At 40.3% G+C, this 144,179-nt stretch overlaps 1 protein-coding gene across 3 annotated transcripts; it reads left to right on the top strand.

Moving 5' to 3' along the window:
• Positions 1 to 35,734: 35,734 nt before the first annotated feature.
• TNFRSF19 (TNF receptor superfamily member 19) lies at positions 35,735 to 128,427 on the top strand. 3 transcript variants are annotated; one of them, XM_032403340.1, is made up of 10 exons: positions 44,547 to 44,743; positions 55,468 to 55,572; positions 57,069 to 57,179; positions 69,895 to 70,073; positions 79,156 to 79,241; positions 111,374 to 111,538; positions 111,988 to 112,113; positions 116,016 to 116,118; positions 116,717 to 117,116; positions 121,811 to 128,427. In XM_032403340.1, exons 2-10 carry the CDS (start codon positions 55,504 to 55,506, stop codon positions 121,817 to 121,819), a joined length of 1,248 nt encoding a protein of 415 aa, XP_032259231.1. In that variant the 5' UTR covers positions 44,547 to 44,743; positions 55,468 to 55,503; the 3' UTR covers positions 121,820 to 128,427. The 3 variants fall into 3 exon arrangements, with proteins under 3 accessions (XP_032259230.1, XP_032259231.1, XP_032259229.1); XM_032403339.1 differs by lacking the exons at positions 44,547 to 44,743; positions 121,811 to 128,427 and adding an exon at positions 35,735 to 36,244 and having other exon boundaries at positions 116,717 to 117,229; XM_032403338.1 differs by lacking the exon at positions 121,811 to 128,427 and having other exon boundaries at positions 116,717 to 117,229.
• The last annotated feature ends 15,752 nt before the right edge of the window (positions 128,428 to 144,179 follow it).

Below are 144,179 nucleotides of genomic sequence, written 5' to 3'. Positions count from 1 at the left end.
GTAGTTCTGATGCATGCAGAAGTTTGAGAAACCAAGTTAAACTACATAAAATGTAAAACAGTGGCTGGAACATAATACGCATTCAATATATGTTAACTATTGTTATCAGCAAATCTTTGTAAGTTTTTCAAAAGTATTTTACTACCTCCTTATTTATTTTAAAACATCTTTGAAAACACCTATTTTTGAAACACCCTGGCTTTCATATACTCCTGGCTTTTAGTCAAGCAGGAAGTGATTCACTCCTTCCATATCCCTCTCCCTTCCTGGTTTCTGGGCTTTCCTATCCCTCCATGCTGGCCTCCTGAAGCCTTCATCTTTCCTCTGTGAATCCTGTACGGGTCTTGTCGCTGTGGGATGAGTTCTCATTGCTTTCTCCAGTACCTCTGATTGTGTGAGAAGGAGAATGTACCCCAATGCCGGAAAGTGCAAATACATTTTCAGTTTCCTCTAGGAAACAGATCTGCTGCTCTGTTGTTTATCCCACTGCACAACGCCGGGCTGGGGCAGGGGGGGTGGGTCGCCATTCATTCTCTATTCTATATAACCCTGCCCAAGGTGTCATCCTAAAGGACATGTTTAGGACAAATAAGGAGGAAAAATGATGAGCCGATGGCACTGAGACAAATTATTTTTGGGGATGTGGGTCCTTTTGGCACTTCTCAAAGTGCTAACCTTGCTCATACAGCAGAGCTGGAAAGGCTCATTTGGGACTTAGACACCATGTAAAAAGCAAAGAGGCAATGTCATCACTTAGTGAAGGACTTCTGATGAGAAAGCCTGGTATGAGGGGGTCGGATACCAGTGGGATTCCTATCCTCACTAGGTTCACAAATCAATTTAACTGATAGAAAAGAGAACAGCAAACTTCCTTCCAAAGAGTACAGAATAGAGAGAGGAAGGATAGAGAATGCCTTTCCCGTGGAAAAACCTGACAAACACCACCTCAGCCCCGTGACCTAGGTCAATATCAACAGCCACAGATCACGTTGATAGCACACATCCTTGATTATATATCCTTGTATTTTAAATCCAGCCTACACTGCTAGCTTTACTTCTTCTATTTAAACCTCATATGTCAGCCAACATGACTATAATTGTCTTAAGGTCATGTTTTACTATGTTTATTCCCTGCAGAGTCTTGTATATAGGATGTGCTGAATTCTTTGAGAAATTGACAGAAAGGGAGAAGAAGAAAGGGAGAGAAATAATCTTTTGGAAAAAGAAATGGATTTCTTAGAAGATACAATGGACAAAATTGGGGTCATAAGGTACATGCTAAGGAAAATTTCTACCTGAAGAAACTTAGCAAACAGACATGGTGGTGACAGAAAGTAGCAGTGTTTCATTTACTATGAAAGATTTAGCAAATCAATTGGACACATTGGCTTTTAAAGGCTCTACTTCAAGATACGCATACATTGTGAGGCCTAGTGGTACTGATACCCACCTATAAGTATTAAGCCAACTAACTAGAACTCATCAATTCAAGTAAAGCTTTATTTGTGGTTATCTGCAGAATGCTTTTCTATCATATCCTTTGGCTTATCTCTTTAAACAAACTCTGCAATTGTCTAGATTATCATGCAGATATTGCTACTCACCCGATAGTCATTCCATCACCCTCCTTGCAAAGAACCCTACTTGTTCAGGTATCTCACAGAGTGCTCAGGAAACGTAGGCTCCTCCCCAGGTCCAGACAGTTAACCATGACTGCTGTAAGACATCATGGGAATCTCTTTCACCTTTGCCAGTGATGGTTTAAAGGTAGGGATGTTGGGAGGTTACTCAATTCTGGTCAGTGATATGAAAGAATCTTCTTAGGGAGTTTATTGGAATGGGTTTATTTGCTGACTATGAAGACCCACATGGGTAGAAAGCCCCCTCCTTGGTTAGATATTGTCTGGTCTATATGTGTTACATAGAACTGGGGATCCTCCTTTGATGATGAAGGGTCAAGCCAACAAATCAAACCACAGAAGTAAGATGGAGAGACTTTGAATGCCCAAGAATACCACTGAGCTGCTAAATTAACCACAGAACTTCCTGATTTCTGTATTTCTTATTGTGAAGGAGGGTAATGAGGTTGTTGGTTGGGTATTTTTGGTTGGTATTGTAGTATTTGTAATTGGAATTGTCTTAACTGTCAGATACTCGCTCATTGTCAATAACCCCTTTAGCCCCACTGGTGCCATTATTTCATCTCTACCAAATAGAAATTTATTTGAGTAGGGAAAATAATTACCACATTTTTCTAGTTGAGATTATTTTTCCATAATTTAATGTTTCTGAAATCATGATACATCTTACAATCAAATGTAAGCATTTGATATGTAAAAGTTCCTTTTTTCCTTAAAAATATTATTGCATTGATGGTGCAGATCACAACAGTTGTGTTTTAAACACTAGGAAATGTGGTAACAGATTCAGCTTTACCCCAAAGAAGGGAGAGAATAAAGAAAATGTCTAAAGAACTTCGTTGGAATATGCTTAATTTGAAGTCAAAGGTTTTAATCTCAGAGTAAGATTAGGAGCTAGAGGGGCCTCATGATTATTTAATTTGATTCCCTTTATATACACACATATACACACCCCCATATGTCTAGTCACATGTGAACCTACATAAAACAAGATGGAATAGAGTCTGATACGATAATTCTAGAATCGCAGAGCTGAAAGAGGCAAACAAGAACAAATATAAGGCCTTCAATTTATGGTACAGTAAGAGCAGAGATGTTAAATGAATTGATCTGATTTACATAGATCCATGTGGGAAGACAACCAATCTTTTTGCTTTTATTTTTTGCAAAAAGATCTTTCTAGTGATTTTTATAAAATATGGTATCTTATCATTTCTAAAGTAAAATAATCTCAGGCTGAATCACACCACCGACTTTCCTGGTTCTCCAGCATTCCTGGTTCTCCAGCTTGCAAATGTCAGAATGTGGAACTTCTTGGCCTCCATGGTCATGTCAGCCAATTCCTATAAGTCTCTTTTTATGTATATCTGGACATATCCTATTGGTCCTCTTTCTCTGCAGAACTTTGAGTAATACAATATCCTACTCCACTGATTTCTGCCTGTCCTTACATTAATTCCACACTGTCATGATTATTCTTTGGTAAATCTTGCGATCAGGAAGGCAAGTTCTCCAACTTTATCTCCTTGTGTTTAAAAGTGTTTTGAATATTCTAGGTTATTGCATTTCTATATAATTTTAGAATCAGCTTTTCAACTTCTATAAAAAAAAGACTGTTGGGATTTTGGTTGAGCTTAAGTTAAATCTATAGATCAATTTCAAGATAATCATCTTTTAAAAAACACTGAATTTGGGGGCACCTGGGTGGTTCAGTCGGTTAAGTGTCTGCTTTCGGCTCAGGTCATGATCTTAGGGTCCTGGGATCAAGCCCCATGTCGGGCTCTCTGCTCAGCGGGGAGTTTGCTTCTCCCTCTGTCCTCTCCTTCTCTCTCAAATAAATAAATTTTTACAAATCTAAAAAAAATAAAATATTTAAGAAATATCAACCTATCCATATTTTCTGTTTCTTCTTGAATCACATTGGTAATATTTGCTTTTAAATTTATTGACATAAAGTTGTTTATAATATCCTCTTATTATTCTTTTAATATCTGTATGATCTGTAGTGATGATCCACTCTCATTCCTAACATTGGTAACTTGCCTCTTCTTTTCTTAACCATTCTACTATACTTCTTTTCACTCCATCTCATTCTTTGAGCTACTGCTCTTATGTATTTTGCTTCTACATTTATTACAAGCTCCACAGCATATTGTTATTACTACTTCTTTATTTTTTTGTTAGCTTATTTATTTATTTTTAATTTCAGTATAATTAACATACAGTGTTATATTAGTTATTACTTTTTCGAACTGGTCTGTTACATTTACCTACACATTTACTATTTCTGGTGCTTTTCTCTCCTTTTGAAATCCAAGTTACTCATATGATTTTACTTCAATCTGAGGAATTTCTTTTAACATTACTTATAGTACAGGCCTATTGAATAGGGGAAGAAAATCTTTCCAGATTCTGTTTGTCTGAAAGTGAATATTTTGCCTTCATTTTTGAAGAGTATTTTCACTGGACATGTACTTCTAGGCTCTCACTTCTCTTTCAGAAATTTAAAGATGTCTTTCCATTGTTTTCTGGCTTTCACTGGTCCTGAGGAGAAGAGTGGGACATTCTTAATTTTGTTCTTGTGAATGCAATGTCTTTCCCCCCCAATGGCTGCATATAAGATTTTTTCTGCATCATTGGTTTTTAGTAATTTGAGTACAATGTGCCTTGGTGTGTTTTGCTTCATGTGTTTTTCTGCTTGGAATTTATTGAGATTCTTGGATCTATTGCTTTACAGTTTTCACCAAACTTTTAAAAATATTAACTCCTATACTTCTTCAAAAATATTTTCTGCCCTCTCCTCATTCAAATGATACATTGAATCATTGGATATTTTCCCAAATGCCACTAAAGCACTGTTCATTTTTGTTCAGTCCTTTTTTCTCTTTCTGTCCTTCAATTTGGATAGTTCGTAATGTTATGTCTGCAGTTTTACTGACTTTTCTCTTCTTCAATGTTTAATCTGCTGTTAATCCCACAAGTGAATTTTTCTTTTCAGGTATTATATTTTTCAACCTTACAAGGTATGCATATATAATACTAAATTTGATATCTTAAATATCTATAAGATTATGTTATTATATATTATATATAGTTATATATATTATATATGATACATAAATATATATATATAAAGATATATATATCTCTCTCTTAAATTTTCCTTCTGATTATGTGCATGTCTTCCTTTAAGTCCTGAACGCAGCTGTAAACTCTTCCAGGTCTAAAGCCAGGATGACAGTAGGCCTCACACTGTTTCCCCTCCCTCAGGAATCACAATCCTGTATACTCTATGCTCCAATGTGTTTAAGCACTTGTTTCATTATTTTGTCCACTTTTCTAATTGTCCATGGCAGAAGGGCAAGTCCAGTGATGATGACTACAACATGGAAGTAGAAGTTATTTATAAGCTTTGAACACACAATCTAAGTTCATCTTTATTCCTCCTGCCCCCTTTTATGCCATTTCTCTTACTGGAATGTAAGTTCTATCAGGTCAGGGACTTTGGTCTGTTTCCTTCCTGCTGTACCTCCATTACCTAAAATATGCCATAAATATTTGTTAAAGCATTGAATCAATTATTTGTTTTATCTGTAATTTAAAGTGCATCAGCCAAGAAAGAGTGATAGTATATTTGTTCCAGTAAATTCAAGTTTCAACGTGGCACAATTTTTATAATCATGAGTCCACATCTAGGGGTGTTTAGCCAGCACATGAGGCATTACTTATTAGCATAATGTTTGTGAAAAATGCACTCTCACTGATGGAATTAAATATATTTAGAGAATGGGGATAGGCTAACATATTTCAGAGATATTCCTCACCCTTAAAAGACATAAGAATTCAAAGAGCCTATAGACTGAACCCAGAGAGATGCTTTGTGGCTTAATCTTTAAACAAAATTCACTTGGAATTCAGCCATTGGTCAAGGCAAATATCTGTTTGCCTGACATCAACCATGGAATGTTGTCATGCATTTCATGCGAAGTGCTACTCAGAGCACCCAAATGTACAGAGAGCTGGAATTTCACCTAGATTAGAGAACTGGGTGTATAAACAATTTTATATCCACTTTCTAACCAATATTGGTTTAGTAAATGTTAGTATGTGTACAGAATTTTGTCCAAGATATGCTTTCATTATACCTAGTAGGGAGATTGTGGGCAGTAGCTAACCTTCTCCCACCTCAAACTTCTCAGAGATTACTGCTGTCTACCAAACAATCACAGTTATGCAGGACCAAGTTTATTGAGGTTAGTTTGTAATTGACCAATTTGGGTTTATTCTCAAGAAAGTTAACTTAAATTCTATTAATGGGATTCATCTTATTAATAGATAAAAGGAGGAAATCTTACAATCATGTTAGAAGATACATCATAGTTCTGATATATGATTTCAAACAAATTCATAATTTTTTTAAAATTTAGCAAACGAAAAATGGAAGAGAACTTCTTGAACTTGACAAGTGTTGTACCCAAATCTAACATTAAATAAACCTGTGGAATAAAATGAAAACCAAGGAACAGTTTATTTTATATATAATATATATGCAGTACTCTAGAGGCAACATTATGAGCCAGTGAGGAAAGTATGAACTTCTCAACAAATTGTGCTCCTTTTACTACCCGGAAGGAATTTGACCTTTGTTTTTTGCTGTGGTAATCTAGAAGTCCTAGCAACCTTTGATAAAAAGTTTGAATCACTTTAATAGAAAGTCAAAATGACTACCTAATCTCTCACTAATAGTATTTCAAATATAATCTTATTGTGTGCAGTTAGTTTTATTGCATATACTGGGACAATTAGCTGTCCCCTGGGGGAAAAATACTCCATCTATTTCACTCTGTACATAAAAATAAATTCCAAATGCACTTAAAAATCTAAGTGTGAAAAGCAAAAGATTAGAAACTAGGAGAAAAAATAATGGAATGTCTTTGTGACCTTGGAATAGAGAAATATTACTTAAATAAGACAGAAAAAGCGAATACCTGATTGCTCATCAGAAAAGATTTATGAATTTTATTATGTTAATAATATTTAACCTCAGCATAAAAAGGTATCTTAGACAAAGATAAAAGGCGATCTCTGCACATACAATCAGCCACAAATTAGTATCAAAATTTACATGTAACATTCAGCAAGTCCATAAGTAAAAAAAAACCAAGGTGGAAATTGGCAAAGTATATGTATGGGTGGTTTAAAGAAGAAGAAATATAAATGGCTAATAAGCATATGAAAAGATATTCAAACTCACTAGTAACAGGGAAATGAAGCTAAAAATAATGAAATATTATTTCATACTCAGTAGCTGGCCAAAATTTAAAACCAAGCATTGGGTGGGGGTTGTAGAGGAATGAGAACTCAGGGAGCATGGAGAATCAAAACAACCACTTTGGGAAACCATTTGTCAACAGCTAGCAAATCCCTAAATGCTATGTTTAGGCGCCCTTGTGAAGCTCTCATATATGTACACATAGAGGGGTATACAAGTTCAGTGGATGTCCATTGCGGCATTTGGTAATAGTGAAAAGCCGGAAACAACCTAATATTCATCTTCATCAGGGCAATAAACAAACATTAAATGTGAAAATCCATGTGGCAGAGGTGTTTGTCTCAAGCCCTTTCCTGAGGCTCAGCACCTAGAACCATGCCTGGTTCTTAGTAGATGCCTGAAACATACCTGCTACGTATAATGACTCAATGAATGTTCACATCATGTTATATCATACAGCAGATAAAATAATCTATATGCATTGACACTGATCAACCTCAAAGAAAAATGACCTGCAAAAGAATTTGTGGAGTATAAATTTGTATGTATGCATATTTTCAAAGCACACAAAACAATGTCATGTATTACTGATGCAGATGTAGGCACTTTACACAAATTCAAAATCCACCTGGAATTCATGCAGTCCTACGCACGTCCACGCTAACTAGCAGGCCAAACTATCACCAGCCCTGCGCTGGATTATTATTGTTTCACCCTCTTAACTGGTCTCCCTGCTCTGCCCACGTCCTGCCTGGAATCTATTCTCCAAACAATAGCCAGAATGGTTCTGTTAAACATTTGTCTGCTCAAATCCCTCCAATAGCTCCTATCTCAAAAACTCCTTATGATGGACTGCAAGGGTTCACCTCGTCCCCAGCTCTTGGTCCCCTAACCTTGCTCATTCCTCCAGAGCTGCCCCAGCCTGGCTCCCTTGGCCTGGAATGTCTGTGATCCTGATGTCTGCGTGCTTTGCTTCTCTTCTTTCTTCAGATCTTCCTAAAATGTTACCCTGTCACTGAGTTGTTCCCTAGCAACCTTATCCAAAATTGAATGGCCCCCCACCCCTCCCTGTTTTCTTTTCCTGCTTTATTTTTTTCTTAGCACACCTTCTCATCTAATACACTGTTTATTTTACTTACCTTTTGTTCGCTGTCTATCCCTACACTCTTTCAAATGTCAGCCCCAGGACTGCAGGGACATTTGTCTATTTGATTTGCTGCCAAATCTCCAGGAACTAGAACATTGCCTGGTGCAGAGTAGGCTCAGAATGAAACATAAAAGCATAGTGGTCAGGATGCAGACTTCTTTCAGAATAGTGATTGCCTTTGGGGACCAAGAAATGTGGGTAGAATGGGGGGATGGTTCCAAATATATTGTATTGTTTTATATTCTAATCAACAAAAAACGAAGCAAATATGGCAAATGTTAGCATCAAAAGAATCTAAGTAATATATATTGTTGTGTATTATATTATTTTTCATACTCTTAATTGATGAATAATATCTATATAACAAAGTACACTAATCTGAAGTGTACAACTTTTTTTTAAAGATTTTATTTATTATTTGTCAGAGAGAGAGAGAGAGAGAGCACGAGCAGGAGGAGGGGCAGAGGGAGAAGCAGGCTTCCCACTGAGCAAGGAGCCCGATGTGGGACTCGATCCCAGGACCCCGGGATCATGACCTGAGCCAAAAGCAGAGGCTTCACCGACTGAGCCACTCAGGCATCCCTTAAGTATATAACTTTAAAAATTTTTTTTATTCTTTTAGAGAGAGAGAGAGAGAACATGTGAATGGGGGAACGGGCAGGGGGAAAAGAGAAACCCAAGCAGGCTCCATGCTCAGTGCCGAGCCAGACGTGGGGCTCAATCTCACCACCATGAGATCATGACCTGAGCTGAAACCAAGAGTCTGAGGCCTGACCGACTGAGCCACCCAGGCACCCCAAGTGTACAACTTTTTATGTATGTGTACACCCATGTGACCACCAGCTAAGCTAAAATCCAGAAAATGTTTAGCATTCTATAAATGTTGCTTGTGCTCCTTCCCAGTTTATACCACTCCTGCCCCAGATAATCACTATTCTGACTTCAGTTATTAGTTATATTTGCCTGCTCTTGAAATTCATACAAATGGATTTATACAAATATACTCTTCTGTGTCTGGCTTCTTTTACTCAATATAATGTCATTGAGATTTATCCATGTTGTTATATGAACCAGTAGATCACTTTTTAAAAATTATAGTATTCCACTATATGAATATACACAATTATTTATCTAGCTTCCCATTGTGGGCATTTGATTTTTTTCTCAAGTTTTGGCCCTTATGCATAAAGCATCTATAAATTTCTCAAACATATTTGTTTATAAACATATGCCCTCATTTCCCTTGTTTGTATTCTAGAACCGGACTATCTGACTCTTAGGTTAGGTATATGTTTAGATTTAGTAAAAATTGCCAAATAGTTTTCTCAAGTGGTTGCTAGGACCAGCAATGTCTGAGTTGCAGTTGCTCCCATCCTCCTCAACACTTGTTATTATCAGTCTTTTTAATTTGTAGCCATTCTGGCGGGTGTGTGGCTGTATCTCATTTCAGATTTTAATTTGCATTTTCCTTATGAGCAATAATGTAAAACTCCTTTATTCACTTGTTGGCCATTTGTATATCCTCTTTTGCGAGGTGCCCACTTTAAAACTTAAGTTGTTTGTCTTTGCTTATCTTTTGTAAATTTCACCTGTTCTGGAGAAGTTTTCTTCAGATACACCTATTGTGAATCTATGGCTTGCTTTCGTTTCCTTAATGCAGTTTTTTGATGAGGAGAAATGTAAAAGCTTCATGAGATCCACCTTCATGCTTTTGGATATTTAAAATACTGTGTAATTTAAAAAATTTAGTTAAAAAAAAGAGAGAGAAAAGACGGTCTTTGCCCTTCCCTCGTGGTTAGAACATTATATGGTCGGAAGGATCCTTTCTTTTTTCTTCTTTCCTTCCTTCTCTCCTTCCTTCCTTCCTTCCTTCCTCCCTCCCTCCCTTCCTTCCTTCCACCCTCCCTCCCTTCCTTCCTTTTCCTCCTCTTTCCTTTTTTTCTTTCTTTATTCTTTTCTTTCTCTTTCTTTCCTTTTTGCTATATATTTTATTAATTTACCTAACACTATGGTCAACGTGGGGGTTAATTTTTAAACAGACAGGACCTGCTCCCTAGCCCCTCCAGTTCTCCTGGGCTCTTCGCCCCCACCGGCTGTGCCCTGTCCGGTGCGCACCTTCCCCGCAGCGCCACCCTGCGGCCAGAGGTGGCCTTCCCTCCCCTGTGGCTGGCGACCGGTGGCGCGCAGGCGTGAAGGGGCGCGGGGTGAAGGGCCTGGCCGCCCCAGGGGAAGGTAGGAGGGGAGCCCCGCCAGCGCAGCCAGGTGGCAGGTGCTGCTGCAGCAGACCCGTGAGCTGCACAGAGCAGGCGGCAAAGATTTCTGGGGCTTCTGCTTCATCAGGTTTCTGGAAAATCCACCTGGCCAGTGCTGTGAAACGTGCTGTAGCGGCAGGGCGGGCCCAGATTCACTCACGTTCTAGGATAAATAGTTCAGATTCCACTTGAGACTAATTAAGTCAACTCTGCTTCATCAGCTTCAGGAAGAACGAAGGGAGTAAAATGAGATTCTCCTGTTTGATCAGTGTGCTGAGAAGCCTGCCGCTCACACAGAAGGAACAGGGCGGAAATGAGCCTTTCGGTGCATGAACTTCATGGGCTTCGCGTTCGGCCAGACACCACTCAGGAGCTAGAGATTGCAGTCGTATTTCATGAATGCAGGGAAAATGTCTTCTAAGATGAAAACAACATTTCCAGCCACTTGGAATAGCCACCGCTGGGTAGACTGCTAAGCTGCGGCATTTCAGTTTGGGATCGGAACGCTTCCTTATTCCACGCTGAGCCTTCATTCCGTGCTTTCTTCCAACTCCCTATGTTTGCTCAGGATTGTCTGGGCACACATCTGTCTCTGTCACCAGATAGGAGTTTCTTTAAGGTCAGGGCTGTGTTTTATGCCCTCTCTCACATAGTATGTTGCTTTTGTAAATAATAATAATAAATACTTTTTAGCTGACTAAACTTCTGGTCATCTAGGCAGACAAAGTCTGTTCCTAAATATCGTATATACCAAGAAAGCTTCTTACTATTTTTTTTTGATGTTGCACCCCCTTTTTAAATTCATTTATTTATTTATTTTAAAATTTTGATTCCAGTATAGTTAACATACAGTGTTATATTAGTTTCAGGTGTACAATACAGTGATTCAACGATTCTATACATTACTCAGCACTCATGGAGATAAGTGTCCTCTTAGTCCCCTTCACCTATTTCTCCCATCCTCCTCACCCACCTCCCCTCTGGTAACCATCAGTTTGTTCTCTATAGTTAACAGTGTGTTTTTTGTTTCTCTTTCTCTCTCTCTCTCTCTCTTTTTTTTTTTTTTTTTTTTTTGTTGTTGTTGTTGCTTCTTAACCACTTTAAAAACAAGGACTGATTCCTTCTGGAAAACGTTCCTTGTTTCAGGGAGAGCATATGACATTGCAGAGTAAATATGCTAGGATAGGAGGAAAACAAAATAGATCTCTAACTTCAGAACTTTTTGAAGCGTGAGTCTGTTAAAACTCCTATTGTGGATGCCACCACAGCACTGGTCCCTTTGTAGTTTCCAGAAGGAAAGTTTCTTTGAGAATTTTTCTGCATCTCAGACACAAACTTCAACAACTGCCTTAAGTAGCAATGTCTGCTTTGGAAAGCTAGTCACAAAGAATTCTGGATTCTCTGGCGTCCAACAGAAGGTTTCTATTTTACTTCTTAAGGTAACTCAAAGGGGCTGGTTTTAATCTACAAAACTCTATTGTCTAGATCTCCTTAGAGATCTCTGCTTTGCCTTGCACACTCTTCATGGTAATTAAGATGCTGGGCTGTGTTACTGCTTATGATGCAGAGATACAGATTTCAGAGAACATGAAATTTGGTCTTGGAAAAGATAGCATTCTCTTAATAATTCTCTTATTAATTCACATTGAATTAAGCAAGTACAATTCTGAATAACGTGGAATCTGTCTTTTTTGGATGATGGAAAATAAAACTAGGTAGGATGGTGAAATTTTCACACGAAATTGAGGAACATCATAAAAAGTCAATAGATTCAGAGAGTAATGCTCAAGAATTTATAGAGGAAAAAACAGAGATAACATATTACAAAATAAGGCAGAGCTTAGAAAAGAGAATACGTGCTAATCCACCCATTGACAGAGTAACAAAATCAAGGTGATAACAGATAATTCCTGACAGAAATGAGTCATTGATTTACTCAACCACTCTCTCTTGGCCGTGAGATGCTAGGAATGGCTGCCAACTTATACAAGGCATTGAGCCAGTCCCTAAAGGAGCCCTAAGGGCAGGATTGGCCCTAAGCCAAATTAAGAAATCTACAACATAACACGTATCTTCAGTTTTTCTACCCTTCTTTTTGCAAACTTCTCCCTGCCCCTTTCCCTTCCTGTGGTTAATTTCCTAATTCTAGGCACCAGAATTAAAAACATTCTAGGAAACATACGTAGTTAGTACAATTATGGCTTACTAGGAATTGAGGTTAATGTCTCCTCTCAACAGTGGAATTCGTATTTTATTTTTTAAAAAAATTTTTTTTGGAATTCGTATTTTAAAGCTTATCTATTTCAATAGAAATGCTTGACTGGCTCCAGTAAAGCAAATCAGAAGAAGGGGGATCTAAATTCCTCAGGAGAGAATGACAATAAAGAGCCCTTTCTGTTACCCCACAGGTAAAGCCATCCCACGTTTTATTATTGTGAGAAACTAAAGGTCACCTTGTTTCACTGTAAACTTGAAATAACTTTAGTTATAGTCAAAAAGAAAATCTTGAGTTGGGTCAAATGCTTCAGGGATTTACATCATGGAACAGCAAAGGAATATTCTCTCTGCAATCTGCTTTTGCAAAGACTATAGTTGGACTGCTCGGGGCAATATTTGTTAACAGAAGTAAGTTGATATAGTCGAGAGGGTCCGGAGCAAGGCACCAAAATGATCAAAGGAGTGACTTGTGCATTAAGATCAAAAGACCTGGCGGTGTGTAGATTGGCCAAGTAACGGTGGAGAGAGGGTACCTGGGTACTCGATAAGCGTCTACAAATATTTAAAAGGTGTTAACACTAAAGAAGACAAGTCCTTATTTTGCCCACTTGGAGGTGAAACAGTAAAGGTAAAACTAAAGAAAGAACAATGTACCTACAATATCAGGAAATACTTCCAACAAATAACAATTGAGGTTTTTGCAAAATTAGACCATGTGAAGCATTAGGTCTGCTATGTCCATAGCAGAAACTAAGCCTGAATAACTTTCTTTGTGAATCATTATATCTCACTGTATTTCTTGCCTCTGTGACCCATTACTTAATACTTACTAACTTATTGTCTTCTGCCTGTTGCCCAAATTCTTTCACAGCTTTATAGGTCCTACCGGTTCCACTGTACCTACTTTTTGGCAGAGTATGATCTATGTAGCCAAGCCGTATTGACATATACAAATAGGAAAGCCTTTGAATGGTTGCATTATGCGTTCTACATGCAGCATCTTTGTTAAGCAAGGAATGCCTAGTTTAGAATGACAGAATTTTAAGAGCCAGAAGCAAGCTTGAGGTAACCATTGTCATCAGAGAGGCTGAGTGACTTCTCCAAAATGTACAAGCCTGATGACCAAACAGGGGCTAAAACCAGGTCTTCACCGCAGTGGGACCTGATTCCCACCAGATGGCAGTTCCTTTATCTTAAAAAAAAAAAAAAAAAAAAAAGCGATCCTCTCTGACTCCATGTGATCATCTCAATTTAGTTTTTCTTAAATCTATGATTACCAAATTTCAGGAATGTTTTTTCCTCTGCCAGATTTCCAAATTCTCACATTTTTATTATTGCTTAGAAGAGATTCATTTAAAACTGCAAACTAGGTTCATAAACAGCACAGCTCTTACTCTAATGGGAAAATGATGCTGGGGCAAAGCCTCATTGAAGGTCAACCCACCCGTTGCCTTTGACACAGCGAGATGCTTGAGCTGAGAAGGGAGGCCTTCTTCCTCACACACAAAATGAACAGTGCTGCTCACTGCAACTTCTCTACCTAGATCAAGTTTCACACTTCACGCTCAAGTCTGAGATAAGAAGACCTCAAGCAGTGAAGATCCATGTTAGCCTTCTCACTACAGTCTGGGACAATCTTTCCAAGTGAAAGTGAGGACCATATCATTTCTTTTTACCTAAAAACTTCAATAGTGTTAAGATGATTGTGGGGAATGAGCTGCATCGTATGGTAATGAATGATGTGTTGCCCCCCTGACCTCACTCTTCACTGATGGTCCATTTGGTTCTCAGCTAGACTCGAGGGATAGGAGAATGAGTATGACGTGGATCCTGCCTTCAAAGAGCTCAGGGTCAGATGTGCAGAGTGGAAACAGAAACCACTTTGGAAGACTGTGGGAACTGGTATGATAGAAACAGCAATGGGTTATTTAAGAGGGAGAGACAAGGGGCACCCAATCCTGCTGACATTAGGGAAAGCTTCCTGAAAGAGCAGTCTATTTTGGTTTATTAAGCATTCTTCCTGTATTTCCATCATTTATTTAACCATCTTTCTGTTTTGGACGGTTGGGTTGTAAGTAACACTTCCCTGGCAAGAATAAGTGAGCTAAATATCCTAAGATATTTCAGCTTTGTGGGCAGGATGGGAGGATGTTGAGGTCAACAGTTGCTCAACAACCAGACCCTCTGTTGTTCCAGCCAAGATGGGCAATGTGCCTCTGTTTCGTTCTTGAGAGGACATTCCAAGTGGATATTCCCTGATTCCCTGGGCCTCTCTCACCTCCCAGGCCTCCTGAGTTCTGACATTAAATTCTCCATCCACGGCCCCCACCCCTGGCTCAGGAAATTGGCCCCCACTGGAGGGTAACAGTGGAAGCGTCAGACAAACTTCAATGGAGCCTCTCTCTGTTAGGCTTTCATCGCTAGACATGGACAGAGAATGGACAGAAATGGGCATCTCTTGGTGTCTCCCCACCAACGAAGCTGAAACTGATTAGCCTGAAGTACCTGAAGAAAACATAATTTACCACGAATCTATGTGAGGAATTTTTGATCAAACCTATTTCTCTTATTACCTTGACTCTGACCCTATTCCTTACAAGATAATGACCTTTGCTGAACTATGTCAAAGATGCATCAACCTCTCTCCTGGCCTGATTACTAATTCTTTTTTTTTTTAAGATTTTATTTATTTATTTATTTGTTTGTTTGTTTGTTTAGAGTAAGCAGGAGGGGCAGAGGGAGAGGGAGAGAGAATCTCAAGCAGACTCCACACTGAGCACAACACAAGGTTCGATCCCATGACCTAGAGATCATGACCTGAGCTGAAATCAAGAGTCCAAAGCTTAACTGAGCCACCCAGGTGCCCCTGGCCTGATTACTATTTCTAATGCCTTCATATTAACCAAGAATGCCTCTACATGAGACATCCCGGCAAATGGCACCATGAGCAATAATTTTTTTCTGGTCTCCAAGTTTCTCCACTGAGAGCAGGGGTGAAACTATTATTTCACCTGCCACACAAATAATACAGGGATGCATACCCTTGTCAGTGATTTTTGCACACACATGGGTCCATTCCCAGTACTAGAATGGATCAGTACAGCCATATTGCCAAGTACAAATTACAATCCTTCCATCAGGGCACTACGGTAAATATCCCTTTCCCTATGCATCGCCAGCTCTTCGTGGGTGAAGGAGGAATTGTAAGGACGAGACGGAATTAGGCAGGGAGGAGAGCAAGGGCGGGAGGAGCACAGGAGGTGCTGCTAGACAAAAGAGCACCGAGAAGACACAGAGGAGAGTGGAAGTTCATGCCTATGAGAACTAAATTCATTCATCCAAGCACTCAATGATTTATTCATTCAATGAATGTTCTTTAAGTGCCTACTATGTGGCAACTTTGGGTATTCAGTGTGCTGGACATATGTTAGGCATTGGGTATGCATTGCTAAACAAAACAGGATTTATGCTGCTGGAACTGGAAGTTCAGAGTTTCAAAGAAATCATGTTGGAAGCTCACAGAAGGTCAGAGACACACTGTCTTATAAGAAAGCTTTGTCTCCATCCTATAGGCAAAAGGGAAATGACATGATGCTATGGACTGAATGTGTGTGTCCCCCCCAACACACACACCCTGTTCATATGTTAAAACACTAATCCCCAGTGTGATGGTATTTGGAGGTGGACCTTTGGGAGGTCCTCTGTTACCCTCCAGTGGGGGCCAATTAAGTCATGAGGGTGGAGCCCTCAAAATGGGATTTGTGTCCTTATAAGAAAAGACAAGAGAAGGCTTGCTTCCCTCTCTGTCTCTCTGTCTCCCTCCCTCCACACCCACCATGTGAGGACAGAGTGAGAAGGCAGCCCGTTAGTAGCAGCCTGATCTTGGACTTCCAGCCTCCAGAACTGTGAGAAGTACATGTTTGTTGTTAAACCATCCAGTCTATGGTACTTTGTTACACAGCTTGTTTGACGAAGGTGCATGATCATAAAGGAGGTTTTAGACCACCCAAACTGACCACAATAGGAAAACAGATTCAAGGAAGCCTAGACTTTAGGACATGGTGAAGAGAAAGGCTTGTCTTTCCTCCCTTGGGAAATGTGAGGAGCTAGCACATTTCTGAATTGAAACTGGAGAATGTATCCCAATGTATAAATTTATGCTTCACTGTTACAGGTAAAGAAACTATACCTTAAAACAGTTATCCTGAAAATATTAACATTCTAAGACATGCAAACACTGAAAACCCTTTAGTGCATAAGCTAAGTATTCTGAAGGTGACTTGAGGGCTTGATATTGCTGTTAAAAATAAGAATACTCTATGGGCCTCCTGGGTGGCTCAGTCGGTTAAGCGTCAGACTCTTGATTTTGGCTCAGTTCATGATCTCGGGGTCATGATCTCAGGGTCCCGAGATGGAGCCGCAAGTCTAGCTCTCCGCTGGGAGGAACCTGCTTAAGATGCTCTCTCTGCCCTTCTACCCTAATCCCATGCACGTGCATGTGCACTCTCTCTCTCAAAAACAAACAAATAAATAAAAATGATACTCTAATTCAGAGAAGATAGCCTTTCCTAGTCATAACACAAAGTCCAGAAATCAGGAAAAAAAGAAAATACTGAATTGTTTCTTTGTACATTGATGCACAATGGTGCATACTGGGGAAGGGGATAGAAAATGAAATTAGAAATGAGGATATGGGGCGCCTGGGTGGCTCAGTCAATCGAGCGTCTGACTTTGGTTTGGGTTGTGATCTTGGGGGTCCTGGGATGGAGCCCCATGTCAGGCTCCCTGCTCAGTGGGGAGCCTGTTTCTCCCTCTCCTTCTGCCCCTCCCCTCTTGCTCTCACTCTCTCTCTCTCTGTCTCTCAAATAAATGAATAAACTCTTAAAAAAAAAAGAAATGAGGATAGAAGGGAAAACATGCAAAATAAAATGAAGTAAAATATAATTCAATAAAACAAAATAGAGTAAAATAAAATAATAAATTGGAAGTCTCTACACAGATAATAGTATGACACAAGCTAAGAATAACTTATTTAATTGATTGTGTTATATGCATACACAAACACAGACAAGTCTAAAATACAATTAGCAGGTTTGGTGACAATATTTGCAACATAGATAATAGATACATTATTATTTATAATATAAAAATCATTGTTTCAAATAAATCAGAACATATTAAATAATAGAAAAAGATAGCAAAACACAATACTGGAAATACAAATGGCCAATAAATCTGTGAAAAACTGCCTAACTTCACTTGTACTGTAATAAGGAATGAAAATTAAAACAGTGAGGTAGTATTTTTCACCTATCTAACGGACCGTAGAAAAGGAAAATCCTGATAAAATTCAATGTGAAGCAAAGAGAAAGTTGGAAAAAATAGTTCATTTTCATATACTGTTGACAATTATGTTAATTGGTACAACCTTTTTGAGAGTAACGTGGCAATCCCATAAAACTGTAAATGCATATCATTTGACCTAACGACCTTCTAAAAAGCTTTTCCTAAAGGAATATAAGCACATGCCGGCAAAGACATTAACTACGGTATCATTTACGATAACAAGATGATTGGAAATAACCTAACATCCACTCATAAGGGAATATCATGCTAGCATTCAGATATATTTAGTGTACAAAAGTAAGATTTAAAACAACACGGCAGGATACAGCATGGTCCCTTTTTGTTTAAAAAAATCTGTGTGGGCACCTGGGCAGCTCAGTTGGTTAAGCGACTGACTCTTGGTTTTCAGCTTAGGTCATGATCTCATGGATCATGATATGGGGCGCCGTGGCAGGCTCCATGCTCAGTGGGGAGTCTGCTTGAGAGTCTCTCTCTCTACCCCTCTGTGCCTCCCCCTACTCGCGCATATGTTTGCTCTCTCTCTCTCTAACATAAATAAATCTTTGAAAAAATGTGTGTGTGTGTGGTGTGTATGCATGGTGTGGGGTGTGGAGTTTATGTGTGTGTGTGTATGGTGTGATGTGTGTATGACATAGGGATACTGTGTGCGGTATACGACACAAATGCAGTGTGCATAGTGTGTATGCGTGGTGTATGAGCTGTGTTGTGTTGTGTTTGGGCCTGGTGTAGCATGCGGAGTTTGGGGGGGTGTATGTGTTGTGCGTATGGTGTGTGTGCATGGTGTGACGTGTATGTGTACGTGAGGCGTATATGGTATGAGTGCATGGTGTGATATGTGGGGTGTGTGTGTGGTGTATGGGCAGTGTGTATGGTATGTGTGCATGGTGTGATATGTGGGGGGTGTGTGTGTGGTGTATGGGCAGTGTGTATGGTATGAGTGCATGGTGTGATATGTGGGGGGGGTGTGGTGTATGGGCAGTGTGTATGGTATGAGTGCATGGTGTGTGTGGCCCCTGTGTGATGGGATTGGCTTGGCGGTAAGGAGGGAAGCGGTTCATTTCTACTGTACACAATTCAGTGTCCTTTGAGCTCTTACTACAGAGTCCTGTACTGATATTCTCATCTCTGAGTCATGTTTCTCTTTTCATGCTAGACCTTTACAGAGGAAATGGTGCAATTTCTATTCAAATTCCAGCACAAGTGACCTTTCTCTTAGGAACCTCAGCTGAGGACAGTGTCTTATTTTACAATCTCTCCCCCAGTTTCGGAGACATTCCCAATAAAGGGACTGATTGTCGGAGACATTTGTTTCATAACACCGCACGGAGATACAATTGCGAGATAAAGCAGCAGCAACGCATTTCCTGTATTAAATACCACACTGAAGCAGTGCTTAAGATACCAACCAGAAGGTTAAGTAAATAGGACAGAAGAACACGCTTGGCAGAAACCAGTGTGTTAGCTACCTTCTCTGTTTGGTATTTGCCCATCATGAAAAAGGCAGCCACACTAGAGGCAGCAATGGGAGTGGCCTCAAATCAAAAGAATATCTGTCTAGAAGTACGTTCAACGAGCTGTTGACAGGGGTTACTTCTGGGGGCAGGATGAGGCTTTTGCTTCTTGCTTTAATTATTTAAAACTATGTAATTTTTTTAGAGAAAAGAATAAACCAGAATTATGGATGATATGAGCGGATTTTTTTACTTTGTTTTTCTTTAATTACCCTGTTTTCTATAATAAATGTATGCTGTTTTTGTAATCAGAAAAAAAAATCCCAATACTTGAAATTTAAAATTTTTCAGAGGTGGAGACGTAAGCCTCCTACTGGGAATTCCTGCAGCCCAAGAAGCCTAGATTAATTTACAGAGGCTATTAACACTTAAGTTGGCAGGGCTCCCTACGTGTGAAAACAAAAATAGCATTTTAGAAAGATATTTAATTAACAGAAAACAATAGTGAAATAGTGTGATCTTGTAAAAGAGCACAGCTTTAGAGTCATACACTCTTGAGGTTGATTTTAAGCATGGTATCTTGGAAAGTGACATCGCTCTTCTCACCCTAGTCTCCTGACCTTTGAACTGGGAGATTTGGTATGAATCTAGGAGAGTGCCAGCCTGAAAGGAGATAGTTAACCAGGAACTGTTGTTATCAACTCTGCAGAATACATATGAAAACAGAGTTCTACCATGTTCCCAACCTCTCAGACCCCAAACAAGCTGTCAGATCATCATCGAGACATTGGAGAGAGGGTTGAACATTTGTTGCCTCTGATTATAAAGCCTCTCCTGCCAGGTCCCATGGGCATGCCATCGCAGAATACCTCACTTCTGGTCACTCTCCTGACTTTTTACCAGTTGGATACCTCCACCTTTCACTGGCCAAGGTCTTCACTATTCACCCATTTCTTATGCATTCCTGCAAGGCCACACCTTTAACCTTAGCACAAGAATTCTTGTTCCTTCCCAGAGGTTTCTGCCCCTCTCTTTAGGAAGCCCACACCAGGAGAGCAGAATCACAAAATGCTGCCCCCTCCCCAACCCCTGATACACAGAGACCACCTCTATTGTGTTCCCAATTATGCCTCCCTGTCTCCATGGAGACTCCCACTCTCCACCATACCCTCCACTTGTGCACTTGTGAAGGACCAAATATCCTTCTCTGTTTTGGGACACTCTGTCCCTGGGGTAGTGGAAGACTCACTCACTGTCTCGCTGTACCTGTATATGAAAGTCCTACCAATCACTGAAATTTATACACACTTCATTTATTGTTTTGAGAGAATGTTATTTTTTTTTTTAATTTTTTTATTGTTATGTTATTCACCATACATTACATCATTAGTTTTAGATGTAGTGTTCCATGATTCATTGTTTGTGCATAACACCCAGTGCTCCATGCAGAACGTGCCCTCTTTAATACCCATCACCAGGCTAACCCATCCTCCCACCCCCCCTCCCCTCTAGAACTCTCAGTTTGTTTTTCAGAGTCCATCGTGTTTCATGGTTCGTCTCCCCCTCCAATTTCCCCCTTATACATTCATCTAAAGAATGGTGCATTCTTAACGTTGAATTCTAACGAGAACAGGAATGAAATATCCCCCTTTAAAACTATCAAAATACACTGAACTTTGTGGTTGTGTAATACTGAGATGTCACAGTTGCAATTTCTAAAAATCAAAGTTGTCCACTTTCAAATACTATAAAACATGTTTCTTGCCAAAATGCAAAATATCTTTTGGCTTCAAAATGAGAAATGCTTTTTCAGAGGGGAATACAGAATGCCTTTCTCTTCCAAAGAGAAACAACTTTTTCTCACCTGTTACAGTCAGAAATAACATGTCTTTTTTTCTAAGCAATGCTTTAAATAGTTGAGACCTAACATGTGTTCCATACTTAGGACATGCCGGGACTATTTTAATGTTGACAAGAACTAAAGAGTAGGTACTCTTATTTTCCTCATTTTAGAGATAAGGGATCTGAAGTTTAAAGTGACTTATTCACCCTCAGAAATTTACGTCGAAGTACTGGACTTCAAGCCAAGGCAACCTCGTGCAAGAGACCACTCACCTAAGTTGTATGGTTCTAACTAGGACATTAAAAGGTAGAAATTTGACAAGAACAGTTTCCTTTTCCAAACTCTTTACATTTACTTCCAATGACATATGTCATTGTCATATCTCTTACTTGCTTTCAATAATCTATGAAACTAAAAGATTAAAAAAAACCTAAACTTTGAGATTCATACAATCCATAGGTTTTGACCTTGAATAATGTCAGAAAAGCTCCATAATGTAGTCGTTTTCTACAAATTATAAATAGCAACAGTGCCATGGCATATGCTTTATAGAAAGGTAGTTTTATATCTAAGGAAGAAATAATACCAGTTTTACACAAACTCTCCTAGAAAAGAAGAGATGAAGTAACTCATTTCCAACTCATTTTATGAGGCCAGCATTACCCTGTACACAAACCAAAGACATTACAAGAAAAGAAAACTAGAGGTCACTATCCATCATGAACATACAAGCAAAAAAAATCAACAAATTGAACCCAGAAATATTTTAAAAAGTTCATGTATCATAACCAAATCTCAAGAATGCAAGACTAACCCAACATTCAAAAATCAATCAGTATAATTCACTATATAAACAAACTGAAGAAAACCATATAATCACCTCAATAGATGCAGAAAAAGCATATCCTACAAATCACCATCCATTTACAATAAAAACTCTCAGAAAATTAGGATTAGAGAGGGCTTTCCTCTATTTGATAAAGATCATCTACAAAAAAACCCCTATAGCTACCATTATACATAGTGGTGAAAACTGTATGCTTTTTCTTTGAGATCAGGACAAAGGCAAGGGTGTCTTCTCTATTTACTCGGATTCAACATCCTAATGGAAGTCCTAGTTAGTGCAATAAGGCAAGAAAAAGAAATAGAAGGCACACAGATTAGAGAAATAATAAAACAATCTCAATTTGCAGATAGCATTATTTGTGTAGAGCATCCCAAAAAGATTTTTAAAAATTCTAGAACCAGTAAGTTAATCTAGCATGGTGATGGGATAAAAGGCCCATATGCAAAAATCAATTGTATTTCTCTAGATTAGTAATGAAAAATTGAAATTCAAAGTTAAGAAATCAACATAATTTACAACAACACCAAAAAATTAAATACCTAGGTGTAAGTTTAGCAAAATATGTGAAGAATATTTATAGCAATAGATAAAACACACTGATCAAAGAGAACTGAGAGAGATCACATTCATGGATTGGCAAGTTTTATCCCTACAATGTCAGTTCTCTCAAATAAGACCCACAAATTCAACACAATATCAAGTAAAATCCCAAGGAGCTTTCTAAAATAGACTTCAGTAAGCTTATTCTAAAATTTGTATGAAAAGTCAAAAGAACTAGAATGGTCAAAACAATTCTGGAAAGAAAAGAAATTGGAGGATTTACACCATCTGATTTCAAGACTTATTGTAAATCCACAGTAATCAATACAGTGTGGTATTGGCAAAATAATAGAGACATGGGTCAACAGAAGAGAATAGAGCCCATAAATAGATTCACACAAAATATAATCAACCGTTTTTTTTTTGTGGGGATTTTTGTTTTGTTTTGTTTTGCTTACAAAATTACAAAGGCAATTCAATGGAGAAAAGATAGTCTTCAACATAGTGTGCTGAAATATCTGGACGGTCATAAGCAAAAAAAAAAAAAAATTAACCTCAATCTATACCTTATACCTTATACAATATTTAACTCCAAACTGGTCACAGATTTAAGTGTAAAGTGTAGAACTATAAAATACTAGAAAAAAAATAAGAGAAAATCTTTGTGGCCTTAGGTTGGTCAAAGAGTTTTAAAATAGGACATCAAAAGTATGTTCCATTTTAAAAAATCACTGCATTGGTCCTTTTTAAATTTAAAATGTTTCCTCTGGAAAAGACACTGATAAAAGAATGAAATGATAAGCCACAGACTGGGTGAAAATATCTTCAAATAATATTTCTGACCAAGAACTCTAAAAACTCAACAATAAGAAAGCAAGAGATGATATGTAATGAGTAAGTCACGAGGATGAGAGGTACAGCATAGGGAATATTATCCCTGGTATTGTAACACTATCGTATGGTGACACATGGGAGCTACACATGTGCTGAGCCTAGCACAACATATAGACTCGTTGAATCACTCTGGTGTACACCTGAAACTAACGCAGCATTGTGTATCAGCTGTACTTCAATAGAAAAATAAATAATAAAATAAAATAAAATGCATAGTCTGCAAAAAATATGTATAACCTTAAAAAAAGAAAATTAAAAAATACCAATTTTAAAAATGGCAAAAGTTCTGAACAGACACTTCACCAAAAAATGTATACATATGAGTAGCAAATAAACATATGAAAAGATTCTCAGCATCATTAACCATTAAGGAATTGCAAGTTAAAACCACAAGATACCACTACATATCTACTAGAATAGCTAAAAGGTGTAAATGGCAATCCCAAATGCAAGTGAGAGCATGGACCAACTAGAACTCTAATGCATTATTGGAAGGAATACAAAATGGTACAAGCATTTCAGACAACTGCTTGGAAATTTCTTGTAAAACTAAACATACCTGTCACATGACTCAGAAATCCCACACCTAACTTTTTACTCAAGAGAAATGAAAATTTTTGTTCGGACAAGAACTAGTACATGTTTATATTTAGCAGTTTCATTCATAATTACCAAAATTTGAAATAACCTAGATGTCCTTCAACTTGTGAGTGGATAATCAAACTGTGATATATCTATTTAGTGGAATACTATTCAGCAATAAAAAGGAACAATCGTTGATCCACACGACAACATAAATCCATTTTAAATGCATTTTGCTAAGTGAAACCGACCAGATTCCCAAGATAGTATTTGCATAATTCCATTTATGTGATACTGTACAAAGGCAAAAAAAAAAAAAAAGTGAGGGGAAAACATCAGTGGTTTCCAGGGGTTGGTGAATACAGGGGAAGAGTAGAATATAAAGGAACAATACAAGGATATTTAGAGGTGATAAAACTATTCTGTATGGAGCTGAGGTGCTGGATACATGACTATATATTGGATACATGACTATACATTGATCAGAAACCTGTATGCTATAGAGCAAATGTCTTGAATAAATTCTGTTGTTTAGTGGATAGTATTGTATCAAGATTAATATACTAATTTAGAGATGAAGGAGCTGGCTTTGGGATAAATGCGAACTCTCTGTACAACTTTTGCAATTCTGTAAATCTAAAATTATCCCCAAATAAAAAGTTTTTCAAAGGTAATTTTATATTAAACTGGGTATGCTATGCTGAATAGGATCTCTCACACAATTAAACTCTCCTTTATTTTCTATTGAACATATCAGAAAAAAATAATCTGGACTTAGAAATTTTGTTTTACAAGTGTAGTACAAACTATGTTCCCAAACATGCTCTTAACATATTTCTACTGTCTGAAAGTGAATGAGTCATCATCTACTCTACCACTTTGCTTTGCAATTCTATTTAGCAGGACAACTCTATTCTACTTTTTCTGCCCAAATTTTGTCTTTTTCTGATTTTATCAAGAATTATAACTGTTCTGCGTGTTTTATGCCCCCAATTGTGTGGTAGATGCTCTTACAATTTCACAAATGGTTGCATCATTAAATATTTTGACTTTAGATCAGCATTTCTTAAAGTTCACCTTAGGGCAAGCCTGTGTTTATCTAACATTGTACTTTCTGATGAAGCCAAAATATCCCCCTCTGTCCCTCTCTCTCTCTTCTGTGGTGTTATTCTGAAGAAACTTCTTAGTGTGTCTTTCCCCATTTTCTCACCATTCCATTTGCATTTTTGTTAGTATTGTCAAAATCCTGGGAACCAAGACTCATAATTAGTCTGGTGTATTAATCAGCATAAATTCTGAACAGGCAGAAAATGAAATGGAAATCATTTAATTAATTTAAAATACAAGTGTGATAGCTGATCTAAAAGCTAGCCTGAGCTCAGAGAAGTATATGGAGGGTAATGGTGGATAAGATGATACTATAATCTCTTAAACACTCAATCTCTTAAATTGAAGAACAGAAGGTAGCAAGGCTGCAGTTGGGTGATTTGAGGCAACTTCATTGTGAATAAAGTACCCTTTTGATCACTGATGGTGTGTGTGTCTGTATGTATCTGCTCAATTTATTTGTTGTTGTTTTATCAGAATCAGAACCACTGCATTATAGATAGTTTTATCAGATTCACTGTTGCTGGGTCACTACTTTGGAGCATCTTGAATTTGACAGATTATTTAAATCACTAGCTGTTCTGTTGTCTTGTAGTTATAGATAAATATTTCTAATTTCCAATTATATATTTGGGACATTTAAGAATTAAAACCAACAATGCTATAGCACCCAATGTAAAACAAATGTAAGACTATGAAAATTAAGTACTAATATCAATGAAATTAACTTTATTGCTCTGATAACAGAGAATACACCTCTTTAATTAGACCCATGGTACAATGATAGATTATTAAGGTCACAAAGAAAATCATAAGAAACTAATAAAAATGGAAACAACAAAATTCATAGTATCTAATCATACATTTTCAACATAAAGAGAATCAAAATAAGTATTAACTACTTGGAAATGATGAAATTCTTTTTTAAACCACCAATGGTTCAAAGAAAAAACTCAAAACCAAAATTAATGGACATTTCTTTTAAGTAAGCTCTACACCTATTTCGGGGCTTGAACTCACGACCCCAAGATCAAGGGTCGCATGCTCTACCGACTGAATCAGCCAGGCACCCAGAATATATAGATAATAATGATTACTATTAAACATTATAGAATTCAAAGGACTTCTGATTTTAGCTCCTACATGTAAAGAGATTAGAAATCATGACTCCTATCCTTATAACGAAAAAACTGAAAATCAGTGACTTTTCTAGATCCATCAGGGAACTGAGGTCACAGGACAAACTGCCACCCCCAAATCTGGAGAGATGGGGAAGTACAGAGAATTAAAACAGAGATCTGCTTACCCGAAGCAGAAGCCACAGGAGCCAGTTACCATCAGGAGCACTTAAATAGTAATTTTGACAAATTCTTGGAAACTGAGTGTAGACTTGTAAGAAATTCTGGGGGGAAGGGTAGCCCAATCTTTGTGGAGCCACCACACTTTCTTAAATATTACCTCCAGAAACTCCATCATGTTCTTACAGTGACGATCAGAGAAAAAACCCTTGTGTTTTGGTCAGGGGGAGGGGGAAATTAACCATTTACAAAATGCCCAGAACATTCTCCACAACAAAGCCTGCCCTCCAGAGGAAACTACTTTACCAGAGACTTACCTTATGTGAGGGAAGAGCAACAAGTCAACTCCAACCCCTGCCTTATATAAAATAATTTTTTTAAGGCTAAGAAATATTTCTGTAGTCCATAACTCAGGGACTCAAGCACACTGAAAAACTGAGAGTTAATCATAGAAGCATAGAAAGCTTTCCCTCCCTAGTGCTTTGCCACCACATCAAAAGGGCTTTAGTAAAATAATAATGGATTACATTGAGAGAACTACAAGGCACAGACTCTATTTAAGAAGAAGTTCTTAGGGAACTTAGGGAAAGAAACAGGGGAGAAAAACAAAACAAGGAAACTAGAGGAAACCAAAACATCTGGCACCTACAGCTACAGCAAAAGATAAACCCAGCCTATATCCAAGCCAGCTTTACATAACTCTAACCGCACATAAGAGATTAACCTTATACAAAAAGTAGCTGATTATCTCTTATGTCATGTTCAGGCCTCAACAAAAAATGACAGGCATGCTAAAAGGCAAGACAAAACCCAGTCTGAAGAGACAAAGCAAGCATCATAACCAGACTCATATGTGATACAAATTTTAGAATGATCACACAGAGAATTTAAAGCAACTATGATTAACATATTAAGGGCTCTGATGAAAAAAAGTAGACTACATGCAAGAACAGATGGGTAATGTAAGCAGAGAAAGGCAAATTCTAAGAAAGAACAAAAAAGAAATGCTAGAAATCAAAAACATTGTAACAGAAATGAAGAATGCCTTTGATGGTCCCTCTGGTAGACTAGACACAGTGAGGTAATGAATCAGTGAATTTGGAAAAAATATCAATAGAAACTTCCCAAGCTAAAATACAAAGGGGAAGGGGCGCCTGGGTAGTTCAGTCATTAAGCATCTGCCTTCGGCTCAGGTCATGATCCCAGGGTCCTGGGATTGGGTCCCGCATCAGGCTCCCTGCTCGGCGGGGGGCCTGCTTCTCCCTCTCCCACTCTTCCTGCTTGTGTTCCTGCTCTCGCTCTCTCTCTCTCTGTCAAATAAATAAATAAAATCTTTAAAAAATAAAATAAAATAAAATAAAATAAAATACAAAGGGGAAAAGAGAATTTAAAAAAATCTGTGGGACAATTACTAAAGGTGGAACATACAAGTAACGGGAATGACAGTAGAAGAAGAAAGAAAAAAAGAACACAAGAAATATTTAAAATAATAATAGCTGAGAATTTTCCAAATTAATGACAAACACCAAACTATAGACCCAGGAGATTTAGAGAACACCAAACAGGATAAACATTCAAAATTCTACAGGGAGGCACATCATATTTAAACTACAGAAAAGCAAAGGCAAAGAGAAAATCTCAAAAGAAGTCTGAAGGTAAATAAATAAGTACATACATACATAAATAATAAAAGCACTTTACCTATTTAAAAGTAAGGATAAGAATTATATCAGACTTCTCATAAGAAAGCACAAAAACAAAAAGAGAGTAGAATGAAATATTTAAAACGTGGAAAGAAATAAAAACCCTCGTCAACCTAGAATTCTGTATCTGGCAAAATTATCCTTCAAAAGGATATAAGAAATCAATTTTTGAAGAAGAAATAAATGCTCTCAGACAAAAAAAAAAGAAACAAAACTCAAGGAATTTGTTGCCTTACAAGAAATGTTAAAAGAAGCTCTTCACAGAAAAGAAAAATTATATAGGTCAAAAACTTAGATCTACAGAAAGGAAGAGTGAGTAAATGAAGGTATAATAAAATCTTTTATTTTTCTTATTTTTTGTCGATCTAATAAATAACTGTTCTGAGCAATAATAGCAACAATGTGTTGGGTGATTGTGGTCTATGGATAAATGAAATAAATGACAATGTTATAAGAGATGGGAAAGAGGAATTGGGAATGCTCAGTTATAAGGTGCCTTTTACTACCCATGAAACATTATAGTATTATATAAAAGTGGATTTAGATTTGTTCTTAGCGGTTGCCCTAGTGTTTGTGATATACTTTTACAAATAATAAACATATTGAGAAGAAAGAAATTAAATTTTCTTTGCTCACAGATCCCCAAGGAACTGACCAAAAAAATTCTAAAACTAGTAAGTGATAACAGCAAGGTTGCAGGATATAGGGTTAATATACAAAGGTCAATTGCTTTCCTACATATGAGCATTGACAACTGAAATTTGAAATTATAAATGCAATATCATTTATATTAACACCTACACCCCTCCCCCAAAAAAATCCTAAAATACTTAGGTATAAATCTTAAAGTATATAAGATCTATATGATGAAAACTACAAAATTCTGATGAAAGAAATCGAAGAAGATCTAAATAAGTGGAGAGCTCTTCCATCCATGTTCTTGGATAAGAAGACTCACTATTGCTAAGATGTCAGTTTTTCCCACTATGATCTGTAGATTCAATGCAATCTCAATTAAAATTCCACCAAGTTATTTTGTGAATATCAGCAAACCGATTCTAAAGTTCATATGGAAAGGCAAAAGACTGAGAATTGCCAACATGACACTGAAGAACAACAAAGTCAGAGGAGTGATATTATCTGACTTCAATATATCCTATAAAGCTACAATAATCAAGACAATGTGGTATTAGTAAAAAACAAGATGAATTGAATAGATCAATGGAACAGACAAAAGAGCCCAGAAATAAACCTACACATATATAGTCAACTGATCTTTGACAAAGGAACAAATAATTCAGTGGAGAAAGGATAGTCTTTTCAACAAATGGTGCTAGAACAACTGAACATTCATGTGCAAAACCATAAATCCAGACACAGACTTTACACCTTTCACAGAAATGAACTCAAAATGGGTCACAGACCTAAATGTAAAACACAAAACTACAAAACTTCCAGAAGGCAAGATAAGAAGTGACCTTGGGTTTGGTGATGAGTTTTCGATACAATACTAAAAGCACAATTCATTAAAGAAAAAATTGATAATATGAACTTCATTAAAACTAAAAACGTCTGCTCTGCAAAAATATTGTTAAGAGTATAAAAAGGTAAGCCACAGACTGGGAGACAGTATTCACAAAGCACATATCTGATATAGGATTTGTACTCAAAATATACAAAGAACTCTTAAAACTCAACAATAAGAAAAAATACTCCCCAATTTAAAATATACAACAGATGTGAATAGGCACCTCACCAGAGAAGATATACAGATAGGAGGCAAACATATGAAAAGATGTTCAACGTCATATGTTATTAAGTAATTGCAAACTAGAACAATAAGATATCGCTACACATAATGGTTAAAATCCAGAAAAACACAATACCTTGACAAGGATGCATAGCAACTTAAACTCTTACTCTTACTGTCAGTAAGATTGTAAAATGATGCAGTAACTTTGGAAGACAGGCAATTTCTTAAAAATCTATGATCCAGCAGCTACACTCCTAGGCACTTATTTATCCAAGTTGAGTTGAAAACTTACATCCACACAAATACTTGCCCAAAGATGTATAGCAACGTTTTTCACAATTGCCAAAACTTAGAAGATACCAAGGTATTCTTCCATATGTAAATAGATAAACTATGGCACATTCCATACAATGGAATATTATTCAGCAATGAAAAGAAATGCGCTATTAAGCCACGAAAAGACAGGGAGGAACTTTAAATGCATATTACCAAGTGAAAGAAGCCAATTTGAAAGGCTACATACTATATGATTTCTATTAATGACAGTCTGGGAAAGGAAAAACTATGGAGACATTAAACAGATCAGTGGTTGCCAAGAGTTCAGAGCAGGAGGGATGAACAGGTGGAGAGCACAGAGGATTTTTAGGGCAGTGAAACTATCCTGTATGATACTGTACTGGTGTATACATGACATTATGCATTCGTTAAAATCTACAGAACAGCACAACACAAAGAATGTACTTTAGTGTAAACTGAGGACTTCGGTTAATGATAATGGATCAATTAATGGACTCATTAATTACAAATATGCCACACTAATGCAAGATGCGAATAATAGTGGAAACTGTGTAGGAAGCATAGGGGTTAAATGGGAAATCTCTGTACTATTTAATTTTTCTGTCAGTCTAAAACTATTCCATAAAATGAAGTCTATATATATATAAAAGTTAAGTGCTGGCATCAGCAAATTGCAAATTAACACCCTCATGAGGCACCACTGGACTCCATTTGAATGGCTAAAATTATAAAGACTGACAATATCAAGTGTAGTCAAGGATGTAAAGAAAATGGGAATCTCATACATTGCTGAGGGGAATGTAAAATGATACATCCATGTGGGAAAACAATTTGGCAGTTTCTTTAATGTTAAATACATGCCATATAACCCAGAATTTCTACTTTTAGGTATTTACCTAAAAGAAATAAAAATATATACCCACTCAAAGACTTGTGTACAAATGCTCAGAACAGCTTTATATGTAATAGCCAAAATGTGTGCTTTAATTCCTGTCTTTAATTACTTTCAGCAATATTCTGCTTCACTCAATAGTACCCCCAAACTGACATTTTGGAGAAGAAAGAAACTTTTTTTCCCACAGGGGAGGAAGCAGTCCAGCCAGAACAGGGGTTGTCCACAAGAGCTGAGAGGGGTTTTTAGGAAGCGGGTTGGAGGCTTTCTGATGCGAATATAAGCCTTTTGAAATTTTGGGTGGGCTCTGTATTAGTTTCCTAGGGCTACTGTAACAAAGTACCTATTATAGACTAGGGAGCTTAAACAATGGAAATTGACTGTCACAGCTCTGGAGGCAAGAAGTCTGAAATCAAGATGTTGGCAGAGTTGGTCCCTTCTGAAGCCTGTGAGGGAGGATCTGTTCCAGGATTCTCTCCTTGGCTTGTAGATGGTCATCTCTCTGGGTCTATTCACTTCATCTTCCATCTGTGTGTCTCTGTGACTAAATTGCAGCCTTTTATGAAGAAACCAGTCATATTGGATTACAGCCCACCCTAATGATCTCATTTTAAGTTGATTACCTCTCCAAGTGAGGTCACATTCTGAGGTACTGGGGGTTAGGATTCCAACATATGAATTTTGGGGCTACAATTCAACCCATTATAGGCTTGAAGCATTTCTTTTTAAGGTCATGCAGAGCGTAACCAGATAATGTAAGCATGGTCCCTGGCCTCTGAATACTTGAGGACATCTGGGTTACCTCAGACTCAGATTAACTGGACCCAGGACCTGTGTGATGTTTTGCCCTGCTCCTTTGGAATATTGAGCCCAACTCAGATTTGAGTTTGATCTCCCAGTAAGTGTTGGTGTTTCATTATTGTTCTTTAATTCTCACCGAGAGAGAAAATGAAAGTTGGCTTTTCTGTTGAGAGTTTTTTCTGCTTGATTCTCAATTTTTCTCCATCTTAAAAATTTTGGTAGAATACACGTAACATTAAATATACTATCTTAACCATTTTTAAATGTACACTTCAACAGTACTAGATACATTTATATTTTTGGGCAAGCAGCCCCACCATCTATCTCCAGATCTCTTTTCAGCTTGCAGTACTGAATATTTGTCCCTGTTAAACAATAACTTCTGATGACTCCCTCCCCCAAGCCCCTGGTAACCACTATTCTTTGTTTCAATTCCCCCTTTTCCCCCCACACCCCAGCCTCTGGTAACCACCATTCTACTCTCTGTTACTATGAGTTCAGTGGGGCTTTTTGTTTTTGTCTTTGTTTTGTTTTAAGATTCCACGTATAAATGAGATCATGCAATATTTGTCTTTCTGTGTATGGCTTACTTCACTTATAGTATATCCTCCAGGTTCATCCACACTGCCAAAAATGTTAGTGTTTCCTTCTTTTTTTAAGGCTGAATAATACTCCATTTTGTGGATGTATACACATATATATGGATATATACTCCACACTATATACATACCACATTTTCTTTATCCACTTATCTGTGGATAGACATTTAGCTTATTTCCTTATCTTGGCTATAGTGAATAATGCTGCAGTGAACATGGGAGCATGGAGCTGTTCATTCTTTGATTTCATTTCCTCTAGATACATACTCCAGTGGGATTGCTTGACCTGCTTTGCATAAGCTTGTCTCAATAACACTGAGAATATAGATACTGTCATCTTCTTGCAGTACAGGAAAATGAAGCTTTGTATCTTGCCCAAATTGTTCAAGCTGTTATTAAGTTACAGAAAAAAAAGAGATTAAACCCAGGCCCTTCTGACTCCAGTGCCCATGCTCTTCCCATAGCATTGAGCTACTTCACACAGGCACGCAAACTATGTAAATGGAACAAGTTCTAAAGTTACTCCTCCCTGTTTATGTACATACAGCTATGCTAACCAATATAAACCAGGATGTATCTAAACAAAAAGTTGAGAAAAGAGGGCATTAGAAAAGAGTTCCAGGTAACTCCAAGAACTTTGAAACTTAATGGGAAAAAATTTGTTACCTGAACCCGTATCTCACAACTGTAGGGATGGATGCGATTCGCCCGTCAAGGTAGAGAAACAAAGGAAGCGTGTTTCAGCTGTTGGAAAGAGGATAGCACTCAGTGGCAATGGAGGGGTACCTGAGGCGCCCCCTCAAGAATCTCAGGAAGCCCCGCCACTCTTTGATATGACAAATGGAAACCTCCTGAGTTTTAAGTGCAATGAAATGTGGCATCAAGCTCCTCACTGGGGATCAGATTGCCGTCCCAGCGCCATTACACAGCCCGGTGGCTGAAACGCAATTTGGCAAAGAGAGTAAAATTAGCCATTAGTAAGTGATGTGGCACAAGGAGTCATCGATAAGATGTTGTAACCTGGTGTTATTGAAACAGATAATTAAGTAGAGTGTAGTGACATATTTCTCATCACTATGGCATCAGACTTCATTTCACTAATCTAAGTCTCTCAGAGGGAAAGAGAAAAGCTTTGCAGTAGCTCCCCTTCATGGTGCCCTTCAGCAATAACAATGGCCCAGGTCACATCTCCACAATGAAGGCAGCTCCGTGGGCTGAAGCACAGCACTAATGAGCCCCGGGTCAAGAGGTCACTCCTCATTCTAGAAGGGCCTTAACCACACTCTGCTTCTGGGGACAGATGGGGCCCTAAGCTCATTCCCTTTTCATCTCACACGTGGGGTGAGGGGGAGGGTTTTGGCCACAAGAGGCTCAATTCATAGTAATTTTCAGTGACTTGGTGAATAAACTCTTCCATTGGAGATGATATTGCATTTCCAGACAAATTTTGAACAACACATCTTCCTTGGTGAGATTTGTATAAATCAAAGATCACTTGACTGGTTTTCATGTGAGTCCCTGCTTTCAAACGCCTCCTGTAAGCTTCCAGTGAAGCTGCAAGAATCCTCATTCAGTCCCTCACCTATTTCTGTTGGTGTTGAACTCTATCAAGACACTAGGATTACTTGGTCTGGTGCAAAGAACCTTACCGAGCACTGAGTTGTTGTGCCTTCATCCGTCAGCATTTCGGAGACCCTGTTCCTGAGTGAGTGTGATGGAATATGGATCTCATGGTGGTCGCAGGACTGGACGGCCTCCAGGAAGAAATGGGCACATGCCTTCTTAGAAATATTTTGTACATTTAAATATTTTCATTGTATTCAAAGGAGCTCTGGAAACGTTATGTGGAGTCCAGGTATCACAGGATTTTTCCTGTTCTACTTTCCAGAAGTCATAAAGAATCACACCTGTGCTTCAAACACTATCTGAGCTCCGTGCCTCTTTGAGAAATGATGGATGAGGTAGAAAAATTATAAGAGATGTTGAGAAATAAACGTGACTATTTACATGTTATATATACTGAGCTCATTAACTATTCAAACCAGTATTTTGCTATTAAAATTTGTTCAAGATTCAGAGAGCACATTATAAACACTTTCGGGAAAAATTAGACAAAACTAATTAGGGAGGGAAGTTATATAAAGAAAGATGAAATTCTACTGTCTTCTCAGTTTTGCAAATATGTTTTTAACTGCCCTTCCAAAAGTTGGCAAATTTCCAATATAAAATAGAAAATTTCCCTTCATTCCATGAAAGAGTGGCCTGGGATTCAGAAATGCACTAAATCCTGGATTGTAATGAAGGTGAAATTTCTGATTATCTTCTATTTTGGTAAGTACTAAAAATAAAATAATCTTATTGTATTGAATCCGCCGATGCGAAGGACCAAGTGAGAAAATTCTAAATACTGTGCAACAGGCTTGATTTTTAAATTATGGAGAATTAGACTAATGTGGTGATGTTTTATGAGTTAAGAGTGCAAACTATGGATTTAGGAGAAATAGTGCTAAAGGCACACATAGCTCTGGGGCTAGCACAGTGCCTTCCTCGACCTAATTCTTTTCTTCTGTGAATTTAAAAATGCTCAACAGGTGTTACTGAATTATACCTATCTAAGAACCACACATTGTTTTAAAATCTAATTTTCAGAATCCCTGACGAACACCAAGAATAAAAGTAAGTGTCTGCCCAAAGGCTTAAGTGAAAGGGTGGCAGATATCAGCCACTGATTAATTGTTGGTTATCCGCTGAACAATTACCTTAATTGAAACACCGCTGTTTAACTGACAGTCAACTTCTAATAATTTAAGTTTCAAGGAAAAGACAGCTTACTTAAAATCCGTAAAGATGTGTCACATTTAAAACAAAGACACATTTTCCAAATATTACCGTCTCCGTGTGTCAGAGCCCCTGGGTGTTTTCTGGAATAGTCTTAAAGCGATATTTAACTACTCTGAATATTTGACGCCCAGTCTTTGTGGAAAATGGTGATTCTTATCAACGAAGAGGCAATTAAATGCTGTCATTTGGAACCCAGATGGATCAGGGATCTTATCATACTCGAGCAATCCCTGTCCTTTCCAACTGGGAAACAGATAACAGAAACTGTCCTGCATGAGGCACAATAGCCTAACGTGATTAGAAATCAGGCCGACTCTGGCTTCTCTGGAGCTGTACTCCCCCACAGGCTGAATTATAGCTCTCCTACCAGTCCCACGGCGCTGAATGATGTCATGGGATCTGCAGTTCAGCGAGATGAAAGGGATAAAGCAGAACCCGCGGGCACCAGGCAAAGCTTCCAACACACAATCCACAACACAGCTTGGGAACAGAACACGCTACAGATCCAGCCACTCAGCCCAAGCTTGGGAGGGCCACCGGTCTTGCCTGGTTGCAAAGGGGAAGAGAAAGAAAAAAAAAAAAAAGAGGAAAACAACGCGATCCGTGTTAAACAAAAGAATTTGTGGACTAGGAGGCGGGAGGGTGACTACCTGCTGAAAGGGAACTTTCTTGATATCCATGCATATATGTAAACTTAGCTCTGCCTTTGATGTTCTGCAACTGATCACCGATCAGATTACGGGCATTTCATCTCCCTGCTCCTCTGCCTTTGATCTGCATGGTTAATTTTATTTTCCTGGATTTGAGGTTTCGTCTGGGCTTGTGCTGACATACATTTTTGGGAAGGTAGAAGCATTTGGCATAGAAGCGCTGCCAAGGAGAAACTAAGTTGCCGAAAAGGGTGAGTACTGGAAAGAGTTCAGCACATTGCAGGTACAGCGTTTTATGTTTTGTGTAGCTTTCACTTCACTTTTCTCCTGCGTGTTCTAAGAAAAAGATGGCTTTAATCAATTAAAAGCAGGCATTTCTCTACTCGACAGCTACATTATGTTACATGAATGTGTCAGAGGAAATATGATTTTCAATGCCATTTGAATAGTTCATACAAAAGGGTTTGCAATCTGTCATGCAAATTTTACTTGGAAATGAGTTGTTCAAACAGGAGAAAGCGGAGTGCTAACTTTAGCACACAACCCGCCTTCAGAGCCTGAGATCTGTAAGCTATAATTGCTCTAAGTATTTACAGGTTACTTTATTTAGTAAACAGGCAGTGGAACTTTACTGGTTGCCAATGCTTTCCTTGTTTTCTTATATAAAAGAGTATAGTGCATCGCTGGAATACTGTTCCTTTAGTTTATTTATTCTCTCACCTCTAAGATGTAAACCTATCAAATACATTTCCTTATGCAGTTTGCATCCTCAAGGGAATCACTGAAAAAGCATTCAAGTATGATTAAAGCCTTTTATGTGTAACACTGAAGAATTTTAAAACAGGGAGGGTGAAGTTGTGCCAAGTTTGGTTACAAAAATTCTCTAGTGATTTTCTGTAACCTTTGGAAATGGCACAAGCCTTATTTACAGAAACATTCCCAACGTTAGTATTTCTAAATTAACATTAAATTTATAGTGACAGCTGATGTAAGTTAAAATTTGCCAACTGCTTATGAAAACTATCTCAGTAATCAACAGTTACTATGCTACATACAGTTTTTATCACATTTTCACTTTAGTTTATATTCAACTTGGCAAAACCAAAATATATATCAAGGTGGGAAATTTGAAAGTTCACTGTTGGGTTTTTTTGGTCAGTTCAATGATCACACACACACACACTCTCTCTCTCTCTCTCTCTCCCTCCCTCTCTCTCACAGAAATCTTTACCATGAGATGCAAGAATTTAATACAGTGCAAAAGTAAGAGCTCCGTGTTCACATTAGTTCACTGTAATGTTCTAGTCTTAAGTTTATTTGGGTAGGATAATTACCATCACAATGGTCTATTTTATGCTAACTGAACCACAAAGAAATTATAAGTGATAAGACTAGTTATCCTTTAGTCTGGAATTCTGATGAAACAGGAAAGGTCTAATGAGGCTCATTTCGAATGTAATTAATTTTTCAGAGCCAATTAATTTAATTACTTTCTAAACTTTCTTCCAGATATTAGAAGGAGGGTAATTAGCACTGTTTGCTTAATTTTAAAACTTTGATAGCTGTTAAGTGGAGATTATTTAAAACCGTTCTAAGCTGACTCTATTTTAGAAATGTGTCCCTAAGAATTTAATCTAAAAGATTTAACTGTTGTTTTTAGTCATGCCAGGAGAGGCATTTAATTTTTTGTTCTACTGACAATGTAACAAAGCACGTTTAAAATATCCTGGGGTATCAGTTTAGGTTGATTCTTTCATTTGTTTGCTTAAAAAAAAAATCCTCTTTAAATCACAAAAGCAGTATTAATGTTCACATTCCAATAAAGAAAATTAAGCTTTTAAAGTAATGAGTGGAGAAAATGCTTGAAGAAATAACATGCTTAGGAATTGGATCATTTAGTTTAGATTTGGGACTTATAAAAATTGTAAATGATTGTTTATTCTGCTACTAGGTTCATTTTAACAGCTACAGACTCTCTTCAGCACAAAACAAAAGGGAGAATTAGCAATTATCTGATGAATTTAGGCTTTGTAGAAAACTAGCTTGGGCAAGTCAAGTCCTTGAAAATCCACTTCAGTGTCTGAATTAATGCAGTTAATTGTTTACTTCTTGTGTCTTGGTTGAGAAATGAAAAGATTGTATTTGATTTTAAAAGAAAGATGGCTGTTAGCGAATGTACAGGTACAGTCTCAAAAGGCATTTCTTAATTAATTGCCACATGATGATCTTGATTGTGACTTAAGTAGCTATACTCTGTGATACTTCTATGAAGGAAACCCTTATGTCACACTTTTCAAAGCACTCTCCTATCCATTGCTTCAATGGCAGCTTTGTTACTGTAGAAGGTCCAAGTCTTCAAAAGGCTTTTATTTCTAGTCCTGATTCTGTCACGGAGTTGCTATGTGACCTTAAGAGAGTCGCTTCACTACTCACTTTTCTCATGTGTGCAATGAGGGAGTTGACTCTATCATTATGAAAGAAGCTGGGTGGAATTTTTAGAGCCATTTTACAGATGAGAAAACTGAGATTAGAGAAAAGTTAACTTGACTACCCTAACCAAGGTCACATGGCTGGTTTTTCAAGTCCTCATCCAAAGTTCTTTCTAGTTCACCACGCATAGTCTATTTTCTAACAACTGCACAAAGAAACAAACGCCCTGTGTAGCTGAACAGAGAACAATGTCAGTTCAAAAGATAAAGATGGCCACTTCCTATTGGAGGATATATGTATTTTTTGTTTCCATGATAGGTATGTCAGTTAACTGGATTATTCTGGTTATCTTCCAACTGTTCTTTTTGCTTCTGTATTTCTGAGCAGTCTGAACATAGTTACTGTTACACATACTGTACCAGAACATTTAAAATGTTTTTTTACCAAAAATTAATGTATCAATGCAACATGGAATTACATACATTTCTGTGTGTCTGCCTGGGTATACGTGTATATACAAGTTTGGCATTATATAGGCACATCTTTGTGTGTTTTCAAGGAATACATATTTTCTTAGAAGATGTCAGTGGGGTCCCAGAGAAGTTTAATAGTTAATGAAAAGTTGTTATTCATCGAGGGAGATTCCCAGTGGGATTTTTGTGAGATTTCACTTCACAAATTTAATATGGTTCTTACATGATATGTGTTCCATACTACATTTGACGGTATTAAGAATCCTTGAATATATTTCCATTAACTCTTTTTGTTTCTTTTTTCCCGGGGCGGGGGGCGGAAATTTCTTGTGAATAAATTTAATTTATTTATGGACTATAAATTTTGAACAGAGACACTGCTCTTGAAGCCAAATAGCTGTCCCTCATGTCTTATCATCCTCATAAAAGGTTTCACCTGAAGCTTTACAGATTACTATTCAGTAACGTTCACTAATATTTATTAACTCACTAATTATTAATTAATTCACTAATGCTTATTGAGTACTTGTGGGTCAGGCACTCCCATTATTAAAACATGATCTCATTTAAATTTACAACCACTGTTTGTCATCCCCGTTATACAGATGAGGAAAGTGAGTCTCAGAGAGGTTAAATAACAGATCACAGAGGTTAAATGCAAGATCACAAGGCTAATTAAGTGGCAGCACTAGACTACATCTGATTTCAAAGCTTGGGTTCTTTTGTTCTAGGGCTGGGTAGTTAATTCTTTCCATTACAAGAATTTTATAGAGCCCAACTCGACTGTTAGCAAACATTAGAATGAAAATTTTGGTCAAAAAGAAGGTTCTGTATTTTTTCTTTCTTTTGATATATTTTATGAGAGCTATTAGAAATTTCTGATAGAGTTTTCCATCAGTTAGCCTAGAATCTATAGCTTTTAAAGGACCTCAAGACATAAACTATTCTTCTTCTGCTTCCCAACTAGACAGAACTCAAGTATTGGCCATTGGCTTGGTCAGACTCTCTGTGATGGCAGAGCCAGGAAAAATTAATAATTTGGTGCCCTTTGAAAGAATGATTCTTTATAATTTTGTCAGCCCAATCTACAAAAATGGGCAATGAAAAGGAGGGCAGAAGGAGGCTCCTTGGTGGCTGTGCTTAATTTCCCCTCTACCGTCACAAGCCATTCAGCTTTGGCTCTGGAGTTGTTCCTCAAACCTACCCACTTGCTGGAATGACCACTCAGAAGTTACCAAGTCTCCCATCCTTAGATTGGGAGGTGGTTTAACACCATTCATGGTCAGTTCAATTTGCTCTCTGATGCAAAGAAGGAGGGAGAGGTGAGATGGGTAGGTAGGGCTTTCCATCGGCTTTATCAAACCATTCCTTCCAACATAAACCACTCTCTGTGAGAGGAGTTCTGACAAGTACAGCTTTCTCCATCCTGCTACATGTCCCCAGTACTTGGGCAGTCCTAGCCTAGCATCAGGGGCTGCTGCCCAGCTAGCCTGTTCCTTCATTAAGGCACACACAAACGAATCTGCAGTATTTATTGGAAAGAGAGGAGGAGAGTCAAGGGTCCATTTCTTCTCTCATTAGAAACATGAAAAGTCTAGCCAATGGGGGTCTCATAAATTCACGAAGATCAGTGCGAGTGCTATAACTTATAATAACTTTGCTCTATAAATGTCATAAGTTTGACATTACATAAACTAAATAAATAATCCCTTTGGCCTTTTCATGTATATTGGTTCATGCACTAGTGGTATGGTGGAGCTTATATTAAGATTCAGGGAGCCTGGGTTTTGATTCCAGCTTTATTATTAACTTAGTGTGTGACCTTGAGCAAGTCATTCAATGTCTGGCCCCAACCCTACACTGATAGTCCAGAATTGGCAGCAATGGGTATCAGGATATGCGTCTTGATTATTTTTTCCCTTATTTTTTAAACTATGTTTGACAAACCTGATTAATCTTTGAGGTCTGCATTCCCATTTATTAATTAATTCAACAAATTTTAATGATTACCTACTATGTGCCAGGTACTGTGAACTGACAGACAGAATTCAATATTCTTGCGTAGCTTGCATTCTGTTACATTTTCCCAAGGAATAGCGATTTACACTAGAAATTATTAGAAAGTCAAACAATTTTCCTTGAACTTTGCTTCTAGTGAGCTGACTTATCACTGAAACTATTTTTAAAAGAAGTCAGTTACATAATTAGTTCAATTTGGGGGTGGGGTGGTTGAACATCCTAAACAAATACACTTTGCCTCAGCCTAGTTAGTGCTAAAACTAGCTTCTGGAAACCAACCCTTAATATAATCTTAAAAACAACAGCTCTACGAAGATCCTCATGACAATTTGGCTTTTCCTGTAAAAACTTCAACTCGTTCATGATATTCAGTGTTTTAAAGGGAGAAAAATGTTTGCAGCCCTAATTCTAAGCATCGGCCTCATTCTGAGTGGGCCTGGGAATCACATAATTCTTTTTGTACTTCCACTGACACTCAGTTGTGGGTCTGGGTTCTTGTTCAGATACTGGAAGAGAGTACCTGAATGAGTGTGGTAAAGTGGGGAGTATTTCTTTAACTTAACCGGCCTCTTCTTTAGAGAATAAGATGTGTACAATAGCCAGAGTACAAAGGTTCAATGCTCTTTGTCCCCACTGTCAAATGTCGTTTCAGTGATCATCTACTTACTGATGCTAGGCATTGGATGCCCTATAGAAGCTGTCCTGCCACTAATAATAGCTGACATTTAGTGAGCATTAACTATATGCCAGGCTTGGTGCTAAGTGCTTTAACTACCTCATTTTATTTAATAACCACCAAAGAAACAACACATTTTACAGATGAAAAAATGGAAGTTGAAGGAGGTTAAGTTCCTTTTCCAAGGGTATGCAACTATTGAATGGCAGGTTGGCATCTGAGACCAGATAATCTGATGCCCAGCCCCATGTATGTTAAAAAATAATGTCTCTCTCTGTAGTCAACCAATAGGCTAACCAGGCAGATCAATCAAATACACATGAAATGATGCAAGAACTAATGGACTAAATAATGTCTTACTGTGTCTAAGTACAAAAGGAGGCCAGGGAATAAAAGAGCCCTTGGCTGAAATCAAAGAAGTAGTTCCTGAGCTGGCAGATTAAATTCCACTGAGAAAACATTTATTGAACATTTGCTTGGATGTTTGATATTATCAGAGATGCAAGTTTGAACAAAATATACCCCTTCTCTGAAAGCATTTTTAACTCCTTAAGGAAGAAAGCTAAGTCACAGACACTTAGGACACGAGGGAGATGTGGCAAGTGCTATCATGGTAGTAAGAAGTCCACAAATCTTGGATAGACTCATAAGAGTTGCGACTTTTGAGCTGGTTCTGAAATAGGAGTAAGGTAAGTAAGGAAGGAGTCAGCGCAGTAAGGGAAATAGGTGAGTATGAAGAGTAAGTTCAGAAAGCAAAGGAAAGGGGAAGTTCAGGGCACATTTGAGGCCAGGCATGCAGACCAGTTTGGCCAGAATATAAAGTGTGTGGTCTAGAGGAGAGAAAGATAAGGCTGAAAATGTGGGTGGAGCTCCACCATGGCAGTCTTTGAATGCTAATTTAAAGAGTATGAAAGCCATTCTTTACAACGAGGAGCCTCTTGTAAATCTTTTAATTGGACAGTGCCAGTGATGAAAGGCCAGAGGAAGCAGGAATGCTGGCCGGACCAGCAAGGAGAAAGATTGACCGGCTACGGCAAGATTCAGGTGAAAGGAGCGGGTGCTGTACCTAGGAGGTAGTGGGACCAAGAGAAAAAGAGGAAGGAAGAGTGAGTGTAGTGGGACCTTACAAAGGAAGAAGCAATAATTCAGCTTAACGAAGACACTGAGTGCTCTATGTCCTAGACCCTGAGACAGTAAGAAAATAAGATGTGCCTTCAGTGATTGAAGTCTAGGTGAGGAAAGGAGTTCAGACGAACAGATGACTTCAGTAAAATGGCAAGCATGTTAGTGCAGGACATGTAGTATACTAGGTAACAGTACGGATAGGCTAGGGAAACTCCTCTTTCCCGATAAATACGGCAGACTCGTCTGCGTGTGCCTTAATGAAGGAACAGGCTAGCTGGGCAGCAGCCCCTGATGCTAGGCTAGGACTGCCCAAGTACTGGGGACATTTAGCAGGATGGAGAAAGCTGAACTTGTCAGAACTCCTCTCAAAGAGAGTGGTTTTTGCTGGAGGGAATGGTTTGATAAAGCCGATGGAAAGCCCCACCTACCCACCTCATCTCTCCCTTCCCCTTTTCATCAGAGAGCAAACTGAACTCACCATGGATGGTGTTAAACCACCTCTCAACTAAGGGTGGGAGACTTGCCTGGAGGTTCAAATAAGATAGTGCATATTATTTGTAAATTGTTTACAAAGAAATTGTTACTGGGGTTTATGTTCTGGTGGGGTTAGATTTGAAGTAGATATCCTTGAGGTGTGACACTTGGAAATGATCATACTTTTAACGTATGTTTCACAAGAACCTGGTCTAGCACTATGGTGTTCTCAAGATCACAAGAGCGGCTGTCAGAAATTAACTAGAACAACTTATTAACTCAATGTATTCATTCAACAAATATTTATTGAGGGACTGCTATGGGCTTTGAGGTATAGTAAGCAAACATAGGCTATCGTTCCATCCAAAGAGCGGTGCAGTTGTGTCAGGAAAACAAAACCAACACACGAAGAACGGATGCCTCTTGGTACCAGAGTTACGCACAGTATCTTACGTTTGAAGGAACTTTCGCTTTTTATTTACTCACTACACAGATGAAACAAAAATTGCTTACATTTCTACAGCATTCTACTGCTGAAAAAGTATTTTTTTACATACATGATTCTTTTACTCCTTCCAACAAATCTGCAAGCTGGGCACCGGTAGCTCCGTTTCATAAATGCACAAACTAAATTCGTAAGTTTCAACACCTTACACAAAGCAATCGTAGAGGTATGGAGCCTGGACTCTGTGCTCCCCCACATGGCCAGCGGCTTTGAGTTTATTGAGCAACCCAATGGGTTGGACTGGGCCAGTGCTGGCATGGAGGAGGTGGACACAGGCGCATACAAGGATTCACCTTAACTGACCACTAGAGGTTTCTGTCCTGGGGGTGGTGGTGCCTTGGGTGTGTATCTCCTGGAAAAAAGTGCATCAGTGAACGAATGAGACGGTTATTGATGAGCTAGGTCATCATGATTTTGATCAACCACGGTAAACGTGCCGCACCGTTTTCTGGGGGCCTTTCCTCCTACGCACAAGCAGGCGCTGGGTAGAATGTGACCAGGCAAAGGAAAGGCACAAAAGTCCTGGGGAAAATACGTCCGGGGTAGAAACGAAGGCTCTCTCCCTTCGCTGAAGGCACTTCCCGTAACATGGCCAAGCGCTTGCTGGCCTTGGTGCCCCCGTTTCTCCCCTTCCCCCCGTAACCCCGACTCTAGGGCCCAGGTCGGCCTGCTGGACGCATTCACCAGCACCCGCAGCCGCAGGGGGCGCGCCACCCGCGCCTGCGACCTCTGCAGGAGGAGCCGGGCTCAGCCGAGCCGTGGCGGCTCAGCGCCGGGGCGGGGCCAGGGACGGGCGGGGCCCTGGGTGGGCGGAGCCCTAGGTGGGCGGGGCCCGGGAGGCGGCGGCCGTTGCCGGGCTACCGGAGAGCGCGGAGCCCGCGGCGCGGGGAAGCGCTCGGCGTGCGCGCGGTGAGGAGCCCCCGACCCAGCAGCCCTCCCGGTACACTGCACCCGGCCCTTTCCGCGCGCCCCTTTGGCTGCGAGTCCGGCCTGGACCTGCAGGGCAGGACGGGGAGAGGGGGCGGCAGAGCCTCCCAGGTGACGGCAGGTAGGTGTCCCGCCTCTCCGGGGGCTGCGCGGCGGTCCCTAGCCCTCGCCCCGGGTGGATCCCCGAGGAAGGGCAGCCCGGGAAGAGGCGGCTGCCGAACGGGAGGGTCGCTGGCGAGGGCTGCTCCTGTGCAGAGGAGGGGGGCGAGCGGACCGAGCCGGGCGAAGGCGACCCTCGGGCAGGGGTGACAGCCAGGGCAGAAGGACTTGCCGGGGGAAGAGGCATCGGAGATGCTGGAACCTAGGAAGCCGCGGCGGGAGGGACGCGGGAGGGTGAACGCCTCTCCGGTCTCAGTCGGCAGTGGGAGTGACGGGACTTAGTCTTTCCAGGCAGGGATCTTGTAAATAGAAAACCTGCTTGTGAGGCAAACGTTTGTGAGTATGTAAATAAATCTGCGTGAGGCTTAACCCGGGCCTTGAACGGTGGGGCTGCAGGGTCTGTCCTGGGCACCTCGCAGCCGCGCGGCGCCCCTGCGTGGACTCGCGCTGCTCCGGAGGAACCGTGCGCAGGCCTGGACTGCCTACCCACTGTAGCTGGGGAGGTGCAAAGAGAACACTCACAGCACTTACAAGTAGTCCATAAACATAGCATTCCGTGGAAAAAGAACGTTTCGCAAATATCAGCACTATTAGTACAGTGATGGGTAGAGCATGTAATAGATTAGAGAGAAACGTCAGTGCTCACAGTCCTTACCTAGGTTCTGATGCCATTTCATGGAATAGAAATTTACTAATATACTCCTGAAGATGAAATTTGGAAGGATTAAAATTCAAGGATGATATGTTTTGATGGTAGCCAACGATTCATCAAACATACATTTAAGAAACCCATGTCACCTTTTGCATTTTCATAAAAGGAGTCAATTTGCAAACAAAACCTTAAGCCTTGTTCAGTATTTCTTGAATTGAAACAACTTAACTCAAAATATTTATGAAGGTGTAATTTTTATTCCATTGACGGTTTTCCTTTACTAGAAGACAATTTCTTCACATAAACAGGAAACAGTTATTGTTAAACATGACTTATGCAAACAGAAGATTTTAATATGCTGTTATTTCATGATCAGATACTTCTCTTCAAAAGGGAGGATTATACTGCATTAGTTCAGGATTTACTTGATATGTTTTCTATTGTGCAGTTTTACCTTAGGCATTTTTGCCAATGCTACTTTCATGTAGTTTACAAATATTTCAAGCACTGCTTATTCTCTAATTTAAAGATCAGTAACTTAGAAGGGGTGAGAATTGAGTCCCACTGTGGAAGAAAGTGTTTGACATTAATTATAATTCACAGAGATGTGGGTAGTTAAAAAGAATTTATCTTTGGGTGATATTTATCAAGTCATCCTGAAAATAATACAAAACATAAAAATGCAATTTCATTGCGAAAATATTACCTTGACATCAATACATAGAACATTATCATGAGCTCTGTAAGTTCTTTATTTTTTAATCTATGAAAATGTCTTATAACATCTTCTTTATTACTGAGGCCACATGACTTTATTGACTTGAGAATTTTTTCCATAGTAAGTGTCTGGGATGTTGATGGAACTTATCTGTCCCTTTGATGAGAGTGTCTTTTGACTCTGAGCCCCAGGCTGCATCTTGAATTTGAAATTAAGGACATGTAAAGACTTCTTACGCACTTGAAATTGCAGTGTTAGAGTACCTTTCCTATCTAGAAACTTGAATAAGGAACACTGCTAGTATATAAGTAGCTGTGAGAGGCTTTTCAAAAGAACAGAAAATGAATTTTTTTACTTCAGATAATCATTAGCTTTAGTTTATACCTACCTACACACATATATGAATAGAAAATGAATGGAGACATGTAATTGTCACATGCTGTCCTTAATATGTTAGTTTAATTTACCAGTTACAGCTCTAGTACATGACTCTAGGGCATGTTGGGGACTTTTGAAACATAAGTGAGGAAGTCTGCTAACACTCATGAAGAGAATTAGATTCTCCTTTTTCACCTATTTAGATCTTTGAACTGAAGCTTAACCCAACCCCCTGTGACTAGTTCCATCATTCAGAAATTAACAGAACACACACGAAAAAACTGCAGGCATCTTGAATATATGGAGAAAAAGCTAGTCCTTTTAAATCTGATGAGTCAGTATTTAAAGTCAAGCATTTAAAATTCGGGAAAAGGCTAACATGCCCTATCTGTGTTGACTACAGGTTGAATGAGAATACCCACCTTGAATAAATGTACACTCCAAATAAATAGATGGCTACTTATGTGATGAGAGCCAGGAACAGTTCAACAGTGAAGTACATTTGTCTCATGGCAGCTGATTATTAAACGTTCATAGCCTTTTTAAAGTAACTTTCTAGCTGAAGAAAAAAGAACAATAAAGCAGTATGAACACAATTTCTTTTCATGATTTACGGGTTAAGCAGTGAGTTCATTCATTCTATTTTATCCGGCTAAAATGTTTACATTTAAAAGTAAGATGTTTAAACAGTATTGGGCTATCTTTTAGTCCACACATCACAGAATATGTACCTTTTACACTGAAGTTTTAAAACCTGGGTTTTAAAAAGAGAACAAGGAGCCCTCAGCAATTAGATTAAACGAAGGAACTTGTATATCTAAAGATTAAATATTATGTAGCCAACTCTTCAGTGGGCTTGGATAGGTCTAATATGAGGAGATCTAAAAGAATGGACACCACTTACACTGGAAAAGAGCACTTCAGATGTTTCAAAGAGAGGTTTTGGAATTGATCCAGATTTCTAAAATAAAAATTGAAACAGCTGTGTTTTAGAAATGGTTATGCACTGTGTAAGATACACTGTGTCGGCATTGGAGGTCCCCACAGTCCTTGACGCTACAGTTGTTCTACTTGTATTTTGAGATAGAGAAACATTTATGAATGGGGGGGCATTTATGAATTGCCTGGGTTACAATATGCTACATTTTGAGAATACTGACAGTGATTTTCCGAAAGCAAGGATGATAGAGTCTACCACTCAGAGAAACAAAAAGAATTAGCCTCCAAAAACCCTATCCTAGGTTAAGTTCTGTTTAGGAAAAAAAAAAAAAAAATTATTATAAAAGGCTGACAGTGAGTGGCCCCTAATGTTTTTGAACTTTGGGGGAATTGAAGATATTGTGTTTGGCAATAGAACATTGTAAAGCTTGTTGAGTTTTTTAGGAGAAAATATTTCATGATTTGAAAAAGGGAAATCTTTCTCATTCCCCAGCCAACAACAATATGTATGTGCTTATTACTGCATGCCTTTGAGAGCTTCCTAGGCTACAAAAGAGGCTGCCAACTCTATGATGTAGGAAGAATGATTTTCAGAACATAATGAAATTGAAGGCTAAGATAGAGGAAGACTAGAAGCCAGGGGTTATTGTCCTGTTTGGAAATAGCAGTACCCTAAATTTCTAACTGATTTTTTATTCTCTCAGCGTATGGGACTGACATTATTTCTAAGCCATTTATGATTATGTTCCACCATTAAAATGTAAAAGACTGTATGTATAGCATTGGCTTTATTTCAGTGCTGATTTTATAAATTGTAAGCCTGCCAGTTTACTTTAATGTTGATTTTTTAAAAAATATTTCAGTTTATTGCATACTGGAAAAATGTATGAGTTGAGTGTAGCTTTATTACATAATGGTGATACAGTTTTATGAGATGAAAACTGTTACCTATTGCATGCATTGTATGTTAGATAATAAATCAAATAACTTTAAAAGTATGAAAAAATAAATTCATTTGTTCTAGAAAAAATACCCAGGTTATTTGAATTATTCTGAAATTCATCTATTTTGGTCATCTGTAAGATAAAAAATAAAGATCATTCTCAGAAAGGTTACTGAATTAGGGGGTGCCTGGGTGACTCAGTCGGTTAAGCATCCAACTCTTGATTACAGCTCAGGTCTTGGTCTCAGGGTTGTGAGTTCAAGCCCTTTAAAAAAAAAAAAAAAAGGTTACTGAATTGTTAAAATTAGAAAAATAAATACCAGATTCTTCTTTAATGATCTTTGTTAATATTATAGCACTGTATTCAAGAAGTGGGGTCCTGAACTGAATTGTGTTCTAATTTATATCTCAATCTCAAGTTATAGTTGCACATATTTTCCACATATATTGCTTTAGCCCTTATAACAATCCTAAGAGCTAAAATGTCATTCCTAGTTAGTGAATTTCTTCATTCATTCAACATGTAATGGGCACATATTGTGGGTGAGCTACAGTTCTAGAGCAAAATCACAGTTCTTGTCATTAAGTCCTCAAACCATAACTGGTTTGGTTGGTGCTGGAGTGAAGGGAAGGAGCTTGGTGTGACAATAGGGAATGGTGAAGACTGGGGCACTGGAAAGTACCTGTTCTCCTGTGTAAGGGACAACTGATGATCAGCTCTAGCTCATGTTGCCTTGATGTGGGACCAGATTTTCTAAGTTTTCAGGAAAATTCTTTATTTTTCTATTGAAAACTTATTTTAAAAAATTAAGCGCTGCAGTGACTGAAGAAAATAATGCCTCTGGCCAGATGCTACACGTGGCCTGCAAAGAGAGTGAAGTAACTAGGTAATTATGCTGTGAGGTAGAGATGAGCCCAGGGTGCAGTGGAAACACAAAGGAGAAGTGCCATGCGAGATTTAGGAAGATCCCAGAAGAACGCTGACAGATTGTGGGGCAGGTATGGTAGATATAGTCACAGTACATATAGGAAGGTTCCCAAGGCAAAAGAGGGGGCAGCAGTCGGGCCCACTGTAGGTTGAAACAACCACTGTGGTTTGGGATCCAGGGGTCTGCCCAGCCAAAAAGAAATGGAGCCTAGAGCTGCTCCTCCCTAGCGGGCTCCTGCGAAGGGCTGCCTGAGACCCTGCCTCTTTGCCTATTGACACACCAGCACAGGGTTTCATGATTTGGACAAGGAAGTAGAAGGGATGTGCCTTTCAGCACCTGTTGGATTTATCCCCTTTAGAGACTGGCCAGTTGGGACACGTCATATTAGTTACGATTCATTCAAATGAGCCAGCTGAGCAGCTTGATTTGATAAGCAGCCACTTTCTGTGCAGCTGAACAGAATGTTTGCCAGCTCGATGCTTCCGGCTCCTGTGTCTTCTTTGTTGCTTGCCCGTTGTTCCCGAGACTGCCTCTCTGTCTGATACTGTGGAATGGCAGTCAGTGAGGCAGAAGTTCCAAACTCCCTGAAGACAGTGAATTAGGCATCAGTAGTCTTTTCCTTACTGCTTAGCTAGAGCCAGTTTCTCTGCATGCATGTTGCAAAAATGGTTGCTAGATTGTTAGTAGATGATATCTAGTCTGGATTTTTTGGGCAAACTGTGAAAACCCATAATCCCAATAATTTGTATATCTCATGGTTGATAAGTCATCTCCAATTAAACAGAATGCTGAAGCATATAAAAGCATTTTTCTATCTGGGCCAGACCCTGAATGCTCAGAAGTTAAAAGCAATTTCAATAAATACCTTTTTATTTCCTTATTTTTATTTTAAATATTATTGCTTACATGCTTGTTATTTCATTAAATTTGCCTTCTTTTTAGGAACGCCAAAGCGTTTCACAAGGTTATTTCCTTTTCTTCCAGGAAATGCAAGGTCACACTTAAAACACTCCACCAGCTAAATTGTTTGTTTCTAAATACCTCTTTGCCAGGCTATATTCAAAGGTGTTGAGGAGATGCCACCCCCCCTGCTAAGCCGTGAGCTCCCTCCAAGTACATCTTTGTAGTGCGTGCCCCGCCCCATTTGATACTGCCTCCTTTCAAGCACCTAGTAACTGTTTAATCAAAGTGTGTTGAATAAATGGATAAATCACTAAACGTATTATTTTGTTATGTAGTTTTGTTTTTGTTGATCATTTTTGTTCCCGTCATCCTCCTGTGACCTGGCCCATTGGATGCTGCAGCCTAGGATGGTACAACCCTAAGTCAACCTTGCAGAATGCCTGAGCGCCCCATTTTGGAGTTACTAGGCATGGATTTGATTTGGTTTTCACCGTTTCCATTACGTGTCCTTTGACCCCCAGTTTTCTCTCGCATTGGATGGAAATAAATATCTGCTTTAGAGTGTGGTAGTAAGGAAAAAAATTATACTTTTTATAAAGCCTTCACACAGTACTCAACATGTAAATGCTTAGTTCAGGCTTTGAATCGATTCTTCGTCTTTGAATGTTTTCTGCACAACTGTAGGTCCAGAGGTCTAAAACGTTACCAGCCACTGGACTGTGACTGTGTGAGTCATGTCTCCTGTGGGTCTAACAAGTTAGTCTTCAAGGACCGTCACATACATTGAATTATTTTGATTTTCAATGCCAATGTCATTAACTACAATAATAATCATTGCCAACACTTATGTAGCCCTGATTATGTATCAGAAACAGTTTGGGTCAATTCACCCTCTTAGCAGTGCTTTATAAGTGCTGTTAAATTCACTTATTCCTCACAGCAATTTCCAGAGGCAGGTATTATCACGATGCTCAATGTAGAGATGAGGAAACTGAGGCTCCAGTTAAGTAACTTGGCCAAGGTCACACGCCAGTAGGTGGCATTCTCAATAGCAACTGCCACAGTAACCACATTGGCCCCTGTCGTCCGTTAAGTGTTCTAGTCACTGGGCTAAGCACTTGATGTGCATTATCTCAGGTAATCCTCACAACAGCCCTGTGAGATAGGTTCTATCGTTGTCTCGACAGATGTGTAGTTTCAAAGTGACATTGCTAAGAAATGGGGCTGAAAACCTAGGTGTTCTAGTTGAGATTTTCCCCTGACAGTTTCCCCGAAGAGCCAGGCTCTTTTTACCCATATTGGGTTTACATGCAGAAAAGTATTTGAACTTGGACTTTAGATCATCCCATCTGCTGTCAGGACAATCTACCCAGGCTAAATTATTTCCCAGCTTCTTGGTATAAAAAAGCCAGATGAAGAGAGAAGTCACAGAAAAGAGAAGTGACATATTCCAATGGTGCATTTTTGATCTCTAGCTCCCAGGATAAGAAATCTTCTGTAAAAATCTCACATTTTTATTTATTTTTTTTAAAGATTTTATTTATTTTTGACAGAGAAAGAGACAGCCAGAGAGGAACACAAGCAGGGGGGAGCAGGAGAGGGAGAAGCAGGCTTCCTGCTGAGCAGGGAGCCCAATGTGGGGGCTCAATCCCAGGACCCTGGGATCATGACCTGAGCCGAAGGCAGATGCTCAACCGTCTGAGCCACCCAGGTGCCCCAAAACTCACATTTTGAAAAAGTGAATTAGGATTTTTAAAAATACATCTCCATATCATTCAATCCTGTCTTCTAGTCCAAAGCACTTAATGCCTTGTAGATATAATGGCATGGTAATAAGATATATCTGAGATAGAATGTTTATTCTTATTCACTACAGAAGAACGAAGTCAGTTATGTGCAACCAAATCTCAGTTGCTTTCCACAATATATTCTTCATTGTTTTGTGCTTCTTTATTCACTAAATTAATTCAGCAAACATTTATGTGCCTATATGAGCCAGGTACTATGCTAGACACTGGGAATACAAAGAGTAATAAGGTGCGGTCCTTATTTTAAAGGAACATACAGTCTGGTGAGTAAAACTGGTTTACCAATAAGCATAATTGCTATGCCATATGATTGATGCCGTGCGTGAATGTAGAAAGGCCTATCGGGCCATAGGAAGCAAACCTCTTTAGTGTGCTTGGTCGTGGACAGCATCCCAGCAGAGTGAAAGTTGAGCAGGTTCTCGGAGGGATTTAGCAAGAAATGCTCTCGAGACCAAGGTTACAGTCTGTGCAAGAGGGCAAGACCAAGGGTGTTTAGGAGAATTATGGGCATCAGGCTATGGCAGAGCTGGATGGGCATGAGAGCAGTGACCAGGGATGACACTGGGGTGGGGGTGGGGTGCTAGCAGGTGAGGTTATAAAGGGCACAGGTTCCAGGCTAAGGAATTTAAAGGATAATTTGCAAAGAGAAACCCACTCAAACTATTCAATTTATCATGTGTGTTGAGAGAATAAGACAAGTCAGCACATAGGATATAGTTCCATTCAGTTTTTTTCTGCCCTATCATCTAAAAAAAGATCTCCTTCTGATGCAAAAAATCATAGTACTTTATTTTTCTTTTTTCTTTAATAGTGTTTATGTGGTTTTTATCTCATCACTTCTTTTAATTTATAGATTTTATTTTTATTTATTCGTTTGAGAGAAAGAGTGAGCACAAGCAAGGGGAGAGGCAGAGGGAGAGGGAGAAGCAGACTCCCTGCTGGGCTGGGAACCCGCCATGGGGTTCCATCCCAGGACCTGGAGATCATGACCTGAGCCAAAGGCAGACGCTTAACCATCTGAGCCACCCAGGTGCCCCATAATTTATAGACTTTTCAAGGAGGACTACGTAATTTACCTTTTTGCTTCAAGAACATTACACATGTATTTTTTTTTCATTATAAATGAAATACTTACATTAGAAAGAACTTTTAGGAAAAAGAGGAGAAAAAAGTTATCCAGGATGCCCCAATATGAACCTAACCACTTATAGTACTCTGAATTATTTATTTTTGTACATAAAACAGGTGTATCTTCTGAAGCCAAAATCATATTGCCACAACTTCTAACTTGATGTGCATGGTAGTGATTGCCTCTACAAGAAGATGCTACAGTATTTGTGTGCCTTCTGCAGTAATTAGTACAGAATCCCAGTGTAGTGGTCCGTCCGAACTAGTTACTTGATAGTGGTATGCTCTGCTCTATCAATCTCTTTTTCTCATATTTTGTGTAAATGCTTTGATATTTATACCCTCTTTTCCCTATTAGCTTAATCCAACAGATTTTATGTTTTTCTTTTAAAAATCAGCACATTTTTAAAAATTAAGACCATGTCGATAAAGAGATAACCCCAAGCATACCTTTCGGGAAATGTGATTTTATCTACTCATCCCAATCCTGTGTCTGCACAAGCAGGAAGCTGCGTGGTTGGGTAATGGCTGGGTCATTTTGAGATAGGCAAGGAGGAAAAAGAAGCTATGACTAAGAAGCTGGAAAAGTAAAACAAACAACAACAACAACAAAAAACCCTTTGAATTCAGTCAAAATGGGTCATTCATTCAACAAACATAAAAATGATTTTTCCTTGCGCTGCTGATTGGAGCTACTCAGGCACCTGGAATAACCTTCTGGGTTGTCTGTCTCCAGGCTGTGTTCAGGCTCACCCCCGCCTGCCCTGCTTCCTTTGTTGTTAATTGCTATTGTTTTTCTTAAGGTCTTTGGCCCACAGTTCTGGTTCTCTGCTCTGGTTTCTTTCTAAGTAGTCACATTGTCTGCTCTGGGTCTCTGTTAGTTTTGGAAGATTCAACTTTGAAGAGAAACTGATCCCTTGTTTCTCTACCTAATAGATGGAGCCACCAGCTGAGTCTTCCCCCCCCCCCCCCTTTTTTTTTTTTTCTTTTTTTTCTCTTTTTAAAATTAATCTCTTCTCAGGACATTGTGTGGATCTGAAAAAAAAAAAGGCAACCATGTTTGTTTCTACCTTTTAGGTCATTCTCGTAAAGATAAGGAGGTTTGGCTTACCTTTTATGGAAAGGTGAATGCCTCCAATTTCATCATTTGTAAATGATTTTTAGATGTTTTAAAATAAATGCTCGGGCGCCTGGGTGGCTCAGTTGGTTAAGCGACTGCCTTCAGCTCAGGTCATGATCCTGGAGTCCCTGGATCGAGTCCCGCATCGGGCTCCCTGCTCGGCGGGGAGTCTGCTTCTCCCTCTGACCCTCCCCCCTCTCATGTGCTCTCTCTCATTCTCTCTCTCTCAAATAAATAAATAAAAAATCTTAAAAAAATAAATGCTCATTTTTCTGCTCATAGATTATTTTCACTGTACTGGTTGGAGGAAGAACTCACAAATGCCAAACATTAGCCATATCTGCTTCTTCGTGGGGCTGTAGGCCCAAGACCCAAGTGTCAGGTCTTAATTAAACAGAGCAGATTGTGTCACAGGGTATACGCGACTCGGGGTCACTGGAGCCAACCCACCTGGGTGTGCATCCTGCCCTGTCTCTTACTAGTGTGAACTTGAGCAAGGGACTCAGCCCTCTCTGAGCCTGTTTCCCCATCTCTAAAATGGAGATAATGATCGTGTCTCCCTCCTAGAGTACTTGTGAAGGTAAATGAGTCAATTCGCTGGAGCCGGCGCCTGGCACACAATATGTAGCACATGTTTGTTGCTATTTTATTACTGTTATTGGCCTCTTGGCACTAAACCCATCTACATGGAAGGTTTATATAGTCACTGTTCGACTATAACCCTCTACCGGGTGGAGCGGTCGGACACGCTAGAGACCTGGGTAGAAAATAAAGGCGTGTGTAGGGGAGCCTGGCTGGTTCAGTCGGGAGAGCATGCCACTCTTGATCTCCGGGTTGTGAGTTTGAACCCCACGTTGGGTGTAGAGATTACTTTAAAAAGTAAGATCTTTAAAAAAAGAAGAAGAAGAAAATAAAGTTATGTATAGCCTAGGAATTCAGAGCCAGTAGGAGTTTTGCATATAATGTGTAGGGAGACAGAGCTTCCAGTCTCCTCACCTAAACTGTGAAAGGCTTACCTATTATTTGTCCAATTATCTTTTACAAAGCGATTTCCTTTAAAGCATAAATAGTATGACCTAGTATAAACATTAATGGTAAACATTCTAGAGTAAATACAGAATACAGTGACCGATGTCATCCTGGTTAACTAGATCTTCTTGTCTTTTAGAAAACTCTTCAACAATAAATACACGTAATAAGAGCCATGGCTTTAAAAGTGCTCCTGGAACAAGAGAAAGCATTTCGCACCGTTGTAGTTTTACTGGCCTATTTGGTAAGTCAAGTCTGCACTTTCATAAGAACGTGGTGGAAGGAGTCATCTAAGTACGCGCTGAAACTATCTTCTATTTCTTTTTTTTTTTTTTAATTTTTTATTGTTATGTTAATCCCCATACATTACATCATTAGTTTTAGATATAGTGTTCCATGATTGAAACTATCTTCTATTTCTAATCCCATCTTTTAAATTTTTCTCTCAAATTGTATTTTATCAATGTTGCATTTCATTAAAAAGCAAAGATTGCTGCTGAGTCTTGACATTTGTAGCAATTGTTGAAATTATTTTATTTACATTTGTTGAAGTAATAAAGTCACAGCGTTACTCAGAGCCCCATGACAATCGTGCTCCCTTGAGCATATAGGCATATGTCTCTATAATACACCCTAGGCCCTAACGAGACCAGATTCTCTTTGGAGGCCATGACTTACATGGTTTGTGAAGAAATTAGAATCGATTTTTAAAAGAGCTATTCTTCTTATATGGTTATTTATATCCTTTTTGGTTCCAAAAAGCATTAAAGACAGATGGAGAATTTTAATGTTTGAAAGCTTGACACAAAAAGATCTATGAAGGTGTTCAAAAGAATTGAAATTTATTTAATCTGGAGATAGGATCATCATCTGCAAATGTAAAATGAATTATTTATGCTAGAGACAGTACCTGAAGTCTTCTTGAAAGACAGAATAAGAGGAGATGGGGTCACATTGGAGTCTGAGATCCAGGTAGAGGAGAGAAAATGTCCTTTATTTCAGCTGAGGCCGTGACACATTCAAGTGAATGGTCTAGGAGGGAGGTAGTGGGATTTCTTTCTCAAAGAGATTACAGTCTCTGTGGCTGAATGGAATCTCCTCTCTTAAGACGGGTAGTCAAGGGGAGTTAAGAGGGGCAGGAAGAGATTATTAGGCCTTTAGCCCCAGATCTTTTTCTAGTCCTGAATCCCACCCTGAATTCTCCCCCACGCCTGCTGGAGATGTTCAGACTTCGATTGTATGTAGTTTGTTTGCAGGACTTGATTACAGACACTCCTGCTTCAAGGTGGAGGTAGTTTGTATTGAATAATACATTGAGTACTCATCATTACAACCATCAGGAACAGTTTCCTGTGCCTCTGGTGTAATAGGCATTCTACAGAGCAATAGCGTGCTCACCCACTACTTCTTACTAGAAAAGAGATCACATCCTAAGTCATTTTCTACCTTGGGCTCTCAGAAAAGTTTCAGAGCAAGATAGCCATGAATTTAAAAAAAAAAAAAAAGGAGACCTCATTCAGGGAATGCAGAGGAGAATCAGGCTTATTGATTTATTTGCTCCACTGACTTATTCAGAAAGTAATTTTTCTTCCTAAAATGAACATTAACTTGGCCTCACTCTGAATTAACATTTACATTCAGTGATCGAGTGAATACTGATGATGTTGTTCCTTTCTTGCAAAAAAAAAAATGTAATTAACTTACTTTAAAAATAAGGTTTTTGCAAAACTTTTTTTTCAGGCATGTAAAGTGATTTGTGAAACAGGAGACTGTCGACAACAAGAATTCAGGGATCGGTCTGGAAATTGTGTTCTCTGCAAGCAATGTGGGCCAGGCATGGAGTTGTCTAAGGTAGATATCTGATGCCTAGTGAAGTTGTAGATCTCTGGTTTGTTTGTTTGCTTGTTTTAAGATTTTATTTATTTATTTGAGAGAGAGAGCATGCACACACAAGTGGGGGAGAGGGGCAGAGGGAGAGGGAGAAGCAGGCTCCCCACTGAGCAGGGAGCCCTATGCGGGACTCGATCCCAGGACCCCAGGATCCTGACCTGAGCCGAAGGCAGATACTTAACCGACTGAGCCACCCAGGTGCCCTAAAGATTTGTGTTTTTAAAATACATTCTTTTTGGATAAATTCTTTTAGCTCATTGCTAGTGAAGATTTGGAGACCATGACACAATTCTTGGCTCATGTCTCACTGAGCTAAAAGGAGTAGGTTCTAATAATTAGAATTTAATAAATGTCATTTTGTGTAATTCGTGTTTATTGTATTTCATTGAAAGAATTGAATTATTAAGGTGTATTTGGATGAATTAAAAAGAATCAATGCTCTACTAAAGATTTAAAAATAAAGGAGTGATAAGAGAAAATGCTAATGCTACCTTCTTCTACTGGGCCTTCCTTCTTTAAAAATGAATATTGCCGTGGCTAGTCAAGAAGTAGCACCTCCAGTAAGCACGCTCCATGGTGGCAGTTCCTTTCCAAACCAGGGTTCTGCACATTCTTTTGACAATGCAAGCACTATTATTAGTCTCCATATTGGGTGTATGGTATTCCCGGGAGCATTTTAAATATGTTCATCTTACCCACTATTTGTTAAGAAGTGGTGTGTTTCAGGAGGGCATATTTCAGAGTCTTGGATATTCTCAGACCTTTCTTTTTTGTGAGCGTGTTCAGAGCTATACATCCATTTGTTTTATTCTCTGACCTTTTGAAGATGTTACTCTCGTTGTGGATAATGGATATATCATTTTGTTCTAAATAAAGCATCAAAGACTGCCTGTTAGAAAAGGAACAAAAGATTTTTCTTTTGACTTAAAGTGACTTTTAAAAGAGAAGTCCTTATCCCCTAGAGATGGCCATTATTTAAAGTTAAGTCTTGTCATTCATAGATTTTTGATCAATGATCTACAAACAGCAGGAAACAAAGCATTCTGCATTCTGCAAGTAATTCCTGGTTGATGGCTTTTCTCTGCTGGTTGTGTTCAGTAAGTGGGGCCATTTAGCATCCTGAGCTTTACATTTGGATTGAAACTGGCTGACCTTTGAACCCTGGGTTACGTTGAATGTTGAGTTAACTATAGCATCTCAACCGGTGTTTTTCAGTCCCTGTTGATTGTAGTAAGGTGCATTTTCAGACGTAGGTTTTGTGCTGTTGGGTGTAAAAGGATTCCTTAGAGCAGACTTGTAGATCTAGGATCAGTGAACAGAGTAGTGAAAAATGCGACGGTGCCCAAGAGGAAAATAGATGATGAAGTTGCTACCCCCCTCTCAAAAGTTCTTCTTTTCCCAAATCTCGGTGAAAATCTGAGTGAAATGTCACAGATTCTGAGAGATGAGTAAATCATTTTCAAGAAGTTCCTCCTTCTCCTTCATCCTTTGAATCTAGAGAATATAACCTCAGAATAATTTCTGGAGGATCAGACCAGAAGATGAAGGTCCTATGAGCTCTAGTGTCTTTTTTTAGTTAGTATGCTTATCTAAGCTTGTTTTATTAAACATTTTTATTTAAAAAATCTAGCTTTTTAATTTAAAAAATAGGATGAAAGTCCTGTCACCCCTAAATATTTTTTTATTTTAAAAATCCACCAACTAAGATTATCTGATAATAGTTTTTCTATTTCATAATTTTGCATGGATTTCTAGAATTATTATTTTTCTCTAGGTAGTAATTTTCCCCAACTTCTGAAACAGGTGTTTACCCGTATGACACTGGAAGCAACCAAGGGGAAGCAATCTCAATAATTCTGCCTTTATTACTTATTTTATATGTTAATATTTCTGTTTCAATATTTATTATCATTTTCTTCATTAAAAAGAAGATCAGGCCAAATTGAGTGAGGGAGAATAAAAGTAAAGGTAATGATGTCACTGAAAAATTAGGGTAAGACCCACTCGGATGCACAAATGTTACAAATATAAATACCATGTTCCTGCATACCCTGATACCCTGAGGTGTCCACCTTGAGGTGGACATGGTACAGCCACAGAGTACATCTTTGCTAAAGGAGTGAACAAATCAATCAACCTCAGAGAGTGTTTAGGGCAAAAGAAATGCCACTTTAATCTTGTCATATAAAAGGTAATGAATTTCTGTGTGTGTGTATATATGTTATAAATTAAATATTTTGCCAAGTCTTTTATCTTGGTTTTCGCTCCTAGTAAATAACATTAGTAACTTAGCCTTGCTCATACCCTAAAGAGAGCAAAGGAATCAAACATATCAATAGAATATCTATATATAGATAAACATAGATATTTGTTTCCTAGTTAACTAATCAAGGCAAAGAGCTTGAGTTTTTAATAAATGATAGCTTTGGGGCTAAAAATTTCTAAACTGCCCATTCATGATTTTCAGGCTGCCTTGATTAAGTCTTTAGCAAGAACATATATCTTTCAGAGGACAAAAAAAATAAAACAAAACTAACAAACAAACAAAAAAAACCTAAGTTCTGAGTATATTAAAATCAGATAAATTACTTAAATTAGCAAATCTATTCAACTGGTTAATTATGACATCCACGTTTTCCAAATCAAGGGAAAGTTTACTTTTTGGCTAAGACTAAGCTTTTTTAAAAAACATAGTCAGATATTTATAAATAATTGAATTGCTTTTTACTTGTTATACTAAACATAAAATTTGGAGGGGGGATGCCTGTTAATTTGTAATGAAATGACTGAATTCAGTAGTCCTTACCTTTATAATTGAGGCTTAAAATTTCGGTTACCTGTGGTGCTTGAAATTTTGAATGCACAATAAACAGTAAATATTTAAAATGACTTATTAAAAAGTAGAAAAGCTGAATCAAATTATTGGTAACCACAACTAAAGTTTTCTTTATACTAAGGGTAAAAAAAAAAAAAAAAAGTGCATTTTCACCAGACATGAGAGCTTTCAAATAACCTCTATCCTAACATTATTAGGTTACTTGTTTTGATGTAGTAAACATAACTTAAGACTTATGTCCATTTTCTAATATCATGTCTCTCAACTCAGAATAATAAATGCTGGGTCATGAGGTTCTTTGCTTTACAAACGTGTTATCTGTGTCTTAAAACGAAGGCCTGGAAATGCTTTGGGTAAGCAGGTAGAGTTAAAATTTCCATCTGTGGTTTTATTACTCCTAATGATTATTTTCTTTGGAAGGCATTCAATTCTATTTTTTTCTAAAGGTGTCTGGGCTTACTTTCCCATTGTTAGGTCTCTGCCATTTCAAACACGTAGTCGGGTTTGGGGGAGGTTCCCGGAAGAGCCTTCCTGGACACAGTGCACACTCTGGCACACCTGTCCTGTGTGGTCAGGGGTTCCTCTGAGCTCTTTTCACTTCCTTTCAATTGTTAGGTAGTAAGAAGTCTGCACAGAAGCTCCAGGCTCCATAATAACCATTGTTGCTTGTTTAGATTGAGACCCTTCCCTTCAGTGTCCACTTTTTAAATGATTACTTATTTTAACCTTTCACCCTAGATACTTTGGGTTATGTGGGTCTAAAAGATGTCTCTTAACAAAGATGCACTACCTCTCAAATATGTCTTCAGGTGTTATTTTGTAATGTATATCATGCAACCACAATAAATATTAGCTAACGTTTGTTATAATGAGCCAGGTTCTATGTGACATTTGTATATTAAATAATGGAGTCCTTTTAACCTATGTCTTAAGTAGGGGGTATAACTCCTCCTGTTTTATAGATGGGGAAACAGACGCAGAGACGGTTAGGTGATCTGTCCATTGTCACCCTTAGTAAGTGCTGGGAGAAGGTGGTGGGGCCGCATGGGGGTAGTGATTGTTTTCTCATTTTTGCACAGTGCTCTTGTACGGTGCTGTCCAGTAGAACTTTCTGTGATGATGGAATGGTCTGTATCTGTGCTGGCCAAGATGGGAGTTACTAGCCACTTGAAATGTGTTACTGAATACTTGAAAGGTGGCTTGTGTCACTAAAGCACTAGATTTTACATTTTAATGAATTAAATTTAAGTTTTGCCACATGAAGTTATGGCTATTGCATCACACGGTGCAGCTCTAGAAGGATGAACTTCCCTCCAGAAATCCTGGCGGGACCAACTTCTAACACAAAGAGATATCTAAATCCTGTTGACCTGATGCTTGTGCATTCCAGGAGTGGTCTTCCTGGTCAGCCTTCTTCCTCTCCTTCCTTGGCTGAGCCACCCTGAGCCTGGCCACTGGTTTCCAAATATCCATCTGCTTCTGTTCCTCCACCACTCCTGTTTGGCCCAGCCACTTGGGAGCCGTTGCTGTGGCTCCTCACACTGGGTGGCATCCTCTGGGTCCCCTCCTGTGCCATTCAAGCTGTCTCATGGCCTTAGTGCTTTTGGTTTCCAGTCGTTTCCCTGAAAGCCCCAAGCATCCTCTCTTCTCAGTCAGGTTCTCTTTGGTCATTCAGCTTAATGGGTAGTCTTCCCGTACCCTTGGGAAAATATAGGACAGGCCACGGAGCCACCTGGGCTCTGTTTTGAGGACTTTCTCCCACTGAGCCATAGCTAGTCTCTTTCTCTTCCACTACAGGCTTTAGGTTTTGAAAGTTTATGAGAAAGATAATTGATCATGTCTTTTTCCTATTTCTGGGGCAAAAAAATACAAAATGTTGTTTACATAGCTCCACGAGTGGTACGTGCTGGGCATTTGGAGCCACAAACGTGCACAGGAGCGTTCCACAGCCGGCCCTTTGGCTCGCGAAAATAAACAGCATTGTGATACGTGGGAGAGGATGACTTTTGTTTTCCCGAAGTGACCACATTAGCCTTTTAATTCTTACTGTCTAGAATCTGCCCCAGCCACAGCCCCTCCTCCTCACCAAGTATTAATGCCAACAATGTGCTTTTAACATGATCACCTCCCAGCAGTAAACCAGGAAACTAGTTTTTGCATGAACCACTTGAAACAGTCTTCAAGTCTCTGGCATGGTTTTCAAAGTAAGCTTTTCTAACCAATTATTGGGATGACTTTAGTTCATGTGAAGAAATTAATTCTCGTAAACAACAACACACTTTCCTCCACAAGGGTGCATGTCTGGCTTCCCATTTTTAAAGATGTCTACTTTTTGGAAAGTTGTTTTCATCCCTGTGAAGAAAGTCACACATGCACACACAAAATTAATATAATTTGCAAGCATGAAAAAGATTCATTTATGCCATTTAATTACAGTGCTGCTCACTTTATTTATGTTTAATTATACCTAATCGAGGCCAGTGATGTTTGGCAGATATTAGCAAGCTCTAGCTTGTAATTTTTCTTTAAAAAACTCAATTACAGATTTTCATAAACTGGAAGTTGGTGGGGGGGGACTATGTCTTTGGTGTTGTTTTATTAAAGGAAATTAAAAAGCTGATTTCTAAACACCAGCTACATGAATCTAATTTGTCATTTCCATTTGCGTGCGCTCGATTTTCTCCACAAATAACTTCTTCTCTGTCCAAATTTGAGCTTTTAAAGTTCAAAGAACCAAAGTTAATAACTTATTGGCTGTACAAATAAATAGTGCTTTAGACCCAAGGCCCCCAAATGTGTTTCCTGGACAATTGATGGTCTGTGAGGATCTCCCATGTGGTCTGGGGAACGGCTCCTAGAACATGTAGGTGGGATCTGCTTGTGTTTTTGCTAAGTGCTGAATTCGCAGAGGGAGAAAAGAGAGAAGGGGATTTGAGGACTGTTTACTTTGAGTCATTTCGCCATTGGAAAGCCACCAAATGTGGCTTAAAAATATTGGGCAGAGTGTCAGAGCTACTGCTGCGGCCAGTTTGGGTGGAAATGGCCCAGCTGGATACAGCCCTCTCTTGCCTTGGAACCAAGATAAGGAAGGCCGCTCACAGCTTCTACCCCCACGCCACAGTGACCCCCACCCTCAACTCCTGCCCCCTTCCCACCTCCACCGCCCCAGAGAGTTAACCGGCCTTACCAATCGGGACACTGCTGTGACCTTTATTAGCTTTTTTGTTCCCTGGAATAAAGTAATAATGATACCAATAATAAAACAACACGAACTTCAGGAAATGCTGCCTTCAATGCTATTTGTTCATCCATTTGTTTAGTCAGCAAACATTTATGTGTTACTCACCAGCCTGGTATGTATTGTTAAAGAAAAAAATATTCAGTGGCACTTGTTAATAAGGATGGCAAGGCAGACTTTATTCACTAGGTAGGGAGGGGGACCCCCACAATGGGATTTTATAGTGGGGGAAACCCCTGGGCTCCATCCCAATACAGTATGGGCTCATGGGAATTTATAGCCAGGAAGCATGGGTCAGTGGATGGAAAATTACTGAGGGGAAGCATCAGGGCTAAGAGGGGTCCTGGCTGAAGCCAACCTAACAGTTCTTTGCTGAAGACAAACCAGGGTGATTGGACAGCAAGGCTCCATGAGACTTTAAGAGGAGTATGAGGAACCCAAGCAGATGTTGAGGGTGGGTAGTTCTGGCTGAGCTGACTCAGCAGAGCACTTGCTAAAGCTGGGTTTTATAAGGAAGTGCACAGGTTGGTCTGGAAGAAGGTTAAGGAGCCTGGCTAAAGTTTGGTCAAGCAAAGAATCTTTTAAGAACCAAGTGCCCTGATAGGCTTTGGGTAAAGAGTGGCGGAGGGAGGCATTAGATATCGGGGATTGTTTGCTTATTGTAGGATTTTGGGAAATCACTAGGAATCCTATGGCAATGCTTTAAAAAAGGGTTGTTATTTTATTCATGTGTATATGTTCACACCTTGAAGCTTATTAATAAAAAGGCTTCTTCAGGGATTCAGGGAAGTGGTAAGTATTTCTTTTAAGATTTTAAGGTACCAGGTCATAATTTCAAAAACAAAGACTCTAGGATTACTTTAAACCCTAAATGCATCTCTACCATTGATATTAATGGCAGACCACACTCCATAAAAATAAAACACATATCTACTTCTGACGCCCAGGCCAGTGACTAACGCCCCCACTCCGGCCCCAGTCTCCTCCCACATATCCTCCCTCACCAAACACACACGTACGGTCCTTCCAACGAAATGATGAGAGGGAGAGCTGTAGTGTGTGTAACCTGGAAAGTGTCAGAGAACCAGAGTAGGACAGAGGTGAAAGCAGTAAAAACGGATTTCACTCAGGGACTATGGCCATGGGGGAAGAGAGGCCTCAGTATAGAACTGGGCTCAATTCCAAATACAACATGGACAAGTGGGGATTTTAGCCAAGGAGCAGGGTGGGGGGCAGTGGATGGAAAATTCCTAAGAGGAAACTTTGGGGTGGGGGTGGGGGGGCGGGGATTCTGGCTAAAGCAGACCTAACAGGATTCTTGCTGAAGGCAGGCCAAGTGGATCAGAGGATAGAGGGGCAGGAGGAAATTTGATCAGGGATTGAGGGTGAGCAGATAGGAGGGTGGGGGATTCTGATTTAACCGACTGCACGGGATTCTTGGACAACTGGGTTCTTGAGGACAAGGCCCAAGGCTGGGGCCTAATTGAGAAAGTAGCTCACGGGGAGCCTGTGAAGTTTGGTCAGAAATGAGGTAAACCTAACCAGAGTCTGCATGACTAGCTGACTCTCTTCTTTAAGTACTCTTTGTTTTATCTCACCAAAAATCCATTCCTACCATTTCTCTAATTCCCAACGATAGTATACTAGTCTGCTGTGGGAAACCATTTGCCTAGGGAAATTACCCCCTTTATATTCAAAAGTAATAGGGGGAAGACCCAAAAGGTTCGATACTGTTTTCATTAGACGCACGATTAGACCCCGTGATCAATGCCAACCTACTTCAGCAGACGTCCGTGGTTGCCCCCTGCATCCTGCACTTGGGATGCAGCAGTGACCAGACCCCAGTAGAATGAACTCAACTGTAGCCACACAATGGCATGCTCTGTGTATGCTGATAGGGAGCACTCTCCAAGATGCACTGAGTGGGGAAAACTGAAAAAGGATGTGCAGAACAGTGTGTACACACACACACACACACACAGGATATTAGGATATTTCTGGGAGGTTTTCCCAAAACCTGGGAACAGTGTTTGCCTGTGTGGAGGGAATAGGAAGTGAAGAGACCAGGGATAGGAAGGAAGGTGTACTGTTCGATTTGTTTATAAAAATCTTGTGTGTAGTAGTAGTTCTTCAGTATAAAAAGTGATAAAAAGAAAAGGGACCAGAAATCTTCGCTGGCCGTAGGGGGTTGGACACGAGTTTACAGAGGCACAATTTCAGCGCATGCTCAGCAGTGCTACTCTGGCCAGGAGACTGTAGACCTGCCCGCACGTCGAGCTGTTCAGCCTTTTCTCTTTTGCTCTTGGTAGTTATTTATTGAACTTAATGGGGAAAGTGTCAAGGCATTTTAACCACCTCGTTTTACTGAATGAAATAAAAACATCAAAGTAGACGTTTATATTGGGGATAATTTAATGTTTATATGCTGTTTACTTTATAGCCTGGATTTCAAATAATTGCAGCATTTCTGTGTTTATGGTGCTTTAGAAATATGACAGTCCGCTCTAAACGCCGTTGTTGCTACACACCTACTGTGCTGTCACATAATTCCTTGGAAATATCTTCCCTGACTTTCTAGTTAAGTCAAGGCTTCGAGTTAATTTAACGTTGAGAACGATCACTTCATAAATTTCTTGTGTTATGAACTGCAAGCATTTTTTAAAAGCTTAAAAATAGTATTAGCTTTTGGTATTTTCATACTATCTTTTTAAAAAATGACAAGTACTTTAGAGAAAATGTATTTTAAACTAAATGCCCCCAAATAATCAGTCTCTATAAAAGTTCCCAGGAGACTGGTTCACAGTACCTGTTTAATACATTTAGGTATTATTTTGTGATCGTAATGGACATACAGCCTTATCTCAACCTCTCATATAAATCTACTCCGAAATTACTATTGTTGTCACTAAGACATATAAACTCTAAGCAGAAATAGTAAGTTAATATCCAGATAATGAAGGCAAATTATAATGCATTTAGAGACCGGCTTTGTTGTTTTTTTCTTTCTTTTTTTTTTTAAGCTTTTTATTTACTTGAGAGAGAGCGAGCAAGCATGTGTGCACGAGAGTTGGGGGAGGAGCAGAGCAAGAGGGAGAAGCGGGGAGTCTGACGTGGGGCTCGGTCCCAGGACTCTGAGATCGTGGCCTGAGCCTAAGTCAGATGCTTAGCCAACTGAGCCACCCCCACACCCCTGTTGTTTTTTTCTATAGATGATTTGGTCCAATATGGAATGGACCAAAAAAAAAAAAGTTTCATGAAAAAAGTCTATGAAGTACAGTGACATGTAAATGACACACAATGATATGTGTGGCAAAAACACCATGGTCAAATTTGTCCTCATGTATGTGCAACACAAACCCTAAAATACAGTCAGGAATCAAAAAATAAGCACAAAGATCTTCCCAACACTTACATGCCCCTTATTTTTCAAAAGAGATGAGTCTGTCAATTCCTTCAAGTCCATGTCCGCTCGGATAGGCATCTAGTTTCTCAGGAATGGAGAGAGGAAGTGAATTGTCGGAGACAATGAAGGAATGAGAGTTGACTGCCTGGCAGGGCCATTAAAACAGCAAAGCTGCGGGGCGCCTGGGTGGCTCAGTCGTTAAGCATCTGCCTTCGGCTCAGGTCATGATTCCAGGTCCTGGGATCGAGCCCCGCATCGGGCTCCCTGCTCGGCGGGGGGCCTGCTTCTCCCTCTCCCACTCCCCCTGCTTGTATTCCCTCTCTCGCTGTGTCTCTGTCTGTCAAATAAATAAATAAAATCTTAAAAAAAAAAAAAAAAAAAAAACAGCAAAGCTCCCTGTATAGACACCGGGGCTTCCTAGTTTCGTGTATTACAACACAACGCAGTAGTTGATTCAAGTAGGTATGGTTAAATGATATTTTATGTACCATTTTCATTGTAGACATATTTTTATTCTATAAAAATAATTTAGATGTAAATTGATGTTTCAAGTAACTCAGAAAAAATTGGAGTCTAAAGATCCTCTTGTTCCGCAGTGAGGCTTTATTATACTTGAATCAGGAAAGTTGGCTTGTTGGGTTGTTGAGAATCTAAAAAGGTATCATTTATTTGGTGAATGCCTGCTCTGTGCTTGATTTATAGATTACAGATTTTATATGGTTTTTTTCCTGTTTATTCCTCAAAACAACCCTGTGGGGCAGATGTGTACTATCGCCATCTCAGAGATGAAGAGACTGAGGGTCAGAGAGTTCCCAAAATAGCTTATTGGACAAGTGGCAGAATCGGTGTTCAAAGTCATGTGTCTTTGGCTCCATTGAAGGAAGATAATATACTTTTTCTCCTATGTCAGCCTCGCTTGAAAAACAGAATTTCAGACATTTATTCCCAGTTAATACACCTTCTTCTCATTCTCATTTCTCTTTCCATTTGTTTTCCCTTCTGCTCTCTTCCTTTTTCCTTCCTTTCTTTGTTGTGTTGTAACTTGCACATGACATCCTTACAATCCAAGCTGCCTGGATCAAAGTATGATTTTGGAACTTTGCTCTCGCATGAACCTTTGACATGGAGATACTGAGCCTGTGGACAACGAGGTCCCCATCCCCCTTCCGAATGTCACATGCACCACACTTTGATCCTGGAAGATTGTGAGAGGGCGGCTCCTGTCACACTGAAGGAGAGTCTTTGGATGCACTCGGCTCTCTCAGCAACTACTTAGCAAGAACACACTTCTGCCCCAGTGCAGAAACACATTGCCCATAAACAAAGCACCCAAAATGGCAGAGACCTCCCCGCAAAGACCTAGTCCACATCCCCAGGAGATTCTTTTTGAATACGTATCTTCGGTGTTTTCCTGATTGTCAGAGTAATAGATGCTATTTGGCAAAAATTAAATGTTTTCAAGAATTATAAAAATTCAAAACACCTCATGATTTCACTCAAACCCCCCCCCAAGATAATCCCTGCTAACAATTTTAAAGAAATTCTAATTGTGAATTAGTTCTTCAAATTTTTTTTCCTTCCGCCGTCTGTGCCTTGGTTTAGAACATTGTCTAGTTGGAGCACTCAGGATTCAGAAGGTTGGTGACCTTCTGCTTTTTTTTCCTTCCCGACTCTTTGTTGTGCATGTTCATGGTACACATTTGAAAGGTTGGTTGAGTAACTGAAAAGAGGAAGGAAGGTATCGCTCCTCCAAGATGTGCACGAGTTAACTAGTAAAACTGAACTGCAGTGTTATTCGAATCTCTTTTATTCAGTAGTTTGTTGAGTACAGGGAATACTCTAGGGAATACTATCCTTTGTGTTGGTTTTGATTTAAATTTTGACCAGTACTGCTTAATTGACTGTGCATTTAAATACAGATAAAGGACTTTAAGTATATAAATTTGATAGGCCAATGGGAATTTTGAACTAGTGGGGATTTGCATTCTGCATCCAAAGTTTACAGGTGAGGAAATTAAGAGATTTTGTTGGAGTCCTTCCTCCCTCTGCTGCACTGAGCTATGTTTGTGGGCTTGTTCAGCATGCTCTCCATGTGGAGAGTAAAAGTACCAGGTGGATCCTACAGTGTTGGGGTATAGAATCTGACTCCAGAATTAAATGGTGTAGGTTCAAATCCTGGTTCTAACATGAGCTATGTCACCTTGGTTAAGGTACGTACCTTCTGGGAAGCTCCATACCCCCATTCATGAAATGGGAATAATGATCGTGCTTCCCTCATTTGGAAGACATATGAATTAATAAGATAATGTGTATGAAGTTCCCAGCACTGAGTAAGCACCCAATAAATGTTAGTAGTAATTATTAATATTTTTGTAAGAGATGGGATCATACTTCTAATTCTGTATTATAACTTTTTTAAGCTACCATGAACCCATATCTACATCATTCTTCTTATGGTTGCATTGTATTTACATTATATGATAGGCTATGATTTATTTGGTTCTGGACCTTGTGGAAATGATCATATGGTGCATCAAAGAACCATCTGTTTTGCCCATCCTTGGAAAGCAGTACTGTGTTCTGACGTTCAAATCTAGAGAAGCTTGAGACCTTTAGTATCACACAGTTTAATTCACACAAGAATGTAGTGTTCTTTTAAGAAATATGTCAGAATCTTCCTGCTATCACACAACAATACACAGCTAAAATGTCAAGATGCTCTCTACTGGATAGATTTCTAGGTTTGTCAGCTTAGGAAATTTCTTACACGTTAGCCTCGTTTCTAAAATATCACTGTTGATATCAAAGTACTTATTTTCTGCCTCGATAAGTGAGTAAGTGTCTGGATATTTCCCTGACTTTAGTTTCTGAACATGCCCATGACTGGCTTAATTAGAAAAGAAGAAAGTGCCATAATTCTGCCATAAGCTAGCAATAATGCAGCAGTGGGGGTCCTGGAGAACCTTTATTATTCAAATGCTCGTGGCTTCTTGAATAAAGTGGATGACTAAGTATACTTCTGGTAGTAAGAGAGATTATTAGCAGTGGGAGACACATTTGAACTTGCTGAAAGGGCCGCCTTTGTATCCAGGAAGGCCGGCACTCGGTAATTATTAGACCAGGTCTTCCTTTTATCCCAGCCGTCTTTTTCACGCTTGCCACGTCTGAATAGCGTTCTGTTGCCTGTTAATCCCTGCAGGAATGCGGCTTTGGCTACGGGGAGGATGCCCAGTGCATGACATGCAGGCCGCACCGGTTCAAGGAGGACTGGGGCTTTCAGAAATGCAAGCCGTGCCTGGAGTGCGCCGTGGTGAACCGCTTCCAGAAGGCCAACTGTTCCGTCACCAGCGATGCCGTCTGCGGGGACTGCTTGCCAGGGTACGTCGGGCGATTTCTTTCCCTCGTAATTATGGAATTATTTTTAAACAGGCATTTCCCTTGTTCCCTCCCAAAGGTGAACGCACACCAACAGGAACCTGAACGCCTCTGTCGGGTGGTCATGACTTCCTCTGTGCCCACCGTGGGCTGTGCGCTGTGACTGACGCCGGTTATAAATAAAATGAATAAGCGCACTAACAAAGGATTAGTGTCACGAGAATCTAAAGAGTTTCCTGTAAATCGATGAAAAAGAAAACATGGACAAATGGACAAAAGAGGGGACGGGCAGCTCACAAAAGAGGAAACACGTGCGGCCTGTGATCATACGGCCATGTTCATCCTCGTTAGCGATCAGAGAAATGCAAATCACGGCCATTCACTCATTTCCACGGGTATTTGTGAAGCAGCTAGGAGGCATTGCTTTAGCAGAAGCTAGGCGTTGCTGAGGTAGGGGCCAAGAACCCTACCCACGTGGAGATTATATCCTAATAAGGGTTTTAGAAAGATCTAAACAGTAAATAATAAAGACGTAAATTCTGCAGAAAGGTAGCAGAGGATGATTTCTGTAGAAGAAGGAGACCCTAGAGCACATAAGGTGGATTAGGCATGCGCAGCGATGGGTAGGCAAAGGGCAGTGTTTGGGTGGGTGACCTGGATACAGGAGCTCCGAACAAGACTCGGAGGAGTTGAGGCAGTTTGCTAAGTAGGTGTGTGGGGGAAGAACGCTGTGGACACAGGGAACGCAGAGACAGGCCCTAATGTGGACATGACCCTGGAGTTCAGGGACTCTAGGAGTCTAACACGGGAATCCGGGCTCCCAGTCACTGCAAAGGCAGGGCTCTAACTAGACTTAGCCAGAACATGCCCACAGATCAGAGTAGTTCTGGCCAAATGGCACAGTGGGGCTCTGGGGCTCTTGTCGAGGGGCAGAAGATAAGACAAACCTGTGGGTCTGAAGGGCAGGGTAAGAAATGGCCTGATGGGCCAACTGCGACCCTATGCAATATTATGCAATGGTGCAGCACCTGAACAGGTATGAAATGTAGTGGTCTAACAACAAAAGCACAAGCAATAAAAGAAAAAATAGCCCTTGCACTTCACCAAAATTAAAATCTTTTGTGTTTCAAAGGATATCATCAAGAAAATGAAAAGACAACCCACAGAATTAGAGGAACAATTTATAAATCATATATTAAGGAACTGTCTTATCTAGAATATATAAAGAACTCTTATAACTCAATAATGAAAAGACCAATAACCCAATTAAAATATGGGCAAAGGATTCGAACAGACCTTTCTCCAAAGAAGATACACAGCCAATAAGCACATGAAAAGATGCTCAATGTCATTAGCCATCAGGGAAATGCAAATTAAAACCACATACTTCAAGCCAACTGGGATGGCTGTGACCAAAAAGACAATGACAAGGGTTGGTGAGGATGGGGAGAAATTGGAAGCATCGTCCACCGTTGGTGGGAATGGAAAATGGTACCGCTGCTTTGGAGAACAGTCTGGCGGTTCCTCAAAAAGCTAAAATAGAGTTACAATGAGACTGAGCAATTCTGCTCTTAGGTATAGAACCAAGACAATTAGAAACCTGTCCACACAAAAATGGGTACACAAATGTTCATAGCAGCATTATGCATAATGGTCAAAAAGTGGGAAGAACCCAGATACCCATCCACTGATAAATGGGTTAACAAAATGGAGTACATTCAAACAAGGGAATGTTATTTGGTGATGAAAGGGGATGAATCACTCACACATGCAACAAAATGGATGAACCTAAGAAACATTATGCTAAGTGAAAGAAGCCAATCACAAAAGACGTATTATATGATTCCATTTATATGCAATGTCCAGAATGGACAAATCTATAAAGACAAAAAGTAAATGAGTGGTTACCTGGGGCTGGTGGTTGGCGGGGGGGTGGGGGAGTGTTGGGAAGAGTGAGGGGTGACTGCTTAAGGGTACAGAGTTTCTTTTTTGGTGTGATAAAAATGTCTAAAACTGTTCTGATGGTTGCACAACTCTGTGAGTACACTAAAGGCCATTTAATTGTATGCTTTAAATGGGTGGATTTAATATATGTGAATTAGATCTCAAGTAATCTGCTACTTAAAAAAAAGGAATGGTCTATAACCTCAGGTGATGCTGATACCTGTGAATATCAGTACCCAGAGTTTTGACCTTATGCTAACATAATTGAGGAACACGAACCAAACATCTGCCTCATCTCTGCTGTTCTTACTCTACAATTCTGTTAAAAGCATGTCAGTCTCCATCTGCTCTCTTCCTCTGTGGGGCAGGGAGAAGAGGAGGTCCACAGGAGACTCAGGGGCAGAGAGAGTAGGGAAAAGCACAGGACCAGGGGATCCGGTTTTCACAAAGAGGGAACCCACAGGGGTATGCAGCTGGAGTGTGAGAGAGGGTGTGTTCTCCCCACGACCTCCCACCAAAAGTGCTTCCTCATGCTTAACCTCATTCATTGTCATCTGAGCCCACGGCTCTAGCTTCTACAATGTTTGCTCATTCTTTAAGTAAATGCTCAGATGTGGGAAAGTCATATATAAGTGAGTAGACATTTGAATGATGTTTCATAGTTTATTTATATGATTAGTTTAAAATTACATCCTTTCTAAGCCAGCATGAATGTACAAGGCAGGCAATAATTATATAGTGACTTTTACCCAGGCCTTCCAGAGTGTTTTAAAGTGCTCACCCAGCTTCACTATATTTGTGTGAAAAAGGTAAATAATTGAAACCCATTTTATAGACAGGAAAATTGAGGCAGAAAGAAAATAAACAAATTGCATATTGCTCCCAGAAAAGTGATGCCCAAGGCAGTCAGAGGGTGGACATTTTCATTTCTGATGTTACTCCTGCCTTCTGAAGCCTCAGCTTCACCCAGATAAGGGTCTTCTGCTGCCCAGAGGCTCAGCCCCAGCAGGAGAGTAGCGGCCTCTTTCCCAGTAGTGGTACTGTGTGGGAATACTCTGTCCTCTGTGCCCTCAATTTGAGTGATTGGAGATGGCCAGTGCCCTTGTTCCCAAATAAGTCCAATGACTTTAGGCCAATTCCTTAGTTTCTCTGACACCCATTCTTCTCACCTACAAATGATCATCTAATAATACAATCCGCAGATTAGTGGAATGATTGAGACTATAATGCATGCAAAGTGCCAAGCAGAGTGCCTAATCCACAGTAAGCATGAAATACATATTTGACCTCCTCACCAATTAATGTTCCTGGGAGCCAGTGAAAGATTTACATGACCGTTTTTTGTTTGTTTGTTTGTTTTTTGTTTTTTTTGCAGTGGGCCTCCGGCCTCCTCCTCTGCCTCCCATATTCCCATCCTTTCTCTGCTAAGGGGACCTGGGGCCCTGCCTGAAAGAATAACCTGGCCCCTGCCAGTTCTCTGCTGCTTCTAGTAATGATGATAGCTAACCTTTTTTTAAGATTTTATTTATTTATTTATTTGTCAGAGAGAGAGAGAGAGCACAAGCAGGGGGAGCGGCCTGCAGAAGGAGAAGCAGGCTTCCTGCTGAGCAGGGAGCCGATGCAGGGCTCAATCCCAGGACTCTGGGATCATGACCTGAGCCGAAGGCAGACACTTAACTGACTGAGCCACCCAGGTGGCCCTACAACCAGGCTTTCTTAAAAGAGCACTCTTCAAACATGGTGTTCATTAGGCAAACTGTGTTATTTGGATTCAGTTCAATTAAAAATTCCTCTCCAAATTCAGTGTTGGAGAAAATTTGGGGTCTAAAAGACATATTTACATGCTGCCTCTCATCAGACCATGATTGGGTAAAATCCAATGTGATTTCCTTTTGTTTTTTTGCATTAGCTATCTGAATGCCCAGAGTAAAATTTGAAGTTCAACTATAGAAGCCAGTTTAGCCAGACACCTGTAAATGTCCCTGATCCCTTTTATTTTATTTTATTTTTTAAAACTTGTGTCCTTCCTCACTTGGTCAGAAAGCAGAGTTGCAAATGTTTCTGTGTCCCCAAAACCATGGCAGTCTAAACAAGAAAAAGTAAAATAATTTTTCAAGATTGATACATTTATTTATGCACTTAATATTTTCAATTACATGTTGAAACTCTAATTTCTGTACCTTCATCTTCAAATTGGAGGATAATTTTGAGGCAACTCTTCTAAAAATTAAAAACACAATGTCCATGATGGTTAGTATATCATTTACAATTTAGTAAATATTCTGTGTTTTAGGGTTCTGATTTAATCTCACTTTGTACAAGACAGGAAAAAAGGAGAGTCAGTTGATGGTTTTGAAAATTTTGTTAAAAAATTATTTTTCATTAAAAAATTTAATTTAATTAATTAAATTAAATTTTAAAATTTAATTTAAGAATTAAGTTAAAAAATCTTAGATTCTGCCATGAAGCCATTGGCATAAAGAAACTGGCAGAGCAGATTCTGAGTGCTTTTGTATAATCTCTGTGTGGCTGCTGTTAGCGGCTCTCAGAGTAACGTCCAAGCATCATCTCTCCTTGTGAGCAGTGGTTATACACACGGGAGCCTTGCGACTCCATGTGCCCACTCAGCCTCATTTCCAGGTAGGATTTCAAGCTATTTCTACTTCATATTTAATGATCATTCAAAACCTGATGTAATTTGCTCACCTTCTAGCCTCATTTCCATGATGGCTCAAACCCATATTTTAATCAATAAATTTTTGGCTATTTTATTCAGTTGTCAGGGAAAGCTCAGACTCAAGACTCTTCCGTCACTAGATTTCTTTATTTTAAAAATGTTAAATGTCTATGTTTGTTTCCCAAGAAGTTTTAAAGTATGTATTTCTATATCAATAGTTGATAGAGAAAATGTTTAAAGTATGTATTTCCATATCAATAGTTGATCTAGAAAATGTATGTATTTCTATATCAATAGTTGATATAGACAATGTTGGCTATTATATTTTTTATTTCACTTTTTGTCCTGATTATATTTATATAGAATGAGTGTTTATGTATAAAACTATTTTAGACTGTGTCAATGTTCAATTACTTATAATTTGGCAAATTTTCTGGCTGACAGGATAAATAATATTAGTTTGTATATATTACAGGGTTTAGTAAGAAATACATCTTTAATAAGAAAGCTCTCTTACATTGGCCTATGGTTTTTACCTTATTTTAAATTTTTTATGCATTTTTGTTGTAAAAAACACATAACATAAAATTTACCATCTTAACCATTTTTAAATGTACAGTTTAGTAATGTTAAGTACATTCACATTGTTGTGAGCGGATCTCCAGAACATTTTCATCTTCCCAAACTGAGATTCTATACCCATTGAACGATAACTCCCCTTAGCTCCTGGTAACCACTGGCTACGTTCTGTTTATATGAATTTGATTACATACCTACTCTGAGTGGAATCATGTAATATTTGTCTTTTGTGACTGGTTTGTTTCACTTAACATGTCCTCAAGGTTCATCCATGCTGTAGGATGTGAAAGTACATTTCTCCTCAGACATTTGGGCTGCATTCACCTTTTGGCTATTGTGAATAGTGCTGCTAGGAACATGGATATGCAGATATCTCTTCCACACTCTGTCTTCAGTTCTTTGGATACAGCCCAGGAGTGGAATTGCTGAATCATCTGGTAGTTGTATTTTTAAATTTTTGAGGAACCGCCATACTGTTCGCCACAGCAGTTACACCATTTTCCATTCCCATGAACAGTGCACAGTGGTTCCAGTTTCTCTCCATATCCTCCCCAACACTTGTTATTTTCTGATTGTTTTGTTTTAGTTTGGTTTTTAGTAGCCATCCTAATGGGTATAAGGTGATACTTCATTGTGGTTTTGATTTGCATTTTGCTAATGATGAGTGACGTTTGCTGTTGGCCATCTTTTCGTGTGCTTATTGGCCATTTGTATATCATCTTTGGAAAAATATCTATTCAAGTCCTTTGCCCATTTTCTTAATCGGGTTATTTGATTTTTGTTGTTGAATTTTAGGTGTTCTTTATATATTCAAATATTAACTCCTTATCAGATACATGATTTGCAAATATTTTCTCCCCTACTGTGGGTTCATTTTTCACTCTGTTGATTGTATCTTTTTTAATCCTGAAAAAATTATTATTTTATTATCAGTTAATACTTTTTTGATGTGACTTAACTTTTTTTAACCACTTTATTGAGGTATAACTGACATGTAAAAAGCTGTACATATTTAATGTATACAACTTGATGAGTTTGGGGATAACTATACATTGATTGTATCTTTTGATATGTAACAATGTTACGTTTCATGTAGTCCAATGTATCTTTCCTTTTGTTGTCTGTTTCACATATGCCTTTCGATTGCCTTTTGGTGTCATATCCAAGAAATCATTGTCAAATTCAATGTCATCAAGTTTTTCCTGTTTTCTTTTAGGAGTTTTATAGTTTTGGGCCTTATGTTTAGGTCTTTAATTCATTTTGAATTAGTTTTTGTATGTGGTGTCAGATAAAGTTCCAACTTCATTCTTTTGCATGTGGATATTCAGCTTTCCCAGCACCTTTTTTTTTTTTTTTTTTTTAAGATTTTATTTATTTATTTGACAGAGACACAGCGAGAGAGGGAACATAGGCAGGGGGAGTGGGAGAAGGAGAAGCAGGCTTCCCGCTGAGCAGGGAGCCCGACGCGGGGCTCGATCCCAGGACTCTGGGACCATGACCTGAGCCGAAGGCAGACGCTTAACGACTGAGCCACCCAGGCGCCCCTTCCAGCACCATTTGTTAAAGAGACTATCCCATCCCCTTTTAGTGGTCTTGGTACTCTTGTTGAAGATTATTTGACCATATATGTGAAAGTTTATTTCCGGGCTCTCTGTTTTGTTCTGTTGGTCTACACTCTGTCTTTATGCCAATATTGATTATTATAACTGTAACTGTTTATTATACTGTATTGTATATTGTACACTGTATTGTATATTGCACACTACATTGATTATTATAGCTTTGTGATATGTTTCAGTATCAGGAAGTGTGAAAAGGAAGGCTAAGCAAATACTGAATGTATCTGGGCATTTGAGATAATTTACCTAGTTTTAAATGCAGATTTTTCTTCAACCATAAATCATACATATTTGCTACTACAATACCCAATTTCACAAAATAATAGCATCTATCTTGCCCTCTATAGACTTGGTCTGCAAATTTATTCTCCATATCACTATTTCATCATAGAAAAATATATTTTGAAATATATTTAGAAATAATCACTGTTAATATTTGGTATATAATATCCTTCCAATTTTTTTCAATGCCAATATATATGTGTAAATTATTTTAGCTGCTTTGGTAAAAAATCTGAAAGGAGCTATATACCAAAGTATGTGCCTGTACAATATATAATTATATTACTCACCTTTCCTATTTTTTTACTTACTGCTATTTCATGAGTTAAAAAAAATACATATAGGAGATCTACATCATTGTTTCTTAAAGGACATTTTGTATTCCATTGCCTTGGGACTACCATGGTTAGTCATATTTCCTGTTGCATTATTGAAATTGTGCCTAACTGGGTTTTTCCCTTTCATAAACAATACTGTGATTGCATTGTTATAAATACAGCTTCACCCACTTGATTGTTTCTTTAGGATAAACCTCGAAAAAATGAAATTACTGGTTAAAGGATATATAAAAAATTTTATTGCATTCTGATGACGTATTGCTATGCTGCCCTCCTACAAGTAGCAATTTATAATGCCACTGATCACACCAACACTTTTCCAGTTTTCTAAGTAAAAATGGGATCTTTTCATTGCAACTTGCCTTTACTCAATTAGTTTAATGAGCTTAAACATTTCCATGTTAAATTTTTAAGAATTTAATTGCATCATGCTCTTTAGAGTTTCAACTATGCAGTTTTAAAATTATGAAATGTTCTTCTTTGGGGAATTAATGTCCTTTGCCTGTTTTTCAATTGCAGTGTTCACCTTTCCCATTATGATTTTTAAGGTTTCTACTACAGACTGAAGTTATAGAGGATACTATGATTAGAACTATTTTTCAGTTTTCTTTTGCCCATTAACTGTGTTGCTGATGCTTTATTTTTGCTCTTCAGATGTCTTTAATACTGTATGTGTGTGTGCGTCTGTGTGTATGCATGTGTGTATGTATGGGTGTGCACGTGTGTGCATGTGTGGGTGTGTGCAGGTGTGTGCGTCTGTGTGTATGCATGTGTGTATGTATGGGTGTGCATGTGTGTGCATGTGTGGGTGTGTGCATGTGTGTGCGTCTGTGTGTATGCATGTGTGTATGTATGGGTGTGCATGTGTGTGTATGTGTGTGTATGTGTGTGTGTGCAAGTGTGTATGTGTGTGTCTGTGTGTCTGTGTGTGCAAGTTGTGTATGTACAGGTGTGTGTATGTATGTGTGTATGTGTGTGTGTGCAGATGTGTATTATGCGTGTGGGGAGGGTGTGCAGGTGTGTGTATGTGTCTGTGTGTGTGTGTGTATGTATGGGTGTGCGTGTGTGTGTGTGCGGGTGTGTGTATGTATCGGTGTGCATGTGTGTTTATGTGTGGGTGTGTGGGGGTCTTTGTGGGGGGTGTGAGGGGGTGTGGTGAAAACTGTTGATTTCCGTTCTGGCTGCTGTTTCTTATCATGCCTAGATCCTTCTAGATCCCCTTATGAAGACTGTATAAGCATCTCCCTAAATTTTTCCATTACTTTTATAGTTTGCTTGGGTTTTTTGGTCTCTGAATTTCAAGTGTTTAAAAACTGGCACTTGATTTAGAAGGGGTTTTGTCGTTTAAATGACAATAGAAATGCCAAAGACCACTGATTTCCTATTCCCTTACCAGCACCACCACCTCAATATAGTGGGGCTGAGTAGAATTTACAAAGTTATGTTTAGTAAAATTGATATTTCTTAAGTAGTCACTGCATCTAAGGATGTGTCTGTCTAAGATACTGTTGTATTTAAGCCTTTGAGTTGCTATTTTTTTTTAAATAAAACCGGTAATGGAGAGGACTGATAATTTATCATGAATCTGTTGTAACTTTGAGCTTAGAAGAAAGAGCTAATGAGGATTCTTTTCTTTTCTCTTTTAGATTTTATAGGAAGACAAAACTTGTTGGTTTTCAAGACATGGAGTGCGTACCTTGCGGAGACCCTCCTCCTCCTTACGAGCCACACTGTGAGTGAACTCCATACAAACACAGCAGAAGGGCTCTTGGCCTTTTCTTAGAAACTTTTCTACAGTTAGCAAATGGAGCAAAATCTCTCTCCACGGTGGGGCTTATAGCATGCTTTCTTTTATCAAGCTTCTAGCAGGATATAAAGCCCTTTTGTTATGTGCCTCAGTCAGCCAACTGTGTCCCTTGATTTGAATCTCAGAGTGAAATACAGATATTTTGCTGCTGCTTGTTTCATTCAAACTTTTATCTCTCACTCTAGATATATTACTCAGGCAACTCCAATTAACTAGGTGATCCAAATCCTAAGGCATAATGTCTTTGCCTCAGCCCCATGAATTCCTGTGTTTTCCCTTCTTACTCCCTGTACTATCACGTGGTGGCTTCCCTGCCTTTCCAGAGACATTCCTCTCCATGAATCACCTGCCCTAATTAATGTATTTAAATTAAATATTGGCTCATTTCCTTCACTCCTTCATTTTTTTCATTTAACAAGTAAACAGGAGGAGAAAACCCACTGCATGGTGGGAATACAACTGTAAATGAGAAAATTTTGCCTTTTATTCTTTGTATTTAACAATAATCTTTTTGATCGTATTTTTTCCTTCCATATAAAAGGTATTTGTTACAAGTTATCAATTTGCATTGATGTTGAATAGGAAGGAGAGTAGCTCCTCACTTTTCTTGATCCTAACTACAGATCTGGCCAATGGAAACTCACAGGTGATGGGTGGGGAAGGAAATCAGCAGGTGGGCTTCCCCAGTGTGCTCAGGGCTTGTCTTTGCTAAGCAGGGCTCTAGAGAGCTGTGCTTCTAGTAGACAGGCACCAGCGAAGTCCAGCAGGGAGGGTGAGGGAAGGTGCTTGATCCTGTGAATAGGTTGCTCATGCCTTTCCGGAGAGCATTGCTAATATGGATGTGCATATTTAGGGTTGCTTTGATGTCCCCTTGCTTCTTTCTGACAAAAGCCCCCTCTGAACTAACTGGAAGTTATTGCATTATTGATAAGGCCACACAGTACTTACGTTTCCAAGAATGTCATGGAATTTGCAGTCCATATTATTATGTCCTTTACTAAAGTGCATTACTTTCTGTTCTTCGTTTGATGTAGTAGAAAGGCAAAAAAAAAAAAAGGATTCTTTCTAAGTTTCACAAAAATGTGTGGTGACCCTCTTCTTTATAATATGCAAGCAATTTGCCAAATAAGTCTTTGCATTTAACAAATGGAGTATCAAATGTTATGTATCAGTCATAATAGGTAAACTGTTGTTTTACTTAACTTTCTCACTGCCCCATCATCAGCCTACATTTGTCAATGAGGACACCAGGTCCAGAAAGGTTATGAACTTTCCCCTGTTGGGTGGGAAATAGTGGAGACACAATTCAGACCCAGGTCTGTCTAACGCCCCCAAACATTGTGCTTTTGTCATCACACATTGTCTCCCTAAGAAAAACCAAGCTGTCCAATCTGTCCTCTGTTGGCTGATGTAATCTACTACATGTTGACTTTTTGTTTGCTTTAATATTCTTTTTTTTTTTAAGAAAGAAATATATCTTTTTAAAAAAGATTTTATTTATTTATTTGAGAGAGAGAGAGCACAAGCAGAGGGAGCAGGCAGAGGGAAAGGGAGCAGCAAACTCCCAGCTGAGCTGGGAGCCCGACGCGGGGCTCGATCCCAGGACCCTGAGATCATGACCTGAGCTTAACTGACTAAGCCACCCAGGTGCCCTGTTTGTTCTAATATTCATAATTTAAATAAAAACTCTAAAAATCAAACATAGAGGAGATCTTTTATGCTACACAGTCTGCAAAAGGACATGTCCTCTTGCCAACCAAAATGGGGCGGTGACCTGGGCTTGCCTGTGGGTTCGCTCTTCCATCATTTCATCCAGAAGGCAAATTAAGATCATGCACTTCATCCCAAACTACCATCAAAAGATTTAGTAAAGTAACTGCTATTGCCCAGTGTAGAGTTGGAAAGTACTAGGATTATTTTTTTTTCTCTTTAATTTACTCGGTTTAAATTTAATATGATCTGGTCATAAGTCTGAGGCATTGGAATTTTTGCCTTTAGGGATCTGGCTAAGCTCAGACGTCATAAATTAGACTTTAAACATAGTTTTCACATTTAACTTCCAATGTCTTGTAAAGTGAGTAAGTTACAATTTGAAAAGAAAATTAACTAGCTTAATTTATATGTATAGATCTATTTCTTCATATATGAAACTCTTTAGAAAGCAAAGAAAAACAAATTATTTTTGTAAGTCCCAAATGCAGTGCACAAGGTAATAGCCTTTCAAATCATGAAACAACAGTCAGGGGTCTTTAGTAAGTGTTAATCCTTATCTCTGTAAAGGAAAGTTTGCTGCCTTTGGCACAGGTCTTGGGAATAATTCCAGGGCACAACTAATCTCCTCAAAAAGAGATCTTGAAGTCTTTTGGGGGAATTATGTAAGGCGCCTTATGTTTTCATTTCTTCTACTTTGAGTATTTCAACTCATCCACAAAGAACTACTTCTCCAGTAATTTTTCCCTGCTGAGGAGTTCCTGTTTTATTTAGACTCAGCTATAAGAAAGTGACACCACTCAAGCTTCCTCAAGTAATGGGGTTTGGGGCACCTGGGTGGCTCAGTTGTCTGCCTCAGGTCATGATCTCAGGGTCCTGGGATCGAGTCTCACGGTGGGCTCCCTGCTCAGCGGGGAGTCTGCTTCTCCCTCTCCCTCTGCCCCTCTCCCGGCTTGTGCTCTGTCTCTCTCAAATAAATAAATAAATAAAATCTTAAAAAAAAAAAAAAAAGTAATGGGGTTTGTTTCAATGATATATGTAGTAGTGAGAGGCTGGGACTTCCCTGAACTTGGGGGCAGCTCTTATTTGGGACCTGGGGCAGCCCTGGAGTCTGGGGACTATAGCCCCCTGCCGCAGGAGAGGCTCTGAGTTCTGCCCTGGGCTCTGGTCAGCACCACTGATGCTTTCTTAGCCAGCGGGACTCTGTTTACATCTCCTCCTTTCCCCTCATGCTTCCAAGGGACTGGTCGGTATTTCCTAGTCATGCTTCTGAAGGAGAGAATCTGATTGGCCGAGTAAAATACCATCGTCCTGTGAGACAGAGCCTTTTTCATTTAACTGTTGAACAAATATTTGAGTGCCTACTGGGCACACAATGATGGACAAATAGACCCCAATTCTTTTCTTCTTGGAGCTCATGGCATAGTGGAGGAGTCATCAAATACCTGCTCCAAATTAAACAGTATTCAGATACTACCCACATAGATGTAGAAGCGTGACTGGCCAGTCCTGTGCCGGGAGGGATCTGCAGGGCCCTGAGAATGTGTAATGGATAATGAGGTAGGAACATCAGGGAAGACTTTCCAGAACCATGACTTTCGAGCTGTGATCTAATGGATCAGTTAGAGGAGGATGAGCCAGAAAAGGAGACCAACCGAGGGCCAGGGAAGTTGGAGGGAGTAAGGAGAGTATGAGAGCATCCTCTCCTGTGCAAGTCGGATCAGTTGACCCTGGAAATTTCCTTTGCACTTAACACCCTGGACATCTATGGTGACATTGACAAGCACAATCTTAGTGAGTAATGGAAATGAAGCCAGATTATAATGAAATGATAAGCTAACATAAGGGGAGGAATAGAGATGATCACGGACAACTGTCCAGAACTTTGCCTGTGAAGGTGACATGGGAATATGCAGGCATTGGAGGGGTTTTGTTTTATTTCATTTCTGAGGTGAGAGACACATTTGCTTGTTTGCAGGTTAAAGGAAAGGGTCCAGTTGAGAGAGGTTGACTATATGAGAGAACAGTAGAATTATCAGTCCTATAAGGTTTTCTGGAAAAGGATCCTGAAGCACACTTGTTGGGTTGGCCTTCTCTGGAAGGAGGGAGTGCTCCCTGCTCCAACCAGTGAAAGAGGGGAGTGGGGCAACGAATATGGACTTCTGCATTCAGTGGCAGGGGGTGAGGGGCTCATAGACTTGGCTTGTATGTGTGTGAAGTAGGAGGCATTGTGTTCTGCCAAGTCAGGCAGGAGCCAAGGAAGTCAGAGGCTGGAAAAGCACAGGTCTTTGAGATTCTCATCACAGAGTGTGGGAGGGAAGTTGATTTGAGAAAATAGTGGGTTTCCTGGTAGCACCAAGAGTCCAAATGAAGTTCGTGGTCATAGCAAAGCATTGTTTGCTTCTTATATGACGTCTGTAGGTACTTCTGCTGCAGGGATGACTCAGGCCACCTCTGAAGCTGCCCCAAAACACGTAAATTGTGCTCTAAATGTGCAGCTGATAGCACACTACAAACAAGTCTTGAAAATATTGTCTGTGTTGATAACACAAGAATAATTTTAAATAAATGTAAATACATTTTCTTATATTTATATAATACCCGAAGTAAACCAAAGTAATGACTTAACAGAAACACAAAAATTGAAAACTTTCCATATTTCTGTCAACTCTCCAAGGGATCCATGTCACATTTTCTGTATCCATTCATCCATTGATGGACACTTAAGTTGTTCCATGTCTTGGCTATCCTAAATAATGCTGCAGTGAACATAGGGTGCATACATCTTTTTGAGTTAATGTTTTCATTTTCTTCAGGTAAATACCCAGAGGTGGAATTGCTGAGCTGTATGATAGTCCTATTTTTATTATTTATTTTTTTTAAAGATTTTATTTATTTATTTGACAGAGAGAGACACAGCCAGAGAGGGAACACAAGCAGGGGGAGTGGGAGAGGGAGAAGCGGGCTTCCTGCGGAGCAAGGAGCCCGATGTGGGCCTTGATCCCAGGACCCTGGGATCACGATCTGAGCCGAAGGCAGACGCTTAATGACTGAGCCACCCAGGTGCCCTGTTTTTATTTTTTTGAGGAACCTCCATACTGTTTTCCACAGTAGCTGCACCAATTTACATTCCCACGAACAGTGCACAAGTGTTCCCTTTTCTCCACATCCTCGCCAACATTTGTTATTTCTTGTCTTTTTGATACTAGCCATTCTAACAGGTGTGAGGTGACAGCTCATTGTGGCTTTGATTTGCATTTCCCTGATGATAAGTGATATTGAGCATCTTTTCATGTACCTGTTAGCCATCTGTATGTCTTCTTTGGAAAAATGTCTATTCAGACCTTCTGCCCATTTTTTAATCAGATTTCTTTTTGCTATTGAGTTGTAGGAGTTCTTTATATGTTTTGGATATTAACCCCTTATCAGATGTATGATTTGTAAATATCTTCTCCCACTCAGTAGGTTGCTTTTTCATTTTGTTGATAGTTTACTTTGCTGTGCAGAAGGTTTTTAGTTCAATGTAGTCCTACTTGTTTATTTTTGCTTTTGTTGACATTGCTTTTGGTATCAGATCCAAAAAATCATCACCAAGAACCAATATCAAAGAGTGTATTACTGATTTTTTTCTAGGAGTTTTATGGTTTCAGGTCTTACATTCAAGCCTTTAATCCATTTTGAGTTGACTTTTGTGTATGGTGTAAGAAAGTGGTCCAGTTTCATTCTTGTGCATGTAGCTGTCCTGTTTTCCCAACACTATTTATTCAAGAGTGTCCTTTCCTTATTGTTTATTTTTGGCTCCTTTGTCATAAATTAATTGACCTTCTATATGTGGGTTTATTTCTGGGCTCACTATTCTGTTCCATTGATCTAGGAGTCTGTTTTTATGCCAATACCATACGTTTTGATTACTGTAGCTTTATAATATAGTTTGAAATTAGGAAGCATGTTACCTCCAGCTTTGTTCTTTTGTTCTCAGGATTGCTTTGTCCATGGAATTTGTGGTTCCATACAAATTTTAGGAAGTTTTGTTGTATTTCTGTGAGAAAAAATACTATTAGAATTTTGATAGGGACTGCATTAAATCTGTGCATTGCTTTGGGTAGTATGGGCATTTTAATAACGTTAATTCTTCCAATCCATGAGCATGGACTATTATCTCATGCAGATTTTAAATAGAACTAAATGAACTCCTATCCAGAAACATACCAGCCTCAGAGTGAGCTCAGTAATGACTATCTACCTGCTGGCCTGCTTTCTTCTAAATGGTGACTACTTCTGCCCTGAGTCTCCTACAGTCCCATCCCAACCCAGGTGTGCTCTTTGGAGGATATGGAAGTTGGGACTTGTCCCACATGGGAAGGATCTCATGATGCAGCTGGCTTTGATTTTGTCTTGCTCTCCTTCACCCCCACTGGCAGGTGAGCGATGAAGGATACTTAGAAAGGGGCTGCAGTGGATTTTTGTGTTTGATTACTTGAAATCCTAGAGTACCAGTCTGAAGAAACCCTACTTAGGCTGGTCTCTTTCCTCCCTGTCCCACCGCCTAAGGCCTCAGTCCGCATGCCCAACCAACATGAACTCAAAGCTTCCCTCCCCTCAAAATAATGATGGACGTGTGACTGTAATTGATTATCCACTCATAACCTCTTGGTCAGGTCACCAATAGCATTAATTCGTGAGAATGACTGGTTGGGCATGGAGCACAGAGCTGATTAGTGACATCACTGTAAATTGCAGATCAATAAAAGGCACCCTTTACATAAAAATCCCTGCTCAAGGCTCTGTTCCTCATCACTTTATCTTCACTTCCTAAAAATGTGCACCCATTTAGAGCGTTAAGGGGAAATCGAGAAAAACACACAAGAAATTTTAGAAGAACTATATCCTGCCCTGGGCCTGATAAGAAATGCAGATTTTGTATGATTTCTTTTAGCAATGTTTACTTAATTTGGAACAAATACCGTGGTTGGAACAAATGGTTTTGAAAAAATTCAAAGCGGTTTTTCGTCCAAGTACAGCTTTATTTAAGTGTGTTTAACCTAGATGTTTGCTTTGTTCTTGGGGGCTTTATAAAACAAGCCACGTGATTCTGAAGAGATAAGTGACCAGATAAGTCACTGTGGGGGAGCAGGGTGGTTGGGGGGGAGAAAAGCAGGAGCTCTGTTGGCCTGGAACTATTTAGGAATTCTACATGGCTTACTGGCCTCAAAGAACAGCAGATCTCTATACTAATAAGTAATAAATGACATTAAAAAAAGGATCCTTTTCCAAAGGAAACTGAAACTACCTTCTAAGTAACAGATAAAAGTAACATCAAAATAAGCTTTTAAAAGAAATATTTGCTCATTGAAGATAATTTTTAAAGTTTTGTAGAAAAAAAGAAGGCAGACTACCATAAGTAAAGCATTTCCCGCATTAGAGCTTACAAAACAAAAACCAGCATCTTGGTGGTTTTCTTCCAATTATGCTGCACATGCTACTTTGTATCCTTTTCCCACTTGCAGTATAATTTTTTTCATCCACTAAGTATTATTTTAATGATCTTATTGATGAAAGTACCATGTAGGTATTTGGGCTCCAGCTGGATTTTAAGGCTGCTCTGTTAGACATGTTGTTGCTATTCACATCTCTGTGCAGGAGGGAGCCTTCCCTATCTCTGCACTGTGGATGGGAGCCCATAGTTATGTGTCCAAAGGGATTAACATTCGACGTGCAATTATTGCGAGGTTATTTTAAGGTAAGGGTGCCTGGTAAACACCTCTTTTAAAGAAAATACAACACATTTAAAAGGAAATACATTGGGAGTGCTTTGAAATCAGTACCAACCTTAAGGTTTTCTCTAAAAGCAGAGGAGGAGGAGGCTGAGGAGGAGACCTTGCCTTTGGTGAATTACAAGCAGACTTCAGCTGTTGCCTGAATATTTTAGGCAATAGACTGGTGAGGTTAAACACCCAGTTCCTGGCATTCTCGGCAGTAGCCAGTACCCTGCATCTTGGGGCACTTACGCTTAATGAATCTGATCAGAAGAAGTGGCCATGTGAGGGGGTGTGGAAGAGATGCATATGATCCAGGAGTGTTTGGCATTTGCTTTGGAAACATGATGTGATTTTTATTCCATCTATGGCTGTTTATCATTTCTGCAGCAGAGTTCTTGTGATGAGTGCACCAATACTTAGTGGTCTGACTTCCCAGGGTACTCACTGGATCAATCCTCTGCAGGATGGGCCCACAAGGCCACAATGTGCTAATGAAGGGTTCCCTTTACTGAGGATTTTCAAGTCGTCCTTGGTCCTCAGGCCAAGACTCTAAGTGTCCAGCCAGGGGACAGCTGCCATGAGTTGCGTGGCTGGAACGTGGCCTTGGGGATGTTGCAGAAACAGACAGGTGCCACTGGGCATTCTGAGCAAGTCGTGAATGCAACAGAGAAGGGGAACTTCTCCAAGAGGAGTCTTACAAGTTTAGCTCTTTCCTGTTAAACAGAACTTTCAGGGTAGGGGATAGGAAGACAATGAGATCAAAGAGAACTCAGCACAGACAAAAGAGCCCCTGGTTTGAGGCTGAGGGTTTACAGAGCCAGCCATCCCCTCTGATGTGGGAATGGGAGCTTGTCTCTGCTGTACACTCACTGATTTGTTGGTCCCTGAAGGACTGTCACTCTTCTCTTCTCGCACTCTCTGCAGTTCCCTGCTTTTCCCTACGATCTGCCTTCCTTCTTGTCAGTAGGATGCAATTCCATTATTATATTGGAAAACGATCTAAAATAGCAGTGGTTAAAAGTTGCTTATGTGGAAACCGAAGAAACAGGTATCCGCCAGTCTCCCCATAGAACCCAGGAGAGCTCCCTGCCAAGGGGAACAGCTTTTCAGCTCTCCAGCGGAATCCATTTATTTTTTGTCATAAGCATTGTTATGCCAATCAAAGGAGCCACAGTGGAGGGAAGAAGGGAGGGAAGGAACTAGCAGAGGCAGAGATGGAGACGGCAAGAAGCAGAAGGGCAGCCTGTGGTCCAGCGGGGAGGAGTCCCAAACACTCACAAAGCAGCCACGGAAGCTCCAAACCTGCTGAGATTTGGTGCCATTTAGTGTAGCGCAAACAGACCTATGCATCCCAGTGACTGACCCCTGAGGGTTTGTCCCTAATACCACTGGGTCCAGTAGTCCTAGTTCTCACTATTCTTTCTGGACCCCACAAAAGGGGTGGGGGACAAAAGGGGTGGAGAGACAATCAAATTATATTTGTTGAAATCTTTTTTCTTTTAATTTTTATTTATTTATTTTTGAGAGAGAGAGCGCACACACAAGCAGGGGGAGTGGGAGAGGGAGAAGCAGGCTCCCCACTGAGCAGAGAGCCAAATGCGGGACTTAATCCCAGGACCCTGGGATCATGACCTGAGGCGAAGACAGATGCTTAACTAACTGAGCCACCCAGGCGCCCCTGTTGAAATCTTTTTAAGAAAGCAGAAACCCATTATAATTGTTTTAGACTGATTTCCATAGAAAATGATTAATCCTTCATTCAGCTTATTTGCTTACCAAGAGGTGAACAATGGTAATCTACAAAGAGGTTAAAAATGTGTTATGGCAGACTCCTCCTTTCCCAAGGATGTGGGAAAAATAGCTGGACAGTTTAACTGTGTTGACCTCTTTAGAGGAAAAGTGTGCTATAAATGCTACTGCTTTGTATGATGATGTCACTATTTCAAATATTTATCTTAGCCCTAGTTTCATTCCAGTTCTAGAAATCAAAACTTCTTTAAAAAAATGTTTCTTAACTCGACATTCGTCCTTTTGCTCCAATATCGAAGTGCTAAATATTTGTAAGCTACTAACTGTTCCAAGTGAAAAAAAAAAAAAAAAGGAAAGGAATGTTTAAATGCCTTGACTTGGTCAGGTGACAGTGTCCCTTGAACTTGGAGATGCTCTGGAGAAGGGCTTGTGTGCCTGTGATGTCAGGGAGGCAGGAGTATCCTGAGCTGGAGGCTCAGCGGTCGCCCATGGGCTTTGATCCCGCCCCCAGAACGGTAGCTGTTGATTATTACCCCGTCAGCTATAAATCTGACTTCTCTGCCCTTTATCTTCAGTCTCTTTGAAATGTTTAAAGCCAGTGGGCCGGTTTAAATATTTACTCATGAAGAAACAAGTTGTGGTTTGTTAAAGGCCATCACTAAATTAAATGAATGTTAGATTAAATACAGTTTATTTAAAAAATATAAAATCCAACAGGCCTGTTTCACTAAGTTACGGACTTTTGCAAATGGAACTGTGATTTGTGGGTGTGCCCATTAAATGCCTAGCATATAAATAAACGTGGAGAAAGCATTCTAACAGTTTATGCCAAACCTATAGCGGAAATACTCAGCGTTTAAGCTTAGAATGCCCTCCCCTTCCTCCGGCAGGACATTTATTCTCGTGAGGTGGTATATAAGGCCTCACCTTGTGCCAGGAGACCAGAGTTTGGTCCCCGGTGGGCTCACATTCTAGAAGGGACTGGAATATGTCGCCTTCACCAATGGATTGAGATCTTTTTGTTTTTAAACAAGGGTGAATGCCTGGCAACTTCCTACAGCAACTACTTAAGGAAGGAGATTTAATTTAAGGCACATGATTTTGAGGAGGAAGAAGAGAAGCACCAGCAGAGTTTAAAACAGCAAATCTTGAATTCTGAAGGGGACCAGACATTTCATCTGCATTTCTCAGCCTGAGCTTTGCAGTAATTAGTGTTTTCTGAACATGTTTCATTTTCTGTCATGAGACCCAAGAGTTGTGAAATGAAATGTTGAATTTTGTCTTTAAATGAGCAAAATCTTCAGTATCAAATCAAAAATGTCATTGGAAACTCATCACTTCTGCAAAGCTTTCCAGTGGCTATAAGAGGCATGCTTTTCTTTAAAATGAGAAAAATCACTTTTTGGTGTTAGGCTGTTTAAGTCAGGAAGCATGTCAGGGAGTACTTTTTGAGTGCCTAATGCTAGTCTAGATACAGTGGAATCAGCAAAAGGACATCTCTGCGGTGTTGTGTTTTACCTGCGGATCAGTCTGTCCACACGTTCCTTGACAAATACATTGAATGCCTTCTCTGAACACTGATGTGGGCGCTGGAGACCCCGCAGTGAAAAACACAGATGAAATTCTCAGTGCTCAAGGAATTAGCATTCTAATGCTCCAGAGAAAGGATGTTTTTTAAAATAAGGTAGTCACGGAAGGCCTAGATAAAGTGATCCTAGGGCAGGGCCCTGCAGGAAAGGAGGAGGGAGGGAGCTGAGCACCGCGTGTTGGGGCAGAGCCAGCAACACACTTAGCAGAGCTGGAGCCCAGTGAGTGGGGTGGAGGGACTGGGGAGAGGGCATAGACGGAGCGGAGCTGGTAGGCCATTGTAAGGACCCCCGCCTCGCTGCAGGAATGACACTGCCTGATTTCACCTTTACGAAGTCCGTCTAGCTGCTGTTCAGAATAGACTTCAGGGGAGCAAGGGCGGAAGCAAGGAGACTAGTTAAACACAATATTTTTAGCTGATACAATAAATGTATGCACTTTAAGAAATAGGCTTTCCACCCTTTTCTCTAAGATTTAATTATTAATTTATTTAATTTAATCATTTAACTAAGTTTAATTTAAATACATTTAATTAATTTAATGATTTGTTATACTAATAATATAATATTTGTTATATTTTGCTTGCTCTGTGTGATGCCGAAGAAAATCACAGAGGAATAGCATTTGATTGATTTTTTTTTCCCTAAACTCGGGGGAAGCCACAAATTTGGAAGAGGCTAACTGAAGATTTTACATCAGTGCCGAAAGATTTTAGTTCATCACAACTGTTTTCTATTACTTTAGGGCTTAGGGACACAGATGAAGATCTGAACAATAAAATTGGGGGAGTTTCTCTCTAACTTCCAATACTAATTAGCGCTGAAAGGACACTCATGTAACTACCCACTTTGATCATCCCAGGACGAATGGAAACCACTATCCACTGGATGTTTCTCATGCGTTAGCTCATGTAACCTCTGTGAAGAGGACGTAATTTTGAGTCCTGGTCCTAGCACTAACTCTCAAACCAGTTATTTAACTTCTCTGGGACCCAGTTTTTTCATGTACCAAATGAAGATTCTAATAATTTTAAAAGAGGAAATAAGGCATTGGTTGAATTCCTTAACTTGTTTCATGTTCCAAGCCTCCAGAAAAGTGGGCTCTTTCCAACTTCACCCAGGGTTTCGTTCTTTACAATCAGTTATATCAACTGTAAAATTATAAATAAATTAGTGGCAGTATCCATTTTGCTGGACTAGGAGATAGCAAGAAACCCGATCTAGATCCAGATTCCCTTTTCAGCGTAGACCCCGCCATATGAGGCTGTGCAAAAACATGTATGCCTTTTTTTCCTAGTTGGAAGGTAATGGGCAGAAATAATTTTAAGTTTCATCATCTTAGAATAATTTCACAGGAGATTACTTCTTTAAATACTGCAGTGAGGTAAATAAAAATTATCCACTTTACTAATAACAGGGAACCTGACAATTAGAGGATGCAGAGTCCTTGGGTGAAAGCGTGCCTATCCTGACGCTGCCTTCTCCACTTGGAGGCGGAACAGACAAGGTCATACTTTTACAAGGACATGGCGTCCAGGCGCCTAAATGGAGCCTAGCACTCAAAGGGTTAAGCAGTCTGTGCGGAAGAGGGAGGGCAAGGGCCCAATTTCGTATCTTTGTTCCAGTTCCCAGATGGCAGCCCTGTCTGTTAGTCCCAATTGAAGCAAAACTATTTTTGAGCTTGTGTATCCTTCAGCACAGATGTTCAAGGCCATAATAATGTGTTTCTTTTATGGTGTCCTTTCTGTTTCTTGGTGCAGAAGTTTCAAAGCTTCATTGTTTCATCGGTCAAATAAACACAGCAAGACCTTACAGGACTGTGGGATAATAAAAAGAAGAACATCCTTGAAAGCAGGAAAAAATTGTTTCACTTTATCGTATGTGCAGAGAAATACTATAGACAATCTGCTGCCATTTTGTGGCTTATAATTTTTTCAGTGTTAATTATGGTGTTTATCATAATTAAAGTACCAAATAGTTATGCTTATAATCTACCCAGCACTGAAGAGAAATTTAAAGTAATGAGCTCGCTCTTGGCATAACAGAGTTTCTCGGAACAGCACAGCGCCCTGTAAAAGTCCTGAGTCAACCCCGTGGATCAAAATGTGGTGAGTGAAGGCCTGTTCACTTCCCTGACCAGCCACCAGCTCTCCTGTGATAACTGCCTTCTCTGCTCTTCTTCCTTCTTTCTTTCTCCCTCAAAGACATGCATGATAATATTTGTCCTATACAATCCTGGTGGGAAACAGACCTCTAGGCCAAGTGATCTGGAAACAGGATTAAGAACAGAAACGGAGTCTAGTGAAGTAATTTACTCAGTCTCAGCTACTGTGACATCAGCCTCCGGTCACAGGCTCGCTACCTGGGATTTTCTCCCTTCCAGGGATGCTTCTTCATGTCATGATGGAGCCTCAGCATCCCCTCTGACCTCCAGCCCTTCAGATAACTCGCTTCCTGCCTCCCAGGCCTTCACAGATGTCTGTCTATCCATTGCCAGCCTGAATCCCTCACCCACCACCCCCAACACCTCTCTTAGCAACACTCCTGACCCCTTGGTCTGCTTAACCCCACATCACACTTGCTCTAGTCCTATCATTGGGCTGCTGAGAGTCCGTATAGCCCAGGTCCCTTTCACTTCATGGTTGCCTTTCTGATAGTGCATTCCATGACATACGCATCTTAAAGAGTAGAAACTTGGTCTTCTTCATCTGTAATTCTCTTTTGTCCTGTTGAAAAGAAATACAGCTGTTCGGTTCAATGCCTTATAAATACAGTTAATTTTCATTTTCCGGATAGAAACATTCACATTTTGGACTAATAAATAAAATCCAAAGCCAAGGGGTGCCTGGGTAGCTCAGTCAGTTAAGCAGTTAAGCAGTCAGCTCAGGTCATGACCCCAGGGCCCTGGGATCGAGTCCCACACCGGGCTCCTTGCTCAGCGGGGAGTCTGCTTCTCCCTCTGCCTCTGGGCTCCCCCTGCTTGTACTGTCTCTCTCTCTGTCTCTCAAATAAATAAATAAATAAATAAATAAATAAATAAATAAAATCTTTAAAAAAAAAATTCAAAGCCGAATTTAAAGAAATTTAAAAAATAATCTCTGCCACTCCACTGTTGGTAACAGAGTCAATGGTGATGGAGTAAAAGCACTCCGCCACATCCGCACCCTGGGTTGATCTGTCGTCCCCTTCCCCTGCTGTCTCCCCATCAGTGCTGGGGAGCAAACCACGGAAGATGATGGCTCTGAGTCCACACTTCGTCTTCGTTGCTTCGGCAGCTCCCCAGCCAACACTGTGTGGTCCAAGCAAAACAGGCTCCTGTGGCCGCCCAGTGGTCCGCAGGGCCTGGCCTGGCAGGACGCAGGCCGGTTAGGAGGCCGTGGTGTGCAGCTGAGGAGGAGATGATAAGTGAGAACCAGGGTAGTGGCTGAAGGGAAGAAGAGGAGGAAGATCCCAGCATTCAGAAAGACGGTTTTCAAAGCAGTATACGGTGCTGATGTGAAAGAATAGTCTAAAGTCACTCTTTATTTTTCTAGCAATTTAAATACAAAGTACTTATTAGAGCAGTCAGAATGAATGATGACACTGTGGGTTTTTGGTTTAGGAACAAAACAAAACTATATTGGCACGATTGGCTTTGTACTTGAGTTGTTAAGTACCATCAACTTCCTTTGCAGTGTGAGTCGGCGTCTACGCCGGTCTAATCCATCGGCGTGGTGATGCCTGGAGCAGGGGAGAGGGTCTGGGTGGTGCTGCCAGAAAGGAAAAAGGAGCTTGGCTGCCCCCAGAGACTGGTAAAACATGCTGTCGGAGGCCGTGTATTTAGTTGGAAGAGGTTTGCAATGGAAAATAATGGTCTCAGTTGAAAGGGGAACCAAGCCCAAGTCTACACACACCAAGAACAGACTTGGTACCTTCTGCCTTATTTTTTAAAATCAGTTTTTATAAACACACAGGTTAGCAGTTCAGGTCAGAAAATGCACCAGTCTGTGTTGATGAGAATTCGAAACTGCCACATCTCTACTTAATTTTGTACCGCGTCCGCTTATTGCCACGTAAATGCTGCTGCAGACTTCCTTGACGACCACAACGCACCCAGCTTGGAGGGGGAGTGTGACTCTCCAGGTAAAAATAGAAAGGTAATTGGAGGAGCGAGAAGAGGCATAGGATACAGTAGCGCCAACCCGGGATAGAACTTTCCGTTGGTAGTGTATGTGTTTGCTTGCGAATGCTCTGCTGGGCCAGATGACCTTCCCGGCGTCTTTCTCTTTACCATCTCTTTTCTTTACTCCTCTCAAGTGAGAGTACTTCTCTTCCAAAGCTGGCAATCCCAAATGTCCAGTGTGTCCATCTGAGTGCCACCACCCACCTTCAGGAAGAAATAGAGTCAAATTGCCTTGTCCAAGCAACTGGTCTTTTTTTCTGCCATAATTTTGCGGTAAGGGAAGACCATTTAAATACTGGCAGGAGAACCAGACAAATATACGTATACATGAGAAAACAGAGATTTCTCCTCTGTGCCTTCCTTTCAGATACCATTTCTATTCGTGGCTTTTCCTTCAGTACCCCTTTTTTGCATGTAATTTAAATATGTAACATTGTTTTTGCCTAGTGCTTGTTGGTGTTTCTGTTCGTCTGTCACTATGTAGTTAATAAGTCCAAATCATGGTCTTAGTGCTCAAGGAGCTAGGAAGAAAGAAAAATCACATTGTTTTAGTTCATTCTCTCCAAATATCTATACCAGTCATACTTAATGTAAGCCTTTGAAAAAATTTGGAAATCTTGTACAAAAATTGGGCTCATTGTGGAACTATCAGTGTGCGTCTCATCCATGCAGAATTCTCTACAGATGTGCTTAAGGAAGAGGAAGTGCAAGTCCTAGACCTTGTCTTCCATGTTCCTCCAGTGAGAACATGAACCACGGGGTGGCTTTAAACTCTCGGCCAGTGTGTCCTTGCTCTGTATCACCAGAGCTATCACTGTAACCGATAGATAATTAAAATTTTTCTTTTTTGCTTATCAAAGGATTTTCTTAGTAATGGTTTTACCATTTCAGTCACAATATTCCTTGAGGTTTAGGTATTTTGTTAATTGTTGCTTATTGTTATATGACATTGCTTAATGTTACCAGTTAGATCACGTTGGTAAGATTCTTTGAGATGCTTACATAAAATGCATCTGAATGTAAGAAATGCACCTAAACTTCTGGAGGGAACTATTTTGGTTTGTTTTTATTGTTAATTTTCCTTCTGAACGTTCCAGTGCTTTAGGGATGTGTTACGAGGACACATGCATGCACACGCAGTTACAAGTAGCTCATTCTGTTGATTTAGTCAATGGCCTATCTACTACATAGGTGGTTTCAACTCAGTTAAAAGACAGTCCGGGTTCTGACTTAATAATAATTACAATACAGTGTCTGATTCTGAATAGTAATGGGGAAAAGCATGGCTAACACAGAAGTTTTACTGTGTATGAGGAACTATGCCAACCCTTTTAAGTGCATTACTTCACCTAGTTCTCACAAAAATCCTGTCAGGTTGATATCATTATATCCTGATTTTACCAATAAGGAAACTGAGGCAAACAGCTGTTATTGCTGGTTCTAGGGCTGCTGGTAAATGGCAAAGTGGGGATTCGAACCCAGACTGTTCACGACCCAGCTCTTAAACATTAGAATGTGCAGTGCTTTACAGTAAGTTTTAAAGCTGGAAAAAGACCGAAGGAAGAAAGGATGAAGACATGCTGGTATAAATGTATGACATATGGACTAGTGGAGGGAGGCTTCTGTCTCAGTCCTTTTTAAAGATTTAATCTATGATCCTTCAGAAGCAAAGTGCCTACATTGGTCAACAAGCAATGCTTCCAGCTCTAGTCATACCTGCCAGCAGATTCCCAGTAAAAACAGCAGGTCAGACCTCTAGAGTATGTGTCTTTGCTATTTTAGTTCTCACTTAGTAAATTCAGGTTCATGTAAACACAACTTGAATATGCTCTTGAATATTTGAGCAGTCTATTGCTAGAATCTCATTCAGTTTGTTACTATGTATATTAATTTATCTGGATGGTCATTGGTACCATTTTCTACTTCATCAGTGGGTCTAATTAAAAGCAACTATTCTATATAACTAAAATAGTGATGCTGCATTCTTATCTTTAACCCTTTGATTCATAACAGTGTTCTGTCAGTACCAAATTATTAACAATTGATTGCCTTATTTTACTCTCCGAGAGATGGTTTAAAACCATGGACTTTAGTCAAGATTTTCTATGAACAGAGATAAAGTTGCAAATAAGAACTGATAACTAATAGGCCTGTTTTTTAAAGAACTTTATACTTTTCTAATTACACACCTGTTCTAAGAAACTTGGTGCAGTGTTTTGGTGAAAGCTTTCCAGAAGGCAGTAAAAGGCTTTGATATTCATATAACTCATGTTTTAATTGCAGTATTTGGACCTTTCCTTCTATAATTCAAAAGGTAATATTGGAATAACTGGAATCATTTTAGAATATTGACTATAACCATATATTTTTTCTTTTTTTTATTATGTTATGTTAATCACCATACATTACATCATTAGTTTTTGATGTAGTGTTCCATGATTCATTGTTTGTGCATAACACCCAGTGCTCCATGCACTACGTGCCCTCTTTAATGCCCATCACGGCTAACCCATCCCCCCACCCCCCCCTCCCCTCTGGAACCCTCAGTTTGTTTCTCAGAGTCCCTAGTCTCTCATGGTTCCTCTTCCCCTCCGAATTCCTCCCCTTCATTTTTCCCTTCCTACTATCTTCTTCTTCTTTTTTAACATATAATGTATTATTTGTTTCAGAGGTACAATGGTCTGTGATTCAACAGTCTTACACAATTGACAGCGCTCACCGTAGCACATACCCTCCCCAGTGTCCATCACCCAGCCACCCCATCCCTCCCACCCCCCACCACTCCAGTCACCCTCAGTTTGTTTCCTGAGATTAAGAATTCCTCATATCATTGAGGTCATAGGATACATGTCTTTCTCTGATTGACTTATATTTTTAAGTGTCTTGTAACAGAGAGTAATGTTTGTTGATAATCTAAGGGAAATTACTATTTAAATGACTTATTACAAGAATATGACATTAAACGTAAACATGAAGGACACTCCTTAGTGCTTTGAATTTAAGAATGGATATATTTTCCCCCTCCCTCCCTGCTCCTCCAAGAGGGCATTTCACATTTTCTTCGTGGTTTCCTCCCAACAAACATGGTAACAGGCTGTTAATGGCAATAAAACAGTGATGGGCAGGCAGCCCAGAGGAAGACAGAAATTGATTCAGTCAGAGCTGGCCGATGAAGAGACGGCTCAGAGATCCTTCATGGAAGCTCTCAGGGTCACCTGCTCTGCACTGCTCTCAATAACAGAATAGCCTCCATCCCATAATGCCACAATCAGAGAGCCTGTCGGTGCCATTACAATATACTAGATTTCATATAGATAGATTTTTTTTGGTTCCAGGGATATCTTTTCAGCTTTCACATTCCACTTTCTTTACATTCGGTGGCCCTTAGATACAACTTGGCCAGGTGGGAAATAAAGATATAAAAGCTTACTTCTTAGGGCTGCATCCTGTTTATAATACAGCCATATTTGTGAATCATCTGTATTAGTATTAAAAGAAAGGAAGCTTGAGGCCACTTTGGGACTCTGCCTTCATTCACTTGCATTTAAATTACAAAAAAACTGGTGATTAGTGTGGTGCCTTGAAGGGAAGTTACAAGAAGGAATCAGGCTCGAAAGTTCTGTATTTATCAATAGATGTTAGTTACAACATGGCTCAACAAAGGAAAGGGGCTTGCAAAGCTGTGCTATTTTTGATGTGCTCTCAGTTCAAAAAAGAAAATCACTAAAAACATTTAGGGCACTACCTTGGAAACTCAGCACTCGGAGCATGTTTGAAACTGGCCTGACATGATGAATTTTTGGTTCTATGTGCACACAATCGACTATCCTAGATACAGGTGTGGGATGATACTCTGTCCAGTGTTCACTAGTCTCAGATCCTGGTAAACAGATGTCAAGCTAAAAATATAGATATTTGGGTGATGCTTCACAAGTAAAGTCAGCACAATTCCTTAGGAAAAAGATGCAGATCCTGGTCTGATCTTTCTATCATTCATTTGAAAAATGGTACTTTTTTAATTTAAATAATCTTGCATAAGTAATGGGATCTTGCTTAAGTCATGATTGCTATTTATTAGATCATGCTAAGTCAAATAAGTTAGGTAGAGAAAGTCAATTATCATATGGTTTCACTTATTTTTGGAACATAAGGAATAGCATGGAGGACATTAGGAGAAGGAAGGGAAAAATGAAGGGGGGGAATTCGGAGGGAGAGACGAATGAGACTATGGATTCTGAGAAACAAACTGAGGGTTTTAGAAGGGACGGGGTGGGGGATGGGTTAGCCCGGTGATGGGTATTAAAGAGGGCACGTACTGCATGGAGCACTGGGTGTTAGGCGCAAATAATGAATCATGGAACACTACATCAAAAACTAATGATGTAATGTATGGTGATTAACATAACATAATAAAATAAAATTTAAAAAAGAAAAAAAAACTTCCACTGAGCTTTGCTCCTATAATTTTACTTTGTGACATCATATTTTTAAATCACATTTTGGTTTCATCTTAATTCAAAAATTCATCCAACTATAAATTTTTCCAGTGGCTACAATGGGCAAGGTCACTAATTTTTTTTTAAATCACAAACCTATTTAACTTTCTGCCAGAATATTAAGATTTGCTTTCTATAATTAGTCCCTAAAATAAAATATCATGATGTAGCCTAGTTATTTAAGAATCAGAATTCATCCCATTAAACTTTGGTTTACTACTTCCTTCTTGAAATGCATTTTTTCCAGGCTACCTTGACACCATTCCTGCTCATTTTCTTCTGATGTCACAGGCTAGCTCCTCCTCTTCCATCAGATTTCCAATTTCAGAGTGTACCTGGCTTCTTTGCTAGGTCCTTGATTTTTATCTACATTATACATGGAGGGGCTTTTAACAGTCCTTTGGCTTTGGGTATTATCTGTGCACTCATGATTTTCAAATTTGTATCTCCGGTTACTATCTCTCTTCCACCTTGCTTGTATAGCCACCTGCCAACTCAACAGCTCCACGTGGGTGGATAATAGGTATATCTCAAACTTAACATTTCAAAACAGAATTTTTTATTCCTTACCTCCCCACCCTCCCACCATCCCTAAAGTTTTCAGTCTCCCAAAAAATAATAAATGGCACCATAATTTGCCCTGTGGTTTACAGAAACCTAGGCATCATTCTTGGTTCCTTCTTGCCTTGCATCTAACTCACATTCAGTATATCCAGTTGCTCTTACAACAAGTATTTCTCAAATATAGACAGTCGACAACATCTTCCTGGTTATAACTTAACTCGAGCCATCATCATCTTCATCTGAACCACTGCAGTCCTTCCCACCAGATGTCCTTCTCTCTTTCCCTCTGCAAGCGGTCATCTTTCTAAAGTGTAAGGTAGATCTTGTCACCTTCCACACCCTAAACCCTCCAATCACTTCTTGTTCTTCTTTCCTTATGGTGATAAAACTTGCCATTTGTAAATGCACAGTTCAGTGGCATTAACTACATCCACAATGTCATGCAACCCTCACCACCATCTACTTCCATGACTCTTCATCACTCCAAACAGAAACTCTGCCAATCAAGCAATATCTCCCTGTTCTCCTCCCATCTCTGCCCTTTGTAATGTCTGATCAGCTTTCTGACTCCATCAGTTGACCATAGTGGTATGGGTTTATTTCTGAATCCACATAATCATACCCCATTGGTCTGTATGTCTATCCTTATGTCAGTACCATACTTTTCTTATTACTATAGCATTTATAGCAAGTTTGGTATTTGGGAAGTATGAGTCCTCCAACTTTGTTCTTTTTCAAGATTGTTTTGGCTATTTAGGGTTCCTTGAAGTTTAATATGAATTTTAGGATTTTTTTCATTCCTTAAAAAAAAAAGCCATTGGTATTTTGACAGAGATTGCATTGAGTTATGCATATCACTTTGTTATTTTTTTAATGGATTTTTTGTTTAAATCTCGACTTTTTTTTTTAAGTAAGCTCTATGCCCAATGTGGGGCTTGAACTCACAACCCCGAGATCAAGAGTTGCTTTCTCTACTGACTGAGCCAGCCAAGCACCTTATGTGTGTCACTTTGGGTTATATTATTATCTTAATAATATTAAGTATTCTAATCTATGAACATGGTATGTCTTTCCATTTATTTTGGTCTTCTGTCTTTCAACAATGTTTTGCAATTTCCAGTGTACAGGGTAAAAACCTCCTTAGTTAGATTTATTCTTAAGTATTTTAATCTTTTTGATGATATTATAAATGGGATTATTTTCTTAATTTCTTTTTTGGATTTTAGTTCTAATAGTTTTTTTGTGGAATCTTTAGGGATTTCTATGCATAAGATCAAATCATCTGTGAACAAGGAAAGTTTTGTTTCTTCCTTTTAAATTAGGATGCCTTTTATTTCTTTTCCTTGCCTAACTACTCTGGCAAGGACTTCTACTACTGTGTTGAATAGAAGTGGTAAAAGCAGATATCGTTGTGTTCTTCCTGATGTTAGGGGAAAGTGTTCAGTCTTTTACCATTGAATATGATGTTGGCTGTGGGTGTTTCATATATGACCTTTATCATGTTGAGGAAGTTCCTTTGTCTTCCTAATTTATTCAGTATTTTTATCATGAAAGGGTGTTGGATTTTGTCAAGTGCTTTTTCAGTGTAAAATTTAGATGATCATGTGTATTTTTCTCCCTTTCATTTCATTACTGTGTATTATATTGATCGATTTTTGTATGATTAATCATCAGTGCCTTCCTGGGATAAATCCCACCTGGTCATGGTATGTAACCCTTTAACATGCTACTGAATTTGGTTTGCTACTATTTTGTTGAGGGTTTCATGTCTATCTTTATAAGGGCTCTTGATCTGTAGTTTTCTTTCTTTGGAGTGCCTTTATCTAGCTTTAGTATCAGGGTAATGCTGGCCTCCTAGAAAGTTTGGAGGTGTTTTCTCTTCATTTTTTTGGGAAGAGTTTGAGAAGGAGTGATGTGAATTCTTCTTTAAATATTGGTAGAATTCAGGGCACCTAGGTGGCTCAGTCAGTTAAGCGTCTGCGTTCGGCTCAGGTCATGATCCCAGGGTCCTGGGATCGAGCCCCACGTCTGGTTCCCTGTTCAGCGGGGAGCCTGCTTCTCTCTCTCTCTCTCTGCCCCTATTCATAGAATTCAGTGGGGCCATCAGGTCCTGGGCTTTTCTTTGCTGGGAGGTTTTTGATCACTGAGTCTGTCTCCTTACTTCTAATAGGTCTTTTCTGATTTTCTATTTCTTCTGTTTTGTTTTTGTTGGTTTGTATATTTCTAAGAATTGTCCATTTCATTCTGGTTTATCCAGTGTGTTGGTGTACAGATGTTCATGCTATTCTCTTATAATCCTTTTTATTTCTGTAAAGTCAGTAGCAATGTACTGTTTCATTTCTGATTTTAATAATTTATATCTTTCCCCTTTTTTTAGTCAATCTGAGGTTTTGTCAATTTTGTTGATCTTTTCAAAGAATCAACTCTTGGTCTTGTTGATTTTCTCTATTATTTTTTCTATACTCTATTTGTTTATCTCTGCTCTAATGCTTATTATTTCCTTCCATCTAGCTTTTGGTTTAATTTGCTCTTCTTTTTCTAATGTCTTTGAAAGCTGAAGTTTAAGTTATTCACTTTAGATCTTCTTTTTCAATGTAGATATTTACTGCTATAAATTTTCCTCTAAGCATCACTTCTGCTGCATCCTATAGGTTTTGTTATGTTGTGGTTTTGTTTTCATTCATCTCAAAGGATTTTCTAATTTCCTTTGCAATTTCTTCCTTGACCCATTGATTATTTAAGAGTATATCATTGAATTTCTTCATATTTGTGAATTTTCCAGTTTTTTTTTTCTGTTACTGATATCTAGTTTCATTCCATTGTGATTAGAAAAGGTATTTTGCATGATTTCAATTTTTAAAAATTTATTGAAACTTGTTTTGTGACATCACATATGGTCTATCGTGGATAATATTCCATGTGCCCTTGAGAATGTGTATTCTGCTATTGTTGACTATATCCTATTATTCTTAGAATAGAATCCAAACTTCTCACTACAGTTTCTAAATTCCTACATGAACTGACCCTGACCAGCTTCTCTAACATCATCTTCCTCCACTCTCCTCTTAGTTCTTGCTCAGGAAATACTTCCATTTACTGAATTATTAATTAACTTAATGTTTTAGTATAATAATAATGTGTCTTTGGATAGCATGTGAAACAATATATCTTTGTGAAAAGTTTTAAAATATATGGGAAAAGCTTATATGTGAATCTTAATAGCAGCATTATTCACAATAGCCAAAAAGTGGAGACACCCCAAATGTCCATCAGCTGATGAATGGATAAACAAAAGTGGTATATCCAAACCATGGAATGTTATTCAGCCATAAAAGGAATGGAGTTCCTATACATGCTACAAAATGGTTGAACCTTGAAAACATTATGCTAAGTGATAGAAGCCAGACACAAAAGGCCACATAATATTGTGTGATTCCATTTATATGAAATATGCAGAACAGACAAATCCACAGAAAGCAGATTAGTGCTTGCCAGGAAGTGGAGAGAAAGGAGAATGGTGATTGATTGCTTAATGGGTATGGAGTTTCCTTTTGAGGTGATGAAAATGTTCTAGAATTAATGGTGATGGTTGCACAACATCATGAATATACTCAATGTCACTAGTGGTAAATGTTATGTTATATATATTTTACCACAATAAAAAAAAATCAGTCCAGTTTAAATATATATGGGAACACACAGAAAAAGCTCATTTTGGAATAATATTTCTATCAGCTACTAAAAAACAAACCACATAGTTCTAAGACCAAAGTCAAAAATGAAAAAAAAAAATAAATGATGAAGGCTCACTCTTTACATTTATCCAGTGTCAGAATGCTTGGTATAAAGTGGATTAAAAAAAATCCAACTATTTTGTTTGGTGACAGACTCTTTTGTGGTACATCTGGAATTCATATGTTGAGTGTTAACATAGATATTTTTGTTTAGCCAGTTTAGATTAACAAGATAAAGCTTACACTCCAGAACTGTATCCTTGCCCTCAGTTAACATTGCAAAGAGCTCTTTGTTAATATTTTTTTATTAAAGAGCATTACTAGAAATAGATTCTTTGGGTTTTATTTTGTTAAACCTTTATTTGACATGGGATTTTTATTGGTGGTGGTAGAAGAGCACAGAAAGGAATGGATCGAATTACAGTTTACTTGAAACAAGTGAAAAAGTCAAAGATAAAATATTTCAGTGAAAATTATTAGGAAATGTCTAAATTGTATGTTTATATTTCAGAACTAGTTGTTATTTGAATTGCATGTGCCAAAACATTGTCATCAATGCTCACACTTCCAATTCTGTTGGAGTGACATGTCATAGGGCAGGAAACCTGATGTATTATTTGCATATGCTAAACTCTCTGATGAAAACACAAGGCATCATTGAAATCTTGAAAACAGAAGCTTAGAAAGCATAGTTTGCTTACAACTTGTTCTTCCCTACTATATTTATTTGATACTCATTTAATTATATCGTAGAGACCTTAAAAATAACGTTTAAAAAGGCCATACATTATTTTTCCCTGCAAAAAAATACAATAGCCTCTTTAATCTTGGGGATAAGACAGTTTGAATTTGTGAAGCTAGATTTGTGTTTTTAAATTAGGTCATGTTAGGGCGCCTGGGGCGCTCAGTGGGTTAAGCATCTGCCTTAGGCTCAGGTCATGATTTCAGGGTCCTGGGATTGAGCCCCTCATTGCATCAGGCTCCCTGCTCAGCGGGGAACCTGCTTCTCCCTCTCCCCCGCCCCCACTCATGCACTCTCTCACTATCTCTCTCCCTCTCAAATAAATAAATAAAATCTTAAAAAAATATTAGGTCAAGTTACATTGTATATGTTAGCTGATTACTTAGAATTTACCGGTCTGTGCAAAATTTCAGCCAAGAATCCTTCACACTATAGTAAATTTTTTGCTCTACATGGTTGGAAAAAGCGTAACATAATTTACAAAAAAAACCACAAGAAACAAACAAACAAAAGAACCATAAGTTTTAGAGTCAGACAAACTGGGCTCAAATCTAGATCGAACCACCCAATATTTGTTTGAAATGAAAAAAATATGTATGTATGTACAGCCTTCTTCATGGACAAAACCCTCACTGTAAAGGATTGTTATGACATCTCAAAAGTGAGTAAGTAAAGGTCTGGCCCTCTGTAGGTGTTTGGCATATGGAAACTGTGATGGTGTGATGGTGTGATAATCTAGGTAACTGCCTCCAAAAAATAATTATGGGTTCCTGTCATTAACAGTTCTCTAGATGCTCATGGCATTTTCCCCATACTTCTACATAGTTTTAGGGGGAGATGCTCAGTAAAAATGTAAGATTAGTATGCCTGGTTTGATAAAATGATAGGACTGCTTAATCATCACCTTTATCCAATTTAGCTAGTAATCAGTTTCCAAAATTGACTTGAAAGCGGCTTTCGCTGGAAGATGTGGTTGGCGTCCCGAAGGTCCTCCCCTTTTCTAACCTCTTTGGTCATTCACTATAAATTAGTCATCACGACGTATGCATTGTTAAGTAAGATTATATTCGGCATATAATAAATAAAATAAGATCCCTTTGTGATGAGTCCATGGAGTGCTAATTAAAATTGACTAGAGAAGGTGAAGTTTTTGTTTCGTATTCATTCTGTGGTTATATATAATCCTCAAGGTTTGTGTATTGATAAATCCGAGCAACGCTTGCTCTTCCACCTGTGGTCACATTAACATCACATAAAGAACATGCCAATGGAACTCTTATTTGCCACCAGCTGTTTCCATCTGCACTGTCACCAACTCTGTAGCCAAGGGTGGAAGCCTATGAGGCAAACATTGTTGGCAGAATCTCACCTTATTAATTAGAGAGGTCCCTGTTAAATAAACCTTTGGATACTTCAAGTTTTCCAGTTTCTTTCACATATATTCATCCCATCATTAATCAAATACATATGGGCACCAACTATGTGCCAAGAACACTTGTAGGTGTTGTAACTCTGGTAGTTGACAAAACTGACGAAAATCCCTGCCCTTTTGGAAGCTGGATTTAGTGAGAGGTGAAATTGATTAGGGTAAATGCTAAGTTGCTGTTACAAGAAGACCCCAAAATATGGCCACTTAATAAGACAGATGTTCCTCTCTGCATTCTGCAGGCCAGCATGGTGGAGCGGGTCCGCTGCAGAATATCATTCAGAGGCCAGCAGCTTGCTCCCCAGCACTTTGCCAGTCTTTGGATATCTTCCTCATCTATAGGATCAGGACTGGCCATAATCCAGCCATAGCCCGCTTGCAGCCCACAGCGAAGGGGAGGGCTGGGGCAAGCAATTTGTCCCTAAATCAGAGATGACAGATACTATACACATCACTTCCGTCCATCCCTCCCATTCCCTGTTGACTCTGATTTCGACATATCATCATACCTAGCTGCAAAGGAGGCTGAAAAATATGGCCTCTGGCTGGGCTCAGCTTAAACACAAGCCCAGCGGGTTGTGTTCTTTTGCTCCCACCAGAGGGGAGAATGACAATGAACCAAACAAGTTAAACACATAAAGTGCCGGATGGCAGGTAAGTACTAGGAAGGAAAAGCCAGCAGGGAAGGGGGTAGGAAGCCCTGGTGAGATACTGTAGTTTTAAAAGAGTTTGGTGGAGAAGCCTTGCTAAGTAGGTGATGTTTGCAGAAGGGCAGCTGAAGGAACGATCTGTGCAGCCTGGGATGAGCCTTGCTGACTGGCAGTGATGGGCAGGAGAGGTCTGTGGGGAGGGAGGGATTGCGGAAAGAAGCAAGGAGGTCGGGGTTGTCAGAGGTTGTAAGAGGTCATCTTTTGGACTCATTTTTGAGTTTAAGATGCATATCCCCATCCAAGTGGAGATGTTCAATAGGCTGTTGGATAGATGAATCTAGAGTTCAGGGAAACAGGTTAGACCGGAAATAAAAATTTCAGAGTAGTGAAATACAGCATCTACTTAATCTTATTCTTTAATGTGAAGGTCATGGTCATTTCTGTAGGAAGAAATCAGCCAGGCCACAGATAGATCACGAGACTTTCTTAATAACCAACGTGTCCCAGTGTGCCTGGCAGCTAGCTCCATAGGAGCTCATCTGGCCCGAGAGACACTTTCACTGAGCCCTCAGCCTCACTGTTGGTGGCTCTCGGTGTCTGCATGCTGAGCCACTACTTAATCTTGTCTATGAGGAAACCAAGCTTCAGAGAGGGGGAAAGTCTTGTCCATGACCAGGGTGGAAAGTAGTGAGAGCTAGAATTGGGAGCCCAGTTTCCTTCCTCCCAAGCCAGCCCTCCCTTTGTCAGGAGGATACGCTGGGAAGAAGGATCTTCTGTTTAGTGGGTTTTTAAACAGCATGCTAGGAAGTTGGCATGGTTAAACATGTAGGGAGATCAGTAGGAAGCAGAACTATGGAAGTACCAATGAAACCTCGCAGAGTGCACGTGGGAGCCTGATGCTTCCCACCTGTCCCAGGCTCAGTCGCCTTCGTAAACATGCCTCTCCTCCCCGCCTCAGTGACACTCAGGCATTGCTCCACGTGCCCGCCACCAGGTGCGACACCGACATCCACGCTGAGGCCGAGGCACCCTGAAGTACTCTCCCAGGGCAGGTGCCCTTGTGCGGAACTGGCTTCATGCACGCCCGGAAGGTCTGCTGTTCAGAAAGTCCCCGGATCTCTCCGTGGTCTGGCTGGTTTCTCCCTGCAGAAATGAGCATGGCCTGCACATAGACACGGACCACATTTTGCTCACCTTACCTGGCAGAAAGTTTTACTCACTTACAAGCTACGTGCACCCACGGACCAGTGCGGTCCACTGGTTTCAGGTCTTGAGCACCCTCACTTTGCTGTATAGACTTGAGCAAACTACCCAAAGTCTTGGTTTCCCCGTTTATACAATGAGGGCCATCAGTGCATTCTCACAGCTCTGCCGGCTTGTAAAGGGAGCAAAATCCCTGGAGGTACGTGAGCAGCGTCCAGGGGTCTAGTGAAGCCCATTTCGGTCAAGTCAAGCCTGCGCATTGAGTTCCTAATTTGCAGCTTCTGAGGGGTCCCTCTTCTAAGACTTTTCCATGACTCGTCAGAGTCCAGTAACGCAGATCTCTCCACTATATGCGTCTCTCCAGCTATATTCTGAAGCTGCTTAGGGGGTGAGATATAAAGAGAGTATCTCTGCAATTGGGATATTTTGCACCTTGGTCACACTCCAAAGAGGGTAAAAGTGAACTTGTATAAAAACACTTGCCAGACTTTGTTGACGACCTCTCTTTTCTCTTCTTCTATTCAGATTCTCATTCAACTTACTTAATGCCTCGTAGGATGTCTTATTCACAGTAGATACTCAGTATGTGATTGTTCCACTGAGCTGAACTCCTAAGGAAATGTATAATATAACATTGCACTTATCTAATGTAATATAAAATTTAAGCTAAGAAAACAGTTCTCACTCTGAAGTAACTTTGCCAGAGGGTAGTGCTAAGATTATAGTGTAATTTAATAACTTAGGGTAGGGGATGCCTTTGTATTCCAGAAAAGTTAAAACTTTCCAAAGACTGTGGACATTCCTGTTCCCAATTCTTCAGAAGTACTATCAGAATCCTAATAAGGTATGGGTAAAATTCCTTGCAGGCATTCAATACACTTGGTCAGCTATGGACAGGGAATTCAGTCGAGGCATGTGGGTGGAAAGAATCTTTAATCTCAGTATCATTGCAGCGGTCACAGGTCAGCAAAACAATACTTTTTAGTTTGTACTAGATAAATCTTTTTCTGAGAAATTCTCAGCAATACCTCAATTAACCAGAACTTAACAGAGTAGAAGCCACTTCATATAATTGGCACCAACCTCCTCCTCCCCCCCACCCCCGCTTTTTTTACTACTCAAATCAAAAAGATTTGATCAAAATCAGAAAGGAAACAGGCTTTTAGCAGAAACTTATGTGAGTGAGTTTCTAGGGTTGTTCTTAAATCAAAAGATAGGCAGCCCTATCTCCCATAGCATCCACGTAAATGTCTGCATTGTTGTATGTGATGATTGAACCTAAAAATGATGAGCCCATTTCCTATAAAACAGATTGTTTGCTGGTCATAAACTTGTACATATAAACAAAAAATCTAGAATGTGGTTTCCAGAGCCCTGATTCCCATGGAGACCTCTCTGAGAGGGTGTCTGAGTTAAAAAAGACACCTTTTCTTATATAGGTGTCAAACATTGAGAGGTAAAACTACTGTATTTTTCTTGTTCATCTTCAGATGCTACTTCCAGGGAAATGTATAGAGAAGGGGCTTACTGAGTGCACTTTTTAAAAAAAATCAATATTATTATGGCAACTCAATATCATTGAGATTACAATATTAGTACCCTACCATGGAAAGATACTTATTCCTAAGACTTCTACAATTAGTTTGGGGAAAATAAATGCTGAATCACAAACCACCAGACTCAAAATCCTCATCGGGTGCATTTTAGCATGTTTATAAAGCAGAAACATTTCCTTTCATATGAAGGTAAGTAAGATGACTAATTTACTTTCAAAGAAGTTCAACAAGAACTTAAAGGATTCTAATCGTGATTCTACTTTAACCTGAAGTCCCAATTCTTAGTAGCGTTTTCCTGAATATCCAATACTATGTGAATTGATGAGCTTAACTTGATAGTTACAACAGCATTAAGAACTTTGAGATCTTCAGCTCAAATCATGTACTGTGTTTCATTCTGACGACAGCTCTTGCTAAAGCCCTGCATTGTGTGGAGCTGGGTTATTTGATGAAGAGTTTTCAGCTGATCTCGCTCTGAAGTCAACCACCTTTCTCACAAACATAAGCGAGATGGCAGTTTTCCACAACTGTACCATTTGGTCCAAAGAGATAAGAGTTACATCTCCCAGATCCCTTACCCTGCGGTGTAGTCAACTATTTCCCTTGCGCAGGATATAAATTCCTCTTCGGTTATTGATTTGTCAGTGTTTGAACAGCTGTGCCTGTGTTCATACAGCCTCTTGTGAATTTGTCCACTGATAGAGGCTGTTTCAGATTTAGATTTAATCTCTATTAGGTCAGGGATGCAATTTGTTTAGCTTGCTGTATGCTGAACTTCAGTATGTGCTGCTTGGTGATTATAGGATGTCTACATAGCTATAAGTGGTAACTATTTTTTATGAATATTAAACATGTTTACGAACAAATATCCTTTAAAATGTATGACTGGACTATGATTCCTAATCATCCAAGCCCAAGGCGTATGGCTTAGGTGCCTTCTGGGCGGCCTTCAGAAACTTTTATCAGTGTGGCCCCAGAATCATTGAGCCTAGAAATACCAAGACTTGATGTTCCCAGATGATCACTCCTGCTATCATATTTTTGTGATTCAATATTACTAACCCAGAAGTTTCTCTCTGGTTCTAGCCTCAAGTGTCATACAGTGGAAATCAATCTTACAGGGTTGGGGGGATATGTAGCCAGGGACGAGAAGAAGGGTGCCAGCTGATGAGTTGGCTTGTGTTTAGGAGCCACGCTGCACAAATACAGATACAAACATTGAACGTCTCGAGTTGTTGTGTCCGTCCAATAGCCATGAGCCACATGTGGCTAATGAGCGCCCGAAATGTGCTTAGTCCAAAAGGAGATGGTGCCGTCAATGTGAAATCACATTGGACTTTGAAATTTTTGTACAAAATAGAGGATGTAAAATATGTCATTAATGATTTTCATATTGAATACATGAATACATAATATATTTTAAGATCTATTAGGTTAGGTAAAATAGATTAATTTTTCCTCTTTATTTTTCTTTTTTTAAAATGGCTTCTAGACAACCTAAAATTACATGAGGGGCACATGTTACGCTTCTCTCAGGCCACAGTGGTCTGGAGTAACCCTCAGCCTCGGGGGAGCTCTTACTGAGTGGCGCTCAGGAGCTGAGAGCATCCTAAGGGGAGGATGAGGGCCCACCTCACCTGGGCGGGGGGTACCCAGAGGAAGAGAAAGCATAACTGCCCCTCTGTTTAGGGTTCAAGCTCCCTCAAATTCTTTTCAGGTTAGTTAGTAGGTTCTGAAGTGACTGCACTGAATATAGATTTCTGACCTAAATGAGTTCATTCTTCCCAGTACCCTAAAAAAGTTAAGTGCTAATTATTATCGTCATGAATAATAATAGCAATCAATAGCTAATGATTCTAGAGCACTGAGTAAGGGGCTGTTCTACATGCTTTATCTGATAAAACATGATTTCATTTTTTCAACAGCCGGGTGAGACAGGCCCTCTCCCTACCTCCATAGAACAGAGTTGCGTGTGAGACTCCAAGAGATTAATTGCTCAGGGTTACACATCCAGAGATTAACCCAGGCAGTGAGATTCCAGAATCTTAGCCCTTAACAATGACACAATACCTCCCTCTAAAAGAGAATGTCTTTCTTGACACTTTAACATGTTACTGGGCTGCCCTGCAACAGAATAGCAACACTATTCGGTTTTTTCTCTAAAACTTAGATGTTGTTCAGTCATTCAACAGCCAGGCATTAAAAAATGCTTACTGTCTCAGAAATTGGGAGTTACTATTAGCTTGTGAATGATTTTTTCCTTATTTTTCCCTCAAGTTGCCCCCAAAAGCATCCCTTAATTCAGTGTGCTTGAAATGTAGGTAGTCTAATTCCAATTAAATTGCAAATATTACATACCTACGATGTGCCAAATGCTGTGTCAAGCACTGGGAGACAGAGAACGATGAGGAATTCCATCTTGCCAACAGCTCTGGTCTAGCGGGCCTAAAAGCACATCCTGGCAATGCAGTGTGTTGAGAGTTGTGTGTCCACAGTGCTGTGGGGAAAGGAGAAGGGGCACATCCACACACTTTGGGGTATTAAAGAAATCTTCTAAGAGGAGGGAGCACTGAGCCTTCTTCAAATACCTCCTCTTGTTTTCTGGGGTCTTTCTTGCATCACATGAAGGCCATTAATAAAGGTGGCCACCAAGATGGGGGTAAGCGTCTGAGTCTCCTGGGTTGTTGAGAGTCTGCTGACTCCATTCCTGCGGTTTCCAGGTACCAGCAAGGTCAACCTCGTGAAGATCCCGTCCACGGCCTCCAGCCCACGGGACACAGCCCTGGCGGCCGTAATCTGCAGTGCCCTGGCCACCGTCCTGTTGGCCCTGCTCATCCTCTGTGTCATCTACTGTAAGAGGCAGTTTATGGAGAAAAAACCCAGCTGTGAGTGTTGAGCTCTTTCTGTTTCTTAGCATTTGGGTGAAGTGTGTTTATCATCATTGTCACCGAGGGTTCCACGAGGCCTTGACCAAGACCACAGTCAGGAGCTATTAAAGGGACAGAGCGCACCTGGAAACACAGCTCACAGTCCCCTGGTCCCCCAGAGGCACTGCTTTATAAGGACATTGAAAAGGCAGCAGTGTCCCGTGCCACTAGGCAAAAATGAAAATCCTTCCAAGTTCTGGCAACTGAAGTACTCTATAATTTGAGCTTTAACAAATTCATTCCTAGTTGTTTCTCCACGTCAGAAGACATATTTTTAAATGTGAACGATAGCCATCTTTTTCTTCAGAAATATTAAGAGCTAGAAGGGTACCTGTCCGTGTTATGGTGGTCATGGGCTCTTTTATAGAGGCAATGGTCTTCACTGACAGAATTCTCGCCCCTTGTAGGGTCTCTGAGAGCACAAGACATTCAGTACAACGGTTCTGAACTGTCATGTTTTGACAGACCTCAGCTCAATGAATCTGCTCCCAGAGCATGTTGTCAGTGCCATCGGGACTCAGCCCAAACCTGTGGTAAGTGCCACCGGGCAAGGGGCCATTAGGGGGATCCTAGGGACACGGACACTGCAAAGAATTGGCCCTGTTCACCCCACAGCTTGCTTGCTCTGCTTGGTTTTCTAGTTAAAGCTAATCTTGTTAAATGATTCTCTGTCCCCTGATGGTTTGGGTGCTTTGAGCCTCTTAAGTATTAAAAAGAAAGGAAGCATCTCATTAAAATTCTAGAATTGTTCAGCAACTTTTTAAAGCAAGTTTGCCTTTATTGTTTTGGGTCCATTGATTGAAAATAAGATCATCCTTTTGTAGAGTAGGAGCGTGTTTTCTGTCTTGTCCAGTGGATTCAAGCTGAGCTTTGATGTGTCTTCTGAATGTCTCTTGGGTTTCTGAAAGAAGAGCAGGAGGGAGACCTATGGCAGGGGTTTCCACCGACTTCAATTGCCCCGGGGACTACTGACAGAAAAGGAAGTTTAGGGAAGTCGTGCAAATGGAAATTGGTTTCTCACCAGGGCAAAAAACGGGCAAAGATAATACTAACTTTCTCTGCCACTTATTTATATTCCTCAACACAAGGCTCCCACACTTCTACTTCCCTCTCGGCCCCCACTCTGCAAAGCAGAACGGATGGCAGTGCCCTTCCTAGACATCTGCCCCTGCCCGCCTGGCTTCACGTTCTCAAAGCACCTTTGAAGCAAAGCTCACAGCACCATTTTGTCTCTTTGGAGCCACTCTTTAAGCTGAGTGTTTCCCACTTAGATTGACTGACACTCTTGGAACGGTGCAGTCTTTCCTACCAAGAAATTACAGGATTTCGTTTTCTGATCTGACGTTCCATATGTGGAGTAAGAAGTTTTCAGCAGACTGATTTCGTTACTGCTCGTTACTGTCTTCTGCTTTAGGAATGGGTCGGGAACAAAATATAGGACTTTCTGTGGTGTGTGTGGGTCTATTTTTGCCTTTGCCTACATAGGGAATAGACTTCTAGACAGTATGGACGATAACTGGGTGATCCTCAAAACACCCCCAGAGCTGGGGTTCCCAGACCCTGAACTGGTACACTAGGGTCAGAGGGAGCAGGAATCATTTCCTGAGACATGAACTCGGATGTAGTAAAATGCAGCATTGGGCAAAATCTGCGTCCTCTTAACTTCTGTCTGAAAAGAAGGCTTAAATGGGCAGATGGCCTTGGTGCATGTCCTCTTAACAGAACAGCATGCTGAGCCTGGAAAGAATTCGCCTGCTACTGCCCAGGTTCTGTATAGCTTACCACTTATGTGGTTTCCTACTTCATGGCGGTGCCTTTGTTCTTCGAACTTTTTACTTTGACATCATTTAAGACTTACAAAAATGTTGACAGAATAGCACAAAGAATTCTCACACCCTCTTCACCCAGATCCCCCCAAATTAACATTTTATCTCATTTCCACATCTGCTTTATCATTTTTCTAAGTACGGTAGAGATATATGTATTTATACACGTTTTTTCATTTCCACTTAAAAATCAGTTGCAGAGATGATATCCCTTTACCCCTTAATACTACGGTGTTTGTTTCCTAAGAACAAGAACATCCTCTTACAGAACAGCACAGTTATTAAAATCAGAAAATCAGCATTAAATCAAAGCTTATTGTGTAATCTACAGAGCACATTCAGGTTTTCTGAATTGTCCCAAAATTTATAGTGAAAGAAAATCCCGGATAACACCGTTGCATTTAGTTGTCAAATCTCTTTACCTTATTTTTATCTGGCACAGGTCCTTAATCTTTCTTTGTGTTTCATGACATTATTATTGTTGACAGGCACAGGCCAGTAATTTTGTAGAATGACCCTCAGTTTGGGTTTGTCGGATGTTTCTGTATGACTAGAAACAAATCCTGCAGGGGTGATGCTGTGTCCTTCCCGGTGTCCCAATGAGGAGGCACAGCGTGTGCAGCTGTCCCTTTCCTGGTCAGATCAATTTGGGTCCCTTCGTTAACGGGGCACCTGCCAGGTTTCTCTGCTGTAACATGACTGTTGTTCTCTTTGTAATTAATAAATATTTTGCAGGAGACTCTTTGAGACTGTGTAAATATCCTGTTACTCTCCAAACTTTCGCTCAAGAGTTTCGTATCTGAATCAGTCATTACCACGACGGTTACAAATGCTTGTTTTGTAATTCCATCATTTTCTCCACATTTATTAGTTGGCTTCCTACAGTAAGAAAGAATTTCTTCCCCATTTATTTATTTACTTGATTTAGTGTGGACTCGTGGACCCTTTTCCACAGCCTCTACTCCTTTGCCATCATCATTTATCTTGGTGCTCACGTTTTCCTAGGCTGGGCCAGTGCAGGTCCCTTCACGCTGGCTCATGTGTCATTTTGACATGTCCTGATTATTCTTTAGCACTTTCTTCATCTCTGGCCCACAAAAAAAGTTCCAGGCTCGTCTTGCACTTTGGCTGCTTGAGCCCTAGAACCAGCCATTTCTAAAAGGAAAGCAATGTCTTTTGCTTTGAAATAATTTTGAAACATCTTGCGGTGAGCATGACACGGGCTTGCCGAGTTGCTTGGCCGTGGATCCGGGCGAGTTCCCCAAGCTCACGGCAGCGTATATTCACACAGTGAGGGCAACGTGGGCCCTGCGCTGAGAGAGATCTGGGCGAAGGTGTGTGGATATCCGTCCTGGTTGGCAATTGCATGTCGTTGTTTAACACTCATTTTTAAAAAAGGAAAATTTCACCATATTTTTTCCTTTTTATAAGAGTGAGGAGATCATTTCTCATGCAAACTTTGGATACACAAACATACATGTATATGTAAATATCAATTTTTTCACATCTTTTTCTCTCTCTAGATGTGTGTCTTTATCTTTGTATGCTTTAGTATGTGTATGTGTAGAATCAGAATTATATATGTATGTATGTAGAGAGTTCACCAAATGTTGACAGCGTTCATTTCTAGTTTATAGGGTTGGGTAATACTTATTTTTAAATTTCTTATCTTAATCCCTCTCTTTTTAAATTTTTTTTTTCTTCAGTACACTTGTGTTATCTTTGTAACCAAAACTTGATGCTGCCTCAGTGAACAAAATGGTTTGTAAATATGTGTGCACACCTCTAGTTATTCCTTATGTTCCGTTCCTGGCAGGAAAACAGTAGTAACTCTGTGTGTGCGTGGTATGTGTGGTGTGTGGTATGTGTGTGGTGTGTGTGGTGTGTGTGGTGTGTGTACATGTGGTGTGTGTGTGGTGTGTATACATGTGGTGTGTGTGTGGTGTGTGTGGTGTGTGTGTGAGGTGTGTGTGGGGTGTGTGTGTGTGTGATGTGTGTACATGTGTGTGGGGGTGTGTGTGTGGTGTGTGTGGTGTGTGTGGTATGTGTGTGGGGTGTGAGTGTGTGTGTGTGTAGTGTGTGTGGTGTGTGTATGTGTGGGCTGCGGTTTCCACCGTCCCCTCACGGGACGGGGGAGTCTGACTTCACACACTCTCTCACACACTCTCTCTCAGGCTGTGCTGTTACCTTTCATTATGATTTTTATTGTGGTAAAATATACACAACATAAAACTTGTCATTTTAACACTGCTTCGGTGTGCAGTTCAGTGGCACTGAGCCCGTTCACTCTGGTGTGCCGCCGTCTGCAGAGCCCCTTCATCTGTCCCCAGTACAGAGCCGCCGCCCTCCCACAACCCACGTTAGCCCCTGGCACCCACCATTCTGCTTTCAGTCTCTATGGGGTTGACTACTCTAGGTACTTCAGATAAGCACTGCATCATTATTGTAAGTTAACAAAAAAGGGAAAGAATTAAACCTCATGTTTCCTTTCCCCCAAAAAGTCACCCAAAGGGGAATAGCTGAATTTTCTCCAGCAGTGTTGAGCCAGTACTGAAGAGAAAGTTCCCAGGAGACAACCTTGTGCTTCACACCTCTGCTGGCTTCCCTAGGGCCTGTTCACTTGATTCCATCTCTGTGCTGTGACGAGGCCTGCAGTGTGGACCGGGTGACTCTTGGCTGTAGGGTGCATTCCAAGGCCACTCTTCAGGAGAGGTAACGCGGGATTTTTAATCCATATAATGTCATATTCCCTTGTGCAAATATGCATTCTACTAGTTTACCAATTTTCGTGTCAAACTATGAGACATCATATTTAAAAAATATTACTGATGACATTCCGGACATCGGAGGGGGACAAATCCTTGGCAAGAGGTACATGAGTCTCTGAGAGTTACTGATATGCAGTGCGACATTCTTTATACTTTACACTCCATTAATTTTGTTTTTGTCTCATCTTCATGATTTGTGACACTTCTGTCATGCGTAAGTAATTTGTAACATGTCATTTACTCCTCGAATTTTAGAATAGCCATCAAGAAACTCAGTTAAAACACAGGAAACTGCCTGTTTTAGACATTGGGTTAAGTATAACTATACTGGTTAGAAATATGTACACAAATTCAGTTTGAAAGTAAGTGGAATAATTAAACTTACTGTATGGAAGCAAGTTTCTAACAAAGGAAGCACTAGAATTCTAATATAATCAATTGCTCTTTCATCTAGAAAACTTAAAAGCAGAGCTGGGTGTTGCTTTGTAGTGGTGTTTTTCCTCCCCGTAGATGACTTGAACAGCTTTTGAATGTGTGTTCAGACACACAGGTCCAGCGGGGGAGACGGTGCCCACGTTCTTTGGGTCCCTTTCGAGGTCCATCTGTGGTGAGTTTTCAGACGCCTGGCCTCTGATGCAAAATCCCATGTGTGGCGACGACATCTCTCTTTGTGACTCTTATCCCGAACTCTCTGGAGGAGATACTCATTCTCTCAACCCAGAAAACGAAAGCTCGTCCTCCTTGGATTCAAACAGCAGTCAGGATTTGGTTGGTGGAGCTGTTCCGATTCATTCTGAGAACTTTACAGAAACTACTGATCCCTCTAGACGTAACCACTCGCTGACAGAGCCAGTGCTGACTCAGGATACGCTGACGACCAGAAGCCAGCTGCGTCAGGAGAGTGGCGACATCGTCAGCCTGACCACGCAGACGTCCCTCCAGGTAAGGCAGTGACTGGCCTTGAGAAGGACACAGCATTGACTCATGCCAGACCCAGGGGATGGGAACCCGGCTCACCATAGAATGTGGGGAGACCCGATGAGAAGGCTTTTCCATCTTTCATAACTTCTTGCTCTTATATGTATGGAGAATATATTTTAAATTAAATTTCAAGAGTCTTTTTTTTTTTTTTTTTTAACTAACGGGTACTCTGTAAGGTCATAATGAGCAGCTGCATTCTTTTACTCCTTGCAAATCCAAGTACTTAGCACAGCACCCCCTAGCTCCGTTCCTGATTGAGAGAGATAGTCAAGGGAGCATCTTGTAAACAGTTCCTCACCTTCATTTACCCTATGATGTTTTCTGCCCAATACTTAAATGCACTTCATTCACCATCAGGTTAATGGCAATTTAGATCTCCCGAAGCTTCTCTTTTCCCTCTCTGTTCCTGTTTTTTCGAGATTGCTCTGCTTTGACTGATTGGTTTGGCTAGAAATTGATTGTCGGTTGTGATCCAGGTCCAAATACTGCAGAAGAACTTTCTAGAAAGAAGGTTTAAAATCAGGTTTGCAAGGAGATGGTGACTACAGAGAGCTGGGGCTTTCAGGCAGGCTGCAAGGCTAGAGGCAGAGAAGCGTCAGGGAAACCTGGGCACCATCCCTGCTTTCCCCTTCTGGCGAGGATGTGGCCGTTCCTGAATTTGACTTAATGTCTACAAGCATTTCCCTAATATAAGCACATATACTGTTGGAATACATTCTTTTGGGGAAAAAAAAATGATGCCAGCCTTTAGTATAAAAGGGCCTAGTCACAGCAAGAGTGAGGCTCCCAGGCGCCATGAGGTCCTGCCTGCACACCCCGCCTTGCTCTCACTGCTCATGGGCAGCCAGCTCAGGGGCCCCAGGTCCTGGGGAGGCACTCTGGCACATTCTGCGTCTGCTCTCGAGAGGGGCCTCCATTTCCACGAGGTCATGTACCCTGGTCTCATGATGATAGACACAGTCAGAAGTCAGAGTGTGAATGGAGATGTGTTCCTCTCAAGAATAGCGCATAGGTTATATGTTGATCTAAATCTGCAATACTTTTTCTCTGAACTACAAATTCCATAGAGAATTTATAGGGAGTTCTATGCAGAAAGCATTTGTTGGCTTTGGAGAAAAATAATTTTGTTTTTCTCAAAATAAAGGAAGAAGAGCTAAGGGAAGAAAAGCAAACAAATTAGGCATTTAAAATGTAAAATACTGGGGTGCCTGGGTGGCTCATTCGGTTAAGTGTCTGCCTTCTGCTCAGGTCATGATCCCAGGGTCCTGGAATCCAGCCCCAAGTCAGGTTGGGCTCCCTGCTCAGCGGGGAGCCTGCTTCTCCCTCTGCCTCTGCCCCTCCCCCGGCTCGTGTTCTCTCTCGAGAGAGAGCTCTCTCTCTCAAATAAGTAAATAAATAAAATCTTTTAAAAAATAAAATAAAATAAAATGTAAAATACATACCTCTGTAGTGGAGAAAGAGTCTTTACTTGACCTTGTTCTTCTGAGCCATCCCATAATTTGTATAACTTCCATGATAACAGTAAGAAAAGGCAAGAGTTAGCCGAGTTGCGAGTAGGCCCAGGAACAGACCGTGGCCCACAGGCCGTGGGGGCTGAGCATGTGTGCTGCCCTGAGGAGGAGGTGACAGGCCCTGAGAGCAGGGGAGAGAGGCAGAGAGGTCCTGCCCCTTCAGCAGCTAACCCCACCTCCCCAGTCAGATGCCTTGCCAAATAGTCTAAAATACAAGTCTTGGGAGACTCTTAAAGTTAAATCTGAGACACAATTTCATTACAAGATGCTGAAGTTTCTTTGATATCAAGTCAATTGGTTTTGATCATAAACTTGCTTTACCTTCACAAATGTTGTTAGGGGCAAGTCTGAGTAGCTAGAATTGTGTTCCCAGTGACTATCTATGGTTTTTCAGAGTACTGTCAGCAAATAAAATCACCACTTATCTTAATTGTGTAGCTCGTCCCCAGTTCCGTGATGTAAATTCTACGACTAAGGAGTGAAACATCTCGATTTCAAGTCATAGCAAAACCAACTCATTCTCTACCTTTTTCTGTTTGTGTTGTTGGTGAGGTGGGGGTAGGAGTAAGCATTATTATTACAGCCATATGAATGTAAAATCGTTTAGTGTAGAAGATTGGTGTATATAATGGCATTAACTTCTTTTCAAAGACAATTGTCAAGGTAATCATAATCTACATAAAGATATTTTCAACTCAGATTATTATGACAAGAAAGTTATAATTATATGTAAAATGAATGAGAAAATGTTACCTTCAAGATACACAATGTAATTTATTAGTGAAAGGTTTATTAGCCTTCTAAGATGTGTTGTCTTATAATTATTAGATACTTTGGTAAATATAAATGAGGCATTCTGAATTCAGGAAAGGAATTTTTAAAAAGTGAATCGTTTCAGTTTTCCCCCTATAATTAAAAACAACAAATAATATTTTGAACCCATTTTAAGAGATAATCTTATCCAGGTTCTGAAAAGCCCTTTGTCTTTGGTTGCATTTACTGAGTGTGTGATATTTAGTGAGTGAACCTTAATCTTTGAAGGCAAATAGGAGAGACACAACTGTACATCTTTGGGAGATTGACCCTCTTCTTTGTTTCAAGAGCCGGCCAAGTATTTAGCTCAACAGTTCTATTTTTTTTCAATCCATTAGATTCCAAAAGGCAATTCAGACTTCCTCTTAACATGCTGATTCTACAAGGTAGGGAACATACTTACTTCTCATAAAGAATTTCCTTTCAGCAGCTTGGTATTAGGAACCAAAGGACTTTCAGTTCCTTGAGTTTGTGTTTAGTTAGCTTGGTCCATGGGCTCATTCATAATTCAGGAAAGCACAGAATTTGTTTGAGAAATGCATAAGAGCAGCTAGAGCCTATATATAGTGCCCCCCCCCCCAGTTTTAGTGATTACTTTTTATTTATTTTCAATGGAACTTGAAATTCCTACCTAGGCATTCACTCATATTTTCAGGTTTTTTAACCTCAATTCCCTCCTTTTATCCAGCTTTATTGAGATATAATTGACATTTGCCATTGTGTGAGCTAAGGTGTGCAATATGATGATTTGATACGCATCTGTATTGCAAAATGCACAATGGCACTTTTGTCTTACAGGGTCAGATTGCTAATGCATGATGCGTTTGTTTCCAAAAATTGTATTTTTACACAGCAGTTTTCTTGTGGGTGGTTTAAGACCACCCAGAATCTGATGATGATAGTTCTGGTGCAGGATAAAGCAAATAGGTGGGAGAAGCTTCTTTAGTCTGAATGACTCAGTTCTAATCAAATTTTCCCTATACACGCCTCCCCAGAAAGGAACAGACCGAAGATATTTGGGACATCATTTGCTAAGGTACTTGGGAGAATGAGGCCAGCCTGTTTACTTACAGGAAAAGCTCTTTTTGGTGATGTTTTTAGCCGTCATTGGAAATGTCAACATGAAATAATAGAAGGAATGGTAGAAAAGGTATGAGATGATCTGGATTCTAGTTGCTCAGTCTTTGAAAATACCCATTTTTTTTTCCATGCTGGCAAAATGAGTATCATTTGTCTCCCACAGTAGCATTAATGAGGTTATTATGGTCATACCAGTTAATCAACATATTTGATGAAACTATCTCAGATTACTGAGAGTTCTTTCAGAAGCTTCTATTTCTAGATTCTCTCCTTTGACCTAGGGGAAAAAAAAAATCTTTTCCTGTAAACTTACCTGATATGTCACCAATGCCAAATTAGTGGTAAATAAGTGAATGAAAGCTTACTGCATAAAATGAAGGTTCTATTCACTTGCAGTAACGTGCCTCTGGCCGATGCCTCCAGAAGTCAGGTTGCTGCCCTTCTATGATAAGGGACAGATCTACACCACTTTGCTGAGGATATTTGCCCTAGGAAGAATGTGAGCCTTCCAGGAAGATCATTAAAAGAGAAATCATTTCCAAACCACCTCTAAACTTTCTCCAGTGGGTTAGCAGAAGTTTTAAATGCAAAGAATGAGAGTGTCACTATTTATTAATCGTCTTTGTTCTTTCAAAGAAGAGACTAAAAGGATCCTAACATCTTTACCTACAAATGCTTCAAAAGAGTGCAACGTAGAAACAAGCTTTAAATGTTTGAATGGGGGCTCCTGGGTGGCTCAGTTGATTAAGTGACTGCCTTCGGCTCAGGTCATGATCCTGGAGTCTCTGGATCGAGTCCCGCATCGGGCTCCCTGCTCGGCAGGGAGTCTGCTTCTCCCTCTGACCCTCCCCCCTCTCATGTGCTCTCTTTCATTCTCTCTCTCTCAAATAAATAAATAAAATCTTTAAAAAAAATAAAAATAAAAAAAAATAAATGTTTGAATGGGGTCGAAAATGAGCAAAAGAATCGTTTGTTAATACATTTTGTTTCCTATGGGTCACATTTTCATCTCTGCAGTGTTATTTGGAAATACTGAGTGACTGTGAGTTGTTATAAAATCTTTGTTTTATTCTCAGAGTACATATGTACCTGGATATTCAAACACTATTAATGAGCTGCTGGTCCGTATGTTATTGAAGTCATGTGTACTACTAGTAAAAGTTATTTACAATAATTTTTAACAATGATAGCTCAGTAGCTTTCATTTGTAAGGTATTGTTTTTCAAGCTTTCCTTTCTGTTGCTGTTTTAGGAAGCTTAAAGGACTTGCTTCTTTCTGCAGTAGAAGAATATGGATGGAACCCAGCGGGCACTCACCCCTCCTCTTAGGCTTATGGACTGAGCACAGTCTGGACCCTGTGTGGCTTCTGGAGGAAAAAAAATAAATCTGAACCAAACTGATGGCATTTTAAGCCTTTCAACCAGTTGCTTCTGAGCCAGACCAGCTGTAAGCTGAAACCTCAAGGAAAAACAAGAAAGGACTCCAGGCACTCATGATACTCTGCATCTTTCCTAAACAAGAAGCTTCCATGCCACAAGCGTAACTTCAAAGGCTGATGGCTCGAGTTCGCAGCCTACGAGATTATGAGCATATAACAAGAAACAGAAATGCATTCATGCTTATTTTCGTGGCGAGTGTGGTTTTACCAGACTGAAGACCCAGAGTATAAGTTTTCATTTACACTTTCTTTCCAGAAATAATTTCGTATAGCCAATTATCCTACTAAAAGTCAGTGTCACATTAGTTACCTTAGTTTTTATGTAGAGTGGTTCAAAAATGAGTGTTTGTATTTGATGAAGCTCACTTTTTCATCATCTGATTAGCTTCGGAGGTTAGAATAGACTTCATACTGCCTGCCTAAATCAGGGGTTTGTTAGATGAAGTTAACTAGCCTAACTAGGAATCAGAGGAGAGCAAGTCTTTTCCAGAATCGACACTTGTAGCCTTCGCCACTGAACCCCTGCTGGAGCTAGCGGGGAGAGGGGCCTGAGCTGGGGAAGTGGTGGGGAAAGAGTGCCCACCGCCCTGCATGAAAAACCACTTAGCACACATATCCTAGAGACTTGTATACAATGATTAACATATTTCTGTGAAAATCAGTTGATATGGAAGCATTTGTTAGTTCTGTCCCTGTGATTGAGCTTAGAAGATCCAGAATTCCTCTCTTATAGAAGAGTGATAATTTATAAAGATAATGGTTTCTTTTCCTCCACCCCGCCCCCACCTCCTGCCTCTGACAACCACCAACCTGTTCTCTCTACCTGTGAGTTTGTTTTTGTTTTTGCTTTTTTGCATTGTATCTTATACCAAGGGCTTTAGAAATTACCGCCTATCTTGTTCCCCTACTACTGAAATGTAACACCATGTATGTCATCTTAGGAGACTACACTACATACTAGAAGCCCAATTTGTAAGCGGCCTATAGGTGAACAGTTCCTCAGGGTCCTCATGGAGTCTGACCAAGTAGCCCTCCGACCATGCACATTTCGTTAGCACAGTAATCTCCTACCTTAGCCAGTGATGCTGGACTTAAGTGTGGTGTCAGGCGCCCCATCCCTGGTATTTACACACTAGAATTTTCTCTATAGCTAAGACAGAAATGAACCCAGTTCAGTCATGAACTGGGGGACGGTTCATTTGCTCTTAATTTTTATGCCCTGGAGAGGAATTACTAGAGCAGGATTTATCTGTTTCCTCCTTGAACCTACATGATCAGCTCTGGCCTTTGTCTTTTAACTGATTACTATTAGCTGAGTCACATTTGCACTTAAAGAAGTCAAACATGACTGTGTCTGAGTGCACTAAAATACTTGGTTTCACAGTCGCCCCCTCTCCCCCCGATCAGTGTCTTTTACCTAATATTAAACTGAACATGCAAAAACTCTTTCTTAGGACATTTTTTTTTCTTCTCACTTACTAGACCATGCTTTTCTCTCTCTGTAAGACATGAGAAAAATCTAATGAGCCCTCTTCCTCATGGCTGGGCCAGTTTCTCTCCCCATAGTCTTAGGCTCTAATATGTGTGGATTAGCTTGCCTGGGCTCCGTTCTTCTCGGGACCTCAGTTCCTTGAACCAAAATAAGAAATTGGAGTAGTCTCAGGGCGACCCATAATCTTTTGTGTCCGTCTAGTGCCCTCTTTTCTTTTCCTTTCTTAACATTAACCAATGGTTTTTAAACTTTGATAACTCACCAGCTCTTATGAGAGTTGCCTTTAGGAAAGTCATGTAAAATATTTAGGATTTGACCACAAGATGTCTATGAAAATGCACGCTAGAGTTTCCTCGAGTGGCTTCACTGTAATTCACATATGTATGCCATTGTTTGCAATCTGATCGTTTTGTTTTGACAGAGGGATGATCAAAGTCGGCCAGGGTTGTGTTCCTTCTGGTGACCTGAATATATTTTCCACATGTAGAAACCCTCCTCGACTTCAAAGACAAATACTTGCTGGAGAAAGCTAGATGGATGGGCATGAGACTGTGGCCCCAAACCCTGAATCATCACTTTGGATCAGTAAGGAAATGCTTAGGTTGAAAGTCGATTTCATTTGATACTGCATTTGAAAACTCCTGGGGCTGTTTTACCAAGATGAAGACATTTTACCACCGCCCGCTGCAGAAACATATAATGTTAGATTCTATACTCTGTGTAAATACTTGAGAGGGAAAGCCCAGTCTGCATTTCCCACAGTTGGAATACCCTACAGCGCTCGCAGGAACTCGGCCGCTAGGGTACGGGTACCAGGAAATCATCATCGGGTCTGGGAGTGAGAATCGGGGTGACTTCGAATGTTGCAGAAACCCACCAACAAGAATGAGACAAGGATTTGGGGAACGACCATGTAAAGGCATGGTTTTCGCATTTTGTGTATATGGAATATGTTTTTCAAATATAGAGTTTTCTACTTTAGATAAAACGTTAAGTTGCTATTACCTAGTTAAGCTCTATTGTCTGTGCTAAGGGTAAAAAAAATGTTGAAAAGAAAATGAAAAAAGTCCATCATTGCTTGAAGGTCGCCAGCTTGAATCGATTTAGATGTCATCGTTACTATTTTGCATACTGGAATTTATAAATTTGTAAATTTTCATTTTCTTATACAAATAGTTTTGTAATGCCCTTTTTTATATGTGAATAAAATTGTTACCTGGTATTAGTATTGACATGTCCAGTACAAAAATGATTGGTGATGAGAAAACGGATTTGCTCTCCTCCCTTGCTCTCCATATGGGGGCCTTGCTAAGTCCTGATCCTTCCAGTTTAACCCTCTGGCCCTTCAAATGTTATGAGGGGGATTTGAAATCCTTCCTGGTGAGCTGGTTGTATTTCTCAGGCATGTCAAGCTACTGAAGAATGCTGTGAGTTATTTGAGAAGCTTTGGCATCAAGATTTTATTATGATCTCTTCTTTTTCCTCCTTCATTTTATGACATAAAGAGGGAGAGAACGAAAGGAAGGGGAGGTTTGATATTCATTCTTTCCGGAGGTCAGTAGGGTGTTCTGCAGAGGAGAGGACTAACTCCCACAGAGTAGTACTGGTCACTGAACGAGTTTCTTCTTTCCTTCCCAGCTTCTGACCTGCCTTCCCTTCAGTAAAGCTTTTAACGCTATTATTAGATTTTGAGAGAGGACTTTAAACTCCCTGGGAAAAAAATTGGGTTATTTTAAAGTGACACCATATTCTCTCAGCTTGTTAGTCTGTGGTGTTAAATGACACTATGGATTCCCTGAAGGGGAGGACATTAGCTTCTTTCCCCCTTCCACACCTCCACCCACACCCCAGCTCCTTGGCTCAAGTACCCTTTTCCTGTGTGCGTGCAGTCTGGTTGGGCTTGTGGGTACCATCTTCTCTCTGAGAAAAGGAACTCAAAGCTCGCGCGGTTCTAACAGGAGGGCTGCAGTACTCTGTAGTCACATAAACAACTTATTTTTCATTATTACCACTATCATGAAGGTCTCTTTGCAGTTGGCTTCTTGTCATTCTCAATTTGTCTATTTGTCCCATTTTACCTTGAGGAGGTATTGTCTGATTTTCTTAAAAGCTATTTGACACCCGATAAGCTATGTACACGCAGGTTAAATTTATCATCAGTCATCTTGAAACTGAACAACAGGCTGAGAATTTCCAAAATCTTCTATAATATCTAAGAAATTTCGGTATGGGGGGTATGTGATTCTAGTCACGTAATTAGACAGAATCAAGTCAACAGCTCACAGTAATGGTGGTAATGTCACATTTCCGCCAGAGGAAGGTCACGGGGTCTCTCCTGTAGAGATCAAGCAGATCAGGGTCCGGTCTGCCCATAAACCAGCAGGGGCATTTGAATTAGTGTGATTTATGGCTGCTTTCAAATTAGCCTCTCCAGAAGACATGAATTTTAAAAACCACTTTCTCTGCAACCATGGGTGGTCTTGTGAAGCAGGTTTCAATTATTAGTCCTTAAAGACAGGATTTTGTCTTTTTATCTTAATTTCTAATGGCATTAACTAGTCCTACTGAAGACAGAACTAGCTATGTTCTGTCAGTTTTGTTTGGTGTTGAGTTGAGCCAGCAGAACTCTGCAGAGGGATTTTCCTTACCTGGGTTGACTGTTTACAGTCAACAGAAGATCTACAGAACAGTCGGTTGGCAATCCTTTAATAGCAGGTTAGGGAGGCCGGCTCCTCTCAGCCAGGCGCATATCACCCGCTTGGTGTTACCAGATATGAATTGTTTCCCTTGAAGTTCTAAACACAAATTTAGTTCCTCTTGGAAGCCTCGTTCTGAGAAGATCATGTTTCCTATGTCCATCCTTCCTCCCTTCCTTCCTTCTCTCCTTCCTTCCTTCCCTCCTCCATTCATCCATCCATCCATCCATCCATCCATTCATTCATTCAGTATACACGTGTATACAGTAGTTGCATAAAGTATGTACTTGGTTGCAAATGCAATGCCTGGGCTAAAGCAAACAAGGAAATATCAGGGAGAGAAACCTTTTAAATTTTTATAGACTAGGTCTTTGTTGTAAAGACCTAAGTGCAAATTCTTCTGAGGCAGGGGGAGCAGTGACATCCCGGGGAAGGTCTGAGCGGTCTGGCAGCTGGGGGAGGTTCCAGGTAAGCCAGGAAGGAGCCTGTGCCCCGCCACAGGGATGGGTGGAAGGAGCTAGCACGTGGAGAAACCCTGCTTGCTCTGGGAGTGCCGAGAAGTGCCGTGTGGTGGGAGGGTGAGGAGCAAGGGGAAGTTGCTGAGGCCTGAGTGCCAGTTTGACAGGTGTCTAGTGTTCTCTGCCCTGGGCCTTCTTGAACTTGACCCTGTAGGGAATTTACTTCCCTTCCCACAAGTGAGTGACATGACATAAAAACTTGAAAATCTCTGGTCTTTCAGAAGCTTGGAAGTCATCAAACTAGGCAAGGTAGACCTCTTTCCAGACTCAGAATAATCCCAGTCATTGAGAGGACATGGCCACAGGGCTGGGGCGCGAGGGGTGGACCGTCAGTCCCTGGTTAGGAAATACTGACCTGAGATCTTTCTCCTGTCATCGAGGTCACCTTGGTCCTTCTGATTTTGAGAGGGATAGCGCTGAACATGAGATCTATGTGTAGGACTTAGCTGAACCCCCTGCTAACATCAAATCAACACTCTGACCAAGTCCCTGGGAAGACGTAAGTCAGCGATGACGAATCCTACTCCCCTCCCCCACCCGCCCCGGCTCGTGCAGCCACGCCCTCCCAGAGCCCGAGGACAGAGTCACCCACCAACCATGGCCTTTCTGTCCTGAGCCTGTGGCTCAGACTCCTGGTCCGGCTTGACCCTGAGCTCCAGGCACCCCTGTCATCAGATCTGAGTGAACTTCTAGGGTGAAATGTGTTTGTCCCCCCATTTCTCAGTCTTAGCCAGGCACCTTCACCCAGGAGCTAACATCTTGCCTGATCATTTTTTTCTGAGCTCCTTGCCCTTGTCTTAGAAATGTTGCTGCTTTGCCCTTTGTTCCTTGCGTGGCTGAGCAGCCACTCCCAGGAGATCCAGAAGGAGGCTGGCCTCTGGTTTTGCATGGCAGCAACTCTTGGAGGCCTGTGCCTGTCACTTTTCCTGCTTCTTCACCTTCTGTCACTTCCACGAGGCACCACCACTTATCAACCTCAGATAAGTCCACTGAGAGGTAAACAAACGGGCCGGCTCAAGATGCAGCCCAAGCATACAGTTGAGAGAGGAGCCATGCAGAGAACCCCAGATCCTCCCCGAATCCTGTTCTCACCCTTGAGGGAGTTCACCCATGTGTTCTTTGGGGGCCCAGATCAAACAGGCAGCGGCCGTTGCAATCATGTGATGAAGAGTTGGCATCTTTCTGTAGAATGCGGTGTTCATGCTAATGTCACTAAAGCCTAGCCTTGGATCTCAAGAGAGAGTAGGATGTACAGTGTTTTTTCAAATGCAAGATTTAGGCAGTACAGTGCTAACGTGGGGAGGGCAGATTAGGATTAGCACTGGTAAAAGGAAAGTTTCTCCTTCTTCAGTCATTGCTTTCTTCTTTCCCTCATGTCCCTCACCACCAGACCTAAAATCTTGGTCTCCAGCTTTCCAGCTAATGTGGAGGCTGCCTCCCACATTGTCCGACAGCCCCTGGCGGGATGCACATAGCAGCCCACAAAATGAAACAAGGAGAGGCAGCCCAGGGCTGCGTTCAAGTCCTGTCCGACTGTAGAATGCCTTCCCTGGAGGAATCTCACATCTAATAAATCTGGCAAGGGAATCCCTGAGGTTGGCCGTCAAACCTGATGACAAGGCACCTTTGCAGATGCACTTTCTCAAATTTAAGTGTGATGAGGAAGTTATGGAAGGCCAGGTTCCAACTGACTGATGCCTTTTTGGAGAATCTAGGTGTTGACAAGGCATTTATTTATTTATTTATTTATTTATTTATTAATTATTTTTTAAAGGTTTTATTTATTTATTTGACAGAGATACAGCGAGAGAGGGAACACAAGCAGGGGAATGGGAGAGGGAGAAGCAGGCTTCCCGCTGAGCAGGGAGCCCGATGCGGGGCTCGATCCCAGGACCCTGGGATCATGACCTGAGCTGAAGGCAGATGCTTAATGACTGAGCCACCCAGGCGCCCCTAGAAGGCATTTTTTTAAATGAGATTGAAATCAGTAGACTTTGAGTAGATCAGATTATTCTCTATAGTGTGGTAGGCCTCGTCCAATCAGTTAAAGGCATTAAGAGACTAGACTGAGGCTCTCGAAGGGAGAGGAAATTCTGCCTCCTTTCTGCCTTCAGATTCAAGCTGCAACATCAGCTCTCCGCTGGGTCTCCAGCCTGCTGGCCTGCCCTGCAGATTTCAGACTTGTCAGCCCCCACAATCTCCTGAGATTTGAAAATAAATCTCTTTACACACACACACACACACACACACACACACCATATTGGTTCTGTTTCTCTGGAAAACACTGACTAATACAAGGACTAACTGATCACTCAACCCCCCTACCCCCCGCCCAAGCTAAATAGATACCAGTGACCAAACTGGTGAAGTGTCAATGTAAGTGAAGTGTTCTCTCTCAGGCAGACCAGTAGAATCTCATGGGGCTCAAGGCTTTCTTTCTTTTCTTTTTATTTATTTATTTATTCCAAGAGAGACAGTGAGGGGAGGGGGAAGGGAGAATCTCAAGCAGACTCCACTCAGAGCGTGGAGCCCGACGTGGGGCTCAATCCCACAACCCCAAGATCATGACCTGAGCCAAAATCAAGAGTCAGACGCTTAACTGACCGAGCCACCCAGGTGTCCCATCATGGGGCTCAAGGCTTTCTTAAAAGCCCAAGTCACATAATCTAGAAGTCCTTGGTCTGTCAGACAGGAACTACTGTGACTTCTCATCTTTCTCTTCAGGCACCATTCCCTTTGTGCTCCTTCTCCTTTTCTTTCCTCCCATCAGTAGCTCGGATTGAGGTCTCCATCCTCCACTCTCCATTCTTCTTTACCCTGTGGACTCGGCCTCTTGCCACAGGGGACATCCTACATTAAGGGAAAGGCCTGGCTCTAGGTGGCTTTGATATGACGACTAGCTACTAGTTCAGGGAGAATAAGAGAAAAAAAAAAAAGCCATGGTTCTATTCTAGAAGAATGGCCAAAATGATTCTATCTGAGGGTAACCTTTGCATTATAACTCATGATTGTCATTCATTATGAGACATGCAAAGTAGCCCGTAATATGATTTCACCCAGCTGAGAACTATGGAGTCCTTTTTAATTAGTCTGTCTCTTCAGCAGTCCAGGAAGTAGACTTTACAACAATTACTTTGTTGTAAAGAGTGTGATGCACAGAAAGAGCCTGAGGTCTTCAGTGACTCAGAGACAGGGTCAGAGCAAGAGCCTCTGTCTTCTATACTTCTCCAGTGTCATTTTCATGAATCCAGTAGAAACTTGTTCCCCAAGACCCAAAGCAAAGTCCCTGCAAGCAAAACTTCTCACGTCCCCAAAAGCCAACCCCACCTACATAATCTGATAAATCGCTCCAAGGAGAACTCTCTGTTTTCATTGTAGACACTGGTTCTGCATCACTCTCTAGCTTTGGGATTTGGGGTCCCAGGAATGGCATCTCCAGGACGTTTCTCTCATTGGTCTAAAGGTGCAAACAAATTCAGTTGCCAATTTCCTGTGCTTCTTTAAGCAAATGATTGATTTTGTGAGTGTAGAGCAGGAGGCTCAATTTTAGAAAAATCATACATTAAAAAGTACAGTGGAATCTGCCACACAAGAAAACATACTCATGACACACAAAGTATTCCTCGTTTTTAAACACATTTTATCTAGCTTGACCTGCTCCTATATTCACAATCTATAGTTCTCTGGGTATAATTATGGGTTTTTCACCAAAATTCAATCCAATGAATAAAGAGTTACCAGCACCAAGGATATACCAACTTTGGAGACAGCTTCAAAAGATACATTTCAAAGAAGTCTTAAGTAACAGTAACATTATCAGAATAACAAATTGCCCAACCAAGGGACATCTTTGAAGTTAATGGATATTCAAGGCTTGTTTTTTTAAAAATCCCAATACATGACAGCTAGACCTTGTACACTGAACATTTCTGTCAGAAGTGATGAATAAACTCAAAACCAGATTCTTTGCTTGGGGATCCACTGATGATAATATGTAACATTTGAAAACAACTCCTCTCTTCCTGAGCACTTTTATACCATTATTTCATCGGATTCCCACGTCTGTCCCATGAGTGGTGTTATTAGCTTCATCTTACAGATGAGGAGGTGAAGATTCAAGGAGACGAAATAACCAGCCCTAAAGTCAGTAAATGGCAGAAAGTGGTAGAAAGCATGTTTAAAAAAGAGTTTTCAGCCAGTAAGTGACAGAGCTGGTATTTGAACCCTGAATTTCTGTCCCAAAGCCATGATCTTTTGGCCGTGCAATGCAGTTCAGAACCGACTTTTCCTATTGAAGGGAAATAAGAAAAGATTGCGCACTTGATGACCATTTTTGTACAGAATGAAGGCGTAGGATTGTAAAACAGAGCAAAGCCTCCTTGTTTCTCCTTACAACCCTAACAGAGAGTTAGAAAGAACCTTAGCAACTGTCCGGTCTAGCAGTTCAGCACAGCGATCCATGGATCCTCCGACTTCTCAGGAGGCTGTACAGGGAGTGAGAGAGACGCCCAGCTGGGGAACATGGTGCTACTCTAAACACAGGACTAGTCACCTCTTCATTTGGAAAATGGAGATACAGGGACCTGGAGAATCTCAGCTTCATCCTCGGTCTCTTGGTTCCAAATCCACTGATCTTCCTCCTACTCCAGGCTGAATTCCATCCTAAATTTTTATCTTTTCAGTTAGTAGATGAAATTTGCATGCCACACCACCACGGCCCATGGCCTTTCTAATGACTGATATGATTCCATCCCTCCTTCCCCAACCCTCCTGTGCCTCTCTAGCCTCACGATGTCAAGTCCTGACTCCTCAGCAGACAGTCAAGGCTCTTCACGACCTGGCCCCAGATCACCAACTCAGCTTCATGTCCCTCAGTCTCCGGTTCCATCTCAATCTCTCACCCCACCCCATGCCCGAGTCTGAGCTCTGGACTTACCGAGGTGGCTGGGCTCCCAACACACTGACTCTGCTCTCAGGCCTTCACACTGTGCCCCACACCTACTTGTCTCCCTGGGGAATTCAAACTTCAATCTCAAATCATCAATGAATACCTGCATAAGGTTGTCCCTAAATTCGTTGCACAGTTTAAAATATTTTTCCCCTAAGGATTCTGTTGTTCTGCCTTTATTTTAGCAATTTTATTTCATTTCATGATCATTTGTGTGCATGTCTTTCTTCTCTCTAAGCTATAAGCAAGGCATTTTGTCTTTCCAGTTTTATATTTCTAGCCTGGAATAATGTTTGGTACATAATGGGTATTTATTTACCCATGAATTATTATTGTACATAAACATTTATTTTTAATTATTATGTATCAATTTAAATAGCTCATTATTAGTAAAATTATAAATACCAACATCAACTGTTATTAATAGACTAATAATTAAAACCTAATTATTTGTTAATTGTGAAATTAAGTATAAATATTAATTGATTAAATGAAACATTAACATTTTTATAAATATGCATTTATTGTGTATGAATATAAATAAATACATTTACTGCATAAATGAATGACTCTCAGTAGCCTGGAAGCCCTGTGGTTCTTAGACTAAATTACAAACCCTTTACCTTGGACTTCATCCTGATTCAATCCCTGCCCACCCTTCAGTCATCTCATGCTGCTCTCCCGCTGGCCCCCTTCTTTTCTACACCTGGACATCTGCACTTGCTCTTCCCTTGAATTTTGATGGCTGATTCAACTTATCCGAGGACTTCACCTCAGGTGCATCCCCACTTCTGACAAGAACCTTTCCCTCATCACTCTTATCTAAAATGCACACATCCCCATTACACCCCCCCCCACACCTAATTTACTTCCCTCCTGACGCTCATCATTTATTAATGTACAGTACTTACTAATTTGTTCATCATTTGTTTTCCAATATACTGGTTACATCCCAAAAAGAGAACTTTGTCTTTCTTATTTATCATTAAATCCCAAGAGTGGAGCATTACATGGCATATAGTAAATACTTAAATGTTTGTCGAACAAATGATTAAATGTGTGGTTGATGGGGTTATTGATTTCCCGTGACCTCCCCTTGACTCCTGACATATTTATGCCGACCTTCAAACTGTTTGGCATCAGACTAGACAACATGTCGTCTCTCATATTTGAGGATGAGGTAGTGACCTATCAGACTCATGGGGTTTTTTTCCCCAGAAGAGGGGATGGATTTACACAATGCTTGGGCTCTGAAAGTCAGAGACTGAAGTGAATCCTACCCCCGCACTTGACAGCTGGGGGACCCTGTCAGTGTTACTCAGTCCCTGAGCACCTGGTTCCTCCTCCATTACTAAAAAGAGACAATAATTGTCCCTACCTCACAATAGAGCTGGGAGAAGTAAATACAAACTTAATGTACCAAAGCCCCATAGTTCATATTTAAAAATCTACTATTATTACTATCCGACATATTTTTCCAGGTCCCCAAAGACTATAGTCCAAATGCCCAAGAAGGGAGGATGAAAACAGACACTAAGACAAAAACCAAGAGACTAGATTCTAGTCCGAATTTTGCCACCAATGAGCTGAGTGACCCTGGGCACATCCCTTCTCTGGACCTCATTTTTCTTATTCTATAAAGGAAATGAATCCGATTTCATAAGCTCTCTTAAGCCTTTGGTTCTGGGATCTGCGATCTCGGCTTATGGAAAAACTCTAATGTGCCGCATGCACACAGGGGGCAAACTGTAACATCACTCAGCTGTCCCTGCTCTCTCCCACCAAGCTCATTTCCACACCCGTAATGGGCCCATGGTGGCACGTTTCCAGTTCAAGCCCCAGGGTCCCATCCGCCTTTCACTGTTATCCCAGGGAAACAGCAGGGCCTGGCTGTGACCCTTCCCCCCCCCCACCCCCCATTATTTCTGGATGCTGTTGGAGCAGAAACACTCCCCAGAAAACGTGTGCAGATTACAGAATGCTAGAACTGTCATAGGCCCCTGGGAGGTCATCTAATCCTTTTCTCTCTCTCAAAAATATCTATCTTATCCATCAACAAATGAATGGATAAGCAAAATATAGCAAATACATTCGATGGAATATTACTCAGTCATAAAAAGGAAGGAAATTCTGACACAGGCTAAATATGGATGAACCTTGAAGACATGATGCTCAGTGAAATAGAGGGTAAATATTGTATGATTCCATTTATATGAGGTATACCTAGAATAGGCAAATCCATAGAGACAGAAGTAGAGTAGAGGTTACAGGGACTGTGGGGAGAGAAATGGGGAGTTAGTGTTTAATGGTTGCAGAGTGTCTGTTGGGGAAGATGGAAAAGTTTTGGGTATAGACGATGGTGGCAGTTACACAACCTTGTGAATATATTTAATGCCACTGAATTATACATTTATGAATGGATAAAATGGTCAATTTTATTTTATGTGTATTTTCCCACAACAATTTTTTAAAATGTAGTCTATTATCTAAATCAGGAGTCCCAGGGGCGCAGCCCAAACCCTCTGAGATTCTCGAGATGGACCCCAGAAGCTGCAGGTGCAACAAGCTTCCCAGGTGATTCTAATAAAACGGAAGTCCAGGGACTACTCATCCAACCCTCTCGTTTTACAGACAGGAAGTCTGAGGCTAGAGGCCTACCCTCTTCTCTTACAACCTCAGCTGGTAGGAGAGGGAGCACCCACTCAGCCATACTGTGCTCTCTCTGGAGGAGGACACTTGTCACCCATGCATGGCTCTGGGGACACGCTCCAATAAGGAGCAGGAACAGCGGGAAGGGCCTGTGGGACCACCAGGAGGTGGTGTGGAGCCTCGGGGAGGCAGGTTAATGCCCAGGGGCGGCACCGCTTAGCAGGACACCGCGCCGAAAACTCCTGCGACCTCGGCTGGCAGGAGCCACCATGCAGCTCTCTCACCACTTAAACTTCATCCCGGGACAGGGGAAGAACGGTCTCCATGGGGGAGGCCTCACCTTTGCAAGGTGAGCGCCGGGCCCGAGGCGCCAGGAGGGCCGTAATGCGGCCGGCCGCCTAGGGCAGGGCCTGCACTGGCCACCAGGGGGCGGGAAAAAGCAGAGGGGCCTCTAGCTAACCGCCTCCCGATTGCAATTCCCCTTGGTCTTCGGCCTACTTCCGGCTAAGTTTCCCCAGGCTCAACCCTAAAGATAAAAACAGTTCATAGTCATCTTCTGTGCAGTCATTGCTTCATTTGTTTGACTCGTGTGCCAGGGTCTGCGCTGTGCTCTGAGGTAGAGAGGTGAGTGAAAGGTGAGTGGTAATATGACAGGCAAGGGACAGTGCACAGGTGGCTACCAGGAAGGAGCCTGATGTGGGGTCAGGCAGAGAGGGAGTCAAGGGCAGGCTCAGCCCCTCGTCTGATGCAGGGACCTGAGCAAGTCATTGAACTCTCTGAGTCTTTTTTTTTTTTTTAATTGTGGCAAAATATACAGAACCTAAAATTTACCATTTAAACTATTTTACCTGTACCACTCAGTGCCATTAGGCACATTCACATTGTTGTGCGACCCTCACCACCATCCATCCATCCAGATTTTTTTTCTCTTTCCAAACTGCAGCTCTACCCATTAAACAACGAAGCCCTGCTCCCCCTTTTTCCAGACCTGGGCAACCACCATTCTTTCTGTCTCTATGAATGTGACTAATCTAGATACCTCATATAAACGGAATCATACAGTATTAGTCCTTCCATGACTAGTTTATTTCACTGAGCGTAATGTCCTTGAGGTTCATCCATGTTGTAGCCCATGTTAGAATTTCATCTTGGGGCTTTTTTTAAATCACTCCTGTGCGAGATGATGAAGCTTGATAACTCTCCAGAAAGAATACAGTAAGAATCAGAGATAAAATATGTAACACTCTATCACAGAGCAGCTGCTCAGGAAGCAAAAGATATTATTATTATTATTTCTACCTCTATTGTCAGTATGATAAGGTGTGCAAAGAGCCTGCAAGCAAAATGGTAAGAGTTGAATCTGCCTGTGCATCTGGGGCTGTGAGGTTTGGGGAGAAGCTTCAGCGCCACTCATAGTCATATGGAGGTGAGGGGAGTAATACGGAAATAGGAGGAAGAGTAGGGTGAGGGAGCCTGGCCTCATTCTCTCCAGGAGGAGTGTGTAGGGGTGGAGTCCTGGCGGAAGGGAAGCAGGGGGTGCTTCATCCCCTAGTCTGTGACGGTTTCCCAACGCAGCTTCAAGAAACTCCTCTGGGCCACGTGGGGTTGAAAGGCCTCTCTGGGGCTGAATGCAGAAATGCAGAGTGTGAAAGTGAAGATGCAGGGGGAGAGCCTGTGGGAGGAAGTGGGCGGAGCTTCCCAGGGGAACCTCCCAGTACCTGGCATCCAGGATGCAGGTCCCAGCAACAGAAGGCCACTGCCTTTGCGTGCGCTGCAGGCGCCAGGTCAGCAGGTGGGGAGGAAGCAGCTAGAGTCGTAGGCAGAGGCGGCAGAGGTGACAGCAGAAACAGGTATCAGCGTGTGGCCCAGGGTGTTTGCCACGATCCAGATGCTCTGTGGGAGCTGGGATTCTACCATTCACTGTTCGGTAAAGCCAGTTCCCTACCCTCCCTCTGGTAATGAAGACTGGCTTGGGGAAAACCAGTTACCAGGAAATGCCAGGAATGGGGGTGGCACCCGCCTCACCCCAAGCTGAGGCTCTGCCCATGCCAAAATCTACACCAGTCTGTTTGCAGGGACAGAGGAGCCTCTGAAGAAAGAGCTGAGGGGACAAGGGACGAGACAAACACAAAGCCTGCCTGCCTTGTCTGCCACCAAAGTATCTCACAAGAGGAAACCAGCCACCATGAGCAAGAACCAGCAGACATGACAGAGGGCAAAACTACATGGCGCAGAACTCGCTGCCGTCGAGCCACAATCTGGAATAGGTTCTGTTACATGATTAAAGATACAAAAGAAGAAAACAGAATTGTGCAAAAGAAAAATAAGCAGATTTGGAAAATAAATATAACTTCTAAAAATGAAAAATGTAATAATTGAAATTTAAAACTCAATAGATGCTTAAAAAGCAGAAGAAAAACAACTGAAAAGAAAATGAGTGGACTGGAAACAGGATCTGAGGAAATGGAAGAGATATGTGATAGAATGCATGAAAAACAAAATGAGAAAGTCTCATATATATCTAATAGGAGTTCCAGAAAGAAAGAACGTAGAAGATGAGGGAGAGAAAATATTCAGAGATCGTTCTCCAGTACCAAGTGCATATGTCTGTGGTACCACCCTTTGACCCAGGTGAGCAGGGGCCCTGCCGTGGGTCCTGCACCTCAGGGAACCATGTGCTTTGGAGTGCCTTCCTTGCAGTATTCTACATTCCCCTCCAAAGGCAAGGACTGAGCAGAGATGGCAGTGTTTAGGCAGGTTGCCCAGAGCCTAGAACAAGGCCCATGTGAACCATGGTCCAATCTCTACCCTACAAGGCACTCTCTGACTCTCTAGCTGGTTTAGGGGGTCAACCAGATGCTCCCACAGACCTCAGGTCTTGCCCCTATGGGATGTCTTGGATCCTAGACCCAGGGTGGCAGCCTCATGAGTGGGATCCCTCCCATTTGTCAAAGCAGGACATCTTTCTTGGGATCACATGTGACTGAGCTGCCAAAATGATGCTAGCATGCTGATTTTGTTGACACAAGTGATTTATATGCACAAGGACACACAAAAAGTATTTGCTCAGGGCCCCACACATCTCACCATTTATCAGCAATAGCAAATACCCATGAGCCTACATACCATAAAAGACAGGGAACATCTTTAAAGCCATGGAGAGGAAAAACAGCTGTCCACAAAGGCATGGCAGCAGGCTGAGCCCGGGGCTCTGCAGCAATAGAGGCCATGTGGCTTGGGAACAGTATTTTCGAAATGCTGAAAACCCTCAGCCTAGGATTCTGTATCCAGATTGAAATCTCGTTTAAACGCAAGGGTCAAATAAAGAAATCTTAAGACAAAAGCAGAGAATTTGCCACTACTGGAGCCTCACTGAGAAACCAAAGATTTTTATTCAAGAAGAAAGAAGGGGCACCTGGCTGGCTCAGTTGGTAAAGCATGCACCTCTTAATCTCAGGGTCGTGAGTTTGAGCCCCACGTTGGGTACAGAGCTTACTTTAGGAGAAAAAAAAAGAAAGAAAGAAATGAACCTGGATGGAAAGAGTAAAGTAAAAGTAACAATGGTGGGCAAATAAAAAATAATAAAAATAATATCTGGGCAAATGAATTATAAGATCACAATGATAGCTATGGCTGGGAGAGGGGTTGAAAACAAAATGGATGTTTATTCTCTTGAGTTTGGGGAGTGTATAAATGTGTTAAAATATTCAAATGTTACACTTTAAATATGTCACTATTATTCTTGTCAATTATATTTCAATAAAGCTTTTGAATAAAGAAAGAGAAGTGAAACTGAAATCCGTAATGGTAATAACATGAAGGGTGGGAGAAGGAATCCAGAGTTGCAGCTGCTAAGATCTCCATGTTATTCAGAAGGAGGTTAAAAATATTCACACTAGACTCTAAGGCAAGTATGTAAGTTTTAAAATTTAAGTGTAATTCGCTTAAAAAAAAAAAGGAACAGATTACATAACTTTTAAACCACTAGAGGGGGGAAAATAGGAATAAAAAAGACTGCAAAATCATTTTCTTTTGAAAAACCCAAGAGAAAGCAGGAAGGAGAGAAAAAAGATGGTAAATAGGAAGCACAGAATTACACTATTAATGTCTCAGTGACCACAATTAGTATAAATTGTTTAAACTCAACAATAAAATGCAAAGACTAGCAAATTGAATAAAAAACAAAATCCAGCTATGGGTTTTTTTCATTTAAAAGAAACATACATAGGGGCACCTGAGTGGCTTGGTTAGTTAAGCATCCGACTCTTGATCTCAGCTCAGGTCTTAATCTCAGGGTCGTGATTTCGAGCCCCACAAAAAAAGAAAAAAAAAGAAAGAAAGAAAAGAAACATACATATAACAGAAGAATGAAGAAGAAGCAGATAAGCAGACAGGAAAAATTATCCAGGTAAACACTGTTCTAAAGATAGTGATATCAATATAAGATCAAATGAACTTTAAGGCAAAAAATAAATTTATTAGAGTTATAAAAGAGGACCATTGTATAATCAGAAAAAACAACAGGAAACATAGCTATGTATGAACCTAATGGCATAGGCTGAAATATATAATTGGACAAATAATATATAAACATGATATAAAATATGGACTGAATTACACAGTGAAATTGTTTAACTGACCTTTGCAGTGGGGGCTTTTAACACATTTCTCACTATAAATTCAGTGAAGTGCCAATCAAAACACTGATAGTTTTTTAATTGAACTTGATTGTGCTGATTCTAAACATTTTCTGGAACAGCAAAGGGTCAAGAATAGCCAAGACATTTCTGAAGTTGAATACAGTGAAAATACTCTAAAGAGAAGGTAATTATGCCAGTGCAGTGAGCAGCAGAAACCAGGCAATAGTACATGGGCATGTGACACGTGACAGGTGACGCTGCAGGGCGCAGGGGGTCAGGAGGGTTGGTTATCTGTAGGTAAATTTTAAATAAAGTTGAAGATCTAGCTCATGCCTGCACAAAAATAAATCCCATTGTAAGTCAAAGATCTGAATGTTCAAAGCAAAACTCTAAACGTTTAGGCTAAAATCCATTTTGGCCTTGGGAGGGGAAAGATGTCTTTGATAAGACATAAAAACACAAACTGTAAAGGAGAAGATGGACAAATTTGCTGCAATTGACCCTTAAGCAATGCAGGAGCTCAGGGCAACCCCCCAAGCCCTGAACAGTCAAAAATCCCCATATAAATTATGATCCTCCAAAACGTAACTACTGATAGCATACTGTTTACTGATAACGTAAACAGTATGTTATATGTGTTATATACTGTATTCTTACAATAAAACGAGCTAAGGGAGAGAAAGTACATTTACGTCCTGTACATATAATTTGTTGAAAGAAACCTGTGTATAAGTAGATCCTTGCAGTTCAAAGCCATGTTGCTCAAGGGGCAACTGTACATTCAATTTTTTTCTTAATTTTTTATTGTTATGTTAATCGCCATACATTACATCATTAGTTTTTGATGTAGTGTTCCATTATTCATTGTTTGTGCATAACACCCAGTGTTCCATGCAGAACGTGCCCTCTTTAATTCCCATCACCAGGCTAACCCATCCTCCACCTCCCTCCCCCGAGAACCCTCAGTTTGTTTTTCAGAGTCCATCGTCTCTCATGGTTCGTCTCCCCCTCCGATTTCCCCCCCTTCATTCTTCTCCTCCTGCTATCTTCTTTTTTTTTTTCTTAACATATATTGCATTTTGTTTTGGAGGTACAGATCTGTGATTCCACAGTCTTGCACAATTCACAGCACTCACCATAGCAAATACCCTCCCCAGTGTCTATCACCCAGCCACCCCATCCCTCCCACCCTACCCCCCACTCCAGCAACCCTCAGTTTGTTTCCTGAGATTAAGAATTCCTCATATCAGTGAGGTCATATGATACATGTCTTTCTCTGATTGACTTATTTCGCTCAGCATAACACCCTCCAGTTCCATCCACGTTGTTGCAAATGGCAAGATCTCATTCCTTTTGATGGCTGCATAATATTCCATTGTATATATATACCACATCTTCTTTATCCATTCATCTGTCGATGGACATCTTGGCTCTTTCCACAGTTTGGTCATTGTGGACATTGCTGCTATAAACAGGGTGCACGTACCCCTTCGGATCCCTACATTTGTATCTTTGGGGTAAATACCCAGTAGTGCAATTGCTGGATCATATGGTAGCTCTATTTTCAACTTTTTGATGAACCTCCATACTGTTTTCCAGAGTGGTTGCACCAGCTTGCATTCCCACCAACAGTGTAGGAGGGTTCCCCTTTCTCCGCATCCCCGCCAGCATCTGTCATTTCCTGACTTGTTAATTTTAGCCATTCTGACTGGTGTGAGGTGGTATCTCATTGAGGTTTTGATTTGGATTTCCCTGATGCCGAGCGATGTTGAGCACTTTTTCATGTGTCTATTGGTCATTTGGATGTCTTCTTTGGAAAAATGTCTGTTCATGTCTTCTGCCTATTTCTTGATTGGATCATTTGTTCTTTGGGTGTTGAGTTTGATAAGTTCTTTATAGATTTTGGATACTAGCCCTTTATCTCATATGTCATTTGCAAATATCTTCTCCCATTCTGTCGGTTGTCTTTTGGTTTTGTTGACTGTTTCTTTTGCTGTGCGAAAGCTTTTTATCTTGATGAAGTCCCAATAGTTCATTTTTGCCCTTGCTTTCCTTGCCTTTGGCGATGTTTCTAGGAAGAAGTTGCTGTGGCTGAGGTCAAAGAGGTCGCTGCCTGTGTTCTCCTTTAGGATTTTGATGGACTCCTGTCTCACATTTAGGTCTTTCAACCATTTAGAGTCTGTTATTACAGTCTTTGGTTTAAAATCGAATTTGTCTGATATAAGGATTGCCACCCCAGCTTTCTTTTGGTGTCCATTAGCATGGTAAATGGTTTTCCACCCCCTCACTTTCAATCTGGGGGTGTCTTTGGGTCTAAAATGAGTCTCTGGCTGACAGCATATTGATGGGTCTTGTTTTTTTATCCAATCTGATAGCCTGTGTCTTTTGATTGGGGCATTTAGCCCATTTACATTCAGGGTAACTATTGAAAGATAGGAATTTAGTGCCATTGTATTGCCTGTAAGGTGACTGTTACTGTATATTGTCTGTGTTCCTTTCTGGTCTATGTTGCTTTTAGGCTCTCTCTTTGCTTAGAGGACCCCTTTCAAGATTTCTTATAGGGCTGGTTTCATGTTTGCAAATTCTTTTAGTTTTGTTTGTCCTCTCCTTCTATTTTCAATGACAGCCTAGCTGAGTATAGTATTCTTGGCTGCATATTTTTCTCATTTAGTGCTCTGAATATATCATGCCAGTCCTTTCTGGCCTGCCAGTCTCTGTGGATAGGTCTGTTGCCAATCTAATGTTTCTACCATTGTAGGTTACATATGTCTTCTCCCAAGCTGCTTTCAGGATTTTCTCTTTGTCTCTGAGACTTGTAAGTTTTACTACTAGATGTCAGGGTGTTGACTTATTTTTATTGATTTTGAGAGGGGTTCACTGTGCTTCCTGGATTTTGATGCCTGTTTCCTTCCCCAAATTAGGGAAGTTCTCTGCTATAATTTGCTCCAAAATACCTTCTGCCCCTCTCTCTCTTTCTTCTTCTTCTGGGATTCCAATTATTCTAATGTTTCGTTTTATGGTATCGCTTATCTCTAGAATTCTGCCCTCGTGATCCAGTAGTTGTTTATCTCTCTTTTTCTCAGCTTCTTTATTTTCTATCATTTGGTCTTCTATATCACTGATTCTCTCTTCTGCCTCATTTATCCTAGGAGTTAGCGCCCCCATTTTTGATTGTACCTCATTAATAGCCTTTTTGATTTTGACTTGGTTAGATTTTAGTTCTTTTATTTCTCCAGAAAGTGTTTCTCTAATAACTTCCATGCTTTTTTCAAGCCCAGCTAGTATCTTTAAAGTGTGATTCTGAACTCTAGATCCGACATCGTACTAATGTCCGTATTGAGTAGGTCCCTGGCAGTCGGTACTACCTCTTGTTCCTTTTGTTGAGGTGATTTTCTCCATCGTGTCATTTTGTCCAGAGGAGAATAGATTAATGAGAGAACAAAATGCTAACACGGTAACAACGTCCCCAGAAAATATACTCTAAACAAATCAGAAAAGACCTGAAGCTGGGGGAAAAAAAGGGAAAGAAAGAAAAAAGAAAAAGAAAAAGATTAAAACAAACAAAAACAGAACAAAACAACAACAACAAAAAAAACAGAATATGATCAAGTATGATCAGGCTGGTACATAGATCAGTGCCACACACTAGATTTTGGGTGTATTTTGGTCTGTTAGAAGAAAGTGCCTCCCAAAATTTTAAAGAAAGAAAAAACTTATATATGTACAAAAATAAGGGTTGATATGATGAAGGGATAGAATATGACTGCAAAGATGAAAAATATAAAAAATTTTATAAAAGGAATTGATAAGAAGTTGTTTGAAAAAAGAAAGAAAAGGATTTAAAAAAAAAAGAAAAAAAAAGGGAGAGATTGTGATCAGGCAGGAGAGTAGAACAAAGCCATACACTAGAGATTTAGGGTATATTTTGATCTGTTAGAAGAAACTATCTCAAAATTTTAAAGAGAGAACAACTTATATATATATATATATGCCAAAAATAAGGGTAACTACTATGAAGCGATAGAATATGACTCTAAAAATGAAAAATAAAAATGTTTTTTTAAAAAAAGGATTGATAAGATGTTGGTTGAAAAAGGGAAAAAGAAAAATTCAAAAAAAAAAAAGAGTTAAAAAAATTAACTTTGAAAGACTACAGAATCATGGTAAAAAAGCCATGGATTCTATGTGCAGTATTCCCCTAGCGCTGGAGTTCTGCCGTTCTCATTGATTGGTAAACTTGGTCTTGGCTGGCTGTTCTCGCTGATCTTCTGGGGGAGGGACCTGTTGCCGTGGTTCCCATGTCTTTGCCGGAGGCGGAATTGCCCCGCCCTTGCCCGGTCCGGACTAAATAATCTGCTCGGGTTTGCTCTCAGGAGCTTTTGTTCCCTGCAAGCTTTCCGTACAGCTTTGGAGGCGGAGAGTGAAAATGGCGGTCTCCCAATCTCCGCCCCAGAGGAGCCGAGAACTCGGGGCCCCACTCCTCAGTGAGCCCCCAGAGAAAAGCAGTCAGTCACTCGCGTCTCCCCGGTCTCCGGCCGCACTCCGTGCTCACCCGGCCTGTGACCGAGCGTCTCTATCTCTGGCACCCGACCCTGTGTGGAGTCTCCAAACCCAGCAGATCCCTGCGGTGCGCTCCCGCGCCTCTCCTCCCGGGGGAGGAAGGGGAGTCTCCCCGGATCTGCCCCTTGTTGGGTCCCTGCTGGAGGAGCAGTGGCCCGACTGTGCTGTGGATCACGGTTTATGGCAACCCCGAGCTGAGAGCCCGCGCCTCGGCTCTGTCTCTGCAGCTGGCTTCCCCGCTCTGATACCTGGGAGCTCTGCCGCACTCAGGCACCCCCGGTCTTTCTGTGACCCCGAGGGTCCTGAGACCACACTGTCCCGTGAGGGTTCCACCCCCCGCTTAGCCACTGGAGCCACGTCCCTCAGCGGAGCTGACTTCTAAAAGTTCGGATTTTGTGCTCCGCGGCTCTATCACTTGCCAGAAGTGGCCCACGGAGGCCCCCTCCCCCGCCATCTATCCTCCCGAATATCGCCTCGGATTCACTTCTCCGCACGTCCTACCTTCCAGAAAGTGGTCGCTTTTCTGTTCAGAGAGTTGCTGCTATTCCTTTCTTCGATCTCCTGTTGAGTTCGTAGGTGTTCAGAATGGTTTGATCCCTATCCAGCTGAATTCCTGAGACCAGACGAAATCCAGGTCTCCTACTCCTCTGCCATCTTGCTCTGCCCCTCCTGTACATTC

The sequence above is a fragment of the Phoca vitulina genome, unplaced genomic scaffold (genome assembly GCF_004348235.1).
Source record: "Phoca vitulina isolate PV1807 unplaced genomic scaffold, GSC_HSeal_1.0 scaffold5, whole genome shotgun sequence".
NCBI classification, from domain to species: Eukaryota; Metazoa; Chordata; class Mammalia; order Carnivora; family Phocidae; genus Phoca; species Phoca vitulina.
This window is presented reverse-complemented; position numbering and strand designations above follow the sequence as displayed.

Bases quoted from the DNA above. Each gene is read 5' to 3' on its own strand.
- TNFRSF19 (XM_032403339.1), top strand. From the start codon at position 55,504: ATGGCTTTAAAAGTGCTCCTGGAACAAGAGAAAGCATTTCGCACCGTT. The intron at 70,074-79,155 runs GTACGTCGGGCG...TTTCTCTTTTAG, and splicing joins TGCGGGGACTGCTTGCCAGG to ATTTTATAGGAAGACAAAAC. The intron at 116,119-116,716 runs GTAACGCGGGAT...ATGTGTGTTCAG, and splicing joins AAGGCCACTCTTCAGGAGAG to ACACACAGGTCCAGCGGGGG.